General features: G+C 42.1%; 3 protein-coding genes, 1 non-coding gene and 2 pseudogenes across 8 annotated transcripts; 5 read left to right on the top strand and 1 right to left on the bottom strand.

Annotated features, from left to right (window-relative positions):
- The first annotated feature begins 8,283 nt into the window (after positions 1-8,283).
- Positions 8,284-9,174, top strand: LOC116889065 (annotated as a pseudogene).
- Positions 9,175-20,560: 11,386 nt separating this feature from the next.
- Positions 20,561-23,325, top strand: LOC116889064 (60S ribosomal protein L39-like). The gene is made up of 2 exons (XM_032890249.1): positions 20,561-20,647; positions 23,138-23,325. Exons 1-2 carry the CDS (start codon positions 20,561-20,563, stop codon positions 23,303-23,305), a joined length of 255 nt encoding a protein of 84 aa, XP_032746140.1. The 3' UTR covers positions 23,306-23,325.
- Positions 23,326-55,442: 32,117 nt separating this feature from the next.
- Positions 55,443-64,264, top strand: LOC116889063 (annotated as a pseudogene).
- A 2,740-nt stretch (positions 64,265-67,004) lies between these two features.
- LOC116889541 lies at positions 67,005-67,130 on the top strand. Its single transcript, XR_004386476.1, has one exon. It is a non-coding gene; the product is annotated as a small nucleolar RNA SNORA76 (small nucleolar RNA).
- A 12,477-nt stretch (positions 67,131-79,607) lies between these two features.
- On the top strand, positions 79,608-94,889 carry Rbbp7 (RB binding protein 7, chromatin remodeling factor). 4 transcript variants are annotated; one of them, XM_032889765.1, is made up of 12 exons: positions 79,608-79,926; positions 80,794-80,939; positions 86,063-86,208; positions 86,770-86,943; positions 88,050-88,165; positions 89,006-89,166; positions 89,985-90,111; positions 90,225-90,302; positions 91,334-91,410; positions 92,647-92,704; positions 93,807-93,917; positions 94,441-94,889. In XM_032889765.1, the coding sequence occupies exons 1-12, from the start codon at positions 79,912-79,914 to the stop codon at positions 94,507-94,509; spliced, it is 1,278 nt and encodes a 425-aa protein (XP_032745656.1). In that variant the 5' UTR covers positions 79,608-79,911; the 3' UTR covers positions 94,510-94,889. The 4 variants fall into 4 exon arrangements, with proteins under 4 accessions (XP_032745656.1, XP_032745659.1, XP_032745658.1 ...); XM_032889768.1 differs by lacking the exon at positions 79,608-79,926 and adding an exon at positions 80,141-80,162 and having other exon boundaries at positions 80,795-80,939; XM_032889767.1 differs by lacking the exon at positions 79,608-79,926 and adding an exon at positions 80,239-80,254 and having other exon boundaries at positions 80,795-80,939.
- A 1,928-nt stretch (positions 94,890-96,817) lies between these two features.
- Positions 96,818-142,469, bottom strand: Txlng (taxilin gamma). Of its 2 annotated transcripts, XM_032889679.1 has the most exons (10): positions 142,319-142,469; positions 124,219-124,522; positions 120,244-120,335; positions 111,496-111,666; positions 108,548-108,742; positions 105,225-105,344; positions 104,290-104,364; positions 101,403-101,495; positions 98,864-98,959; positions 96,818-97,831 (listed from the first exon to the last, which is right to left on the bottom strand). In XM_032889679.1, the coding sequence occupies exons 1-10, from the start codon at positions 142,418-142,420 to the stop codon at positions 97,496-97,498; spliced, it is 1,584 nt and encodes a 527-aa protein (XP_032745570.1). In that variant the 5' UTR covers positions 142,421-142,469; the 3' UTR covers positions 96,818-97,495. The 2 variants fall into 2 exon arrangements, with proteins under 2 accessions (XP_032745570.1, XP_032745571.1); XM_032889680.1 differs by lacking the exons at positions 96,818-97,831; positions 98,864-98,959 and adding an exon at positions 101,091-101,168.
- Positions 142,470-144,179: the final 1,710 nt, after the last annotated feature.

Raw genomic sequence — 144,179 nt, 5'->3', positions numbered from 1 at the left:
ACTTGCATGACAAGCTCCAAAGATACACACCATCACCAAATAACCGTCTTATGCGCTGTGCTATTGTCCTCTGTTAACTTTTATTTTGGTTATTTAGATAGGCCCTCTAATGTAAGAGTCCGTTATTCACTGACGAATGATAACCCAGACTTGAATAGTTACACGAAAGCAAAGAGAGTTTTATTCTGCAGAAGTCCAGCATGCAAGGGTCTACCATCTACCAAGATGGAGATACCCAAGTCAGCTCCTGAGCCCAATTTAAAGCAGATTAGGGGGATTCCAGGGAAGGGTGGGTGACCTTTATCTTGATTGGTTGTCTCAATCTCTAGGGGTGTGGAGGTCTTTGGGATTGGCTAGGGCTCTGGGGATATTCCAGGATCATTGCTGGAGGGAAGGAGGGCTAGAAACTGTTGCTGAGTCACTGCCCTTGCCTCAGGCCAAATAGCAGGACAGCTTCTGATGGCAGGGCAACTTCTGATTGGCTGCTGACAGCCTGTGGTTTTTCCAATAACTGACTTACCCTAGCTTGTCCAGTTATGGGAAACAAATTTAGGCCTAGTCTCATGAACTGCCAGTTTGAAGCCTGTCATGGAATCAGCTTGTCTCAGTCCTCTCACTATGAGGTACTCTGACTGCTGTTCCCCTTCATCAACCCTTTGGTCATCTTCGCAAACCCCCTCAGAGCAGTTAGAGTGACCCTAGAGAGTGGGGAATGAGAGGTCTGGAATTAGACAGACTTCCTAGTAAGCAGACAGATAGGCAGAGGGGTCATGGCTAGTTAAGAAAAGTATCAAAATTCCAAGATGTCCAGTTTTTTTCCTCACCTTCCTAATGTGAGACAGACTCCCCAACAGACAGGTAAGGAGGGGAGCCATGGCTAGTTAGTGAAGGTGGTAAATCTCCAAGATGGCCAACTTTTTCCTCAACCCCCTAATTTAAGACAACAGGCCTTGTTGGCTTTTGTCTTCCACCATCTGTCTCCCTGCTAATGGATTAGCTCAACATGTTTAAAGCTGGAGCAGGACACATCATACAACAGTTCTGGCTCAATCAACCATCCTAGCTTCCCTCAAACTGACCAACCCTAACTTAGGGGAGGACTCTTCAGAGGCCTTAAAACCTCCAGACGTCAAGAAAAAACTGGACTTTTCAGCCTCCCAATCTCCCCTCTACTTCACAGGTCTTTTACTGTGTGTGTCTGCTTCACGTATTTCCTCAGCCTCCATAAATGCCTTTCATAATGCTAAAAGAAATTGTGGGGTTGGGGGATTTGTTCAGTGGTAGAGCTTTACCTAGGAAGCGCAAGGTCCTGGGTTCGGTCCCCAGCCCCAAAAAAAAAAAAAAAAAAAAAAAGAAATTGTGTGTGTGTGTGTGTGTGTGTGTGTGTGTGTGTGTGTGTGTCCCTGGAAGTGGAAGGAGGACCATGACACAAGAGAAAGAAACCGTATAGGAGGAAAAAAGAAGAAAGTGTTGAAACAAATATGACATAAGTTCAGGGAAAGGCATTACCTGGGGAGGGAAAGTAACCAGCCAGAGAAGGGCAGAGAGTATGGGAGAGAGCAATGGAAGAGGGCAATGAATAACAAAAAGTATAAAGACACACCACACAAAAAAAATGACACAGTGCAACTTATTATTCTGCATAAGATTTGTTGACAAAGTAACGCGAGCAAATAAAATTTCAAAAAAAATAAAATGAAAAGGCTGATTGAGTCTTACCACAGCATCTGACCATATTTTAAGAAAACACGCCTAAGTGCATAAATGGAACAGATGGCCAGTCATAAAGCAGAGATGAGTGTCAACAGTGCCTGGGTAGAGTCCAGGGAGTTGAACAAGACAGCCATTCTGCTCATGTAGCTCCCAGACTGCCCTCCACACACTCCTTCACACACATCTGCAGGGCCTCAAAACACCCCCAGGCATCTGCTCCCTTCTCCAACCTCTTGGCCTGCCTGTCTCCCAAACCAGGTCTAGTCCTGTCTCACACAGGACTTTCTTGTGCCTCTTTGGATGAGCTTTGTTCCTAACTCTCTCAAGGTTCTACCCTTTGCTTCCTCCTGCCCCTCCCCCAAAAACTAACCTGTTCTCATGCAAAGCGAAAGGACTGGCTTGCATAATGTGTCTAACGCTGACTCTTCCTATGAATCCACCAAAGCAAAACATCCGATGAACAAACCTGAGTTTATGGCTTATTTTAGTAAGGGAGACCAGGACCTTGACAGCCTTTATTAGCATCTCAGAAGGGCAACAACGAAATTAGTCTATTTATGAGGTCTTCTTGGCAGGCCTGCACTAAATCTGGTCAAGATCACTCCTCGATGAAGAGCTAGTCTCCTGAGTTCCGTCACTGTAAATTAGCTTTACTCACTCTTGAACTTCACTTAAGTGGAAGTGTATGGGATTTCCTCCTGGCTGTCTGGCTTCTTTCACTTATCATGTCAATGATAAAATCATGTGTGTGGTTAAGTGCAGCAGGGCCGTTTTTATCAGACATAGTATTCTGTTTGTATTCCTTATTTATCTATCATCCTGTCAATGAGTGCTAGAGTTCTCTCTAGTTCTATTCTGAACAGAGCTGCTTTGACCAGCCTTATAACGTCCATGGCACACATGGACACCACTTTCCTTGATCCTGTAAGAAGCATTGCAGTTGTTAGATCATGGCATGCCATATGGGTTTTTTTTTTTTTTTTTTTCAGAGCTGGGGACCAAACCCAGGGCCTTATGGTTGCTAGGCAAGCTCTCTACCACTGAGCTAAATCCCCAACCCCACCATATGTTTTCTTTCAGTAGATAATGCTAAGGGGATTTGACACTGTATACCTAAATTTATGTGTAGTTTAATGGGCTCTAATGAACATTCAGAGCATTTAAATAAGAGACCTTCTGCTCCTCTTGACTCCAAGCTCTACAGGGTTTGGATTACATCTGTCTTCCTCATGGAGTGCAGAGCCTGCTGCAGCTGTGATGACGTACCTATGTGGGGAAATAAAATCTTACAAGGAAGATTTTTCAATTCAACATCGAGAAATATCTCTTTAAGTTTATATTTTAGGGGGGGTCGATATAAGAGAATACACTATCCCCTAAATTTCCTAACATATCTTGACTATAGGTGTATGAAGAAAAATTCACACAAGATTTCAATACTGTAAAGACACACCCAAAATAAAAGGATAACGGTTTTAGCTTTGGCTTTTTCAAGACAGGGTTTCTCTGTGTAGCCCTGGTTGTCCTGGAACTCACTCTGTAGACCTGGCTGACCTCAAGCTCAGAGCTCCTCCCACCTCTGCCTCCCAAATGCAGGAATTAAAGATGTGCTACATTACTGCAGCCACCAGCACCCAGCTCAGATATTTTTGTAGTGCTGGTGATAGAATCCAGCGTTCCCTGCATGCTCACTGGTGATATGCTGCGAAAGCATGCCCTGGACAACACTGGTAACTAACTTTGTTCTCTTTTTAGAAAGTGTGTGTGTGTGTGTGTGTGTGTGTGTGTGTGTGTGTGTGTGTGCGATGCGTGCGTGCGTATGTGTGTGTGTGTGTGTGTGTGTGTGTGTGTGTGTGTGTTTTCCTGGGAATTGAGCCTAGTGGCCTTATATATGCCTGTCAAATGCTCTACCAGAGTTATAAATCAATCTCTCTCTCTCTCTCTCTCTCTCTCTCTCTCTCTCTCTCTCTCTCTCTCTCTCTCCTCTCTCTCCTTCCTTCATTTTAGAATATCCATCAACAGATGAAAGCATAAAAAATGTGGCCAAATACACAGTAGAATTTTATGCAACCATAGTGGAAAAGGAAATCATGGAATTTACAGAAAAACGATTGTACTTGGACTTGGTGATCATTATATAGAGCAAAATAAGCCAGACTCCAGAAGAGAAAAACACAGCTACTCTCATATGTGGAACCTAGATCTAAATTATCTATAGTTGTGTCTGTGTGCGTGCACATATGCACCCACACACATATTTACAAATGTGTGTTTTAAGTCTCAACACTAGAAAGAAGCATGAGCGGAGAGGAAGAAATTGTAAGGGCGCTAGAAATTGTAGAGGGCGATGGGACACATGCAATAGGAAAGAGAGCAATAGCACAGCAAAACTATAGCAGAGGCAGGACAGGTCTGAGAAGGGGAATGGACAATGACATCAAGGGAGGAATTAATGAGAACAGACAATAATCACACACACACACACACATATGACATTGACATGTAAAAAATATATGAAATGCCATAATGATTCCTATTACTTTGCATACTCGTCTAACCATTTATATTGAAATCATAAGAGCCACTAAAATAAAATGATACAAGCCTCCAGGGACACAAAGTTCCAATGTCCTCCTTGCTCTTGTCTCCAAACTCCTAGCCTCTCCTCACAGACCAAATCAAGCTGTTTCAAAATAGGGCTATTCCTTTCTGTTGCTTCTTTCATTGTAAGTCAGAATTTATGACTCTGTCGAATTCCCAACTCCCTTAGGGTTCTACCCTTTGATATGCAAAACCTCAATTGTCTTCATATAGGTCAAAAAACAGACTTGTATACTATGTCCAATGATGGATCAATCCCAATGCACCAAGGTAAACTGGTGAGAAACCATTCTGAATTTACTGCCTTATTGCAGTGAGGGAAGCCATGACCTTTGCAATATTCATAGAGTCTCTGAAAGGCAACAAGTTTCAAATATTTGTTAGATCTTTTAGCAGATCTTCACTAAAGCTGCTCTTTCCATCTGAAGTCTTGATTGGGCTGGAGTAAGAGATAAAAGACAGATGGAGGACATAAAGATTACAAGTTCTAGGCCAGCCTGAACTACATAACAAGAGTCAGTCTCCAAAAGGAAGGATCTAGACAGAGCAGTAAAGTGCTTGAGTGTAAGAAGAATCTTGCTAAGCCAGAGTTGGTTTGGCTGATCTTGTTTACTAGGCAGGTGGCCCCTCCCTCTATTCTAACTCCATTTAAAAGCTATATTCCCCATCCAAAAGAGAATAACCTTCCCCAGTAGAAACCTGTTCTTTGACCACGTGTGTATGAGTAACTGTGCTTATGGTCTCAAACTTTAAAAAGCCCCCATGGTCCATTTGTAGGAGAACAGAGGGTAGTCAAGTTTCCAAGACTCCAGACATTACCAGATGTGTGACACTACATGGGAAAAGTTGTCATATTATGAAAGAAGGAAGGAAGGAAGAAAGGAAGGAAGGAAGGAAGGAAGGAAGGAGGGAGGGAAGGAGGGAGGGAAGGACAGAAAGAGAGGGCAGGAAGAGCTTGGCATGCTAGATTCTTGCTGAGTTAAGAAAACTAAATGTGAAGAGATGGTGCTTATTCTCTGTTCCCTAGCACAGCCTATGAAACACATTTCTCAGCCAATTCCGATTCTTAAAGTCTATAGTTTACCTTTCTCTCTACATTCCTGCATCAATAAACTTGAAAATCGTCAAGACAATGGAGACCTCTGAGCTAATGTGTTAAGGTACACATTTATAAAGTATCAACATGAAAACATGTAACTACTCCTTAGATTTTATATTCCTACATAAATATAATCAAACCCTTGACTTATGGGGGGTGTCTTTGTTTTTTGTTTTTGTTTTTCAATAGGCTGACCTGGAACTCAATCCATAGCTGAGGATGAACTTGAATTCTTGAACCTCCTGATTTGACTCCAAAGTGCTGAGATTACAGACATGCCCTACTTCAGTGACTTTAACTTTTAAGGAATGGATGCATGAAACAGTGCCTGTGACCCAGGCCTATCTGAAAGTCAGTATATATCCCAGGGTAGTATGGAATTCATTAGGTAGCTAAGACTCACCTCAAACTTGAGGTAATCCTTCTAGCTCAACTCCCAATGTGCTGACCTTTGACCGGCATGTACCACTATGCACAGCATCTGAGGCCAGGTCTACTCTGGGGTCCCCATCACCCTGACCAAGAATTTCTCAGGCCTAGGCTTCTTCCTAGTCAGTCTCCTTCTATTCTCCTCTCCCTTTGCAAGTGTGACCTGGAACATAATTAGAAATGCTTCTCAGGTTACTTCCTCTCCCTTGGCCTTTTCCTTCCACTGGAATTCCCTGTAATAGATTTCTTGCACAACTAGATGTGGTGGTTCGCCCTTGTATCATAATATTCAGAAGTGGGGTAAGCAAGAAGATCATGGGTTTTGAAAACTCGGTCTCAACTAAATCTCTCAAACATCAGGTACCACAATACCTCATCTAAATTGTAGTGCAGAGCCATAGTAAGAAAACCAGCATGGTACTTGCAAAAACAGATGTGTACACCAATGAAATAGAGGATCCAGAAATAAACCCATACCACTGAAGCCACCTGAATTGTGAAAAGAGTATCAAAATCATATCCCGGAAAACAAACAGTGACTTTAACAAATGGTGCTGGGCCAAGAGCATTTCCACATGTAGAAGAATGCATCTATATCCAGCTCCCTCATTTTGCACAAAAAAAAGTTCAAAATGGGTCAAAGACCACAATGTGAGAACTGGAACTCTGAAACTGCTGAAGGGGAACCTAGAGAAAACACTGGAAGACATGGGCACAAGCAAGGACTTTCTGAAAAGGATTTCTGTAGAACAGAAAATAATCTCAAGAATTGACAAAAAAGATTACATGAAACAGGGCTGGAGAGGTGGCTTAGTGGTTAAGAGCTCTGACTGCTCTTCCAAAGGTCCTGAGTTCAATTCCCAGCAACCACATGGTGGTTCACAACCATCTGTAATGAGATCTGATGCCCTCTTCTGGTATGTCTGAAGACAGTATACTTATATAATAAATAAATAAATCTTTTAAAAAATTACATGAGGGGTTGGGGATTTAGCTCAGGGGGAGAGCGCTTGCCTAGCGAGCGCAAGGCCCTGGGTTTGGTCCCCAGCTCCGAAAAAAAAAAAAGAAAGGAAAAAAAATTAAAAATTACATGAAATAAAGAAGCTCTTATAACAACAACGAAAGTCACCAGAGTGGAGAGGCAACTAACAAAATAGGAAAAATACCAAATTATACGTGGATATATAAAGAACTGAACATTAGTGGGGTCTGGAGAGATGACACCACAGTTTACATCACTTGCTGCTCTCGCAGAGGACCTGGGTTCAGTTCCCAGCACTCACATAGTGAGTCACAACCATCCATGACTCCAGTGCCAGGGAATCTTTTTTTTTTATTAACTTGAGTATTTCTTATTTACATTTCGAATGTTATTCCCTTTCCCAGTTTCCGGGCCAACATCCCCCTAGCCCCTCCCCCTCCCCTTCCTTATGGGTGTTCCCCCCCACCTCTCCCATTGCCGCCCCCCCACACAGTCTAGTTCACTGGGGGTTCAGTCTTAGCAGGACCCAGGGGCTTCCTTACACTGATGATCTTATTAGGATATTCATTGCTACCTATGAGGTCAGAGTCCAGGGTCAGTCCATGTATAGTCTTTAGGTAGTGGCTTAGTCCCTGGAAGCTCTGGTTGCTTGGCATTGTTGTACATATGGGGTCTCCAGCCCCTTCAAGCTCTTCCAGTTCTTTCTCTGATTCCTTCAACGGAGGTCCTATTCTCAGTTCAGTGGTTTGCTGCTGGCATTCGCCTCTGTATTTGCTGTATTCTGGCTGTGTCTCTCAGGAGAGATCTACATCCGCAGTGCCAGGGAATCTAATGCCTTCTTCTGGCCTCCAATGGCACCAGGCCCATGTGGTGCACATACGTACAAGCAAACAAAACACTCATACACATAAAACAAATCTTTTTTTTTTAAAATGTAAACCTATGAAAAATTAAGTACCAATAAAGTATCATCTGATCAAAAATAGGACAATGACAGGAGTAGACAGCTCTCAAAAGAAGAAATACAAGTAGTCAAAAGATGCCTCCATAAGTGTGCAAGATCCGGGCCTATCTGCAAACCAGAGCTGCCGTCAGTGCTGCTCTTCCGGAAGAGCAGTTCTTATGCTAGTACACATGGCAGGAGGCTCCCAATCATATGAAACTCTGACCCACGGAATCCAATGCCCTCTTCTTCACTCCTCCTGTACCTGCACACAAAAGATACCACGACCACAAGCACACATACACATAGATTAGAAATACAAAAAACAAATCTTAAAAAAACTAAATTTAGTTTTCAATAACAAAGCCAGGGAGATAGGCCCATTTGCTTTTTCCTTTATCCACTTTCAAGATTTTGAATTAAGTTATTTTATTCCAAAATAAAATCTACTATGAAATAGATTTTCATACCAATCAGAATGGCAAACACCAACAAAGGCTGGTAAAATGGGGGGAAATGGTGCGAAGCGGGCACGCACGGACCCTGCACGGGCCGCGGAGCCGCTATGGGCCTGTCAGGCCCCTGGCGTGGCGCACGCAAGGACTGGCTCAGAGCCAGGATTGGTTTCAGGATCCTACACGGTTCACTGGCACCTTGATGCCTTCGTGAAGATTGTGAGGCAGGAGGGCACCAGGACCCTGTGGAGCGGCCTCCCAGCCACCCTGGTGATGACTGTACCAGCCACTGTCATCTACTTCACTGCTTATGACGAACTCAAGGCCTTCCTATGTGGTCAGTCCTTGACCTCTGACCTCTACGCACAATGGTGGCTGGTGCCCTCGCCTGAATGGGCACTGTGACGGTGGTCAGCCCCTTGGAGCTTGTGCGGACCAAGCTGCAGGCTCGTGTCATACCGCGAACTGGCTGCCTGTGTTCAAGCTGCAGTGGCTCAGGGTGGCTGGCGCTCGCTGTGGCTGGGCTGGGGTCCCACAGCTCTTCGAGATGTACCCTTCTCAGCTCTATACTGGCTCAATTATGAGCTGGTGAAGAGCCAGCTGAATGGGCCAAGACTGAAAGAGCAGACATCTGTGGGCATCAGCTTTGTGGCTGGTGGACTTCTCAGGAATGGTGGCTGCCACCCTTACCCTACCCTTGGATGTGGTGAAGACACAGCGACAAATGTCACTGGGAGCAGTGAAGGCTGTGAGAGTGAAGCCGCCAAGAGCTGCCTCCCCCTGGCTCCTGCTTCGGAGAATCCAGGCTGAATCTGGCACCAGGGGACTCTTTGCAGGTTTCCTCCCCAGGATCATCAAGGCTGCGCGCTCCTGCGCCATCGTGATCAGCACTTACGAGTTTGGCAAAAGCTTCTTCCACAGGCTCAACCAGGAGCAGCCTCTGGGCCACTGAAAGTTGAGGAGCAACTGGCTCTTTGCCCGGGGGGACCAGCCAAGAGCCTTCCCACCCAGTCCAGTCACCCAGGCTGTCCTCATTTGGATTCCTGCTGTTTCCTCCCCAGCACTGCCCCCCCACCTCCGAGACCAAATCTGATGATTCCCTGCTTTGTGTCCCTTATGTTTGTCATAGCTTGGCCCGGAGGAGCCTCGAGCTCGGGCCAGGCGGAATTCCCAGCCATTTGTTCCCTGTCTAAAGATGATGATCTTCTGTGCAAAGAAAAAAATGTGGAAAAATGAACCCTCACTGTTGGTGGGACTACAAATCTGTGTAGCCATTATTCTGAGGGTTCCTCAAAGATCTAAAAATAGCCAGGCCCATGAACAAAAAGGAAGATACTGAATGTCAACCTCCGAACTCCCCACAGGTACATGCACAGATTAATATGCCTGTGTACACACACACACACACACACACACACACACACATATACACACACACATACACAAACACACACACACACACAAATCTAAAAGTATATGTATCATATATCCCAAGTATACTTCTATTTGGTCTATACCTGAAGTAATTCAACAGCATTTCAGAGTTATCTTGCACATCCATATTTATTAATGCACAATCCTCAATAGCCAGGAAATGTTCTTTGCCACGTAAATGGATAAAGAAAATGTAGTACATAGAGCGAAATTTTATGCAGCCATAAATAAAAATGAATCATGACACTCATTTACTCATTTACAGGAACTACATTCAACTGGTAATCATTATGCTAAGCAAAATAAGCCAGACTCAACACAAATATTCCATGTTTCCTTGCATGAGCAGAACCTAGATTCAAGAGTGTATGTGTGTATCTACTTGTGTGTGTTTATACATCTGAGCTTGTACATCACAACACTAGAAAGGAAACTGTGAGAAAGGATGAGAACAAAGTATGATACACACGTATGGCAGCTGGCATAAAAAGAACTGCGTTACCTTGCAACAATAACCTAAGTAATTAAAATCTCTTCTTCTGCCTGTCTTCTCTTTCTCTCGCCTGTCTACTCCTTAATGTTTATGTGCAAGCATCATGTGTATACATGTGAGTAGGTGTGTTTCTTTGTTTTCTTAAAAAAGATTTATTTATTTTATGTATGTGAATACACTGTAGCTGTCTTCAGGCACACCAAAAGAGGGGATCAGATCCCATTACAGATGGCTGTGAGCCACCATGTGGTTGCTGGGAATTGAACTCAGGACCTCTGGAAGAGCAGTCAGTGCTCTTAACCGCTGAGCCATCTCTCCAGCCCATGGGCATGTTTCTTGATCGTGATGCTGTATAAAGGGCTATGAAAGCAGCAAAAAGATGGAGCAGGGTTGGTGAAACAACAGTAGGAGCACTGCTGGTCATCCATCAGACCAAAGCTTGGACTCCCCTAGCACCCACTTCAGGAGGCTCACAAATGTCTGTAACTCCGGCTACCTGGGATCTAACACCCTCTTCTGGCACCTTCAGGCACACGCATGTGTGTGAAATATATACGGGCACTGACATGTGAATAAAAAGAAATAGGTTTTTTCAAAAGAAAGGCAGGAGAAGGGGGCTGGAGAGGTGGCTCAGAGGTTAAGAGCACTGACTGCTCTTCCAGAGGTCCTGAGTTCAAATCCCAGCAACCACATGGTGGCTCACAACCATCTGTAATGAGATCTGACGCCCTCTTCTGGAGTGTCTGAAGACAGCTACAGTGTACTCATATAAATAAAATAAATACATCTTTTTTAAGAAAAAGGCAAGAGAATATAAGGGGTGTGAACACAGGTAGGGGGGCACATATCTGGGGAAAGAAGGAACCCAGCTGGAGTCAGACCGGAAGCAGCAGGGAGGGCGGAGCAGAGAAATAAATGACAACGATGTGTGATAATGTGTGCCACAATGGAAAGAGTAACTTGAACAGTACACTAAAAAAAATTAATAACTTGTTGAAGAGCGGGGGTGGGGACAAATTGAAACAGCAGGTTCAGATCTACCAGAGACTCTGACTTTCTTTTTAAGACAACAAGAATCGGTGCATGGATGGAACAGATGGACAGTCTGTTGTCTCAGTGCATAAATGGAACAGATGAGCAGATGAGTGTCAACACTGGGGAGTGACAGGACAGCCATTATGAGCATGTGGCTCCCTAACTGCCTCAAAGAACCCTCCACACACACCTCCAGGGCCTCAAAGCCCCCTGGTGTCCAGTACTGTCTCACACAGGGTCACTTTTCTGGGCCTCCTGAAGCCTTGCTATGAATGTCTTAGGCCTGCACTACTTCCTACATAACCTTCTTTCCTTCCATAGGAAGCTTTGATTCAGATTGAGGAAGGATCAGATCATGACACAGGGGAGACTGAGGCAAAAAGCATTGCAAATTGGGCGAGCCTGAGCAATGTAACAGGATCCTGTCTCGCGCTCAAAAAATAAATGTCAGGAGCATGACTTGAAACTTATATCTTCCTAAGTGAGAGTTCCCGGGAGATATGAAGTCACGTGTATGAGAATATTGAGCGTGCTGGTGGTGGTGGTGCACACCTTTAATCCCAGCACTTGGGAGGCAGAAGCAGGTGAAGCTCTGTGAGTTTGAGGTCAGCCTGGTCTACAGAGTAAGTTCCAGGACAGCCAGGGCTACACAGAGAAACTATCCGAAAAACTAAGAAGGGAGAAGGAGGCGGGTGGGAAGGAAGAAGAGGAAGATAATGTCGAAATTCTTGGACACGTGAATGGGTCAAGTTTTGTAAAATGTGTCACCTCACTTAGGCCTGCACTACTTCCTACAAGGTCATTTCACTGATCTGGCTGGCTAGACGGCTATCCACATTTCCCTCGAAACTCTATATGCAACCTTCTCCAATATGTGGTCTGACACAAAAAGTTATACTTTGCCCAAAGAAAAAGCCCTTTCTTGGCTCAAGGGTATCATGAGTAGCTGCACTCCCGTGCTACTAGAGCCTCTAAACGTGCCCTCAAGGTCCACTTGAGAACAAAGGGTGGTCAAGCATCCTGTCCTCCAAACACATCCAAAGGAGACCCTGTGTGAGGAAATCTATCTCTGAAGAAAAAAGAGGGCATGGAGAAGGGGAAAAAGTGAAAAGGAGTGTAGGGGAAGAAAGTGAGGACGGAAAGAAAGAGGGAAAGAAGGGTCGGCATTTTAGAACAGTGTTAGCATAGGTAGTAAGTGGAGAGTAGACATGGGTTGCATTGCCTACAATAGCCTCTGAAATGCATTTCCAAGCCTATTGTGCTCAAACCCTATGCTTTGCCTTTCTCTTTCCATTCCTGCTTCATTAAACTTGAGAGCCTTCAAAGGAAGGGAGGACCCTAGATTAATGTTTTAAGGTTCATATTTACAAAGTTACCATAAAGCATATTAATATTCCTTACATTTTATATTACTGCATAATATGTGGCCACAGCCTTTATTTATTTTTTGTGTTGGGGGAGGTGTTGTTAAAGGGTCTTATGTAGCCTCGTAGCTTTTCTACATACTAATAAAGAACTGTCACAAGTAAATTAAGGAGAAGATTCCATTCATAAAGGTTCAAAAAAATCTAAGAATAAATCTCACCAAGAAAGTGTAAATTATGGGGCTGGAGAGATGGCTCAGTGGTTAAGAGCACGGACTGCTCTTCCAAATGTCCTGAGTTCAAATCCCAGCAACCACATGGTGGCTTACAACCATCTGTAATGAGATCTGATGCCCTCTTCTGGTGTGTCTGAACAGCTACTGTGTACTTATATATAATAAATAAATAAATCTTAAAAAAAGTGTAAATTTCTGTTAAGAAAACGTTTAAACACTTTTAAAAGAAAGTGAAAAAGATACTAGGAGCTGTAAAGATTTCCTGCGCTTGTGGACTGGAAGCCAGTAGGATTCTTACAAAACAAAGGCAGACAGCTTCAATGCGGTCCTCAACAGATTTGGAAGACACAGCCTTGAGATACACATCAGCCCATAGAGGGTTTCTGTGGCATGACAGGACCCTAGGTTCCGTCCCTGATGCCACACAAACCAGGAGTAGAGTTGAACACCTGTGACCCAGTACTTGGAAGATGGTGGCAGGAGAATCAGAAGTTCAGGGTGACATAAATTCAAGACTCTTGGTGACATAGGGAGCTCCAGATCAGTCTTCAAGAAATATACAGATATATAGAAGTTAAAAACTAAAATCACATGTGAGCAAAACATGGGGTATTGTCCTTCCCAGTATGTACTACTTCGCTTAATAATAATTCCCTGATCCATCTACATTTTTCTGAAATTTGTATTTCTTTTTTTTATTGTTTTATAAAATACCATTGTGGCAGAGATGATGGCTCAGTGGATAAGAACCCTTGCTGCTCTTCTGGAGGATCTGGGGTCCGTTCCCAGCAGCTGCATGGCAGTTCACAACTATCTCTAGCTCAAGTTCCAGAAGATCCAATTCTGTCTTCTGTCCTCCAAGGGAACTAGGTACAAACGTAGTGCACAGACATACATGCAGGCAAAACAAACCACACACATAGAATAAGATAATAACAACAATAAAATACATTATGTATATGCCACATTTTCATTGCCCATTTATCTGTTGGTAGAAATTCAAATAGGCCCCCATTACCTGGTGGTAGGGTGTAGGCAATATTGTGCTAGGTAAAACTTCTACCCCTGAGCTGTGTCTGCAGCCCAATATGAATATTGAGGTCATCTTTAGATACTAGCTGAGCTAGAAATGAAGTGTACTATGGGTGTCAACATCAGAGGTGGGGACCTCTAGAAGACACCACCTGTGCTCCTGTGAGGAGGCAGCAGCATTAAGAGTTGGGATGTCCACATGCTGGGCCTCCTGTGTGGCTTTATACCCGAGCAGAGCTGTGCACTCTGTGTGCTCCATTCATAGCTAACAGGCCATTCATGTCAGCTCAGCCTTCTGGTGACTGAGACAGCACACACATTCAAGGGCAGGTTAAGTAAGACAGGAACTGGCTGAATTTCACTGCTCTTACTATACATTTTTTTTCAGTTTAATAATTATTTGACTTTGATATAAACAACAGTGTGATCTAAGTAAGTAGTTGCACAGCATCAGATTTGGAAATTAGAAAAATGAAAGATGGGCTGGCCAGATGGCTCAGCGGGGAAAGGCACTGGCTTCCACGTCTGACAATATGAGCTTGCTCCCCAGAACCTGCATGGTGGAAGGAAACAGCCGGCTCACACACAAGTTGTCCTTGGTTTCCAGACACATACTATGCCAAGCACACACACACACACACACACACACACACACACACACACACACACACTACATACATACATGTAAAAAATACTTCGGTCCCCAGCTCTGAAAAAAAAAATACTGTGCTTTCTTTTAAAAAGAGAAAGAAAATATGACTCAAAAAAAGACAATGGAGGGTTGCTGGAGAGATGGCTCAGTGGTTAAGATCACTGTCTGCTCTTCTAGAGTATCGAGACTTGGTTCCCAGCACCCACACAGTAGCTCGCAAACATTCTAACGCTGGAAGAAATGTCATGCTGTCTTGTGGCCGCAGGCACTGCATGCATGTGGTATACAGACATACTCAGGACAAAACACACCTTATACACAAAATAGAAATAAAGGAAATAATTTTAGAAAAGGAAAGAAAACTAGGGTTGCTGAATGGCTTATTGATTGGGTAAAGGAGCTTAGAGAACAAGTCTGTTGACCTGAGTCCCACACAGAGGTGGAAAGAGAAAATCTGATTCTACAATGTTGTAATATTCTCTCTCTCTCTCTCTCTCTCTCTCTCTCTCTCTCTCTCTCTCTCTCTCTCTCCTCCCCTCCCTCCTTTCCCTTTCCTCTCCCTCTCCCCCCCTCACACACACACACTATGGTATATGCATACATGCACACATTATAACATGTGCATACACACAAAACATGTTTTGAAAAAGCTAGGCATGCTAGCACATAACTTTAATTCCAGCACTCAGGAGACAGAGGGAAGCAGCAGATCTATGAGTTTCGGGCCACCCAGGCCTATAAAGTGAAACCCTGCCTCAGAATACAGGGAGGGGGGGAGAGAGAGAGAGAGAGAGAGAGAGAGAGAGAGAGAGAGAGAGAGAGGATTAACAGGCTCCCATAGGACAAAGCCACAGCATAAGTCTGTAAATTGCTAAAGCTAGCAGGTCTTAGCTTTAAAAAGAAGTTTTTGGTACTCCTAAGATGTTCTCTTGGGTAGGATGCAAGGTTTGGAAGGGCTCTTACTTTTCAAATTAAAATATAAATGACATTTTTTTAAAAAACCCAGGCCCAGATGGAGTCACAGATGAATCCTACCAGACCTTTAAAGAAGAACTAATGCAAACGCTTCTCAAACTATTTCATAAAATAAAGAAGAAAGGGACAGTGCCAAATCCATTTGACAAAGCCAGTATCACATTCCTACCAAAGCCAGACAGAAAACAACAGAAAAAGAACTGAAAGGCCAATCACTCTGATGAATATGGATGTCAATTTTCTCAATAAAATACAAACTGAATTCAACTACACATCAAAAAGATTGTCACCATGATCATGTAGATTTTATTCCAGGCATGCAGAGATGCTCCAGCATACACAAATAGATATTTGTTCTTTACAAACAGAACATCTTGACTGCAGTTTTCCGCTCCCTCCCCTCCACCTCCCCTCCACCACCTCCCCTTCCCCTAGATTCACTCCTCCTCTGTTTCCCTTCAAAAGAGAAGGAGGGAGGGGGAGGGGGAGAGGGAGAGAGAGAGAGAGAGCAGGCCTCTGGGAATATCAACAAAACATGGTATAACAAGGAACGGGGCTGCAATCAGGATATAAAGTGAATAAATTAATTAACGAAAAATTACAATACTAGGCCCAAATCCTCAAATCAAGGCTTGATGAGGCGACACAGTAGGAGGGAAGGGGTCCCACACTCAAACAAAAGAGCCAGAGACAACCCCCACTCCTCCTGTTACAAATACACCAACCTAAGCAACCATAAGAGATACACTGAGGACCTAGCTCAGACTCATGCTTGCTCTTTGGTTATTACTTCAGTCTCTGTGGTCCCCATGAGCCCTGCTTAGTTGATTCCATGGTTTTGTTCTCATGGTGTCCTCAACCTCTGTGTTCCTAAAGTCCTTCCTCCCCAGTCTTCTGAAGGTTCACCAAACGCTGCCTAGTGTTAAACTGTGAGTCTCTGTATCTGTTCCCATCCGTTGCTGGAAGAAACCTCTCTGACGAGAACTGGACAATTGCCCCAATCTATGGGTATAGCAGAGTATCTTAGTAATCATTTCATTGACTTTTTTTGTCAGTCGTATTTGGCTCTTTCTATACTGAGTCTCTGATCTGAGATATCTAGTTTCTGGTTGCTGGTCATCCAGGCAGGATGGGCTCCTTCTCAAGAAATGGACCTCAAGTTGGACCACCCATTGATTGGCCACTCCCACAAGTTCCATGCCACCATTACTCCAGAGCATCTTGCAGGTAGGAAATATTGTAGGTGGAAGATTTTGTGGCTGAGTTGATGTCCTAGTTCCACTGCTGGGAGCCATGTCTGAATAGATCAATATTTGTAATTCAATCACATTAGTAGACTGAGGGCCAGAAGTTGCATGGCCATTTCGATACAGGAAGTAAAAGCCTTTGACAAAGTCTGACATTCTTTTATGATAAAGTCCTGAAGAATCTAGTAATAGATCAAACGTACCTCAACCTAATAAAGGTTACATACGATAAACCTATAGCTAATAAATGCCTTGGCCATGGTGACAAGGCATACTCTTTCCCGGTTTTAGTTCAGTTGTTTTATACTTTCTTCCTTTTGTCTCATGGTGTCTCCCCATTTTGGGCAAGGGGTGGGGTCCTTTTGAGATAGGATCCCACTATGTAGTGGCCTCAAAGTTTCAGTAATCCTCCTGCCTCAGCCTCCCAAGTGAAGCACACCCCTTCACAAAGTTGTCACATATGTCCTATCTACCAATTCTTTTTTATTACTCCGTAGTACTCCGCTGGATTATGATAGCACTATTTGCTTGCCCACTCTCCTGATGATGGATATTTGAGTTGATTCCAACCGGAGTTTTTCTGAACAGAGTTGCTAATGAATGTTTAAATTGCTGCTTTGTTTGTGCATGTGTAGGTGTGGTGTGCTTGTTCATGTGTGCATGCCTTTGAAAAATGGGAGGGGGTGTTCAGGAACATACATGTATATGTGCATATGGAGGACAGAGTTCAACTTTGGATGTCATTCCTCAAGAGCTATCCAGCTTGTTTTTTGTTTGTTTTTTTTTGTTTGTTTGTTTGTTTTTTTTTGAGTCAGTGTCTCACTGAGACCTGAAACCTATCAAACTAGGCTGTCTGGTCAGTGAACCCCAGGGATCTGCCTGCCTCAGCCTCCCCATTGCTGGAATACAAATATATGCCACCACACCTGGCTTTTTACATGGCTTCTGGGGATAAGAGTCAGGTTGTTGTTGTTGTTGTTGTTGCTGCTGCTGCTGCTGCTGAGACAGGGCCTCTAACTGAATGTAGAGTTCACTGATTTGGTCAGAGTGGCTGGCCATTGAGCTGCAAGGATCCAGTTTTCTCTGGCCTTGCCTAGCTTTTTATGTGCATGCTAGGAATGTAAATACATGTCTTTATGCTTATACAACAAACCTTTAGCTCACCAAGCCTTCTCCCTACGCCTGTTGTACAAGGTTACAGGGAAGGGAGCAAATGTTTGTAATGGCTCTTCTTAAGCATTTTTTAACTATGTGAATGTGTGTGTGTGCCCGTGGTAGGGGTTACACACATGACTACACTGCCCAGAGGCCAGAAAAGGGTATTATATCCTGGAGCTGGAATTATAAGGGATTGCGAGCCACCTGGAGTGAATGTTAGGAACCTAACTCAGTCTTTGGTGGGATCGGCAAGCTCTCTTAACTGCTGAACCATCTCTCCAGACCCTGTTTTTGTGACACTTAAGAAAATACCTAGATATAAAATGTATGGGTCCTTGAGATAGAGGTCAAGTTAGGAACAAAAACATATAAAAAGTTCTCACAAGTCATACGATTTTATTTTTTTTTTTTGGTTCTTTTTTTTTTTTTGAGCTGGGGACCGAACCCAGGGCCTTCTTCTTCCTAGGCAAGCGGCTCTACCACTGAGTAAATCCCCAACCCAAGTCATAGATTTTAAACTCCTACCAGCAGTTCTAGAATTCCACCAGGATTGGAAAAATGGGTCCTCCATTAAGAGCAATTGCTCCTCTTCCAGAAGGCCCAGGTTTGGTTCCTAGCACCCACATAGCAGCTCACAACTGTCTGTTAACTTAAGTTCCAGGGGATCCAACCCCCTCTTCTATCCTCTGTGAGCACCAGGCATGCACATAGTATGCAGGCACAGTTGCAGGCATGTGACCCAGTTCTCAGTGGAGTGGGTGGAGGTAGAAGGATTAGGAGTTTAAGATCATCCTTGACTATATGGGGAATTTGAAGCAGCCTGGGCACAAGAGACCCTATCTCCAAATAAAGAAGCAGTTATCTGGTGGGTATAGTGACTCCTATCTCTAACCCTAACTTGGAAAGTTTCAGCAGGATAACTGCCCCAAATCCAAAGTCAGTTTGGGCTACATAGTGAGTTCCAGGCCAGTCTAAACTGTAGACTGATACTCTGTATCAAATAAGCACAACAATAAAAAAATTTTTAAAGAGTGAGAAAACAGAGCCAGGCATGAGGTCTTGTCTCTGTAATCCCAGCACTAGAAGGCTAAAACGGGAGGATTACCAAGAGTTCAAGGCCAATGTGGCTCATAGTGAATTACATGACAGCCTGCTCAGTACCAAGACACCATTCAAAAAAGGAGAAAGAGGAGAAGGAAGAGGGAGGAAGGAGTAGGAAGGAAGGGGCTAATATCTGAGCCTGTGATCTAAAAGATGCTCATAATGAAACAGATCCATTTGAGGTGTATATTTAGCCAAAATTGCTTTTTATACTGATCCAGTTTCACTGTGAAAAGCAAACACCCAGCCAGGCGTGATGGGTCATACCTATAATCCCTGCACTCTAGAGACTGAGGCAGACAGTTTGCCATGAGTTTAAGACCATCTTGGGCTATACTGTGAGCGCTCTCTCTCTCTTTCTCTCTCTCTCTCTCTCTCTCTCTCTCTCTCTCTCTCTCTCTCTCTCTCTCTCTAAGTAATTTGAGAAGGGGTAGCCAGGGAAGCAAGAGAGTACTTTGAGGAAGGAGAGGAATAATGTAAATATAGTATACTCATGTCTAAAGTCTTCAAATAAATCATAAAATGAATGAAAAAAGGGCAAAACTTCTCCTCAAATAACTCGGTGTAACTTTCCCAAAGTAAAGTGCTGACTGTGGTGTTTTATTTCCAAATTAGGGTATAAGTAGTTTTACCACAAGCATGACAGCTGGAGGCTATGATCTATTATAAATAAATAATGTTTCTCAAAACCAACCTATCGGATTTTGAACAAAGCTTGACCTGGGGGAACATTGCAAATCATAACAATTTCTATTCCCACAAAATAAGGCTGAAAGAACAAGAATATATACATTAATTTTCAGTTGTGATGAGGCTTTAACTCAAGGCCTGGAATATGCTAGGCAAGACCTACAGCCCTGCACAACAAGCACACACACACACACACACACACACACACACACACACACACACACACACACACACACACGTGTATACTAGTCAATGAGTCTTACAACGCTTTAGAAAGATTGGGGTGGGGGAAGAAACTATCACATTTTATTAAAGAACTCTTATAAAAAGTCTATTTTGTTCACTATCAATAAACAACATTTCAAGCTGAGAGTAGTAATGAATGCTTTCAACCTCAACAGTTGAGAGGCAGGTGGACCTCTGTAAGTTCGAGACCATCCTAGTCTACATAGAGAGTTCCAGACCAAGCAGTGTCTCAAAACAAAACAAAAAGCAAGTGTTTCAAAAAGAATCAAGCCATATGGTAGTGCCACATGGCTTTAATCCCAGCACTTGGGAGGCAGAGGAAGGTAGATCTCTGAGTTTGAGGTCATCTTGGACTACAGGTGAGTTCCAGGACAGCCAGGGCCACATAGTAAGACCCTGTCTGGCATCATGAGCTTTGCAGGCAAGTGGATGGACTTGAGAATATCATCCTGAGTGAGGTAACCCAGTCCAAAAGGACATGCATGGTATGTGCTCACTTATAAGTGGATATTAGCCATAAAATACAGGTACCGTGTCACACTCCACAGACCCAAAGAAGCTAAACAAGAAGGAAGGTCCAAGCGAGGAAGTTTGAATCTCACTTAGAAGGGGAATAAAATAGTCATAAGAGGAAGATGGAGGGAGGGAACTGGGAAGGACGGAGGATGTGGGGGAATGGGGTATTCAGTGTCAGGTGTGGGAAAGGACAAGAGAGATGGAGAGATGGCCATGAAAGTGAATGGAAATCTGAAACTTACAGAGGTAAACAGTGGAGAATGGGGCACCTCCAGGAAGAGACAGAGACCTGGGATAAAGGAGGCACCCAAGAAACAGTGAGGGTGACCTTAGCTGTGACTGACTACACTGGGGATATGGAACCCGAAAAGGCCACCTCCTATAGCCAGGAAGGAACCCCAGCGGAGCAAGAGAGACACCAACCCACCCTCAAAACTTTCAACCTAAAATTTATCCTGTCTATAAGAAATGCAGGGACGGAGGATGGAGCAGAAACTGGGGGAATGGCCAACCAATAACCAACCCAACTTGAGACTCATCCCATAGGCAAGTAACACAATCCATGACACTAAAAATGATGCTCTGTTATGCTTGCAGACAGAAGCAAGTTGTCCTCTGAGAGGCTCCACCCAGCAGCTGACTCATAGATACAGACAACCACAGTCAAACAGTAGATGGAGTTTGAGAACTCATGGAAGAATAGGAGGAAGGATTACGGGCCTGGAAGGGATTAGGGACTTCAAAGAAAAACCAACAGAGTCAACTAACCTGGTCCCTTGGCACTCTCAAGAGTCTGAACCACCAACCAAAGAACACACATGGGCTGAAGCTAGCCCCCGCTTCATATGTAGCAAATGTACAGCTTGGTTCAAACTGAGGCTATCCCTAAAGCTGTTGCCTGTACATGAGATATGTTCTACTAGCTGGGCTCCCTTATCTGGCCCCAGTGGGAGAGGGCGTGCCTAGCCTCACAGAGCTTGAAGTATCCAGGGTGAGGGGTGGGCGGATATGCATGTGGGCCTCAGCTACTCAGAGGAGAAAGGGAGTGGGAATAGGGGAAGGATTGTGGGAGGGGGTGACCAGGAGCAGAGCAGTGAGCAGGATGTAACAAGTAAAAATAAATAAATAAATAAATAGTTAAAAAAATAAATAAATAAAAGAGGACCCTGTCTGAAACACCACCAACGGAAGGGAGAAAAGAAGGCATGGAGGAGGGAGGGAGGGAGGGAGGGGAAGAAAGGAAGGGGAAGGAAGGAAGGAAGGAAGGAAGGAAGGAAGGAAGGAAGGAAGGAAGGAAGGAAGGAAGGAAAATCAAAATCTTAAATAAATAAGGTGTGTTATAGCTGCAATCCTAGCACTCAGGAAGCAGCAGCAAGAGAATTCTAAATTCGAGGTCAGCCTCAATACATAATGAGATCTTGTTTCAAAGAAAAACCATAAGGGGGAGCGGGAAAGCCTGGGCTTCTAATAAGTACATCGCTAGCATGCATGAAGGCCTGAGTTTGAGACTTAGCACTGCAGAAGCCTAGTATGGTGTCTCGAACCTGTGATGGCAGCATTTAGGAGGCAAAAGAAGAATCATCAGAAAGTGAGGGTCATTCTCAGTTCCAAAGTAGATCCTGTGTCAGAGCATGAAAAAAAGAAAAAGAAATATCCCTCCTCGGAGGACAGAGATTTAAAAAGAAAGCTAGAAAAAAAAAAGATATGAATGAAGGAAGGAAGGGGAAAGAAAAGAAAAATGAAAAATCTTGTATAACGACTATATTAGACTTCTGAGGAAGGTTTGGAGCAACCCATTTGTCTTTAAATTGGATCTCACTGGTTTCACTGGATTCTTCTTTCATTGAACATTTGAAGTTTGGTTATCACATCTTTGCAGGGAAAGATTTTTTTACCTGGTATTTAATGTGCTATGTGGGATTCAGTATCACTGGATGGGATTAGAAATGGGATGTTAGTGTGCAGTGCAATGGCCATCATGCCATTAAACCTCACTTACAACTTGGTTTCTTACCTTCTTGGGTTGCATTACATTCACATTACAATACCTCAGAGTTTTATCATCTTTATTCAGTATATTATATTTTGAAGAGAGAGTCTCATGTATCCCAGGCTGGCCTTGAACTCACTATGTAGCCAAGATGACCATGAAGCCTCAATCCTTCTGCCTCTACCTCCCAGGTACTGGAATTACATGTATACCACATTGCCTGGTGTATATGGTGCCGGGAATGGAATCCAGGACTTTGTGAGTGATAGACAAGTACTCCACCAACTGAGCTACAGGGCCAGTCCCCTTCTCTCACAGTTCTGGAATCCAGGAACCTGAAAGCAGCGCAGTCCCACAGTTGATTCCTCTACCTGAGCTCGTAGTCCCTGGCACTGCTTGATGGATACAGATGCATCGCAGTCTCTGTCTCCCACCTCATAAGGGCTTCTCCACAAGTCTCTGCTCCTTTGCTGCCTTTCTAAAAAACATACCTGACTTTACGTTTAGAGCCCACCTACTCTGGGATGCTCTTATTGTAAGAGCTTTCTAGTAATCAATTCTAAGAAGGCATTTGCCTGTGGTTGTAGCACTCTGGAGGCAGGGGCAACAAGACTGCCACAAATTCAAGACCATCTTGGTCTGTATAGTGAGTCACAGGCCAGCCAGGACTACGTAGTGAGAATCTATTTTTAAAAACCACAAGCCTAGCCTGTCCTTTCTCTTCTCTTTTCCTCCGCCTGATTCAGATCCTCACCATGTCTTCTTCTCACAAGACTTTCAGAATCAAGCGATTCCTGGCAAAGAAACAAAAGCAAAATCGTCCTAGTCCTCAATGGATTCGGATGAAAACTGATAACAAAATCAGGTACAACTCTAAGAGAAGACACTGGAGGAGAACGAAGCTGAGTCTGTAAGGAGTCACACTATGGCAAGACTGAGGGTCTATACTGAAACTCGGTCGTCGATCAGTCTGACCAGATGGATTTCAACATTTTTAACCTGGAGACTTACTTGTGTCTGAATTAGAGTGTTTGTCCAGTAATAAAATTTAGAACCTTTCAAACTGAAAAAAAAAACCCACAAGGCTAGAAGCATAGCTCGGTGGGTAGAGCACAAAGCTCTGGGTTCAATCCCCAGCACCCTGGCTGTAGCAGACCATGCCTATAACCACAGCACTCAGGAGGTAGAAGCGGGATGGTCAGAAGTCTAATTGGGCCAGGAAGATGGTTCAGTCAGTAAAGTACTTGTTGTCCAAGCCTGAGGACCTTAGTTTTGATCCTCAGTGTCCACACAAAACCCAGCAAGTACCAGGACAGTTGGAATCACACTCCTATAACCCCAGCTCTCAGGAGGCATGAGGCAGACAGATCTCTGTGAATTGGAGGTCAGTCTGGTCTACAAAGTGAGTTCCAGAACAACCAGGGCTACACAGAGAAACCCTGTCTAGGAAAAAAAAAGCAAAACAAATGGACAAACAAAAGGCAGGTGCAGCAGCATGCATGTGCGTGCAATCCTAGCACTGAGGCAGCAGAGACGGGATCTCTAGCATCAGTGGCCAGCCAAAATTGATGAGCTATGGGGTTCAGTGAGAGATCCTACCTCAAAAATAAGGTGGAAAGTGCTTGAGGAAGACAGCCAACATCAACCTCTGGTGTCATGCATACCCACAGACAAATTATGTATATGTACACATGAGTATGAAAACAACATACCTCATACACACATGTGCACATGCACACATGCATGAAAATGAGTGCATGAGCTCATGTGCACACACACAACTACAGTAGAATGAGAAGGAGCATATGACCCATATGACCCACTCAAGGTCATGTTCTCAAATGACTCTGTATCCTCTCACAGAGACACTTGCTCAGTTCATGATCATCGCTGCTCTTCTCACAGAAAGCCAGGAAGTGGAAACAGCTTAGATGTTCATGAACTGACGAACAGACAATGAAAATGGAGTGCATATACAGAATGGGATTTTATCAGGCTATAAGAAAAAATGAAGCCATTAATTTCACAGGAAAAGGATGAAATTGTAAATCATTTTATGTATGTGACTACAGTGCCACTATTCAGACACAGCAGAAGAGGGCATAAGATCCCATCACACAGATGGTTGTGAGTCACCATTTGGTTGCTGGGATTTGAACTCAGGACCTCTGGAAGAGCAGACAGTGCCCTTAACCAGTCAGTGCTCTCAAACGCTGACCCATCTCTTCAGCCCCAAAATTGTAAATTATTATCTTAGGCAAAATATCTCATCTTCAGAAAGAGAAATAGCACGTCCATCCCTCATATGAAGAGCTTAGGTTTTAATTCTCTTATACGTGTATATATGTAAGAGGTGGGAGGTATATGTCACAAAGAGGACCATTAGAGGGAAAGAAGGTATTAAAGGAAGGTTGGGGAGGGGAGGAATAACGCCGTATAAAAGAACACATGTGACATGGAAGAGGGAAGGGACTGGTAGTAGAGAAAGGGGACCAGGGGAGGAGCAATGGGTTAGGGAAGGAGAATGAGGGGAAAAAGCAACAGAACAAATGAGTTCCCATTACCGTACATACTGATGTAAACTAAGGAAGATGAAAAAGCTAGGAATGGGGCCATGGGACTGTAATCCTAGTAGTGGAGACAGAAGGCTAAGAGGTTTAACGTCACCCTCAGCTTCACAGTGGCTCGAGGGCAGCCTGGGTGCTTGAGATCTTGCAGTTTATCCTTTTGTTTCAAACAGACTTAGTGAAGCATGATAACATACACCCATAGTCCTTGCACTCCAAATGAATCTGAGAGTTCAGGGGCAGCCCGGTCTCTAGAATGAGCTCTAGGCCAGCCAGAGTTATGTGTTAAGATCTTATCTAAAAGAGAGACTCATTTTGGCAAAGTTATAAAAATAACCAATTCTCCGATGTACTTCCTATTCCTTTAAGAAGATGAACAAAACACAGATGTTTCATCTCTCTTTGGAACTTAAAAGACTAGAATTTAGGGATCAGACACAGTGGCACGAATCTGTAATCCCAGCAGTTTGGAAGGCAGGGGCAAGTGAATGTCTTATCAGACATTTCCAGGCCAGCCAGGGCTACATAGTGAGACCTCGTCTCAAAAAGAAAGAGAGAAAGAAAGAGAGAGAGAGAGAGAGAGAGAGAGAGAGAGAGAGAGAGAGAGAGAGAGAGAGAGAGAGAAGAGGGGAAAAGAAAGAGAGAGGAGAGAGAGTATCAGGTGTTTTGTAAGTGTTTTCTTCTCAGCCCAGTTTATTTATTTTGTTTGTTTGGTTTTTTGTTTGTTTTTTGTTTTGTTTTTTTGTTTTTGTTTTTTTCCGGAGCTGAGGATCGAACCCAAGGCCTTGCGCTTGCTTAAGCGCTCTACCACTGAGCTAAATCCCCAACCCCTGGTTGTTTGTTTTTATTTGTTTTGAAATAAAGTCACATTCTGTAGTCCAGGATGGCCCTAACCTCATGATCTTTCTGCCTCAGCCTTTCAGGTTTGAGATTACGATGTACAATAATGATGGTGGTGGTGATTAATGGGACTTGAGGAGATTTTCGTGAGGTTTGGGGTTTTCGTTTGTTCGTTTGTTTGTTTTATTTTGTTTTGGTGGTGGTGGTGATGTGTTTTGGGTTGATTTGGTCTTTTATTTATGTTTTACTGTTTTAGATAGGATGTAACTATGTAGTCAGGATGGTCTTTTTTTTTTTTTTTTTTTTTTCTGATCTGAGGACCAAACCCAGGGCCTTGTACTTGCTAGGCAAGCGCTCTACCACTGAGCTAATTCCCCAACCCTAGTCAGGATGGTCTTAAACTCACTATGTTGACAAGAGGCCTCAAAGTTCTGACCCTTCTGCCTCTTCCTACCACGTTGCTGGCATCACAGGTATGAGCTGCCATGCTCACCTCTTGGTCCACTTTAAGTGCATTTTGAAGCTCTCAAACAGTCTATAAAATGGGGAAGCTCCCGACCAAATTCTTGCGCTTATACTTTTAAAACTCCGATTAGGGAAAATGCTAGTCTTGCAAAGCTAACCACAAGCTGTCGAACAAAAAGAAATGAGAACTAAACCACTTGCAGTGTTAAAAATAGGCATTCCAAATAATAACCGTTCCATCCTGCATCCTGCTGCTTCGTAGTCATTTCTCTCAGAAACACTATTACAATTTTCTTCATTAATTGATTTTTGTCATGTTAAGTGTTATAAGAATGCTTTAGTTGACTTGAGATGAGGTCTCTCTGTGTAGCCTTAGCTGACCTCAAACTCACTACCTAGACCAAGCTGCCTTCAAACTCACAGAGATCTGCCTGCTTTTGCCTCCCGGTGGTAAAAATCAAAGTTGTACGCCACTATGTCTGGCTTCCTTGTTTTAACTTTTATTACATTTTTATTTATTTTGGGAAGGAGGGCATGCTACAACACATGTGAATTTGTGGAAGTCCTTTTTCCCTCCACCATGTGGGTCCTGGGGCTCAAACTTGGATTTTAAAATTTTGTTTATTTTATCTGCATGAGTGTTTCTCCCACAGGTATGTCTGTGTCATATGCATCCTGGAACTTGAGTTATGGATGGTTGTGAACCACCATGTGGGTGCTGGGAATTGAATCCTAGTCCTCTGCAAGAACAAGTGCTCCTAACCCCTAAGTCATCTCTCCAGCCCCTGCTGTTACAAGTGCTAATGGTGGCAGGGGGCTGGAGAGATGGCTCAGTGGTTAAGAACATTGACTGCTCTTCCAGAGGTCCTGAGTTCAATTCCCAGCAACCACATGGTGGCTCACAACCATCTGTAATGGGATCTGATGTCCTCCTCTGGTGTGTCTGGAGATAGCTGCAGTGTGATTATATATCATAAATAAATAAATAAAAAGTCCTAATGGGTACCCATTTCAAAGGAAATTGTTCAAGTCTTCCTTTTTCCCCCTTTTTTTTTTCGGGCTGGGGATCAACCAGGACCTTGCGCTTCCTAGGCAGCGCTCTACCACTGAGCAAATCCCCAACCCCTTTTTTCCTCTTAACATGTGATTTCTATGTGTCAAGTTAAGCTGGTTGGCTTCTGTTACAGCTATGTGGCCCTGCTGGCAGTATAAACAGTAGCAGGGCTTTTCTCCCATAAAATCTTCTATGGGGTTTCTAGGATTCCGGGGGTCTTTAGGGTTTATTTACAAAGTTGATAAGATGAACTCGAGCCCGATATTGTAACACTTATGTATAATTCCATAACTCAGGAGGTGGGGAGGCAGGAGGAGCAGAAGTTCCAGGTCAGTCTTGGCTACGAGACAAGTTCAAGGCCAGCCTAGAATGCATGTGATGCTGACTAAGGGAAAAGAAGAAGGAAGAAGAAAAGAAAAAAGGAAGGAAGAAAACAACATAAAAACCTCACAAATCAGATATGCTTTGAGAGTGCTGGAGTTACTTAGTTCATATAAACAATCCTACAATTACGTATAACTTTCAAGGAAACTCTGATTCCATGGGAAAGATTCAGATATAAGCACACATGAGAAAAAATGCCTACGCCAATCAAAGTGCTGGCTTAGTTTGTTTTTGTTTTTTTTCAAGACAGGTCTTACTATGTAGTATTGACCGTCCTGGAACTCACTATGCAAACCAGGCTGACCTCAAACTCATAGATCCACCTGTCTCTGCCTCCCAAGTGATGGCATTAAAGGTGTGCACTACCACTCCTGACTATGTGCTGACCAGTTTTTATGCCACAGTCATCTGAGAGGAGCGAACCTCAACTGAGGAAATGCCTCCATAAGATCTGGCTGTAAGGAAGACTATAGGGTATAGTTAACCAATTTTCTTAATTAGAGATTGATGGGGGAGGGCCCCGCCCATTGTGGAAGCAGGCTGAGCAAGCCTGTTGTGAGTTTGAAACCGGCCTGGTCTACATAGTGAGTTCCAGTATAGCCAGGACTGCACAGTGAGACCCTGTTTGAAATGAAAAAGCTTAGAAAACAAACAAACAAAAATGATGTCATTCTCCTATAATCCGAGCACTCAAGAGGCAGAAGCAGAATTGTCATCAAATGTTCAAAATTAGCCTGATCTATATATCAAGTTCTAAATCAGCCATCACTACATAGGGAGACCCTATCTCAAAAAAAAAAGAAAGAAAGAAAAGAAAGAAAGGAAAGAAAAAAAGAAAAGGACTAGCAAATAAATAGATTCTGAAAATGCCTGTTTGTTTTTATAGGAAAGACGTACTCCCAGACATGAGTGCTAGTACATACATACATCATCAGGAGGGTGAAGCAGACGGATTGTGATTGGAGGCCAGACTGGTCCACAGAAGCTAACTTTCTCTCACAGGCTAGTAAAAACCAAAAAAAGAGAAGAAAGATATACTCCCTTCTTTGGCAGAATTTAGCATTTACAAAAAGGAAGATTGGGAATGTTACCTGAGTACTAGAAGTTATTTAGGTATTTAGGGGTTTGTGAGGAGATTCTAGGCTCTAAAGAAGGGAATGTTGTACTCAGGAAACAGCCAGGCAGATTTCTGTAAATTCAAAGCTATCCTCATCTACATAGTGAAGTCTAAGTCAGCCAGGGATACACAACACAGTGAGACCCTGTTTTTTCCTTGGGGGGGGGTGTTAATTCTCTCCAAAGGAGATATTCAGCTTCCTTAACCTTAATCTTGTTAGATGTTCAAAAACCAATACTGGGTTAATCCATGAGATTGATGGGGCGTGGCTAATCCCATTGAATCAATGGGAACAGTGATACAGCGAGAGAACGTGTGGCAGTTTGCCATGCGACAGAAGTAAGGATTTGGAGCTTTATCTCACAGGGGCTCGCCCATCCCAGACTGATCAGTTCTATTTCTTTCGTTTCTAAATAATTCTGATTCAGGGCTGCTATTATGGTCAAGGATCGATGTACTCGATTCTTTGCAAAATGATTTCCATCGTTCCTCTCCCTGTATCCATACCTTAATTAATCCCCTTCACTACCTTGTTCTTTACTCTAGATAAGGTGATAACAAACATGAGATTTGAAAAGGACTTGAATATTAGAGTTGTACCTGGAGCCAATGCAGCTATCACCATATAAGAAGGCCAAGGTAACCTGTCAGAGACATGTCACCCAGTCACTCATTACCCAATCAATAGTCTAACATGTTTCTCAGGTGTGTAACTGATGCACAAGAGATCAATAGATGTTGTTGTTGTTGTTGCTGTTGTTGTTGTTGTTGTTGCTGTTGTTGTTGTTGTTTGGAGACAGAGTCTCACTATGTAACCCAAGCTGGCTTGGAACTCCTTATATAGATAGACAAGACTAGCCTCAGACTCAGAGATCCACATGCCTCTGCCTCTTGAGTGCTGGCATTAAAGGCTACACCACCATGCCTGGCAAGACCAATAGGTTCTATGAATTCACACCCACTAGAGAAAAACAGAAAAACAGAAATAAGAAAATACTGCTCTGGTCATAATATAATATAGTCAGTATGGTTATTGGTTTCTTGATTCCTAAATTTTTCTCCGTGCATATTATTATCTTTATGGCTGTAAGTATGTTATTGCATTTTATTTATTTATTTTGTGTGTGGGCACTTAGGCACCATGCTGCACATGTGCAGAGGTGAGAAGACAACTTGTGGGAGTCAGTTCTCTCCTTCCACGTTTATGTGGGTTTGGGGAGGATCAAACTCAGGTTGTCAGGCTTGGCAGCAAGTGCCTTTACCCACTGAGTCCTGTCACTAGCCTATAGTCATTCTCTATAGATAATTGTATATCCTGATTTTTAATCTATACTAATCAAGTGTGTTTCTCCTAAACTACTCTTCAAATGGTCCGCTTTTTTAAAACATTTATTTATTTTATGTATATGAGTACACTGTAGCTGTCTTCAGGCACACCAGAAGAGGGCATCAGGTCTCATTACAGATGGTTGTGAGCCACCATGTGGTTGCTGGGAATTGAACTCAGGACCTCTGGAAGAGCAATCAGTGCTCTTAGCCACTGAACCATCGCTCCAGCCCCAAATAGTCCACTTTTAATGCACAGATAATAGTCTATCTGGTGAAAATGAACTATTTCTCCACAGTTGTTGGGCAATTAGGTGTATGACATAATAAACTTCCTCCTATTCAAAAAGGTCCTTCCAAAATTAGGATTTCTTTCTTCAAAAGGGTCTCAGTGAGCAAGGCATTTGGATGACAAACCGTAAGCATTTTCTATTAGTTACTTTTGCATCCCTATGACCACAGTGCCTGATAGAAATAACTCATGGCGGGAGCCAGAGCGTTTGAATCAAGACAGCAGGATTCAAGTAGAAGACAGCTACTTATGTCACAGGGAACCAAGAAGAGGAGAGTGAGGTTCAAACCAGCGGCTGGGCATATTATTTAGAGTCCCACTCCTAGTGACTACTCCTGCAACCAGGCCATAGCTCTCAACATTTCCAGAACCTCTGAAAACAGCACCACCAGCTGGGGACCAAGCATTCAAAAGATGAACCTATGAGACACATTTCAGGTTCAAATGACAACAAATCTCACTTGGGCCAACATATACTTACAAAAAAATAAATAAATAAAGGGTTTCATAATAATTTACGTACCCATAATAATCATTTACACCCCATTGTCTGAATGCTCTTTCTGCTATCTTTCTTTCTTTTCTTCCTTCCTTCCTTCCTTTCTTCTTTCCTTCTTTCCTTGCTTGCTTCCTTTCTTTCTTTTCTTTCTTTCAAGATAGGGTCTTATGGGGTTGGGGATTTAGCTCAGCAGTAGAGCGCTTGCCTAGCAAACGCAAGGTCCTGTTCGGTCCCAGCTCCAAAAAAAAAAAAAAAAAAAGATAGGGTCTTGCTATGCAGCTCTGGCTGGCCTAGAACTCCCTATGTAGATAGATCAGATTGGTCTCAAACTTAGAGATGCCTAGCTCTGACTCCCAGGAGCTGGAATTAAAGGCATGTACTACCACACCTGACCCATCTCTTACTTTGTAAAAAAGAAAATTTAGTTTTTTATTGCATTTTATCTGTTTACTGTGTATGTATCAATGTCCATGCCTAAACCCATGTTCATGCAAGTGTGTGTGTGTGTGTATGTGCGTGTGTATGTGTGTGTGTGTGTGTAGGCATGTGCATTCCATAGCACGCATGTGACAATGAGATGATAATGTGTAGGACTTGACTCTCTCCTACCTTGTGTGTCCTAGTGATTGAACTCGGGTCATCATGCTTGGCAGCCCATGATTTTGCCCACTGAGCCATCACAGGTCCCATCTCTTGTTTTGTTAAGGCAGGTTCTAACTGTGAAACCCCCTCCACACCCCAGCCTCAAACTTGAAGAAATTCTTGACTCAACCTCACAGGCACTGAGATTACAGGTGTAATTAATGTAATTATTTAATGTAATTATTTAATGTAATTAATTATAGATGTATTAAATTTGGTGTAAAGGGATAATTATTTCTCCAATAATTAATAAGTTTAAAAAAATAGAAAGTTGTGTTTTTTCCAGCCTATCAAAACACTAGGTGAGCTGATTTTTTTTTTTAATTTTGATTAAGTTTGGGGTTTGGTTATGTAAGCCAGAGTCTTATTTACCTGAGGCTAGCCTTGAACCTCTGGCTCTTCTGCTCCTACCTCCTGCATGGTGGAATAACATGGGTGCACAAGCACACCCACCTTGGGTTTGGTTTGTTTGTTTGTGCGGTGGTTTGTATATGTGTGGCCCAGGGAGTGCCACTATTAGAAGGTGTGGCCTTGTTGGAGTAGGTGTGTCACTGTGGGTGTGGGCTTAAGACCCTCATCCTAGCTGCCTGGAAACCAGTCTTCTGCTAGCCGCCTTCAGATGAGTAGAAGCTCCTCCTGCACCATGCCTGCCTGGATGCTGTTGTGTTCCCGCCTTGATAATAATGGATGGACTTCTGAACCTGTAAGCCAGCCCCGATTAATTCTGTCCTTTATAAGACTTGCCTTAGTCATGGTGTCTGTTCACAGCAATAAAGCCTCAACTAAGACAATTTGTTTTCTTCATTTTGTTTTGTTTCAAGACAGGGTTTCTCTGTGTATCCCTGGCTGTCCTGGAACTCGCTGTGCAGACGCCACTTTAGCCTGGAACTCACAGAGATCCACCTACCTCTGCCTCCTGAGTGCTGGGATTCAACCTATTGCCCAGCTGGTTTCTTTTTTGTAACTAAATTTTCTATTTTTGAAATTAAAATAGTTATATCATTTTGTCCTTCCTTTTCTCCCCACATCCCCTCCTATATACCCCTCCTTTTCTCTCTCAAACTCATCATCTTTTTTTTTTCAGCTTGATTTCTTAAAATAATTTTCTTCATATGATTCACACAATAGCTGTTTCCAAATTTGTTCCTATAGAGGAAGTGTCTGGAAATAGCTATCTGTTTAAATCTCTGCTTGCACAACTATGTACAAACACTAAAAGAGTGCCAGTTGTCCATTTCTCAAAGTAGGCATGTCGACATGAAGATTACTGGTTGAGGCCTAAACTCTCCCCTCCACTAGTCCTGACTAGGAAATTCACATCACAATGTTGAACCGATTTACAGATAATTACCTTAAATCATGGAGATCTTTGCCTAAAAATAATTTAATTTAGAGTTGGGGCTCTGAGAACATACCTCTGTGGTAGAATATTTGCCTAGCGTGCACAGGCCCTGGGTTCAATCCTCAGCAGCATACAGTCCCATATCAGAGAGTGTAAATGGACTAACAGGTTAAACTAAATGGCAGCCTCTGCTCATACAATGAAATAGCAAATGAAGGAGAAAATGTCTCTGGACATGGTGGCGCACACACCTTTAATCCCAGCACTCAAGAGGCAGACACAGCCTGGTCTACAGAGTGAGTTCTATGACTGCCAGGGCTCCACAGAGAAACCCTGTCTCCGAGGACAACAAAGGAGACAGGAAGGAAGAGGAAGAGGAGGAGGAGTCATTAAAAGACTCTTCTTCATTGGGCATAATGACACACACCTACTTCAGCGTTTTGGAGGAAGAACCACTGGGATCTCTATGAGTTTGAGGCCAGCCTGATCTACATAGTGAATTATATATAGTTCAGCCAGGGCTACACAGAGACCCTGTCTCAAAAAAAATTCCCTCTTTGTATGAACATATCTGAATTAAACACATCATTTTGCATATGCTAATATAAGACAGATCATACAGTTTATATCTCTTTAGATATAGCTTTAATTTATAGTTTGTTAATCAGTTATGTGTATCAGAAATGTATAGTCACTTAATATTAATACATTGTACTTTTTATAGATCCCTTTTTTATTTGTTAAAGATTTTGTTTTTAATTGTGTGTGTGTGTGTGTGTGTGTGTGTGTGTGTGTGTGTGTGTGTACTTGGAGTGCAGGTACCTGTGGAGCCCAGGAGGCATCAGAGTCCTTGCAGCAAGAGCTATGGGCAATTGTGAGCCACCTGGCATGCTGGAAACCAAACTCTGACTTCTCTATAAGAACAATACATGTTCGTAACCACTAAGCCATCTCTTCAGCTCTTTTTTTATAAGTGGAGGTGGGAGGATTGAAACAGTCTCACTGTAGTCCAGGCTGCCTAGTAGTGCCAGGGAAATGTTAAGCGATCCCCAAGAAACCAGTCAGGAGCTGATCTGATGTAACTCACAGCAGGGTCTTTATTCTATTCAAACTAGCTGCCCCCCCACCGTGTACTGCTGTCATGCAGGATGGGTTTGGGGGGGGGGGACCCGAATGTCTATCAGGACAAGAATTTATAGTAAGCAGCCAGAAGGGACTACATGTGCAAGCATCTAATTGGAAAGCTACTGTGGCCTTTAACATAATTGGCTGGTGCTGGGAGTCATAGCATACATAAACTTAATTTCTGCTCGAGGGCAACTTGGAAACTAATGCCTGTTAGTTTACCTGAGTTCAAACTTAGGTCATGTTCTCTAAAACGGAGTCTGAACTTAAAAGATTTGGCATCTCAGCCTGCATTCACTGTATAACCCACACTAGCCTCACCCTCATGGCAATCCTCCTGCTTCAGCCTCCCAAGTACTGAAATTACAATCATGAGCCACTATACACAGTTGAAAAGATCCTCTTATACAGTATTTCTCTAATAAACCATTTCGCACGTCTCTCCTGCTACCACCCTGTGGTAGTTTGAATAAGAATGCCCCCCATAGCCTCATGTGTTTGAATGCTTGGCACATACAGCATGGCACTATTAGGAGGTGTGACCTTGTTGGAGTAGGTGTGGTTTTGTTGGAGGAGGCGTGTCACTGTGGGAGTGGGCTTAGAGGTCTCCTCCTATGCTCAGCTATGCCTTCTGCTATCTCTGGATCAAGACGTAGAACTCTCAGCTCCTCCAGCATCATCATGTCTGCCTGTGTACTGTCATACTTCCCACCATGATGATAATGGACTAAACCTCTGAACCTGTAAGCCAGTCCCAACTAAATGTTGTCCTTTATAAGCGTTGCCTTGGTCATGGTGTCTGCTCACAGCAGTGAAACCCCAACTAAGACAGGATGGGGTTTCTTTTCTTTCTCTTCTTTTTTTTTTTTTTCTTTTTTCTTTTTTCGGAGCTGGGGACCAACCCAGGGCCTTTGCGCTTGCTGAGTTAAATCCCAACCCCTCTCTTCTTATTTTCCTCATCCCGTAAATCTTTACTATCTGCCATGGAATAGGCACCATGGGTACTAGATTGTAAAGAAGGCCCCAAGTTTTGCTAGTATTGGACACATTCTGCCAAAGGATACTGTCAAAAATAAACATTAACAAAGAGAAATTCTTCCCAATGTGGTCAGTACCTGAAAGAAAGTAGAGCGTTACATTGAACTAGAAAGTAATAGAAAGGAATGCCAAATTAGATTGGGTGTTGATCAAGGTCTAACTAGGAGAGCGATATTTAAGCTGATACTTGAAGGAAAAGGAATGCAAGGGTTAAGGCTACCGAGAAGCTGAAAACGGAAAATCAATTCGTAGCTCCTGAAGTAGAACAAATAATTGGCAAGTTCAGTGAACTGAAAGACCAAAATGTTCTTGGTTCTGAAGCAAGGAGAAATTCAGCATGAAATGTACCTGATACACAAGGATGTGTCCAATCACGTGGTAGCCTAGAGACTCCACTTAAATGAGTCTGCCATTAGAAAAAGGGAAGAGAAATCATCCAACGTTCCTTGGTGCTTTGTGGAGAGTGGATTAGAAGGATAATGGTGGAAAGAAAGAATAGTACTCGGTGTAAAGAAAACGGTGGTTGGGACTAGGCCAGAGACTATGAAGATGGAAAAAAAGGGCTGAGGATGGAGCTCAACAATAGAGCACTTGCCTAGCATGCGTGAGGGCCAGGCTTTTAGCCCTAGCACTGGAAAACAAAAGAAAAAGATCGAAGTGGACAGAATCTGGCGAGCGTGAGGCACATTTTACAGGTACACTCACATCTCTCCTGTCCTTTCCCACACCTGACCCTGAGTCCCCCGTTCCCCCACATCCTCCGTCCTTCCCAGTTCCCTCCCTCCATCTTCCTCTGATGACTACTTTATTCCCCCTTCTGAGTGAGATTCAAGCTTCCTCACTTGGACCTTCCTTCTTGTTTAACTTCTCTGGGTCTGTGGAGTGTGACACGGTACCTGTATATTATGGCTAATATCCACTTATAAGTGGATACCATGCATGTCCTTTTGGGTCTGGGTTACCTCACTCAGGATGATATTCTCAAGTTCCATCCACTTGCTTGCAAAGGTCATGATGTCAGACAGGGTCTTACTATGTGGCCCTGGCTGTCCTGGAACTTGCTTTCTAGACCAGGCTAGCCTAGAACTCAGAGATCTACCTGCCTCTGCCTCCCAAGTGCTGGGATTAAAGGTGTATGGAACTACCATGTGGCTTGATTCTTTTTTGAAACATTTGCATGATAGCACGCTTCTGCGACCTCAGCACTTAGGAGATGGAGGCAGGAGGGCCAATGTCAGACTTGGATACGTAGTGAGTGTAAAGCCAGTCTGGGCTACATGAGATCTTTTCTAAAAAAAAAAAAAAAAGTAAACAAAACAAAACAGAAATTGCTTTTAAAATCCACAGTCACTGAATAGTAATAAGCTCTTTTGTTTGTGTGTTTGTTTTTATTTTTTGAGACAGGGTCTCACTGTGTAGCCCTGGCAGACCCTGATTAATAGTATAGATCAGGCTGGCCTTGAACTCATGGCAATTCTTCTGCCTCTGCCTTCAAAGTTCTGGGATTATAGATTCGGATCACCAGGCCTGGCTCACTGTTTCCATTTGGTTTGCTTTGCTTTGCTTTGCTTTGGGTGCGTTTTTTCTTTGATTCTTTGATTTTTTTTTCCTTTTAATAATAGTTTTATTTATATTATGTTTATCAACAATTTTACCTATTTTCTAGTAATGATACAATTTTTCTTTCTTCATGGCAGAACAATTTATCGATTTTGGAGTTGATCTCTAGTGGCTCAATTTGGCTCAAATTCTCAAAATTTCTATATCAATTGTCCTTTATATCATACTGTTTTGTAGACGTCATTATTAGGGTTCTAATCATGTATCACATAGCCAGCAAATATTTATTTTATAACAAAATAATAATGTATGGTACTAGTTTTTATTTTCATTAAATTTTTACAAACTGAAGGACAAAAAAGATTTTAAAATTAATATTAAAAAATATAATGCAAGGTAGCATGAGAGAGTGAGAATACAGTAGCACAGGAAGCAATCCACTGGACTTGCAGCTACCATTTTCTATAGTTCAGAATCTGCAGGACATGAAGAAAAGTTGCTGCTTTTGCCAGTGCTCAGGACTGAGTCTTCTCCAGGGCCCTCTCCAGACTGGCAGACAGGGAATGTATCAGTTTCTCTCTAAATTCTTGACCAAGGAAGACACAGAGTATTGGGTTGAGACAGCTGCTGAAGGAGGCCAGTGTACTTGCTGGGTTCAACACTATGTGAATGCTATTCGGTGTCTCCTTATTCCAGATATTACCTGGAGCCTTCGGGACACAGAGACCCAGGAGCAGTCTGGGAGAAGATCCATCCGATTTCTACACACACCTGGAGCTGCCCCGGTCCATGGAGGTAGAAAATCTGTAAAGGTACAGCATGGAATCTTTTTTCTTCTTCTTTTTTCTTTTTTCCGGAACTGGGGACCTAACCCAGGGCCTTGCGCTTGCTAGGCAAGCGCTCTACCACTGAGCTAAATCCCCAACCCCAGCATGGAATCTTAACGTCGCCTGCCATGTTGTCTACCAGCTACTCTCTCGGTTCTTTGATTTTTAATACATAGAGCCATGTATGCTATGCTGGCCTCGAACCAAGGATGACCTTGGACTTCTGATCATCTTGCCTCTACTTCCCAAGTGCAAAATTATAAGCATATGCCACCATAGTCAGATTTATTTGCTTTTTTTCTAAAGACTTATTTATTTTATGTATGAGTACACTGTAGCTGTCTTCAGACACACCAGCAGAGGGCATCAGATCCCATTACAGATGGTTGTGAGCCACCATGTGGGTGCTGGGAATTGAACTCAGGACCTCTGGAAGAGCAGTCAATGCTCTTAACCGCCGAGCCATCTCTCCAGCCCAATTTATTTGCTTTTAAATAGTAAAAATAATCATTTCATTATCCCTGTATGAAAATGGTAAAAAGATAGGTATGGTATCCTAGAAAGAGGATTTTATACTGCCAGCTGTAATTTAGATTTATAGTAATTACTCTGAAGGTATTAGATGAAGCGGATAGTTATAACTGGATGACTGATAACAAGATTAGACTCATAATATCTGATCTCTAAAATAACGTTTTAAAGAGAAATCTTATGGGTACAATGTAAACAGTAGAGTCAAGGACGTCTCCAATGTTTTAGCTGAGCAATTTGTTGATTGACACTGCCCCACACAGGGATAAAGACAACTGAACAGGGGTTGGGGATTCGCTCAGTAGTAGAGCGCTTGCCTAGCAAGCGCAAGGCCCTGGGTTCGGTCCCCAGCTCCGAAGGAAAAAAAAAAAGAAAACTGAACAAGGTTCGAGGTGACGTTTCTGTGTAAGTACTAAGGACTCAGTTCTAGATTGGATGGCAGAAGACAAAGAAAGAAAAAGAAAATGCATCTAGACCGTGGTGGTGCAAGCCTTTAACTCCAGCCCTTGGGAGGCAGAGGCGGGCAAATCTCTGAATTCGAGGCCAGCCTGCTCTACAGAGTGAGTTCCAGGACAGCCAGGGCTACACAGAGAAACCCTGCCTCAAAACGAAAATAACTCCAAATTAATGGTGACTTCGGGCAGGGCACCTGCCTCACTGAGATAGCCTCTGCTAAGTTGCCTCCGCTCCAGGAAATATCCTCTCAGTCACGTTGGCAACCCACTTAAACTCAGGGGGCTTACACACACACACACACACACACACACACACACACACACACACACACACACACACACCACACAGAGAGAGAGAGAGAGAGAGAGAGAGAGAGAGAGAGAGAGAGAGAGAGAGATGAAAATCAGAGGAAGACTTGGGGGATTCTAGTGGGAGAAAGAGTGGCGATGAGATGGGGCAGTAGGGAGGAACGGAACTGAAGTCCATTATGTGGATGTGTAAAGCTGCCCAATACTAAAAACAATTTGTAAAAAAGACTATCAAACACATAGGAGGCAAGTTCTTTAACTTGCTGATATACTAATGGGCTGTTACATTAAGACAATAAATAAGAAAACGAGCCAGTTCTGGTAGCACACACCTTTAATCCTAGAGCTCAAGAAGTAGAGGCAGGAGGATCTCTGTGAGTTCAAGGCCAGTGTGGTCTACAGAGTGAGTTCCAGGACAGCAAGGGCTACACAGAGAAACCCTGTCTTCAAATATCAAAACAACAACAACAAAAAAAGTGTGTGTGTGTGTGTGTGTGTGTGTGTGTGTGTGTGGTGGTGTGTGTGTGTGTGTGTGTGTGTGTGTGGGTGTGTGTGTAGGAAATCAATCCTCTAAAAATAGGCAGGCATAATGGCATATGCCTGTAAGGCCAGGACTCAGAAGGCAGAGGCAGGAGGTTCAATAGTTGAAATCATCATTGGCTACCTTGTGAGCTCAAAGCTAGCCTCAGCTACATAGGACCCTGACTCTAAAACGGGGAGAGGAGTTGGAAATACAGCCCAGTGGCAGTGAACTTGCTCAATACGCACAGCGCCCGGGGTTTGATCTTCAGTACTAACGTGGAGGGAACGTCATTTAAAACTACAGAGAGAAGAAGACTGAAGCTAGGATCATATACACTGTAGTAACTTGTGATAAAGGCAGGAGATACCTTATTTTTAAGACATTCTCTCCCAGTTCCAAGCCTGTGTTCTCTCTGGGAATGTTTGTTTTGTCAGGTCCTCATGACTATGCTCGGCCAGGAGAGGGCGCTAGAGGGAGACTAGAAACCTGGACACTAAAAGACTTGCGTCTGACTTGCTTTCTCTACCTTGGTCTAAGTGCTCTTTTTTTTACACACGAACTATGACAGTTTACTTGCCTTTCCGGGTTTTGATCTTCCGCAGATAGAACTCCAAGCTCTTTGCCTTCGAGCACATAGCCATCTGCTCTGCCACACTGGCCTGGTCTTGAGGCAGTACAGGCGAGAAGCTTGCCCTGCTGAACTGCCCTCCAGAAGACCGCTGATTTGGGCGTTCTTTTTCCTTTCACTCCCTTCCTTAGGGGCTTTCCCTATCTTAGTCTAAGTGGTTCCTTCCTTAGGGTGAGAGCATCTATCCCTGAGGTCGGGGTCCAAAACCCTCTACTCCTAAGTTTCTAAGCCTTAATGATTCCAGTATCTTCCTCTTATTCACTTGTGACACCTTAGAATTCTCATTTTACCCTCTCCTCCTTAAAAATCTACATTAAATGATGTGTGCCTGGAATGGCAAAATGGCTCAGCAGATAAATTAGCTGCTGCCAGAGCTGAGGATCTGATTCTGCTCCCTGAATCCTATATAATAAAGGCAGAGGTAGCCAGGCATGATGGTGCACATCTGTTATTCCAGCACTCAGGAGAGTCCACCTGATCTACGTAGTAAGTTCTCAGACAGTCAAGGCTACAAAGATCCTATCTCATGAACAAACAAGCAAAAAAGGTGGGAGGAGAGAACCTAACTGTGGCACAGGCTTGGAGAGACGGCTCAGTGGTTAAGAGCAACAACTGCTCTTCCAGAGTTCAATTCCCAGCAACCACATGGTGGCTCACAGCCATCTGTAATGGGATCTGGTGTGTCTGAAGACAGCTACAGTGTACTTGTATACATATAATAAATAAATAAATCTTTTAAAATAAATAACTTACAAAATTATGTAACTAGTGTGATTTCTGCCTCATTAGAACCCCTGACTAATACAGGCTTGAAAATATATATATAAAATATCAACAGATGCCATGTATGACTGTGGATGTGAAACCCTAAGTCAAATTTTAATCATCTCAGAGTCAAAGCAGTTAAGGTATGGCCTGTAGCCTCAACCTGGACTATCAAGGAGGAGTAGGCCTAGTTTGCCAAACCATTTGTCCATTCGTTTAATATGTTCTTACATTGATCTAGTCAGAAAGCTGGGAGGCGATAGTGACCCAAATTAGAGAAGCCTGATGTTATCCTAACAGTCGCTTAACCACATACCCTATGAGAGCTTCTAACGAGACATGAGGCCTAGTAAGGCAGGTAATGGAAAACGTACTCTGAAGAACTCTTGGACTGAAGATACATTTATAAAGGTACATAGGAATATATATATATATATATATATATATATATATATATATATATATATCTTTCTAAGTGAGGAAAAGTAAGGGCTCATGAAAAAAGCCATTTGCTGGGAGGGAGCATAGATCATAAGAAAAATCGAGAGGCCAGTTTAGCAAACTGGACCTAGGGGCTGGACCTAGGCCTCCCTGAACACATGTAGCAGATGTGAACTTGGTCTTCATGTGGGTCCCGAACAACTGGAGCGGGGGCTGTCCCTGAGTTTGTTGCCTGCCTGTGGATCCAGTTCTCCAATTGGGCCGCTTTCTCTGGTTCAGTTTTCTCTGGGAGAGCAAAGATGAGGGACCAGGAAAATAAGGCTCAAGAACTAGGCAGGGGGACTAAGTCATAATAGGCACTGTAAGGTAGGTTAACGAGATTTGATTTTACTTAAATCTTCAGTAAACCTAGACAGCGGAGTACTTGGTATACTAACAAATATGGAAGATAATGGAACAAAATCGAGACCACCTATCTGTGGCCAACTTTTTTTTATTTTAGGTCTTGTTTACGTGTGTGTTCTATGTGTTTGCCTAAATGTCAGTGCAAACATAGTATTGCAGTGCCCATAGCAGCCAGAAGGTGGCGGCATCAGCTCCTCAGGAATGCAGTTCGAAATGATTGTGAGCCACCATGTGAGTGCTGGAACTCAAACCCCAATCCTTTGGAAGAGCAGGGAGTGTTCATAACTGCTGAGCCGTCTCCCCAGGCCCATGGACAGTTAATTTTTTTTTTTTTTTTTTTCTGGGGACCGAACCAGGGCCTTGGCGCCTAGGTAAGCGCCTACCACTGAGCTAAGTCCCCAGCCCCGTTAATTTTTGACAACAGTGCCAACACCAAGAAGTAAACAAAGCATATCCTCTATAACAATGGTACTGAGACCATTGGAAACATAATGCAAAACGAAGGAATCCTAAGTTCTAAGGCTACCTAGGCTACAGACTGAAACCTGTGCCAAAAATTAAACCAAAATGTGCCATCTGACCTAGTAATTCCATTTCGAGGCAAGGAAAATAGAATATGGCCACATAGGCCTTTTTTAAAATAAAATGTCCTAACTGTCCTCTGAGAGGCTCCACCCAGCAGCCAAGGGAAAGAGATTCGAGACTGACAGTCAGACATTAGAGTCTTGTGGAAGAGTAAAGTAAAGGATTGAGAGACTGGAAGAGGACGTAACTCCACAGGAAGACCATCGGAGTCAACTAACCTACACCTGTGAGGGCTCGCAGCGACTGAACCACCAACCAAAGAGCATACAGGGGCTGGACCTAGGCCTCCCTGAACACATGTAGCAGATGTGAACTTGGTCTTCATGTGGGTCCCGAACAACTGGAGCGGGGGCTGTCTCTGAGTCTGTTGCCTGCCTGTGGATCCAGCTCTCCTAGCTGGGCCGCTTTCTCTGGTTCAATGGGAGTGGAACTGCCTAATCTTGCAGTGATTTGCTGTGCAGGGGAGGGGGTACCCAAGGGGGCTCCCCCTTCTCAAAGGAGAGGAGGGGGAGGGGAATGGGGGAGGATCTGTATGAGGGGAGAATGGGAGGAGAGGGGGGTCTGATATTAGGGTGTAAAGTGAACATATAAATCATTTTTATTGATTATTTTATTTATTTACATTTCAAATGTTATCCCCTTTCCCAGTTTCCCCTCCTGAAACCCCCTATCCCATCCCACCTCCCCCTGCTTCTGTGAGGGTGATCCCTCACCCACTCACCCACCCGCTCCTGCCTCACTACCCTAGCATTGCCCTAGGTAAACAATTTTTTTAAAAATTTAAAAAATATATCCATAGCACCATTATTTATGATCACTCCAAGCTTTAAAAAAAAAAAAAACCTAAAATACCTACCAACTGAATGGTTAGACAAAATGTAGTATTAAGAAAATCTGGATAAAGGGGTTGGGGATTTGGCTCAGTGGTAGAGTGTTTGCCTAGAGGCAAGGCCCTGGGTTCGGTCCCCAGCTCTGAAAAAAAAAAAAGAACCAAAAAAAAAAAAAAAGAAAATCTGGATAAGCTCACACCTTTGATGGAGCACTCGGGAGGCAGAGGCAGGCAGGTCTCTGAGTTCTATTAAGCCAGCCTGACTTACAGAACAAGTTCCAGGACAGTCAGAGCTACACATAGAAACCCTGTCTCAAAAAATTAAAGAAGCGGAGGAGGAAGAGGAAGAAGAGGAAGAGGAAAGAAGAAGGAGAAGGAGGAGAAGAAGGAGAAGAGGAAAACCACGATGACAACAATGACCTAGATAAATCTAGATTAATGGTTCTTCTCTGTACTTACTAACTTTTATTTTCTTGTGTGTGCACATGTATGTGTGCATGTGCTCACAGAGCTGGAAGATGGCATCATATTCCCTAAAACTTGAGTTGTTTAATGGTTGTAATCAGGTTGTAAACCACCTGATTTGGGTTCGGGGAACCGAACCTGGTTCCTCTGAAAGAGCAAAAAGAGCTCTTAACTGTTGAGCCATCTCTCCAGTCCCTAGGTTTGGTTTTCTGAGGCAAACTCTCGTGTAGCCCAGAGTGTGCTACAATTCACTAAACTAAGAGGTATGACCTTAATCCTCTTGCTTCTTGCCTCTACCTCCCAAGTGCTGGGATTACAGATACAGCTCTCATATACCAGCTTGGGGGGGTGGGCAAAAACCAGGTAGGGTGGAGAGATGGCTCAGCGGTTAAGAGCACTGACGGCCCTTCCAGAGGTCCTGAGTTCAACTCCCAGTCACCACATGGTGGCTCACAACCATCTGTAATGGGATCTGATGCCCTCTTCTGGAGTGTCTGATTGAAGTATATTTAAGTGTGTTTTAAGTTCTATCCTCAATATCTATTTATGTAACACACTAAAAAGAAAAATGTCCACCTGTAATGTAGACATATATGCCAGGAGTCCCAAGCTTTTATCTATGCATATGGTTTTATTGAGTAAGAACATACTGAATCCTGAACATTTTTTACCATTTCTTCACTACATATTCAAACAATTACAATGGGTGGTAGAAAAATCTAAAAGATGCTTTGAAGAAAGACCTCAGAGGCCTCACTGAAAGTAGGGGTCCTGTTGTCTCACTTTACAAAACACATCCAACCATTTTGTCATGAATTCTGTGGTCTAGGAGGCTATAGTTGAGTGGGGGAGGTGACATGAACACGCCCCAAAAATGTTTTAATGAAGGTAAAAAATAAGAAATACAAAAAAAAAAAATTCTGTAAAAGTAGGTGAGCTCATTTGTATGACTCCTGTTGCCTTTTCAAGATTCTGCCTACCCAGGCTGAGTCATCTCTATCTGTGGCATCTCTTAAAATGTTGCTGTGAGGGGCTGCAGAGATGACTCAGTGGCTAAGAATGCACACGCTCCTTGCCTAAGGACTCAGTGCAGTGTCCTGCAACCACTTTAGACAGCTCACAAAGTCCAGAGATTCCAAACTCCAGTCTTAAGCTGTAATTCCAGGCTCAGTGGCATTCAGCACCCCCAGCCTCCGTGGTGCCTCTAGCCTACATATATGCCAGTAGTTTCTGCAGGCATCTGAACCCACGTGCAAACACAAACACTCAAAGAGATTTATATTTCAAAGGCCTACGATGTTTTGTAAATCCCAGGACTTGGGCGTCAGGAGGCACATGACTGACTACAGTGAGTTCAGGTCACCAAAGGCTACACAGTCAGACCCTGTCTCCAAAAAACAAAAAAAAAGTATGTGTATGGGTGTTTTGCCTGCACGTACATAGGTGTGCCGTGCGCATACCTGATGCCTGAGGAGGCCAGAAGAGGGCTCAGATCCTCTGGAACTGGAATTACAGATGATTATGAGTTACAATGTGGGTTCTGGGATTTGAACCCAGGTCCTCTAGAAGAACAGCCGGTGCTCTTAACCACCGAGTCGCCTCCCCACATTTGGTAATGCATAGCTGTAAGTCTAGAAATTAGGAGGTTAATGCAGTAGGATCACTCCTGGTTTCAGGCTAGATAGGCTACCTGGTGAGTTTGAAGCCAGTCTAGGCTACTAAATAAAACTCTATCAAAATACAAAACAAGAAGATGAAGGAAAAGGGGAAGAAAGTCTCTAGGATCTTTTTCTTTTTTTCTTTTCTTCGGAGCTGGGGACCGAACCCAGGGCCTTCCACTTGCTAGGCAAGCGCTCTACCACTGAGCTAAATCCCCAACCCCAAGTCTCTAGGATCTTGACCACATATGAGAATCCTCTAGACTGCTTTTTTTTTTCAAGGCCTCAAGCTGGGATTCAGAGCATTTGAGTCAAAATCCAGGGAGAATGACCTAAGCGTCAGCACTTAGAAAAGATCCATTAGGTGATTCCAAAGTTTAAAGGCAACGGAAGAGCACCGTATCAGAAACCTTAAGCTGAAAAAAACAAAAGGCACGTAAAGCGCATAGCTGTGCTTTACTGATTAACAGTATGCTATTTACAAGCTACACAAAGTCTCTTTTTCTTGGACATCTCTGTCTGTTCAGGCAACTAAAGACAAACAGGTTGGTTAGTCATTTGAACTCCTATCTGTCTGTAAATTCTTACTGCCCACTCCAATAGAGTTCGTGGGCTTAAGATGCAAATGGAAACTGTGAGTTCAAAGCAATCAGAAAGTTAATGATTTGGCTTCTTCCGTTGTTATAGAATGATGACTTTGATAACCCTGGGCCTTGTTTTGAAACCACAGGAGATACTTATCTGTTAGAAACAGTGATTCCAAACTCCAGTCCTTTCATGTAGAAATCTGAAATGATAACCACATTTTTAAGGCTTTTGGGGGGTGTATGGAGTGGAGACAGGGTCTCTCCATGTAGCTTAGCCTTATCTTCAGGAGTTCTGCCTTTAACAGCTCAAGTACTGGGATTATAGTGTGTGTGTGTGTGTGTGTGTGTGTGTCTGTGTGTCTGTGTGTGTGTGTCTGTGTGTGTGTGTCTGTGTGTGTGTGTGTCTGTGTGTTGCTGGGGGTTAAACCCAGGCCTTGTATATGTTCTGTCAAGTTTCATATTCAAAGTTTTCCACGTAGACCAACAGAATTTTTTTGAAAATCATTTCCATTCCAGGACCCAGTACAAGAGTCCATATGGGAAGGCACACAACTGGTTTACTGTTCTTGGGTATGACATCAAAAGTTTCATGAAATTAGTTTGACCTGTTTTATCATTTCGGTAGTTGTTTTCGCTTTTTTTTTTTTTTTTTTTTTTTTGGAGACAAGGTCTTGTGAAGTCCAGACTTGTCTGAAACTCAAAGTGACCCTCCCAGTGCTGGGATGGCCATATATCCACCATGCCTATCATTTTAGCATTTGTTAAAGTAATATGTGTTTTTTCTTCAGGTTTCTGCTAAAATTACTAATTTCCCTTTGTTGTGCCATTTGTAGGAACTTGTGGTGCCAGGTCTAAGCTGAGGATATGGAGTACTTAGCGTAGTCTAATCCGTAGTCTCGCCAACCTTCTGAATTCATGCCCTTTGATACAGTTCTTCGGGCCGCACTGACCCCAACCACAAAATTATTTTTTTAAAGATTTATTTATTATATGTAAGTACACTGTAGCTGTCTTCAGACACACCAGGAGAGGGCATTAGATCCCATTACAGATGGTTGTGAGCCACCATGTGGTTGCTGGGATTTGAACTCAGGACCTCAGGAAGAGCAGTCAGTGCTCTTAACCGCTGAGCCATCTCTCCAGCCCCACAAAATTATTTTTGTTGATACTTCTTAACTGTAATTTTACTACTATTATTTGCCAAAGGGGTCACAACCCACAAGTTGAGAACTGCTGGCTTAATCCTTCGTGGAGAGATGTTAACTTCTCCCCTTTGAAAAACACATGAGCACCACCAGGCAGTGGTGGGGTGCACACCATTAATCTCAGCCCTCCGGAGGCAGAGGCAGGCAGATATCTGTGACTGTGAGGCCAGCTCAGTCTGTAGAGCAAGTTCCAGGACAGACAAGGCTATAGAGAAACCCTGTTTCAAAAACAGTATATATGGGCATTGGCTAGGGAGATGGCTCAGTTGGTAAAGTGCTTGCTGTACAAACGTAGGGATCCGAATCTGGATTCTCAACACCGACATTAAAAAAGCTGGATTGGCAGCGCTGGGAAAACAGTGAATCCCTGCAGCTCAATGGTCAACCACTCTAGTGATTCGAGTTCACTCAGTGAACTCTAGGTCCAGTGAGAGACCGTGTCTCAGCAACAATACTAACAAGATGGAGACCAGCTAAGGTATAAGGAAGCCTAGCCCAGTAGGCCTGTTTTCTCAGCTATTTGGGAGCCCGAGGCAAGAGCACTGTAAATTCAAAGCAATCCTCAGTAACTTAGCCAGAGCCTCTCAAAATCGAAATCGGTGCCATGGTGGCAGAACAAACTCAGTTCTACTCCTGGCACTTCAAAACAAATCAAAACACAAAAGCAATTCACCTGGCATCTCTTACCAGGTTTGAGGAAAAACTTTCAAAAAATATAATTATACTATCGATGTTTTTAAAATGTTTTTTGTTTGCTTCTATTCTTTAGGTCCTGGTTGATATATTTTAGCTAATATAATTTCTAGTTTACCTGATAGTTTCGGTGAGCTACTTGGTAAAGCAATAAATAAAAATAAGAATAACAGAGGGGTTGGGGATTTAGCTCAGTGGTAAAGCGCTTGCCTAGAAAGCGCAAGGCCCTGGAGTTCAGTCCCCACTCAAAAAAAAAAACCAAAAAAAAAAATAACAGAGCATGTACAGCAAGGGGCTTAATGGATAAAGGAGGCATTTGTGGCGAGATCTGTTAATCTGAGTTAGATTTCCAGAGCCCACATGGTGGAAGAAGAGAATTGACTCCTGAAAGCTGTTCTCTGACCTACAGAAGCACACTTGGACCACCTCCACCCCCACATACCACAGAGAGAAGAACCAGTTTCAAATAGAAAATAGGGGTTGGGGATTTAGCTCAGTGGTAGAGCATTTGCCTAGCAAGCGCAAGGCCCTGGGTTCGGTCCCCAGCTCCGAAAAAAAAAAAATAGAAAATAATCTTGGCCTTTAATTATAATTTTGTTTCCTCCTCAGAAAATATATGTTTATACATTACTGTAAATGTGATTGAAATTTTAGATACCTTTACATTTTCATCAAAAGTTCAAGGCCAGCCTTGTCTACATAGCAAATTTCAGGCCACTCAGGGATACATAGAGAGGCTCTGTCTCAGACCCCCCACAAAATTTTTTTAATTAAAATAGAATCTGCATTAAAGAATATATACCCTTTCTTCTTTTGTTATTGTCTTGAAGTTGGAAGATTAACTTTATTTTTAGCAACTAAAATTATGCTATCAAGTTTTTTTAATGTAAAATGAAATTACAGTATCAATTTAGTCTAAATGAGAAGAAGAAAAAAGGAACGTGGAGTAGGAAGAGAGAATGCAGGTGGATGCGGTTCAGGATAAAAAAAATCAAACCATACAGGCAGGAACAGGCAGAGAAGAGTTAGTAAAAGCTCCCCCGGGCTCCAAGCTGGCTGGCTAAGATTACTAGGAGAGTTTCACTGGCCCCTTTTAGTTCCATCATATCCTACGTCTGTCTCAACGTAGAAACTCCTGTGGAGAAAATTCCATTGTGCAATTATGTCCTGCTGCCCTCAGAGTAAAAAGATAAGGGCTTAACCGGGGCCCAGCAGCTGCTCCCACCCGCTATGCCGATCTCTCACCCACCACAGCCCATAGCTCACTGAGCTCACCAGGCTGCTCTGGTCGTTTTGTTTGCACCCTGGGAGAACAAAGCAAGCTCTACCTAGCCATGCCCCGCATGCCTTGGTGGCCATTAAGCTACTTTGCTTGTCAGCAGTCTAGAACACCGCGTTCCACGCAATCAAGGAGCTCTCCTTTCCCTCGGCAGAGGTCTGCTTGACCTCTCAGTAAGGCTTGTCAGATCACCCACAAAATATCCTCTGTTCACTCATCCTCCCACTCCGTCTTGTCTTGTCTTTTCTTTCTTTCTTTCTCTCTTTTTTTTTTTTTGAAACCCCATCTCTTTTTGTTTTTTTTTTTTTTTTTTTTTTTTTTTTTCGGGGCTGGGGACCCAACCCAGGACCTTGCTTCCTGGGCAAAGCGCTCTACCACTGAGCTACCCTAAACCCCATCTCTTGTAGCCCATGCTGGCCTTGATCTCCTTAGGGCGAGCACTACAGCAGTTCACCAGTACCACAGCCCATCTTCATATCCTGTGATGTCACGTTTCCATTCTACTTTCCTCCAGGGTCCTTACAAGGGCCCACCATAGAACAAGCTTCTTTGCTTTGTCCGCCACACCCTATTAGCATGTAAGCCCTACAGGGTAGGCATGTCTTAAAAATATTTTGTGTATGGGTTGGGGATTTGGCTCAGTGGTTAGGCGCTTGCTAGGAAGGCGCCAAGGCCCTGAGTTGGTCCCCAGCTCGAAAAAAAAAAAAAAAAATATTTTGTGTATGAGGATGGAAATCAGAGCCTTGCACCGAGCTACGTACTTAGCCCCACGTGGACATTTTTGTCACTAGATCCTCAGAACCAGAATGTATGTAAGGCTCAGGAGGCAGAGACAGAGACAGGGAGACAGAGAGAGACAGAAGAGAGAGAGTCAAAGACGGAGACAGACAGGACACAGAGAGAGACAGAAACACAAAAAGAGAGGCAGACAGAGACGCAGAAAGAGACCGAGAAAGAGGCAGAGAGATGTGGAGGAGATATGCTCAGAAACAGAAGCAGAAAAGAGGACAGGACCGAGAGAGGAGGGTAGGTCAGATAAAGTGGAGAGACTGGTTGGAGCTAGATTCTGTTGACTCTGTGACAAGGATTTGCCATTAAGTTAATGAGGCTTCAGGAAGAGCCCTAGCAACCAGCTGAAATTTGCCAAACTAACCACTCGAGCCGCGGTCAGCTACAAGTATTGTCTCTTTCCATTTGCAGCTCGACCTTTGCTGCACACGCTGTGGTTGCTTTGTGCTGTGTCTGTTTAGCTAAGCTGAATGCTGTTTCCCAGAATTCCCCGCCCAGCGTGGTTCTGGCTTCTAGAAGCACTCTGTAAGCAGACCAGAAGGAAAAGCTACCCCAGTGGGTGTGTGTGTGTGTGTGTGTGTGTGTGTGTGTGTGTGTGTGTGTGTGTGTGTGTGTGTGTGTGTGTGTGTAACTCTTGAAGCTTAATTCTAGGCACTGGAGCAGCTCTTACAGAGTCCCTGTGCCACTGATCTGATCCCTCGTTTATGTGGCCTGGGCGGGACTCAGTCCTACAGTCCTACAGTCCCTACAGTTCCCACACACACTGTGTCACTCTTCACCAGCTTTCACAGTAACATTAAGGTTGAAGCCCTGAGGTTCGGTGGTAGAGCACTTGCCTAGCATGCACGAGGCTCCAAGTCCAACCTGCGACATTGGAAAGGAAGTTTAAGTTAGCGTGTCATGCACCATGTTCTCGGCCACCTGGGGAAGCACTGATTATGGTGTGTGTAATTTAATATTCTACACTGGGTTAGAATTACCTTAAAAGGTCACTGTCCTTGCTTAGGAGGAATTTCAAAACAAATACTAAGACAGAGGTTGAGGCTTAGCAGGTAAGTGGGCCTGAGTTCAAACCTCCAGAACCCAAGTCAAAAAACAGCACGGAGGCAGACATGATAGCACACACCCTAGATCCCGCCTCCATCTTCCAAATGCTGGGTTCGAGGCCTGAATGGTTTACATAGCAAGCTCTGGACTAGCTAGGGCTGTAAAATGAGACCCTGTCTTTTGGGGAAAAAACGCCTATGCCAACCTAGCTCCAGATTCAATTAGTGACCCTGTGTTAAGAGAATTAAGGCAGCCTTCACAGTCGCACTAACCCCACACACACATGTGCATATGCCATACGCATATAAATACCACACACACGCACACACAGACACAAAAATAAGTACATTTTAAATGTGCACATTTTCACTGACTGCCTCTCCTTTTTTGTACCCTAGAGATCAAACCCAAGGCCTTGTGTGTACTGAGTATGCTCTCTACCATTGACATTTTAAACTACATAAGCCATATTTTCTCTAATATAAGATGTCAGGATTGCAAGACATATTTTCTATTTTAAAAAACCAAAAAGGGGATGGAGAGATGGCTCAGCAGGCAAGAGTCCTCAGCAGGTCCTCTGCTCTTCCAGAGGACCCAGGTTTGTTTCCCAGCACCCACATAGTGGTTCACAACTATCTTAACCTCAGTTCCAGAGGATCCAATCCCCTCTTCTGGCACTCTGTGGGCACCAACTGACACACATTGCACATAAAATAATAAAATGAATTTAAAGAAAGAAAGCTAAGAACACCGTTGCCAACCATACTGTGGAGTGCTCTCTGCTATCTGTGAACCCTAAGTTCACAGATGTGACACACAGGAAAATGGTAAAGGTAATCAGTAAGGTATGAACTATTGCTTAGAACACCTGGGCCTTAAAGCATTGTTTGTGACGTGAGCAAAGAAGTACAGGTCTGGAAAGACAAACCATCTATTTAAGGCAGAGGCCTAATTAGTGACCTCTGTGGACAAGGTGCCCTAGTATGCTGCCTTAGATCAGAGCTCAAGTTAGAAAATTCTATGAATCTGAGGCAGCCTGGCAGTGTTTCATCCCACCCCGGGAACAGGGTATGCTAAAATGTAGTTGTCTTTCTAGAGGTTCCCCCTACCTCCCACCCCAAGAGCTGCATATTTCCATTCTTTCTACTGGCCTTCTGGGTTTCTCCCCACCCCATACCTGATTTCCCTTTCCCCCTCCATCTCCCCCCTCCCACCCATGTCCCAGCCTCCCTCTGCCTCCCATGATTATTTTGTTCTCACTTCTAAGTGAGATTGAAGCATCCTCACTTGGGCCTTCCTTCTTATTAAACTTCTTATGGTCTGTGGGTTATGGCCTGGGTATTTTGTACATTTTGTCTAATAACTACTTATCAGTGACTACATGTCATGCATGTCCTTTTGGGTCTGGGTTACCTCACTCAAGATATGAGAGATTCCCAGGACTCAGTGGGGGTGACCTTAGCCAAAATGCCCCAACAGTGGGGAGAGGGAACTCTGCCTATCCCAGTAGACAGACAGACCCTCAAGAGGAGGGATGGGGTTACCAACTCACAGTCAAAATTTCTGATCCAGAATTGTTCCTGTCTAAAAGAACTGCTGGGACAAAAATGGAGACGAAACTGAGGCAAAGGAAGCCCAGTGACTGTCCCAAATTGGGATCCTTGTTCTCGGGGATTCTCCAAGGCCTGACACTATTACTGATGCTATGGTTTGCTTATAAGCAAGAGCCTGGCATGGCTGTCCTCTGAGAGGCCCTACCAACAGCTGACTGAGACAGATGCAGATACTTTCACCCAACCATTGGACTGATGTCAGGACACCTATGGAGGAATTGGGGAAGGACTGAAGGAGCTGAAGGGAAGGGCAACCCCATAGGAAGACCAACAGTTTCACCTAACCCAGACCCCTGGGAGCTCCCAGAGACTGAGCCACCAACCAGGCAGCGTGCACTGGCTGGTCCAAGGCCCTGGCACATATATAGCAGAGGACTGCCTTGTATGGCCTCAGTGGGAGAGGATGTGCCTAATCCTGGAGAGACCTGATGACCCAGGGAAGGAGAATGCTTGGGCAGGGGGGAAGCACCCTCTTGGAGGCAAGAGGGAAGGGGAATGGGATGAGGAACTGTGGGAGGGGGGACTAGGAGAGGGCAATAGATGGAATGTAAATATATAAAGTAATTAATTAAATAAAATGTAATTACCTCAGATCCAAAAATGCTCCTTAGCTCCCCCAAAGCTATCTACTGTATAGTAAGGACCTCAACATCAGGCATGAGAAGCCCCCATTTGAGGTATTGGTCAGGGATGTCCAAGAGACCTACAAAACATAATAAGCTACTGCAGTGGCCCTTGGTTCCCTCTCATAGGTGAAAGGTAAATTCCCATTGCTCAAGGGACCGTGCACTTTGGACAGGCCCAGAGGACATGAGCTGGATCTGATCTGAAAGCCTCCTTCCTGAGGACTAGCTTCCATGAGACCGGAAGGTGCCATGCAAGCTTCCAAGAGAGGAAGCAACCAAAAGTCCTATCCAGCTCTGATACCCATGAACCACAAGAACACTATACCTATAGTATGTGCACAAATAACTTGGAGGTAACCAACGGCTCTCTAATTGGACTTAAGATCCCCTCAATAAGAGGGAAAAGCTGCCTACTACTAGAAATGTAGCCAACTACTCAGGACTAGTGACATCATGGATCTTGGAGGACAACCTACAGCCACCACTTTACTAGACCAGCATAATCCCTAACTACATTCTATATTTATCCCCATTCTCACAGAGAAATACATCCTCACCTCTCATCGAAGAAGCTTCTCTTTGCCACAGACAGATACCAGTACAGAATACCACAACCGATCAAAAGGCAGAGTTGTGGGCATCTACAACACAATTCCTACACCTAAGGCTCAGGGGTCATTACAGAAGAGGGAGCAGAAGGACTTTTGTAAAAGCCAAAGGAACAGGAAGTTTGCTGTGATGGTGTGTCTCCTAGAAACATCAGAGAAGCTCCTCCCAGGAAGTCTCAACATGGCTGTCTAAACAACATCTGAACAGAGACAATACCAATGGCCTTACTAACAAGGAAGGGGAAAGCCCAGGAGGCCTCAATCCTAGGCGAAGAACTACAGGCAACTCAGGAGTGCTAAGGGTGAGGGAAATAATAATCTTCTCCAGGAAAGAGACCCCCAATTGATAATCCAATTCCAAATTTTCAGCACCAAAATCACCTACATGCAAATAACACTGTACAGACTAAGAATGTCACATTTATACACTAGACATACACCATATATATGATTACATATGCTCTCACAACAATTAAAGAAAAGGGGACTGTGAATTTGAAAGACAACAAAGTGGGGTACATGGGAGTGGTTGGTGGAATTAAAGGGAAGAAAGGCATGATGTAATTATAATTTCAAAAATAAATAAATGTAAACTATAGACTAGAATGGCAACTACGTTTTTAAAAAGTTCCCATTGGGGGTTGGGGATTTAGCTCAGTGGTAGTGCACTTGCCTAGCAAGCGCAAGGGCCTGGGTTCGGTCCTCAGCTCCAGAAGAAAAAAAAAAGAACAAAAAGTTCCCATTGGAGTTCAGATCTCCAGCACCCACATAAAATCAAGTACTGGTTTCCTTTTATTTTATTGTATGAATGCTTTACCTGCATACACACACACACACACATATACATACACACACACACACACACACACACACACACATATATATATATATATGCACAACATGTGTGTCTGGTGTCCTGTCCACAGAAACTAGAAGATCCCCTGAAAACTGAGTGTGCATGGTCATGAACCACCATGTGGGTGCTGGGAACCAATCTGGGTCCTCTGGAAGAGCAGCAAGTATTCTTAACTGCCGAGACAATGTCCAGACCCCAAGCAGGGGGTTCTATTATAAATTCTCAGTGCCTCACTTATATCTCTATCAGCATTATTTATCATTAACCTTAGGTGGATACTACTGAACTCAATGACTATCTCAATGATTTTGGTCTAGTGGCTTCATCTCTCTGACTTGTTCGCAAAGGGAGCATATTAACAACCATCTTTCAAGTGAACTGAAAAGGTTAACTGAGATAGGTGTATAAGCATACGTGGAACAAGAGCTGTCCAATGGTAGGAATATCAGTGTGTGTTTCCCTTACCTCTTAAGCTGTTAGTCATTTATAAATGATCACAAAGTCATAATGTCTTTCAGGAAAGTCAATCTTCTTCTAGAGACTAAGGGTCTAGATTCGTTGACTCCAATGTGGTTACCAGACCTGGTGGCTAAAGTTATAATTCCACTGAGTAAAATCTAAAAATTCATTCCTAAGGCTAGGGAGATGGCTCAGTGGATCTTAATGTGCTTGATGTACAAACAGGAGAACCTCAGTTCGGATCTCCAGCACCCACATAGCAAGCAAGGCGTGGCAACATGCCTGTAATCTCAGACTTGAGAGGCAGAGTCAGAAAGTTCCTGGGAGCCAGCTAGACTAGACAGCCGATGAGACCAGGTTCAGTGAAAGGACCTGCCTGACACAGGGCCTCCACACACCCATGCGCAAGTACTCTCACCTGCACATACATATCGCTGGAGGGCCACACACACACACACACACACACACACACACACACACACACGCACACACACACACACTTGCTACCTATGGAGTTCAGAAGTGCAGGCTGGGCTAAACAGACCCTGCCTCAAAACAAAAGTTCATTTCCCTCAATTATATGAACCACATTTAAAGGGTTTAGTCACATGTCACTAATGGCTGGTGTGATGGCCAATACAGATACACGACTTCCGTCGCCACAGAAAGGTCCGCTGGACGAGGCTACGCCATAGTAATAATAGTACAACGGTGCCCAAGGTCTTTTTCTTAACTCAGGACACCCCAACATGTCATGCCAACCCTCGTTTGTTAATATCTCTGTGCGCCCTCCTGTGGCTGGAGTTGGGAACTGGTCTGCCCATCCCAGGCTCTGTGGAACAAGACACTTTATAAATAGGATCGCTTAGACATTTTCAAATCTGATCATGAGAAAGAATGGTAACAATGGCGTAGATGCAGACCGAATGCTCTGGTGACTACTAAGGAAAATCGGTTTGGTTGGCCACGAAATCTCAGTACTTTCTGAGCTACCTACATTTGTGAGAATGCCACTCTTTAAACAAAGGATGGTACCACATGGCTGTTTGAAGTGTAGAATACCAGCGTCCCGCTAGCTCAGTCGCTGGAGCATGAAACTTAAAACTGTAGGGAGAGATGCAGGATTACTGGAAGAACATGGCAGGGGCTCTCTTGGTGGCACCTAGCAACAAGCACGCAGGAAGCTCACTCTGTGAGCCAATAGGAAGGTTAAGCTGAAACTCCACCTCCCACTGGATAAGGGAGACGCCTGATTCTGGGGTGCCCGCCACCTGGCCGGTCCCATCGCTTCCTCTCACAGCTGGCATCTAAGCTCAGTTCTCCAGATATCTGAACCCAAAATTTATATCCCACTTCCTGACTCTGTGCAAGGTTGTTCTCGTGCTTGCAATAAAATATGGAGGCCAATATGGCGCTGGGCAGGGGCTTCCCCCAAGAACAGTTGGCGCCTTAGAGCTGCTGTTTGCGGAGGACCCCGCACCGTGCAAGCTGGGAGGGAAGTTAGGGTGTCTGGTGGATCTCTTGCTACTCTGCCAAATGCGCCAACTTCGCCAGTGATCCCCTGGTGTCATTGAGGGTAAGAGATACCAGCCCTTTTAGTAAAGGTTTTTTTTTCCCTGAATGCAGTTTCAATGCACACACAAACCTGAGAACAGAAATACAAATAAACATCACCCATAATCCCATCAGCCCAGGAGAATCACATAACTAATATACCTAAATATAGGACTACGTTACAGCAGGGCATAATGGCACAGACCTTTAGTCCCAGCACTAGGGAGGCAGAGGCAGGCAGATTGCTGGGAGAGTTGAAAGCAAGCATGTAGTAAGACCCTGTCTCAAAGGAAAAAAAAAAGTACTGCATTACGCATAGTGTTAGCTAGCTCCACCTCCCAGAGCTAGTTTACTCAGCCTTTAGGAGATGTGAAGCAATCAATGTGCTTAGCTGAAAAGCAGCCACCCCCTGAGGACTGGACCCTTGGCCAGGTGCAGCTTCCAGACCTTTCCAGGCCTTTCCCTCTAGCCCCCAAACAGGGCGTGGTCAGGACAACAGCTGGGTTGAACCAGACACAAAGCCGTCTCTCCTCCGTGCAGCACGTGTGTGCTATGCTCAGTACATTGTCCCTGTCCAGGAGAAAATGCCAAGTCATAGCCCTCCTATAGCAGCTGCAATCCATCGACTGGGGAGGGGGAAGGTCACAATGAATGTTTTTGTAAGCCAGGTACAAGCTGAGCTGCTAACATTCCAGATTTATCTGAGGGCACCGCATTCCAGGGAACAGATAGTGTTGCTGTTCTTCCCCCCCCCCCTTTTTAAAAAAGCTAACTGAGCTATATAAATCACAGACTATACCATTCATCCATTTAAAATGTACAAATCGATGGCTTTTTATTTCTTGGGTTTATTTGGACTTTAAATTAAAGAGAGGTTATTCTTGTGTTTTTGTTTCCTGTAAACTAACATGGTAAGTTTAAAAATAGAGGTCAGTTTTAAAGGCTAAAAATAATGTACAACTGACTAGCTTTTAGTGTTCACAATATAATAGAACAAATTCATTCACCTAAAAGAGACCAGACAAACCAGGTGTGGTGGCACATGCCTGTAATATCAGGATTCTGTAGGCAGGGGTACAAGAATCAGGAGTTCAAATCCATCCTGGGCTACCTAGGGAGGTCCATGTCAGTTGCAGTTGTGACTGGAGAGATGGCTCAGTGGTTAAAAGCTTTGGCTGCTCTTCCAGAGGACCTGGGTTTGAGTCCCTTCGTAACACCTACATTGCAGCTCATCTGTTAGTTCCAGAGATCTTGAACCAACTTCAGCCTCCTCGGGTACCAGGTATGGACATTGTATACAGGCATACATGCAGACAAAACACATATACACATTTTAAAAAACCCTAACCAGGCATAGCGGTGTACCCCTTTAGTCGAAACACTTGGGAGGCAAAGGTAAGCAGACCTCTGTGAGTTTAAGGCCAGCCTATTTACATAGCAAGTTCCAGGACAGCCAACACTACATACAGAGATCCTGTCTCGAAAAGCAAACAAACCAACAGTATAACTGTACTTCCAGTTCTGGGGAGCAGAGACAGGCTGATCCATAGGGCTTGCTGGCCAGCCAATATAGCCAAAACTCAGTGCACTAACAGATTCAGTGAGAGATCCTGTCTCAATAAATGAAGTCGTCACAGAGGGAACACAGTGTCACACAGTCTCTGGCCTCCTCACAGGCAAAGATAAGCTATAAGTTTTAACATTCTGCAATTTTTTTTTTGGTGTTATCAAGACAGGGTTTCTCTGTGGAACATCCCTGAGCGTTTTGGAACTCACTCAGCGGACCAGACTGACCTTGAAAGCAGAGATCCACCTACCTCTGCCACCCAAGTACTGGGATTAAAGGCAACAGCACCACTGTGTTTTACAAACCTATACAGAAAAGAAAGGAAATCCAAAGGAACCTATTTTCCCTCAAACCTAGGCAAGCACGATTCTGTGTTCCCATAGATTTGCCTACTCTGGCCATTTCACATGAATGGAATATACAACATGTCCTTTTTATATCTGGCTATCTTAATTTACTATAATGCTTTCAAGCCTCACCCCTGACATTGCTCGTATCGGTACTCCATTTCCTTTTATTGCATAACGTCTCCTACTATGACTCTCTCACTCTTTGTCTTCAGTCATCACTTGATAAGTGCTGGATTCTTTATATTTCTTACCTTTTATAAATTTGCTGCTATGAAAATTCATGTATGACTCTTGCATAAATTTGTTTTTTTTTTTTTTTGGTTCTTTTTTTTGGAGCTGGGGACCGAACCCAGGGCCTTGCGCTTCCTAGGCAAGCACTCTACCACTGAGCTAAATCCCCAACCCCATAAATTTGTTTTTGTTTCTCTTTGGAGACGGCTACCAGGAGTAGAACTTCAGAATTACTCGATAAAGCAATATTTTGCTGCATGTTTTTTTTTTTCGGAGCTGGGGACCGAACCCAGAGGCCTTGTGCTTCCTAGGCAAGCGCTCTACCACTGAGCTAAATCCCCAACCCAAGCTTTTCTGTTTTTGAGACAGATTCTTTTAGCTCAGGCTGGCCTCAAACTCTTTACATCGCTGAGGCTGGCCTTGAACTCCTGATCCTCCTGCTACAAACCCCTAAGTGCCAGAATTACAGGAGTGCAATGGTATACCTGGTTGGTGTGTAGTGCTAGCAGGCACACCCAGGGCTTCAGGCAAACTGTACCAACTGGGGTACATCCCCACCCCAAGGCTTCACTTTCTTTAATATATATATATATATATATATATATATATATATATATATATATATATGGTTGTGGAGTCACCATGTGGTTGCTGGAGTTGAACTCTGGACCTCTGAAGAGCAGTCAGTTACTCAACCTCTGAACCATCTCTCATGCCCTGTTCTTTCTTTCTCAGAAACTCAAAATCATGACGTTTTTCTTTTCTCTTTTTTTAAAAGATGTATTTATTATATTCATGTGAGTGCACTGTAGCTGTCTTCAGACACACCAGAAGAGGGCATCAGATCTCATTACAGATGGTTGTGAGCCACCATGTGATTGCTGGGATTTGAACTCAGGACCTTCGGGAAGAGCGGTCAGTGCTCTTAACCTCTGAGCCATCTCTCCAGCCCGACGTTTTTCTCTAAAGCTTTTTTTTTTTTTTCTGTTTTTCGAGACATTGCTGTGTACAGTAGGCTGACCTGAACTTACTACTAAGTAGACCAGGATGGCTTCCCAACTTGCTGTGATCTGACTTTCACCACCAGGTCCAGTGCCTCCTAAAATTTACCGTGAGTGTTTCCTATAGGTTACATGATTGTTACATGTAGGTTCCTGGTCTACTCTGAGTTAATTTTCCTATGAGGTGTTGACGATACAACTTTATGATGGTATTTGTTGAAAAGACTCTTCTCTCCCTCATTAAGTCCTGTCAAAAGTCAACTGACCACAAATACTGTGTCTTATTTTCAAACTGCAACTTCTGTCACATTAAGGCATGCTGGTACCGTACTTCTTGAGAGCCACAACTTTGTCATTGGTCTTGATATAGGGGTGTAAGCCCTCCAGGTTTGTTCAAGATGATTTTAGTCTTTCAAAGTCCTTTTGACTCTTCACACGAACCTGAGGATCTGCTTGTCCCCCCCACCAAGAAGGTGGTCTAGGTTCTGATCAGGATTTGACAGACTCTGTAAGTCACTGGTACTGTTTCTAGGGTGTGGGGGTTTGGTTGGTTTGGTTTTGTTTGCTTATTAGTTTTTATATTCCTTTTTATTTCAAATTGGATGTACACGTGGGGTTATTGGGGTTATGCACATGGAAGTGGAGGGCAGGGCCTGCAGAGTCCAGAAAATGATATCAGATCCCGTGTTACAGGCAGTTGTGAGCCACTCAACGTGGGCGCTGAAAACTGAACTCTGGTTGTCTTGAAGAGGTACACCTGATATTAACCACTGAGCTGCCCAATAATGGGCTTCATTATACATTTTCACGTGTGTACATAAAGCATATCTGTTGATCGTATTCTCTCCCGTTACCTTCTCTTGCCCCTCTTCCGCTCCCCCTGACACACTTCCTCTTCCCGACAAGGCCCACTGCTAACAGCATGCCTTTTTTGGTGTTTTTACTGATGAGATTCAGTGGAGTTGCTTACAGGGTTATAGGTGAGGAGTTATTTACGAGAGTGTGCGCAACTTACCAGTGGCTACACTGCTGAAAAAATGTTCCCCCCTGAACTGTGTATAAATCCTCAGAAAATAGAGGGGCCTGATGAGTCCCCCACTCCCAACCCCACAACAGGGTGTTTCTCCAGTCTTTTCAGATGTAAAATTCAGTCTTTTCTGAAGTATCCCTGTATCACTGCAGGAATCAAGCTGCATTCTCTCTCAACCACTACCTTTCCCCAACCCCAACCAGATGACTCATAAAGTGCCTGTAGGTAGAAGGAAATTACAGAGCTCCAGAGTTGAGGACAGAGGTTGCCAAAGTCTGTCAAAGGCCAGAGCAGGCCGTGTTCTTACTGCTGAGAAAGGTCTCCAGCCTCTTGCTTTGTCTGGTTTGGAGGTGGCTCGGGTTGGTGTAGGGTTTGCATTCCCCCCCCCACATCTGGTTATTCATATCATTTTATAAGGGGCTTTTTTTTTCAGTTAAACATATTGTAAACAAGTTTCTATTTCAGTAGCCACAAAGGCCACCATGTCTCTTATGTAAAATAATTCAACAATTGCAGGACACAAGATCCTCCGGTTGCTTAGATACCAAGATGAATCCTGTATGTATCCCAGCTACAATAAAGAGCTTTCTGCTGGGTGTGGTGCTCCACATTTGTAATGCCAGTGCCTAGGTGGTTGAACCAGGAGGATCAAGAAGTCAAGGGCAGCCTGGGCTACATAATGAAACTCAGTTTCAGACAAACAAGGCCTAGGAATATTGCTTATTAGATGAACATTTGCCTTTTACATACAAGGCTTTGGTTTGGATTCCTAGTACTACCGAAAAAAAAACAAAGAAAAAAGAAAAGAAGAAGGAGGAGGAGGAGGAAGAAGAGGAGGAGGAGGAAGAAGAGGAGGAGGAGGAGGAGGAGGAGGAGGAGGAGGAAGAGGAGGAGGACGAAGAGGAGGAGGAAAGAAAGAAAGGAAGGAAGAAAACCAGCTTTCACAGCTTTCAAGGATGGCAAGGTCAAGGCTAACCTGGGCAACCTGACAGATAAACAAAGCCCAACATGTGCTTTGAATTCCAACACATAAGCTATAGAGGAAAGCAGACCACCATGAGGCCTGCTTGCTTACATAGTAATCTCCAGGATAGCCAGGGCTACATAAAACCCTGTCTCATAAATAAATAAATTAATTAATTAATAAATTCACCTAAAATCAAACAAAAAAGTGATATTCTTTAATAAAGAATGAAATGAAACTTCTGCATTGATGTAAGCACTCAGGAAAATGGTGGTTTCTTAGCCTTAACATCATTAATACCGAAGGACCATCTGTTGAGAGGAGCTGTTTTGAGCGTTGAAAGATAGTTAACGATGTCCTTTGTCTCCATTCATTGACAACCAGTTGTCCCTCCACCCAAGTTATGTCAACCAAAAATGTTGCTAAACATTGTTAAATTGCCTCTAGTTGAGAAACACTGTGTGCTTGGTGCTTGTCAGGGTGCTAGGCTGGAAAACCCCGAGAGTATATTGAGAAATCTCCAACATTATATATTATCCAAGATGATTATATTGGTCCCAAGAATTAGCAAGTTGTTGATTCCCGCAAATAAGGGTAGGTCACTCTGTTGTCCACAAATATATAGGGCTCCTTTCTCAATAGCATAAGCCACTTATTGTCTGGAGGTATTCTCTGCACACAGTAATGAGGTCCTAAAGATCCCAGGTACTATAGCCATATGGATTCTCTCTTTTTTTTTTCTTTTTTTCTTTTTTTCGGAGCTGGGGACCGAACCCAGGGCCTTGTGCTTGCTATGCAAGTGCTCTACCACTGAGCTAAATCCCCAACCCCCATATGGATTCTCAATACAAGTGAGGCTTAAGTTAGGGGTTTTCTTTTTGTCGTAGGAATAACCTCAGAAGAGGCATCCAGTTAGATCATTTACTTTTTTTAAAAAGATTTATTTATTTATTATACACTGTAGTTGTCTTCAGACACACCAGAATAGGGCATCTGATTACAGATGGTTGTGAGCCACCATGTGGTTGCTGGGATTTGAACTCAGGACCTCTGGAAGAGCGGTCAGTGCTCTTAACCACTGAGCCATCTCTCCAGCCCTAGATCATTTACTTTTAGCCGTCTTAACACCAGTGATCAACGGGTCCTTGTGGGAGTCAGGTTTCGTTTGGGGGATATGTGTGCAGAGTTAGAAGTTGGAGTTTAGAAGACCCCATTGGAGCTGCAGGTGTGGATGATATGTACTCAAGCTGCAAAAAAATACCTCTTGGGACAGTTGGCGGAGATCAACACCAAGGTTGTGCATTCAAGTGTCTAATAGTTGGGTCCATGATGCTTTTCTCAACAATTACTATTTGAACACTCCAATCTCTTTTTTTTTCCCCCAGAGCTGGGGACCGAACTCAGGGCCTTGTGCTTGCTAGGCAAGCGCTCTACCACTGAGCTAAATCCCCAACCCCTGAACACTCCAATCTCTAATTGGGGAGACTTTTCTTCCTTTTTTGCTTTTTGAAGCATGGTCTCGAGTAGCACAGGCTAGCTTCTAATTCGTGATGTAACTGAGGCCAGGTGAACAGGATCCTCTAAGCAGTAGGATTAGAAGTGTGCACCAGCACACCTGGTTCATGACTTATTTTTTCACTGAAATAGAACAAAACAGACCTGATTAGAGCATGTTGTACATAGTAGGATGAAGTACTTTGCAAAAGATGTATATTTCAGTACCAGGGAAAAGAGAGATGGAGAGGGCCTGTGCAGGGAGAATAAGAATAAATGTATGTACTGTTGTAGGCTACAGTCAAGAAAGATTTAAAAGCCAGTGCTATAAGCAACCTACATATATATACTTAACATTCTTTCTATAATGGATGAAATAACCAAGTCTTTTTTTCTTTCCTTTTTCTTTTCTTTCTTACACATACTCTAATAAAAAAAATACCTGGCATTAAAGAGTCACTCCCTGCAAAGTCAAGACTACATGTATGAAAAAGTATTTAATAAAAATTTAAGGTTAGGGCTCTCCTTCAAATTGTCCTGACTCCTTAAGAATTAAACGGTTGTGGCAGCAGTAGTGGAAGAGGAAGAGCTGTCCCAGGATCTACACTGGCCTTTGGGCCGAAGGCTCTCACTCCAGACTGGGAAAAGGGAGAAGTCTCCAAAGGGACCACGGATCATGGCTGTGCTTTTGAAGGGGGCGTGGTTCTGGGAGCAGACTCCAGGACAACCACTGGGTCGTACATTGCCACTCGAGTGACTGACAGGCTGACCCCTCTCCATGATCACATCTTCTGCTGCCGCTCAGGCCTAGCAGCTGATACCCAAGCAGTCACTTACCAGCTTGCTCTCCACAGGATTGAGCTGAACGAGTCTCCACTAGTAGACACCAGTCTCTCTAAGGAGAGGATCTGATGACAGGAATCGTCATTGCAGGCCGGGACCCTCAAGAAGGAGGGCAAGTGTACTCTTCCTCATGGGGGGGGTGTGATGGGAAGACAGTCCTTTGCCATCGGAGGCTCCCGGAGCTCATTTATCTATGGCTATGTTGATGCTACCCATCAGGAGAGCATGACCAAGGATGAATGTCTGCAGTCCACTGCCAATGCTCTTGCTTTGGCTCTGGAAAGGGAGGGCTCCAGTGGAGGAGTGATCCGCTTGGCAGCCATTCAACAGTCGGGGGTAGAGCGGCAGGTGCTTTTGGGAGACCAGATCCCGAAGGCCACCACTGCCACTTTGCCACCTCCCTGAAGCCTATTATTCTAGGGTGTCGTTAAGGATACCCATCCCGATGCACAAGCTAAGAAACAGTTTGTTAAAGAGAGAGATCCTGTCTCAAGAGGAAGAAAGGAAGAAAGGAGAGGAAGAGGGAAGAAGGGAAGGAAGGACAGGAAGATAAATAAATCACAATACGTTTCTACATTTACAACTTACACCTTAGGTATACATTACAGTGATTCTTTTTTTTTTTTTTTCGGAGCTGGGGACCGAACCCAGGGCCTTGAGCTTGCTAGGCAAGCGCTCTACCACTGAGCTAAATCCCCAACCCCCATTACAGTGATTCTTGATGGCTCCGAATCTAACTCTTGTGTATCTCTTTCTTCAGTCAGTTTCACTCATTGAAATTGTTACTGAACATGTATGACAGGTATAACACCCTGGGTTCACTCCTCAGCAGTTCCGAAAACCTAAATCATAATTACTGCCTATAAGGAAGACAGGATACAGTTGTTTATAACCTCCTTTAACAAGAAGTTAACATAGGCAAGGTATACAATGACGGCCCTCTTGATTGTCTTTATTTCATGTCAGAATAATATAATTCGGCATTACTATATAATCTTTCTGTTGTTTGATTGAGACAAAGTCTCATTACATATCCTAAGCTTGCTGGAACTCTCTATGTAGCCCAGGCTGTCCTTGAACTCGTGATCTTCCTGTCTCACCCTCCTGAGTGCCAGGATTCAGGCATTTTCAGTTATGTACTACTGTGGGGTTTTTTGTTTGTTTGTTTGGTTGGTTTTTTGGGCAATGTCTCACTATATAGAGCTGACTGACCTGAAGCTCACAGAGATCTGCCTCTGCCGTCTGGGTGCTGAGATCAAAGTCTTCTACCACCATAGCCTGTGGATGCCTGACTTTTTATTTGAGTCTGTATGTTCACATCAGACTCAACTACTAAGATATTTATTTAGCTATTAGACATGCTTAACAGAGGATTTTACTAAAATCATAATCTGAAAGAATTTAGAATATTTACTTTGATTTGAAATCATATTTTTTTCCAGATCACTGAAGCCAAAATTAAGGAAGAATACACAAAATGACTTTCAAACTAAAATAGTATAAACAGAAAACATCTGATACATGTAAGAAACAAGTTATTCCTCAAAATTCTAAAAGAAGATTTTCAAAAATACTTCTACATTTGTTTATTTATTTAGTGTGTGTGTATGTGTGTGTGCACACATTTGCATGCACATGCAGGTGCCCACGTGTCCCCCAGTGTGTGTGCAGAGGTCATAGGACAACTTGCCGGAGTTGGTTGGCTCCTTCTATCACGTGAGTCCCGGGAATCACAAACCCGTCTTCGGGCTTGGTAGCAAACGTCTTTACTCACTGAGCCGTCTCATCAGCCCAGGCCCAAAGTTTTATTTTGAAATTTTTCAGGGAGGTCCCAAAATAACATGAAATATTGCCGTTGTTCCCGATTGTCCACCATAACTACAAGGTGGGAAGACCCCACTGATGGAAACACTATACTATATACTTTGGTTGTGACACAAAATATCAAGCTGGCACTTAGCTGAATAGTCCCCCTGGTGCCAGAGGTGCTACATAGGCTCCTGGGGACGAGAAGACATCCGTGGTATGACAGTATGACACAGCAATGAGCCCTGAAGGTTACAGTGCTGGCTGCCAGTCAAGCTGTGCTCACTGGTGAACTAGTGGCCATGAACCAACTACCCACTGATTGGATTTGAGGCCTTCTCCACAGCAGGAAATTTATGCCCGGCCCTGTAAACTTGGTCATAGCTTGGGAGATCATAGGCCCTAGGGGAATCTACTACCGTTGTTTCACTAAACGGACTTGTGTCAAGTTGCTTTCTAAATCTTTGTTTATCCTAAGTGACTGTGACATGCTTGGGCTTAGATGGGGCATTTACATCAACCTCCCCTTCCCCAAAGGCTCTGGAGACATTGTAGAAGAGGTGGAAAGAGAGGAAGAGCAGCAGTATAGGTGAAATGTGGCATCTGGACTGAACATGACGATTGTACTTAGGAACGCACTGTAAAATCAAGCCATCAAAAGCAGTTAATGCTCTAGCAGACATCACGAGCTATGACAGTGGGAGGAGTGTTGGAGGGTGTATGGGAAGTTAAGGGGGGAGGGGTGGAGTAGAGATGAGCATGTTGCTTTGGATACAGAGTATACCTAAAACTTTTAAAATAAATAGCTAATAAAAAAAAGATGGGGTTGGGGATTTAGCTCAGTGGTAGAGCGCTTGCCTAGTAAGCACAAGGCCCTGGGTTAGGTCCCCAGCTCCTAAAAAAAAAAAAAAAGATGACCTGAAGAAATACTGGTACTCAAAGAACGAGCCACTAGCCTCACGTTATAGATAAGAGAAACTGGGGCGAAGGAGTTAAACCATTCCCCCAAGTGAAGAGCTGGATTAGCACCCTGATTCTTTATAAAGCTGCCCCCATGTTGGGGCAGGTGATATTGATCTTGGGAATCTTCCCAAAAAAGCTTTAAAAAAAAAAAAAAAAGAGGGTTCTGGAGGACTACGTTGAGAATGTTTATAGCCTACCCTTGCCAACTGCCAGCTAGTCTGCTTAGCTCTGTAACATTAGCATTTGTGGGTGCACTTTAGAGAGGAAGAGACCAGCCTGGTCTACATACTTAGTTCCAAGCCAGCCAGGGCTACACAGTGAGACCTTGGTTGTTGGTTTTTTTTTTAAAGAAAAAAAAAAGAAAGAAAGAAAAAGCCCGCCGCCTTTGAGTCCCCAGCTCACCATGGTGCCGGGGATTAAGCTGAGGCGCCATAGCACTTTGCTAGCGCATAACTGGGGCATTGCCCTTTGCGGGCAGCCCTTTTAACTGCTAGCTACAGGCTAAGAAATAAAAAGCACCACCACCACCACCACCACCACCACCACCACCACCACCAACAACAACAACAACAACAACAACAACAACAACAACAACAACAAAAACGGCTTTACGATGTTCCATCCTCGGTGAACAAAATGTTAGATTTCTCTCCCAGCATCACACATCTATCTGCCAGGCTACCCAAGACCCATAGTTCCTTCAACACGCCCCAGTAAAGCCACATTGCTGGGATGCCACAGTTCAGATGAGGGCCTCTCTTCCCTTTCTTGCCTCCACAGCTCAGTCTTTGCTACTCCCATTCCAGGAAGCCTGTCTGTCAGTGCTGCAAATCAGAGAGGATACTTCCCAGAACTCACTTGCCCTCTGAGTTCCAGTGGCTTTTTTCCCCTTTCATGGGGGACAGGATGAATGGGAACACTATTATATTCTCTATTATAAAGACATATTTGTACTCCATATTGTAGAAAAGAATCAGCCCGTACATGTTATTCCTTAGCTTAGCAGGAAACACTGTTAATGGTTTGTTTGTTCTGTGCTATCTCCTCTCACAGCTCAGCAAGGCTGATGATACCAGCAGAAACTAAAGTTTCAAGAGCCCGAGGGAAGAGTACAACGGCTGATAACAGAAAAGACACAGACATCACAAGTTTCGGCTACGTGACTGACCACCTATCCAGAGGGACAAAACAGAGCTGGAGAATGATTGATTGTCTGCTCCTGTTCTCCACCCCCCTTCCTCCCCGTATCAGATAGGTGATAAGATAGAAGACAGATTTTCCGGAGGTTAAGTCACTGTCTCCTCAGATTGCCAAATCTCTGAATAAAACTCAGTTTGAAAATTCAAAGTTAGCTGAAGCTGGGAAAATGCATGCCTTTAATCTCAGGACTTGGGCGCCAAAGGCAGGAGGATCTCTGTGAGTTTGACTCCAGCCGGGTTTACAGAGCTAGTTCCAGGATAGCCTTCATGAAGGACATTACCAGAAAGGGTTGACTGAGGTAGGAAGACACATCCTCAATGTGAAGTAACAGGAGCTGTTAGACCGGCTTAAGATCACTCAGTACCAGCATTGCCCTGCTCTGTGTAGTGAACAAGAACCCTCACGCTCTAGCCTCCATAGTTGAGAGCCTTTCCACTGCTATGCTTTTCCCACCATGATGGAATACAATAAGTCCTTTCTTCCTTAAAAAAAAAAAAAAACCTCCATAAAGGAAATGTTTCTTAATCTTTTCTGTGAGCAGAACAGCCACAGCCAAGTGATAGCAGCTCAGCTGATCTAAAATGCAATGCTTGAAGGCCACAAGGCCGGGAGAAACAGAACAAAGTAAAAACTTTCAGAGACACAGAGATTGAAAAAGAATAATTGACTCAGTTAAGAAGCCCAGTGGTAAAGTACTTGCCTACTCTGTTCAAGGTCTAGCGCAAACACACACACACACACACACACACACACACACACACACACACACACACACACACCACCACACACTTAAGACATTTTTAATAGATGTTTTAGGTTTACAGAGAAAAGTTAAATGAGAAATAAAGTCCCCAAATTGTCCCTCATCCGAAAAAATGTTGCTCATGTTAATCCACGTGTTCCTTTCTAATAATTCAACTATACTTACCTTAAGCTTGCATTTATATGATACTAAAGGCTATTGGTTGTATTAAAGTTCGATCTTTGGGTTGTGTATTACATAGCTTTTGGCAAATACATGCCATGTATCCATCATTAATGATAAGATTATGCAAAATAGTTTCTCTGTTTCCCCAAGCCCTCCAGGACTCATCTATGCAACCCTATTTCCTTTCCTGAATTTCTGGCAAGCATTGATCTTGTTCTTACTTATTAGTTTAAACATGATCTTGCTATGTAGCCCTGGCTAGTGCTGAAAACTTGGTCCTCTCGCCCTAAACATCTTCAATGCGGGGACCACAGGCATACACAACTACATCCAGTTCAACGCTGCTATTTTTACCATTTGGAGCTATTTTTGGGGTTTTGATTGTTTTGTTGTTGCTTCCCAAGGCAGGGTTTCTCTGTGTAGCCCTGGCTGTCCCAGAACTCACTCTGTATACAAGGCTGGCCTTGAAATCTGCCTGCCTCTGCCTGCCAAGAGTTGAGGTAAAAGGCATGCGTCATCACCACCTGACTTGAAAATTTTTTAAATAGGTATGTAGGGCTGGGAGTAAGGCACTTGGAATGAAAACCTGAGGGTCTGAGTTTGAACTCCTAGAACTCGGGGAACACCCTTTGACTCAGCACTCCTGGGAGGTGGGAATGGGAAAAAGATAATCTCAGAGGCTGGAGAGCCTAGGCTGGCCTGGCACATACAGTGTGAAAACCAAACAAAATTATAAACTGCACTTATCCAATTCAGATTTCAATAGGCAAGCACTCTCCCAGCCGAGCCACATCTCCAGCAGTGTTCTCCTGGTTCTTGCTGAGTGGCATACATGGTGTGTGTGTGTCATGGTTAAACTAGTCACCAGTCACCAGTTCAACAGTGTTCATTCCAATTTGGGGCTATTATAAATAAAGCTACTGTGAACATTCATAGATGCACTTTTTTTTTAATTTTTTAGTGTGTGTGTGTGTGTGTGTGTGTGTGTGTGTGTGTGTGTGTGACACATGTGCGTGTTGTGATATATGTGTGGAAGTCAGAGGAAAATTTCAAAAGTTGGATTTCTGTATCTATCATGTGTTCCAAAGATTGAAATGAGGTCATAATGCTTGGGCAACAAGTTGTCTCACAGACCCTATAGAGACATTTTTCATCCAATGTTTTGTTTTGTCGTTAATATAAGTTCTCCCTTGTAAAAGGAAACAGCCAGCCTTGGCATAGGACACACACCTTTAATCCTAGCACTTTGGAGGCAGTGGAAGGTGGATCTCTGTAAGTTAGAGGCTAGCCTGATCTGGTCTACATAAAAGTTCTAGGACAGCCAGAGCTACATAGAAAGACCCTGTCTCATAAAGGAGGAGGAGGGGGTTGGGGATTTGGCTCAGTGGTAGAGCGCTTGCCTAGGAAGCGCAAGGCCCTGGGTTCGATCCCCAGCCCTGGAAAAAAAAAAAAATGAAGGAGGAGGAGGAGGAGGGAGGAGAAGCAGGAAGAAGGAAGAAAGGAAGGGAGGGAGGATGGATAGATAGAGAGAGATAGAGAGATAGATGGAAGGAAGAGGGTAGGGGAGAAACAAACAAACTTATTTTTCAGACTGGAGTGAAGGCTCTTCTGCTTTTCCAGAAGACCTGGGTTCGATTTCCAGCACTCACATGGCAACGACCACCTTCTGTAACTCTGGTTCTAGGGTATCTTAGACCCTCTTTTAGCCTCCAAGGACACTGGGCATGCACATAGTGCACAGAGATTCATGCGGGCACAAGAGAAAACCACACCAAACATTAACCTTGTATTGATTAATCTCAGCATTTTTAGTAATTTTGCAAATTTTCCAAAGAAACTCTGTTAGCTTGATAGATTTACACATCTGATGTATGCATAAGTTCCCTTCGAACATTTCAACACACTTTTTTTCAATTATCATAATGAATTTCTGTATTTTTTCTTCCAACAGCTTCATTTTGTCCACTGGGAATCAGACCTAGAACCTGTTCAAACTAGGCAGGCAGTGGTGACTTCTAAGTTACATCCCCAGAACCTTCCTAACATATTTTGAAAGCACTTTCCAACAGTAATTTGTAAAGGACCTTACAATTGCAGACCGTTTGATAACTATGACAGCTTTCCATCAATGCTAGTTTCCTCTTTGAAATAAGCAAAACAAGCTTGCTGAACCTCGTGCACCTCGTATGTACTCATGGGGAGACAAGTTTTCCAACTGAGATGTCCATATGCCATTACTAAATGCTAGAAATGGACGGGTTCCAAATTTGTGCCCTTAGGTCTTTAAGCAAAGACCAATATCAGCATAATTTCTATCCAGCCAGGGTTCCATTGAGATTTTCCAATTAGCTTGAGGATTGTATTTTCAAAAACTATTATTGATCCTCCTAAAAATGAGGTGAGTTTTTGTGGTGGTTTTTGGCCTCAATCCTGTCAGCTCACAGATAACCATTTTTTATCTCATTCAGAGATGTTGGTGCAGTGAATTGCTTTCTCCAAATTCCCATGCAGATTGTCCTCTCATTAGGTGCCATTAACACAAGGGTTTGCTGGGATATTGGAGCAAAGGAAAAAGTGCTTCTACTTGCCAGGTTCCCAACCCCCAAGGCTCTAGACTTGGCCTTCTTTCCATTGTTTTCCCCATGCCATGGCACCGTACAGCTAGAAACACCCACAGCCTTTAGTGATCAAAACCTGAGCTGAGTCCTAGCTGCTATAGACATCTGAGGTATGACCATGGGAGTGCCTCCAATGAGACCTTGGAGCAGACAGTCAGGCAAGGTAGCTCCTTCCTGAACTTACTATCAGTCCTAGGGGAATTGAAAGTGGTGGGTTACCTTTCTGTTCCTGCTTTGAGCATTTATTAGAAGGCCATGTATCCCCAACAGTCTGTACGGAATCGGCACCATTGGAAATATTCAACATGACTTTTGTTTTTCCAGAAAGATAACTGTTTTTACACAATTACAAACACAGTTTGCAAATTTCTCATTTAAAATGACTTTTTAAGGTAGCCCAGGCTGGCCTCAAATTCACTATGTAGTTTAAATTCCTGATCCTCCTGCCTCCACCTCCCAAGTTCTGGGATAATAGGTTTGCCATCACTGTCTTAGTTAGAATTACTATTGCTATGATGAAATACCATGGTCAAAAGCAAGTTGGAGAGAAAATGGTTTATTTGCCTTATAGTTCGATATCATAGTCCATCGCATCACTAAAGGAAGTTAGGACAGGAACTCAAATAGAGCAAGAACCTGGAAGCTGGAGTTGATGCAGAGGCCATGGAGGGGTGCTGCTTACTGGCTTGCTCCTCATGGCTTGTCCAGTCTACTTTCTGACAAAATCCAGGGCCACCCTTCCAGGGGTGGCCCCACCCGTAGTGGACTGGGCTTTCCCCTGTCAATCAGCAATTAAGAAGCTGTTCCCCAGGCTTGCCTGCAGGCTGATCTTCTGGAGGTATCTTCTCATTTGGGCCTCCCTCTTCTCTGAGGACTCTAGGTTCTGTCCAGTTGACATAAAACAAGCCAGCACAACCACCATGGAAACTTTTGCCCCCAACGCTTATCTATATCTTTAGCTAGCAGGGTCACAATCCTTCCGCGGGATGGTATGTGTTTGAAGTCAGAAAGGGACAAGTCTAGGCAAATCCAGGAGTTCTTTTCATCAATAAGCAAGAAATGGAGACTTGGGGTAACTTCAGGAAAAGGAGAAATCTCTGGAAGGAGGTGGGCAGTTCACAGAATTGAAATTGTTGATCTGGAAAGGGTGGGAGACAGAGCCATTCCAGAGACCTAGAAAGAGGGCTCCCACAGCCTAGAGGACCCTTCTTCTTTTTACATCCATCAAATATACATTCCAGGAAGGGTGGAACCTGCTCAAGTGAGATGCCTACGCCTTGGCTGGTGGAGATCCGGACATCCTGATATACAAATCTTCTTAGACTATAACTGGTTCTAGAGGAGTAGTTCACCTAAAGGAAATATATCACGTAGGAAGAACTGGCTGGCAAAGACAATAGGCTTTCCCTTAGTGAACTTCAGAAGAGGTCTTCAGTCATAAATATGAATGCCTTTTTTGTTGAGGACATAGCTCAGTAAAAGAATACTTACTTGCTCGCCATGTGTAGGGCTGGGTTCAAGTCCCAGTGCTGGAAAAAAAGGAATGTATTATATACAATCTGCTTCTGTTAGAAAGTTCAGAGTCATGCTTTAAAACATTCTATAGTTGAATGGGAGAAACAAGCTGCTGTAATTTAAACGACACAGGAAATCTACCAAACAAAACAATTCATTGTGAATTTCAAAATTGCAAAAAGAATAGATTTTAATGTTTTCATTGCAAAAATGGCATCTATGCAACAGATTTGTTAATTGGTTTGATTTAATCATTCCATAACACAAATATATCAAAACATCACATTATACCCCATAGAGATACTCAATTATCATCTGTCAATTAAAATAAAAAGGAAAACAAAGTTTTATCTGAGATTGGTGGTCCAGGCCTGTAATCCCAGCAGCACTCAGGAGATTAAGGCAGGAGAATCGTAGACTCAAAGGCCAGCCTGGGTTATAGTGAGACCTTGTATGAATAAACAAACAAACAAGGATGGGATGGACATGGTAGCACATGGCTATGATCCCACATTGGGAGGTAAGGCTGGAAGAGTGCCAAAAGTCTGAGGCTAGCCTGATCTGTATGACTGGCAGGCTAGCCAGGGCCACATAGCAAGCCTTATTTCGAAAATAAAGTAAAATAAAATAAAATAAAAATAAACCCAAACCATTTCTCATGTGATACCTTCTTGTCACTGCTTACTGGATGGGACAAACCCAGGAGGAGTTTCTTATTCATTATTTTTCGTTTGACAAATATTTATTTACTACGCCCCAATGATTCTAAGTGTAAGGCCCAGTAATTGCCATCTAGGTCATTTCCTTTATTTGCTGTCACCAATGAACCAGTGTGAAGCTCTGGGTTGCTTAACATTAACAGCTTAGCACAAAGGGATAAGCTGGCCTTTTAGAACCAACAAGGAAGCCCCACAAGTTAAATATTAATGCATGTATGCATAGAAAACAATTACTTTTACTAAGATCATAACAGTAAATGAAAGTATAAAGTTCAAAGGAGCACAATGTATTTTCAATTATAATCATTTTCCTTCAACTCTCTTGCATAATGACATTAAACCATATTGATGATAATTACTTGGAATTCTGTCACACAAAGACAACTCTTCTCATTTGTATCACTCCCCTGCCATTCCCTTCTACAGTTTTTCAAAGGAGCATGGCATTATTTTTCTGCTTTCAAAAGCATAGTGTGTCCACTGGAGGAATTTTGAAAATAGGGCAATATATATGAAGGCTAAAATCATCATCATCCTGAGCTACAGATGTAGAGTGGTAGAGTTCTTGCCTAGCGTGTGTGGGGCTCTGAGTTCAATTCCCTGGTATTGCAAAATAAAAAAATAATACCAACAACCACTACCAACAAACCAAACCAAAACGAACAAACCTTTGTCTGAGAATGAATGAAGAGACTTCATATATTAGTTTTTATTTGCTCCTAAGGATTTGGGTGAAAATTGAATTTGGGGGACTCTTCTTGTTTGTTTGTTCCAAAGCACGGTTTCTCTATGTAGTCCTGACTATCCTAAAACTCAATATGTAGCCTAGGCTGGCCTGGAATTCACCGAGCTCTGCCTCCCACTCTTTCCCAAGTGCTCGGAGTTAAAGCCCTGCATCACCATGCCCAGCTTGAGAACTGTTTTTTTTTTTTTTAAATAAATCCCTCTTAAAGTTTAAAAAAAAATTTATGTGTGTATTAGTCAGGGCTCTCTAGAGTCACAGAATTTATGGATAGTCACTATATATTAAGGGAATTTTTTTTAAAGATTTATTTACTTGTTTTGTGTAAGTACACTGTATACTGTCATATTATATGTATATTATCTTCAGACACACCAGAAGAGGACATCAGGTCCCATTACAGATGGTTGTGAACCACCATGTGTTGCTGGGAATTGAAATCAGGACCTCTGGAAGAGCAGTCAGTGCTCTTAACCACTGAGCCATCTCTCCAGCCCATTAAGGGAATTTATTATGATGACTTACAGTCTGTAGTAAAATTCCCCAACAATGGTCAGCTGTGAATAGGAAGTCCAAGGACCTAGTAGTTTCTCAGTCCCACAAGGCTAGTTGTTTCAACTGGTCTTCTGTAGAAGTAGGTTCCAACAGATGTGCTGGCAAGTAAATGCAAGCAGGGGAAGAAGAGCGAATCTTCCTTCTTCTAATGTCCTTATGTAAGTCTCCAGCAGAAGGTGTGGCTCAGATTAAAGATGTGTATCACCATGCCTGGATCTGGAACTTGTTTTGTCCCAGGCTCATCTTGATCTCAGAGATCTCTCTGCCTCAGTCTCCTGGAATTAAAAGGCGGTACTACCTTGCCCGGCCCTAAGCTTTTCATAGCCACTATGCCTCAAGATCTCCATGCCAAGAGCCAGGTCAGAAACTTGTATCTCCCAGCCTCAAGATCTGGATCACCGGTGAGCCCTCCAATTCTGGATTGTAGTTCATTCCAGATATAGTCAAGTTGACAGCCAGGAACAGCCATGACAATGTGCATGGGTTGCTCGCCTACATGCAAGTGCAGCACAAGCATGCCTGGTGTTTTTCAGAGGCCAGTGTCCCTGGAGCTGGAGTTACAGACAGTCGTGAGTCACACCACATTGGTGCTAGGAATCAAACCTGGGGCCTCTGGAAGAACAGCTTAACCACTGAGCTGACTTTTCAAGCCAATGAAAACAATTTAGCTTGAATCGAAATAGGTGTTCTTTAATGCTGCTCTTTTGTTTTTGTGATTTGTAGACTTTTCTGCAAAGGAGCTTTGCTTATTTGTTGTTGCTATTGTTCCTCAGGGCTCTGGATGCAACCCAGAGCCTTTCACATGCTAAGTAATTGCTCCCCTGCAGGGTTACAGTCCCAGAAAAACAAACAAGAATGAACAGAACAAAGAGGGAGATTTCAGGATTTCCTTTTCTCCCAAGTCTCAAATGCCTACAGCAAAGTTTGGCACACAGGTAGGGATTCCAAAGCAACTTCTGAATGCCTAATAATTATGCCCTCAGCTAGGGGAGACAGAGTTGTTGATAAACATAAAATCACTGCGAAGTTCTCTTCTGCTATCATTGCTCTCTCGTGTTTTCAGTAAGCACTTCAGCCTAACATACTCACTGTTTTGGTGTAAGACTGATTAAATTCAAATAGCAAGTCGTACCCTCAAGAGCTATTAGTGTAACTGTAGCGAACCAAAAACAAGCCCCCTCCCCCCCAAAAAAAACAAAAAAACAAAAAACTTATGCTCGCTCTGCTTCACCTTCTTCATCTGGTGAACTCTCGTCCAGGAGCTAGGGGTTTAACAGAACCAAGTTCTCAAATGTATGGTCCTGTGTAGAGCTCACACAGGAGCCAATGTTTGTCAGGTGATGAGAAACAAAACAAACCGCTAAACTGGCTCGAAAACAATTCCTGATGGAGACACATTAGGCTTTGGTGCTGTTTTATGACGGGTAACGGGGACAGTGAAAGGTTCAAAACCTATGGGAATATCTTCCAAACTTCAAGTTCTGACTCAATGACTCAAGGCAGTGGCAGAGTCAATGTGGAAGATGAGCTGCCGTTTTAAAAAATGAAATAAAAATACCAGAGTGCATCCCAATATCAAAGGTCAGCATTTGTTTCCTGTCGTTTGTTTCGGTTTATATACACATGGACCAGTCTACAAAATGTACTGTCAGTCAAGCTTGAAGAAAATGGGGTGAATGCTATGGCAACTTTGAGTACCGAGGACTGGTACCTAAATCCACGGATGCACTCATGCACAACCGTGCACACAGAGGCCAGAGGACTGTTGCCGCCTCTTTCTCTATTGCTCTGTAATTTTTTTTTTTAAAAGCAGGGACTCTGACTGAACTGAAGCTTGCTGTTTTAGTTAGGCTGGCTTGCTGGCTAGGGATCTCCCAGGATTTATCTGTCACTGCAGTCCCCCACCCCACATTGTTGTGACAGGGCAAGTGAAGACATGAGTCAGAGTGCTGCAGACTAAAACTCAAAGTCCTCTTGCACGGCAAACACTCTTATCCACTGAGGCATCTTCAAAGCTCCCTAAACAGGACTTTTCTTAGTTAAGATAACCCATGGCTCATGCATGAAACTAGTTGTGCTTTCTTTCCAGTGGGACTTAACCAGACACAAGAGAAACAAGGAAACAACCACAGAAAAAGGGCCAAGGAAGACCGAGACCACAGCTAAGAGCTTGGGGAGACAGGCAAAACAAAACCCAACAGTTAAGCAACTCAAAAGAGAAAACTGGTGTTAGAATTTTATGGAAAAAAAGCACACACAAAAAATAGATTAGTATCAATGAATTCAATTTAACAAAAACAGTAAAAAGTCCAAGCAGGAAGTGGCGATGCACACTTGTAACTGCAGCATTTGGGGGAATAGAAACAGCAGATTCGGGAGTTCAAGGCTAGCCTTGACTACAAAGTAATTTGGTGGACAACCTGTCCTAAAAGAACAGGCAAAAACCCCCAAACTCCAAAGTTAATGAAAATGGTTTATATGATCCTTTCAGATTAAGTGTACAATAGAATGTGAATAATCTCAAAATTCCTGAAATGTCTGCTGCTCCAAGCTTACCTTCTCAATGAAGGTCAAATAAACAGTATAAAGAATTTAGTTATCTGGGAAGCTCAGGGGAAGCACATTTGTCTGCCATGTGCAAGGCCCTGGATTAGATATCCAGGACTGACACACACACACACACACACACACACACACACACACACACACTCCCTACCCCCTAACACCCCGGGTGTACACAGCTTAAACTAAATTTATATTGTCTGGGAAGCTTTACTTGGTTTTCAAGACAAGGTCCCTAGGCACTCCAAGGCTGGCTTTTGAACAATGATCCTCCTACCTCCAGCTTCCATGTACTGGGATTACAGGCATGTACCACACCAGGCTCGCTCAGTCCTTTAAACGTTTATTTTGGAAATCATAACTACCCATCAAAATGAACAAATTATATTAGAGACATGAAATCACTTCTCAAGTCTTCTCTGAGTACACATAGTTCCCACTGAAGCAGAGCTGTAGGACACAATTATCCTAGAACAAGGAAGACAAGCTACAGTCCTTTAAATCTCGCCCATCAACCGGTTTTTGCATGACCCTGAAGTGGAGAATGATTTTTCCATTTCTAAGTGATTGAAAAAATTGAGAATATTTTGTGACCTGTGAAAAGTACATGAAGTTCAAATTTCAGTGACTATAGTTTTACTGGAAGATGGCCAGGTTTATCCATATTTTCTATGGCTGCTGCGCTACAATACGGAGGGCTGCCTGGCGCCTTTCAAAAAAAAATGTTTGACCACCAGTGTTCTAGAACACGGAGGACCCATGCTGTAACACCCTTCTAACCGCCCCCCTCCCGCCTCCAGCCACCCCTTCAGCGTTAGTCACCAGCAAGATTCTTAGAGCTGACATGGGAGGGCGTTATAGTAATGAATTGTACCCACATGGGAAAACAAGAGACCCAAGACAGTAAATTTCTATATAAGGGAACATGACTGTTTCTGTCACATACTAGAGTAACGTCTGAGTTTGTTTCCCGATCAGAAAAGAGGGCATCATCGCGGCCTCTGCATGGCTGCGTTTAAGCACGAAGGCACTTGGAAAGCTATCAAGGGAACAAATGTTCCGGGGGTGTTTTTGCAAGGAGAGCCTCTGAGTTTAGATGCAGACTGTGGTTCCCTTTAAGCATCGGCGCTTAGGCCCCTCTGCTCTGGCCCTCATTTTCTCCCTGGGATCATGTGGCTCTTTCTCTTCAACCTCCACCCCCACCCCCCACCCCCACTCTTTCTCCAGGCTAAAAGCTTCAGAGAAAAGCAGAGCTCAGGTAATGCTGGCCTAGATTAGCCCAGCCCAGCTCTCCTTCCAGTTCACCAGCCAGCTGCCGGGTCAAAATGGGACCCCTTCAGGTGACAAGAATGACTCAGCAGGGGCCTAGGCAGGAACTGAGATAGGGAAGCACTGGTAGGCACAAAATCCCCTGCTGCAGCAGGAAGCTAACAAACCAGTACGTTAAGGACGCAAATAAGTGAATAAACAAAAAAGTAATCTAAGTCAACTTTAGGCCTTGGGCGGACTGAAGGCCTGGGCCATTGCAGGCCTTAAATAAAGGAGGCCTGCCCAGCTTCTGGCAGAAAAAAACGCCCAAGGTCTCTCCTAAAGGTCCCTTTCGCTCATGACAAATGTCAGTACGGCTCGACTGGGCCCTCAAAACGGTTGGGTGGGAGCCTTGGAGGGGTGCAGAAAACTGCGTGTCCGTGATTATCTGGGAGACTTTGAGGGCACCGTAATCTCTCGAGAACAGGAAACCATTTTCCTTGCTGGCTCTGAGATTTTGCTTTGCTAAGGCGGCTGCAGCTTCCCTGCCCCCCTCGCACCCCCTGCCGTTGCTGCTGCTTTAAGCAACCACGCCCCGCGGGCCCCAGGCTTCTTGGCCCTGGGGCTCGCAGCCCCCGCGCAGCCTGCACACCGCGCTCTCATCCGCCCCACCCCCGCGCGGGCCCATCCGCCCCCGCGGCCAGCCTGGGGAGCGCCGAGTGACGCCTTGCGCCTGCGCCCCACGAACTTCCTGCCGCGGAACGCCCCACCCACTCCTAAGAAGCCCGCCTCCGAAGATCGCGTAAGACCCGCCCGTTGCACGCTATTGGTCGAGGCATCCGAGCCGTTGGCTCCCAGACCCGCCTCTTCACCGCCTCTCCAGTTTCCCAGGGCGGATGCGCCTGCGCTCAGCTGCCTGGGCGGGCTGAGAGGCGCGGGTTGAAAAGTCTCGTTCCAAGTTTGGAGAGAGGGAGAGAGAGGAGAGCGTCTCAGACCTCGCTACCCGCAAGCGGGGAGGAGGCAGAAGAGAAGATCGCGGCGTCTGGGGAGCACCCAGACAGCCAGACCGAGCTCAGGCTTTCCGAGCTAGGAGTGCGTGACGTGCCTGGGAGAGGCAGGAGCGCCTGCGATCGGGCTGCTCTTGACTAGCGAGAGAAGTCCGAGGCGGCAAAGGGGGGCGAACGACCCGACGCAAGATGGCGAGTAAAGAGTAAGGAGGACTGCGGGTGGCGGCGCGCCAGGGCTACAGGGCGGCGGGCGCGCCGGGGCTACGGGGGGGGCGGCGGGCGCGCGAGGCCGCACGCGCCGACGAAAGGCGCGAATTGGCGTGAGGAGCAGGGGGCGGGGCTGGGCGAGGCTAGCCGCGCGCCTGGAGGGGGCCTGCGCGGGACAGGGCCTGCTCGCCGAGGGCTGCGAGCACTTCCGGAGCCGGGCTCGGGGCCGAGGGGTAGGCCCCCTCCCCCACCCGCCTCCCCCCCTTCTGCGGCCTAGCTCCCTCCGACGCCCTTGGCTGGGGGCGCAGGCGGTCGCGGCGGAGAAGTAAGCGCCGCGGATTCTTCTTGCGCCTGTTCTTAGTCCGTCTCGGGGTCGCGGCCCTTGTCCGTGTTGGGAGGGGGGGGTGGGGAGGATCTGGAGCCCGCCGGACTATGGCTGCCGATGTTGGCGTGGTGGGAGCTGGGGCCTCCTCTGAGGCGGGGTGGGGGTGGGGGGTGGAGGAAGCAGGCCTATGGGCTGCTGCTACACGTGGATTTTATCTATTTGTGTGGGTCGTGGCGCCCGTTTACAATGCAGGTCATCTTAGACAGGTGCGAACAGCTATAAAAAGGCTGAAAATCTCGACGTTAGTGCAATTAATGACCCAATTCGGTAAGTGCAGGAGATACTGATCTTGAAAGGAGGTGAAAATGCTTCCTGATGTTAGTCTCCTCACTTCTGGGAGAGCGGTTTGTGTGCGCATAAAAGGTAAAAGGAAAGAATAGATAAGGTGTGGCCGTTTCGAGGTGACCTCCAGTATCCGTTTCCATGCTTTGACTCCGACCCTTCTCAGCCACTTAATTGTGGGCTTTCTCCAAATTTCAGTGTTTGAAGATACTGTGGAGGAGCGTGTCATCAACGAAGAATATAAAATCTGGAAGAAGAATACACCGTTTCTGTATGACCTGGTTATGACCCATGCTCTTCAGTGGCCCAGTCTTACCGTTCAGTGGCTTCCTGAAGTGACTAAGTAAGGGTTTCTGGCAACTTTTATTTTGTGTAGATTTAAGTACCGTTTTAAATTGCTAGGTATTATTGACAATGATATTTTACACACAGAATGTAAATGTGTAATTGGTTAGGCCGAGGGTGAGGCGGCAAGTGGTTATGTTCAAAACTTAAGATCGTTTCAAGCATAGAGGTGTGTTGAGAGGAGAGAATATTATTGTGATACCAATGGCGTGTATAGGAAATACTGAATATTTTGCCATTCCATGAACTCTATTAGACCAGCATCTCTAGACTCCAGATCAAAACATTATTTTCAGACTTAATAGGAAAGATTACATATATAACAAAAGCTATTACAGCTTGATGCATTTTTGGTAACCGAATACAATGTGAATACACTTAAACATATATTTAATTACTATTACTCGCAAAAGGAAAAATAATTTGGCAATAGTCAAAGAAAAGAGTTGTTTGGTTTCAGTTTATAATTCAGGTTGCGATTTTTGTTAAGTGATTTTTCTTGAATATTTGTAACATTTGGCATATAAATTTGGTTTAAGCACTTAGAATAATAGGAACTAACATGTGAAGAGTTTAAGCCTCAGAATTACAATTGCGGTTCACAAATTTAGCAGTGAGGAGAAGGGCTGAGAATTTTAAGCAGTGCTTCAGCACACACTACTGGTGATCTCATAGCTTACAAACTAGGGCTCAACCAACCCAAACCGTTGACTCCAGAGTCAAGGCACCTCCTTCATTATCATCTAGGCATGCACCTTTTCTATAGGAATATGGGCACATACCTTAAAAGTATATTGAAAAAAAAGTATATTGAATTTTTGTATTGTGAGCCTATAATTAGGGTTAAATAAAACTAATATACAAGGAAGATTTTGTGGCCAGTGATAAAAGGAAGCCAGTTTTAAGCAAAGTAACTTCTAAGGACTAAATTCCATATATGAACATTGACTTCCCAGATACAGACTTTCTGTTGTCTCAAAAAAATCTTATGTTTTTTATTTGCAGGTTTTTTTTTTACATTAAAGTGCCTTTTTAAAAATCTAAGTGTACAGTAAGAAGTCTTAAATGGCTAAATAGTGGGGGTTTATAGGCATTGATTTTATTTTTTCAGCACTGGTTCAAACCCAGGACCTCAGCATGGTAGGCATGTGCTCTGTGGCTAAGCTGTTTTTTGAACAAATTCTAAAATAGACTGAGGGTTGGCAAGGTGGCCCAGCATGGTAAAGGCACTTGTCTTCAAGTCTAAGAACTTGAGTTCAGTCTCCAGAACCCACATGGTATTAAGAACTCTTCTGATCTACACATGTACACTGTTGTAAACATACATATCCACACAATGAATAAATAAGTAAACAGTACAAAAATATATTGAGCTGGGTGCGGTGGCACATGGCTGTATCCTAAGTTACAGGCTTGCCTGAGTCTTATTAATTACCATGTTTCTTTTCTCTTTTTTTTTTTTTTAAGACAGGGTTTTTTTTCTGTGAAGCCCTGGCTGCCCTGGAACTAACTCAAAAAGACCCACCTGCTCCCAAGTGCTAGTATTTTTTTTTTATTTATTATATATAAGTACACTGTAGCTGTCTTCAGACACACCAGAAGAGGGCATCAGACCCCATTACAGATGGTTGTGAGCCACCATGTGGTTGCTGGGATTTGAACTCAGGACCTCTGGAAGAGCAGTCAGTGCTCTTAACCACTGAGCCATTTCTCCAGCCCCAAGTGCTAGTATTAAAGATGTACCCAACCACCACCTAGTAAGACCATGTTTCCCAGAAAAAAAAAAACCAAAGGGCAAGAGAAAAGTGGTTAAGAGCGCTGGCTGATCTTATAGTGTGCCTGGGTTTTTGATTCCCAGTTCCCGCCTGGTGTCTCACCTTTTGTAATTCAGGTCCTAAGAGATGTGATGTTCCTTCTTTAAAATATTATTTTATGTATGTGAATACACTGTAGCTGTCTTCAGACACACCAGAAGAGGGCATCATATCTCATTACAGATGGTTGTGAGCCACCATGTGGTTGCTGAGAATTGAACTCAGGACCTCTAGAAGAGCAGTCGGTGCTTTTAACTGTTGAGCCATCTCTCCAGCCCTGTGATGCTCTTTTCTTACTTACACAGGCATGAGGTATTCATGTGGTGATATGACATACATACATGCAGGGAAAATAATGCTATGTTTCAAATAAGTCTTGAAAAAAATTAAATAATAACAAAAACATGAACCTATCTATTGATAAGAATATTCAAGTTCTGTTAATCAGGTCTTAAAAATTACTAACAGTTTGTGGTTTTTGAAATCTTTTTTACTTAACTGAAGCATAATAGAAGAGTGGGGTCTTGGATGTCAGAGACTGGGGTTTGAGTTTTGCTTTTTTTCTTACTAGCTTTGCATGCTAAGGCAGAGTTTAGGCTCTGTTCTTTTTTTAAGATTTATTTTGTATGTGAGTACACTGTTGCTGTCTTCAGACACACCAGAAGAGGGCCTCAGATTTCATTACAGATGGTTGTGAGTGACCATGTGGCTGCTGAGAATTGAACTCAGGACCTCTGGGAGAGCAGTCAATGCTCTAATGCTGAGCCATCTCTCCAGCCCCAGGACTCTGTCTTTTTTAGTTGTCTCATCTACAGATAACTGAAGTTGTTAGTAGTACTGTCTTATGTACATTTGGGGAAATAAGCTCCTGCATGGTAAGTGTCTTGTGTAGAATGAAAACACAGTTAAGTGATGACATACTGATTTCCTACCTCACCATGATTTTAATCTATCTACCTATCTATCCATCTATATATTTTAAACACAAGGGTTTATTATGTATACAGGATTCTGTCTGGATACATGCCTTTAGACCAGAAGAGGGCACCAGATCTCTTTACAGATGGTTGTGAGCCACCATGTGGTTGCTGGGAATAGAACACAGGACCTCTGGAAGAGCAGTCAGTGCTCTTAACCACTGAGCCATCTCTCCAGCATTTATTTATTTTAAAGACAGGGTCTCACTATGTAACCTTGGCTGGACTGGAGCTCACTGTGTAGTACATAAGGCTAGCCTAGAACTGTTACTCCTCAGCGTCTAAAGTACTGGGATTAAAAGTATGCCACTATGCCAGGCCTGTTCAGAAGAAATTTTAAAGGTTGAAATACCATGGTTTTTTGGGTTTTTTTTAGACTTTAATGAAAGCTTTTTTCTTTAGATATGGTCTTATTATGTATCTTTGACTAGCCTTAAAACTCAGAGATCTGCCTTCAGAGTGCTGAGATGAAAGGCTTTATATGTTCTCACACCCAGTAAAAACTGTTTTTGTTACCTCTGATGTATTTTACTTAAAAGTTTTTAAAAAATAACACAGAGGGTTGGGGATTTAGCTCAGTGGTAGAGCACTTGCCTAGCAAGCGCAAGGCCCTGGGTTCGGTCCCCAGCTCCGGAAAAAACAAAACAAAACAAAACTCAACAGGGCTGAGAATGCAGGTTAGGAGGCCCTGAGTTCTAACCCAATGCCATTGAAAAGAGAAAAAACCCAATAAATATCATTTAAAAAAAAAAAAAAACAACACAGACTGAGTGTCCTTCTGATGTGCTTGAGAGCAGAATCTGCATTTTGTAGAGTTTATTTGCATATATTTAATGTGTTGGGGATAGGTCCCAAGTCTATATATACCCTAAAAATAATTTTACACTGTATTTTCCTTTTTTTTTTTCTATTTTTCGGAGCTGCCTCTCAAAACAAACAAAAGAATATATTGGAGATTATCAATATGCTGCCACAGCCATTCTTTACGAAGATGCCACATACAGTCCTACTTATGAATACAATTTGTGTCACAGTTAACTTTGTTAATGGGTATTTAGGTTGTTTTTGGACCTTTGCTGCTATAAACAGTGCTACTGGAAATAGTCTTATAATAGAGCCTATTTTTGTGATTGTTGGGTCAGTTTCTTTAACATTGCAGTTACATAGTAAAAGGACTTTGGTAATAGAGATAAATGGGGGTCTTTTTTTTCTTTATTAACTTGAGTATTTATTTACATTTCGATTGTTATTCCCTTTCCCGGTTTCTGGGCCAACATCCCCCTAACCCCTCCCCCTCCCCTTCTATATGGGTGTTCCCCTCCCCATCCTCCCCCCATTACCACCCTCCCCCCAACAATCACGTTCACTGGGGGTTCAGTCTTGGCAGGACCAAGGGCTTTCCCTTCCACTGGTGCTCTTACTAGGCTAATAAATGGGGGTCTTTAAAACTTGAGATAGGGCACAGTTGAAAATTGTTCTAATAAGACAATGGGAAAGCGTTGTTGATACTTAGCAGTGCAAAAATTGCTGTTTGGACCATGATGCCAAGGGGCACTGGCAAGTTTTTCAGCTTCAAGTTGAATTTCTGTTGAGCAAGGTAACGGAAACACTTAAAATTGAGAATGTTCACTGCATAGGTATCATAAACAAAAATAAGTGATTTTTATATCATGTCATTTCACTTAACCTCTTTTTTAGGTGAAGAAAATGAGACTGGAGAGGTTGCGCGTATAGTTGCATATAGCAAGTTTTAGTTTGCAACAGGATATAAACCCCCATTTTTTCCCTCAACACTTTACTCATTCCATTTTACCTCATTGCCTCTTACTGGGAAAACAGAAGCATCTATCTAACATATTAAAATGTTGGCTATATTAAAATGTCAGCTATGGGCTGAAGGTACAATTTAAGAAGTCTAGATATGGGTTGGGGATTTAGCTCAGTGGTAGAGCGCTTGCCTAGCAAACGCAAGGTCCTGGGTTCGGTCCCCAGCTCTGAAAAATAGAAAAAAGAAAAAAAAAAAGTCTAGATATGAGTATAGATCAGTGATGGATTTCTAGTTAGTGTGTTTGGTGAGTTGTCCTAGGAAAGGTAGCATTTACAATGATAATTGAGGGCAAGGAAGATGACTCTTCAGGAAGGAAAGAAAAACATTTGAAAGTATGGGGATAATAAACTTGGTAATTAAATGGGAAGCAGGTTTATATAGTTGGTGTTAAGTAAATAATTTGCTAAAGAAATGTTCATGTTAATTTGGAGAGAACCAGACTGAATTTGTTAGCAGCTGAAAGTTCTTATAGGAGTCCTTTGACTTTTTTTCTCTTACACAGACCAGAAGGAAAGGATTATGCCCTTCATTGGCTAGTGCTGGGTACCCATACATCTGATGAACAGAATCATCTGGTGGTTGCTCGAGTTCATATTCCCAATGATGATGCACAGTTTGATGCTTCCCATTGTGACAGTGACAAGGGAGGTGGGTATACTGTTGTATTTCAATATTAATGTCAAAGGGAGTATTCATCTTAGCATATATATTATAGTTAGCTTTTGGCTTAGCAATGTGACTTAAAGAAGTAGTAACACAACATGTGAGGTTTTCACAATAACGTTTACAGTACCAAGAAATTAGGATTAGTCTAGCGAAATGAAAGGTTCATAGGAAATTGTTTAAGCACAATATAGTGTGTTTAAAATATTACTCAGCAATTAAGGATGAAAAGAAAAACTATATGCACCAGTACGGAAGGTGAGATTTTTGTTAATAATCAGAGCTTAACTATAAAAAGGCTAATTTTTAGGGTTTTTTTATACACAAGGTAGAACAAACTGTATTAACTTAGCATGGTAAGCAATCCATTATAATGAAAATGGGCTTTGAGAATAAATTTCATATAGCAGGTAACCTGTATTTTGGAGATTTTCTTTTTCTCTTCAATTTGTGTTCTATTCTGACAGGATAAAATCGGTTGGGTTGATTGCACTAAATGACTTGTGATTTTTAATCCTGAATGTTTTGTTTGTCTCCTTACATTAGAATTTGGTGGCTTTGGTTCTGTAACAGGAAAAATTGAATGTGAAATTAAAATTAATCATGAAGGAGAAGTAAATCGCGCTCGTTATATGCCACAGAATCCACACATCATTGCCACAAAAACACCATCTTCTGATGTTTTGGTTTTTGACTATACAAAACACCCTGCAAAACCAGGTATGTATTAATAAAGCCAGGCCATCACACATTTTTCTTGATTAGAGATAATATTTTAAAAATAATTTAAAGTACTGTACTGTTAAGGCTGGAAAATCGGCTCAACAGCAGTTAGAAACTCTGTTGGCTCTTCTATAGGATGTGGGTTCAATTCCCAGCACCCACATGGCAGCTCACAGGCCTTTGGAACTCTAGTTCCAATTCTTTGGGCCTGTGGGCACCATGTATGTATGTGGTGCACAGATATTCATGCAGGTCAAACACTTGAATGTGTTTTTGTAGAAAATATGGAAGTCATTTACTTAAAATAAATTTGTAAAATCTAAAGTAGTCTGTATAACTTTTAAAACTTCACAAAGTGAGGGATTTCATAACCACCTCTAAACTTGGTGATTCACTAGAACCTGATAGCAAATTATACTTGCAGATGTGGTTTATTGAAGCAAAGGATCCAGAGCAAAAGCAGAAGAAAATAAAGATATCGATCAGGTAGATAGGCAGTAGATCGGTCTCTACAGGGTATGCATACAGGCTTCTGAATACCTCCTTTCTGGAGTCAAACAGGAGATGGTTTTTCTATAGCAGAAAACTAAGTGACTGTCCAGAGAAGCCTGTTTGAGGCCCAAGGTCTGGAGTTCCTAATGGAAATCTGGTCACAAGTTCCATATGCACTCATGGTAATGAAAACCAACAGCTTCAATAGTGAAGTTAGATGAATCCTTGATAAACTGTACTACAAGAAGTTGCTAAAGCATGCTTTCATTGGTCTGAGCATGTCAAATTCTGAAAGGATAGCCAAGGGTCATCCATGGTTTCAGGCTACCCAGGGTATGTAAGGACTGAATGACCAGATATGCTGGATCTATTTCTAAAAATTGCCTTGGGATGAGATGATGGGGTAGCTACTACACAGATTTATGGAATAGCTATAGTTGTCAACATTTCTGTATTAGTGATAGTATTGAGCCCAAAACTAGTCAATGAGCTTGTGGGTTCAATGTAGAATTGCTATTTGATTCAGTCAATAAAAGGAGTCTGAAGCTTGGTTCTTACCAATTCTGATAAACGGATAACTTAGTGGTTAATATGTTTCATTTTCTTCTTAGATCCAAGTGGAGAGTGTAATCCTGATCTTAGATTAAGAGGTCACCAAAAGGAAGGCTATGGTCTCTCTTGGAATTCTAATTTGAGTGGACATCTCCTGAGTGCATCTGATGACCATGTAAGAGCTGATGTTCTTTCTTAATATTATACTGAGCATAAAAGTGTCTTAGATCTAAGCTACAGGATCTCTATATAGATTGAAAATTTTCTAAGATGACATAGATTGTTGTGTTAACATTTTCCTGAGTTTTAAAACAATTAGTTTCAGATTACTCTGTTAGAGCCTTAAGATTTTACAAAGCTCTTTTGAAGATTGGAGGATTATCATTGTTTAAAAGAAGACTGCCAGATTTACCTTTTCATTTATTATTTGTGTAAATTCCAACAGGCTCTATTTCAAAAGTTGTGCATCTGTTGCCACTAATTTTAGATTATTTTCATTAGGTGTCTGAAAATGAAATTCCATAGATGTTAAGCAATTACTCCTTGCTTTCCTTTTGCTAATAATAGCTATAGCTAGCTGATTATGGCCTATGGTATCCTAAAGTGGGCTTAACACCACCAGATTCTCTGCTTTGGGTGTGCCTCTCACATCCAAATAAAGAGATTAGTCTTTTCTGTAACAGTCTTGTCACTATTGCACCAGTGTGCAAATCTTATCTTGCCTTAGTATGTAGAGTTTATAGCTGAATAAATTGTTAATGACCTCTCTACCCCAGCTACCAACATTGCACCTTCTGGTACCAGGAAGGTGCAGCAAGTGGTAAAAACATGTAACTGCCCTGCAACCATAGGGTGTATTGTATTCAATAATAGGATCCTAAAGATCTAGTTCTGGTGGACAACCACAGTAGCAATTGTCTATTTTGCTTTAGGGAGATGAGCATGTTCCTAAATAAGATGTTACCTTTTAAATCTGGTATTTTCATAGCCTTTGTTCTTTTTTGTTCTCCCTTAGACTGTCTGCCTCTGGGATATAAATGCAGGACCAAAGGAAGGCAAAATTGTGGATGCTAAAGCAATCTTTACTGGGCACTCAGCTGTTGTAGAGGATGTGGCCTGGCATCTGCTGCATGAGTCCTTGTTTGGATCTGTTGCTGATGATCAGAAACTTATGATGTAAGGTGGAAGGTTCAGTGGAACCTTGATGGGTAATCTGAATGACAGACCATTAGTGATTGGTAGACTGAGTTCTGGTTCTTTATTTTTTTTTTTTTTTTTATTTATTTATTTTTTTTTGGTTCTTTTTTTCGGAGCTGGGGACCGAACCCAGGGCCTTGCGCTTCCTAGGCAAGCGCTCTACCACTGAGCTAAATCCCCAACCCCTGAGTTCTGGTTCTTGAAAGTTATGTTATAGTTTTAAAATGAGAAATAGCTTTTTGTGAGTTAATTAGCTGCATGTATGTAGTGAACAGTTTATTTCATTAAAAATGAAGAAAAATTGTTAAGAATGTGAAGAAAAAGGCTTGAATAGTGATAAATTCTAAATGTGATCCAGTGTTAACTGATTAGAGCTCAGGGAGGAAGAGTGTTTTCATTAGGGTGTGGCTATAGAGCTGCATTAAAATAACTGAACTCATGCTTTATAAGTAACTATTGTACTACTGAGAATAGGAGAACAATGTATCGAAATTTGGCAAGGCTAATTATAGGTAAAATAAGGAAATACTGTAGTCTGTATTTTGAGTACCTTTAAGATGGTATATAATTAAGATAGAAATACAATAAAAGGAACTAGAATAATTGTCCTAGTTATTTGGAGGTTTAAAACATGTCATTTAATGGACAAAAGCCCAAATTGCTGTCTGTGTGTGGTTTGTGTATTTGTGAATAGGTAAGCATATCAGAGCTTCATATAGAAAGAAAGAACGTCTACTAAGCCCAAGCTCTTGGGAGCTGTAGGTACTGTATGTATGCCTTGTCTTTTTGTGTTTCAGATGGGACACCAGATCCAATACTACTTCTAAGCCCAGCCATTTGGTGGATGCACACACTGCAGAGGTCAACTGCCTCTCATTCAATCCCTACAGCGAGTTTATTCTGGCAACTGGCTCTGCAGATAAGGTTTAATGGTTTGGTTTTCTTTCCAAGTCCTGTTGTTCTGTTCTTTAATAGGCATTTTAAAGATCATACATAAAGTATAGAAGTCATTTTCATTTGGTTTCTTTTCTATATAGACTGTAGCTTTATGGGACCTGCGTAATCTGAAACTAAAACTCCACACCTTTGAATCCCATAAGGATGAAATTTTTCAGGTATGTGACAGTTTTGGGTGTCTTTGTTTTATTTATAGTTGTGTGTATGCATATGAACATATGCATGCTGAATCAGGCATGTGGAGGGAGGTTAGAGGACACGTTCTGGGAATAAGTTTTATCCTGCTACCTTGGGATTAGTGGCTGAACTCAAAATTGTCAGGTTTTGTTATGGCAAGCAGTTTTATTTATTAATCTGTCTTGCTGGACCAATTTTCAGATATCTCTGTCAAGGACTTTATGAGAGGGGAGAATATTTGAAGGTATTTTTTATTTGGTGGATTTGACATTTTTTTTTTTTTAGAAAGCTTCTCTTGATTCTACTATATAAATCTATCGGGATGATGGATTTTTTTTGTTGTTGCTGCTGTTTTTGAGACCCCTCCCATCCAGAAGAAAGAAACATTCTTCCAAAATAGAATCAGTTTAAAACACATTTTCAAGGATTTTTCTGTTAAGAGTGCTAATATGGTGGGTGTACTGTAAAAAAAACCTTTTTTTAAAGATTTATTTCTTTATTATACATAAGTACACTGTAGTTCTCTTCAGACACACCAGAAGAGGGCATCAGATCCTATTACAGATGGTTGTGAGCCACCATGTGGTGACTGGCTTAACACCTCTGAAAGAGCAGTCAGTACTCTTAACCACTGAGCCATCTCTCCAGCCCAATAAAGATCTTATACATAGTTTTAGAATAGGCTAATTTTAAAGGTAAAAGGATGGTTGTAGGCCTAAAGTTTTCTGGGGTTCCTGAGTTCCTCAGTATTAGAGAACTTTGCTTGTAAATTCGGGTTGCACGGAGTGCTTAAGGACTTGTGGGATGCAGCTCAGTGGTAGAGCAAAGCACAAAGTGTTTGGTTCAACGCCCTCAAGGTGGATTGGTAGATGGGGGTCATTTGAAAGCCTTGAACAGTGAAGTCTCTAGGCTAAGTGGATACAGAATGTGAGGTAAGAAAATGCAGATTAGAATGATACTTACAAACTAAGGTACAGCTGACTCTTTAAATTTTCAAAATATCTATTGCTAGGTCCACTGGTCTCCACATAATGAAACTATTCTGGCTTCAAGTGGTACTGATCGCCGCCTGAATGTGTGGGATTTAAGGTAATTTAGGATCTGGTGACAAGGAACTACATAAATGTGCCAATCTAACGGTATATATTATACCAGGAAAGCAATTTGCTGATCCAACTTAAATAAACTATTAACTACCTAATAGTTTCTGTTCTGTAATATAAAAGTAAGTCAGCAAATAACATAAATTGGTCATGTATTTTGTCCCTGTTCTGCATCAGCAACAAGTGGTCTTAACTGCTGAGTGAGTCATCTACCTTTATGCTACAATTGACTAGGGATGTAGCTCAATGATAGAGCTAGCATACAAAAGGCTGTGTGTGGGTTCAGTCTCTTAACACAGCGCAAGCATTAAAATACTGTTGGTGTCTCCTTGGAATAGCATATAACATAGATAACAGAATTGTTGGATTTGGGTGTTTTGTTTTTCATTTTTTTGTGACACACAGCCTTGTGTAGCTCAGATCAGACTGGTCTCAAACTCCTGGTATTCTTGCCTTTCCAAGTGCTAGGACCTGTACTGCAGTGGACAAATTCAAAGCTATCTTCTCAAACCAACAAAATTTAATTTATTGGAGCAGACAGGGAGAGGCTAACTCAGTAGAAGACTTTACCTGCCATGTGTGGGATTCTGAGTTTAAACCTAGCCCCCTTCCCCATCCCACCCCAAATTTCATAACATAACTTTGACTTACAATTCTAATTCATTAATGTCAGTTATAAGTTGAGCTAATATTTATTATGAATATTTCTTCATTCTGCAGATTTAATTATGAGTGGCTCCAACCCAGTTTTAGAAAATAAACAACTCACAATTATAAAAAGCACTAAGCCTGTTCTCAACGTTCTTAAAGCTGGGACCCTTTAAAATATAGTTCATGGGTTGGGGATTTAGCTCAGTGGTAGAGCGCTTGCCTAGGAAGCGCAAGACCCTGGGTTCGGTCCCCAGCTCCAAAATAAAATAAAAAAAATATATAGTTCATGTTGTGTTGACACCCAGCCATGTTATTTTTATTGATACTTCATAACTAATTTTGCTGCTGTTATGAATCATAACGTTAATGTGTTTATGAAAAGACTAAGACTTAAGACTATATGAATAGTCTTAGCCACTGTGAATATATTTAACTCACAAAGGGTTGTGACCCATAGGATGAGAACCCTACTGTCTTAAGTATTTCTTATAGAGAAATAATTTATGGGTTGGTAAAGCATCATTTGTGTGATTAAGACTTTGCTCTAATGGAAGCTTTATTTTCTTAATAGTAAAATTGGAGAAGAACAATCTGCAGAAGATGCAGAAGATGGGCCTCCAGAGCTCCTGGTATGCATTAGATTAAATATCATGCACACTTATTTTTTACTAGTTGATCTTAGGAATTGGGTCCCTCAGAGCTTCAAATGTTAGCTTGCCAATGATTTCATAAAAGGAAGTCCAGGAAGTTTTTGTGATTAGCCTCTAACATTTATCACAAATAGTAAATGAAGCTCCAAAAGCTTTTTGGAAATGTTTGCTCGAGGGTAACTTGAGCTATTGATTTCAGGTATAATGGTTTCGTTTTAGTCTTTGGGCGGGGGGGTTGGGGGTAGTGTTACTGCTGTCTGATTACTATTACTTAACTAACAATATGGAAAAACTTATAATCACTTTTCTATGAAATACTGACAGGCTTAATAATGGTTCTTTGTCCCTTTTTTGAATTGTTCACCATTTGTCTCCTCCAATCATTTGGTCATTGTCTCTAATGTATGTTTTAGCACTTATGTATTAATGTGTAAGTGCATGAATTTTAAGGTATAAAGAAAACCTTTGAGTTACACAGAAGGTGTTCACTAACATCCACTTTGTGTAAGCTCCCTAGCCCCTTTGGTTTCTGTGCCCTGCAGCTCCAGGCAGAAAGGAGCTTTAGACAGACTAGCACGTTTGGCATTTATATCTTTGCTGCTTAAAAGACTAATTCTACAACCCAGGAGGCTCAAGCAGAGTCTTGAGACCGTGGGTTGGGGTGGGGTGAGTGAGTGAATGTGTCTGTGTTACCTTAAACACCTTAAAGTTCTTGAATTTTTAGTTACTATATTATGTCTTAGGACTGTTGAGAAGAGACTACTGTGAAAGAAGACTAGAAAAGAACCAGGAAGATTTCCTCAGTCAGGCCCATGAAAGAGCGTATGACCAGACATGTTAGAAATGCTTGGTTATTATTCATTGCAGAGGCCAGAGAACATAGGGGTGAAAAAACCCTACCTAGAACTTAATGTATGAGAATTCTAATCCTTTTTCTCAAAGTTCAGAATTCAGAATATTGGGGCTCATGTCACTCTTACCTCTAAATGATGGGGCAGGCTAAGAATACTGTTCAAGAAACTCTTGGAAGTCTTAGAACTAGAAAGTGTATGAAATCAAGACCTTTTTTTTTTCTATTAAGTTTATTCATGGAGGACACACTGCCAAGATTTCTGACTTCAGTTGGAACCCCAATGAACCTTGGGTCATTTGCTCTGTGTCTGAAGATAACATCATGCAGATATGGCAAATGGTGAGTTGGAATTTTTCATAACTCCTGTAAAACCATTTCACTGGTGATAGAATGTAATAAAAGTATGTAATTTATGTGACTATTAAAATTTGTGGGGTGGGAGCAATTTAAGCAAAGCCTAAGATCAATATATCTGGAACTGATGTAAAAGTGATAGGAAAGAACCAACTTACCAAAGTTGTCTTCTGATTTTGACACATGCATGTGTATTTATACAAATAATAATAAAAAGATTTAGCTCAGTATCATTTTATCCACCCTCATAAACACATGCATTATATTGACATTTCTCATCGCACTATCAGCTGGGATCTTGATAGTGAGGGGGATACCAAGGTGTTAAAATAATGCAAATTTCTTGCATTATTCCCTCAGTGACACTTAAAGTGCTTTCAAGAAGCCAATTCTGAACAGTGACTGCATGGGTGACTATGTGTAGACAACTAATTATTAAAGGGTCACTGAAACACATTGACAGTAAATTCTGTTTTTACCTGTGAATTTATTTGGTTGTTATCTCCAGGCTGAAAATATTTACAATGATGAAGAGTCAGATGTCACGACATCGGAACTGGAGGGGCAAGGATCTTAAACCCAAAGTATGAGTTGTTTCTATTGAATGTATTGCTACATGAATGCTTGATTTGTCAAGCGCCAAAAAGGCATTGTATAGTAGGAAATGTAAGTGGGATGGCTTCTGGCATTCTTTACCCTCTGATTCTAGCACTTTCAAGTGAGCTGTTGCGTACTGTATCATATTGTAGCTATTAGGGGAACAAAAAGGAATGTTGCTTAAGAATGGACATCATTGTTTTAAACACACACATTGCTGGGTATTGCCTTTGATTCAACTGTCATTTTCTCAAACTTTTAAGTGCTTGCTCAAGTTCCCAAATATGCGAGGATAACTTTTACACTTTTTCCTTCCAACACTTCTTGATTGGCTTTGCAGAAATAAAGTTTTAAAATAAAGTTTGTTTTGTTCTTTTAGAAGGTGGGGAGGGTTGGGTGGGTAGGTGTGCATGCTCCCATATCTCCTTTATCTGGTAGGAAAGATAGGTAAAGTTCTTTCAGATTTGTAAGTAAGGCCACATGGCAACCAAAGAATACACAGAAGCTGTTAAATTCATCATACATATTTACTTAATCTCTACAGAATTGAGTAGATAAAATCAGATTCACGTTAGTGAAAAATCTCTACAAAATGTCTTTGAAAAGCAAAACAAGACTGCCTCTTAACAATTCATATCCTCATGAAAGACGTGGGCTGTAAAAATAAAGCAGTGTGTTTAGCACAAACTAGAAGATATCTGCATCAATTTTTCACAGTTATTTCCATCTACAGTCTGAAAGAGGTAGATTTTTTCTGCAACACCTGAGAATTGAATTGTGATAACCAGGTGTGTAATAAAGGCAGTTGCATACATAACTAAAAATACAGGTCTCAAGACCAGAAAATGTACTTCTACAAGTCTGAGGATGAAATGGCCTGATACCCAAGACCCAAGTTGTCGCTACATTTTGGGGTCTACTGCCACTAAAAATATACATCAAGATTGCATGGTAGTGCACCATATGCAGTAAGTGAATTCAACATTTAAACCTTTTCTGGGCCAGCAAAGTAGCATTACAGTGTTCTAGAATACGGTAGATAGAGGGCGTGCTACAAAGCCACACACAACACTGGGCTGGTGAGGTGATCGATTTAGGGGAGGGTATCCTTCTCTGAGGTCCCATTTGTTTTTATTCACAGGGTAATAGGAGGAGAGATTCTGCATGTATCTCATACAGAATCCCTATCCTCTGAAGATCTATCTAGCTAAAAATGCATGTAAGCCAAAAGCAGCAGGCCAGGACTGTTAATCACATTGCTTTATAAAGCCCTTGAAAATATGCAACAGGTCGAAGATTACAGTCTTCCACATAGGACAAGCACCACAAATGTGGCAGGCTACACACATGGCTTAATAAAAATGTTAAGAGCTGTGTATCCAGCAGACTTATGAAATGTGATTGTTAGTAATTATTTCAAAGTAGATTATATTACCAATACACGTTTGTGGGAAATGAGTCCAGTATTTCATTTAGTAACTGAAGGCGGGGAGGGTATTTATAAAGAGGCTGTTGAAAGGAATTTTTTTGTTTCTGACTTAACTTTGACAGCAGTAAGATTACAACTTATTTTATGAATTTATTCTTCCATTTTGTGACCCATTGAATAATATGATCAATGATAAAAAAAATTTCCTACTCCAGGGACTCTGTTTTCTGTCATTTGAACATTTTTCAATTCTTTGAACCCAGTTTTGACCATAAAATGTGACCGTTTACAAATAAAATTTTTAGCTTTTAGCAGTAACCAACTTAGCAAATGTCAGTCTGATAGTTTTGCTCAGTAGAATTTGGTGCACCGGGCATCGGGTTTACTTGAACCTTTAAAATTTTTACTTAAAGCATTACTTAAAGCATTATACTAATAATTTGCATGGCTGAGCCACAACTAAAACTTCTTAAATGCTCAATTTTGAAATTCCCCAATTCAAAGTGTAGAAACAATAATACTGGTTTTTGTTGTTTTAAGTGACAGCTTCAAAGAAATAGACCAGAAAGCTAGACATCTTTTTGACTATGTAAACAATCTGCCAAGTTTTCCCAAGATTAAAAAACAATGCTGGTTCCAGTGTTTTAACTTTGGAAATTAAATGTTAGTGCCGATCTATAATTTAAATTCTCTATTAGAAAACAAAACTAGTGTTCTTTGCTGATAGAACTTGTCAACCCAGGGCCTCTTATGATAGGCAAGTGCTTGCCACTGAGCTACATGTTCAGACCCTGCTTGGCCATTGTTAAAGCAAATGAACACTCAGCTTTCACAAAAACAAAATTGTATGTGGTGGGGGAGGGGGCTCTTATGAAAAAGTTTTCAAGAAATAATCTTATTTGTGGAAAGTGGAAAAATTAGCCACCATCCTCTACAGTCAGGTAGTCCAAATTTGACATGTAAATTCTATCCTGAAATCAGCATAATAGGACTAGTTTACAAGTAGCATCTTTATATGTTTTGTCAGAACTTCAAGGTTATGTGGTCATTTCATTTTGTCAAGTGAATCAAGAAAAGCTGACGAATGAAAAATGCTAAGCTTGTTTCTGATGAGTTCCCCCATTACACTGTATTTAAGTGGGTTATTAAAGGTATTGTCCTTTGACTAATATTAATGGGCCAGGATACTTTAAATTGTTTTTACATTGAAGAACCATGAAGAGAATATAATTCCTCTTGTCTTAAATGTTATTTTAGTTAGGAAAATTGTGTGCAGGAAGAGAGAACAAAGAATTGAAGGCATGCACTCCAAAGGGGGAAAATGAGGCAGATGTGCAACATAGTTGAGAGAAACTTATAGAGTAAAACTATTCCAAACTGCTAAGCAGCCTCCTGTATCACATAAGTCCAGTAGTTCTAAGAAAATACAGATATGGTAGAAAAAGTAAGAAAATTTTCACCACAAAACCAATAGTTACTACTAACAGAGGAAGTTATACACAAAATATATCTCTCAATACAGTGGTCATACTTCACGCTAGTCAACTGACTCAATGCCTTGAGCAGCAGAACCTGAAGATGAGGGCTTTTGTGCAGCACTTCTCTCACTCACTGACTTGGTCTTGGCCCTAGCCTCCAAGTGCATTCCCAGGGCTCTTGAAGTGTTCATCTCTTTGAAGGAATCCAGGACAGCACAGGGCTGTGTTGTAGGTGACACCAAGTCCCCATCTGCTGCTTTGATAGAGACCTGCTCTTTCAGGACTTCGACCTTCTCGTTGAGCTCATTTCTCTCTGTCTGAAGAGCCCTGCACAGCTTCTCTAACCGTTCCAGTTTTATTTGAAAGTTCTTGTACTCTTTATCACGGACAGTTTTCTGTTGTGTGTTTTTTTAAAATGAAAAACAAAACCAGTCGAGAGTTCCATAACCTCATTAAATACAAATCAGGTATTGTTTGTAAACAAAATAACTGAGCTGAACCATATTGGAAACCTGTTATTTTCTACTATATATATACACATCTAGTTTCCTCAGAAACCTAATACCCAATCTAGTTTACCTGGACTGCATATGCATCTTAAGTATAGGACTACTATTTAACATGTTTTAAATTCCCTGTTTCTTAAAAATAGGTAAAATCCCCTTAAAGATGATAAAAGTTTCATGTTAAATTAAAGTCAAAGACTTGCAAAACTTAAGAGCTTGATCAGAATGAGATTTTGGGGTTTGGTTTGGTTTTTTGAGACAGGGTTTCTCTGTATAGCTGTGTATGTCCTGGAACTCACAAATCCACCTGCCTCCCTGGGATTGAGGGTGTGTACTACCACTGCCAGGCAAAATAAGATTTTTATTTATGTTTGCTCCAAAATTTTGCAACCATGTCAAATTAGTTAAGATGTGTAGTGACTGCAAGCAAGTTTTCCCTTGTAACATGGACAAAATGTATTTTGTTACCTTTTTTCAGGTAAAGTGTTACTGAGATTGTTTGCTGGTAGGAAATCTAATAAACATACTTTCCTAGGCCTGGACTCCACTTTATCATCTCTTGGTTGTTGAAAGGCAAGGCCTCACCATGTAGCCTTAGCAGGCTGGGAATTATATAGCTCAGGCCAGCCTTGAACTTCTGTTTCTGCCTCTTGAGTGTGCTGTTAAGGCATGCACTACCAAGCCTAGCCATAGCTTAGATGCAGGCACTTGACCTAACGTCTCTGGCTGGTAACTTAAGGGTGAGAATCTGTTAGCGATTCAAGTTTGAGAAGACATCAGAAGATGTTCAAATTAACTGGGTACTAAATATGCTTGATCCTTCATTGAAGGCCTTCTGCCTCTATCCAGCTACCAGAAAAGGCTGTCTATTCAGTTAACTTCCATACTCTACACATTACTAACAACAGACCCTAATCTTACCTCTTCGGCCATCTGCAGAAGTGCTTTATTATTGTTTTCCCATTTGGTACGCCATATTATTGTTTCTTTTTCCAGTTTTTTAATTTTCTTTGTCATCTGTGAATGAACATAATTACAACTTTAAAATCCTAAGTTAGCAGTTAAAATTTTCTTTATGTGTGGGAATGTTTGGCTCTGTGTGTGTGTGTAACGCATCTGGTCTCAAGAGGTGAGGCCATCAGATCCCCTGGAACTGGAGTTACAGATGGTTAGGCCATTTGTGTGGGTGCTGGGAGCTGAACTCCAGTCCTCTGCAAGAATAAGTAAACTTAACTGAACTCTTCTCTCTCTGGTCCCTGAATTCCATCCTATTTCTATTGGCTGTCCAATTAGCGAAAAGGGTTAATGTTGCTTTTTTTTTCCTCTATCACTGTATTTGTCTCTGCCTTCCAAGATTAAATATTGATGTCCCTACCACAACATCCAATCATTTGAAAACTAGAGGCAGTACATTGTTAGTTCTTTTAGAGTATTATTAAAGCTATGTTTTGGTTATATTTACGACTTACATAAGACTTCTACCTTGAAGTTTGCTAAAGAATCAAAGCAACTTTTTTTGGTTGTTTGTTTGTGACTACTCCGGAATTTGGTATGACCAGGCTGACCTAGAATTCAGAGATCTGCCTGCCTATGCCTCTTAAGTGTTGAGATTAAAGGAATGCCTGGGCCCTACTACAAGAACTCAAGTTTTAGAAGTTGAGAATGAATTGACCTATGACTATCAATTAGACATTCTCAGTATTCCTTTGTCTACTGAGTTCACACCAGCTATGATTGAGGTCAGGACATTAAGCCAGGTGCAAGCGAAACAGAGTAAGACAAACCAGACACCTTCTGCTCTGTGGCTAACACAAACTATGACAAAGGCCGTGGAAAGAACCCCTAGAACTGAGTTGAATACTGACCTACAGTGATCTGTATTTTTCCATCCCACAGGATCCTCCAGAAGGATAGCAAATCTGGGGAGTCCCTGTCTTGAACTGTGTTCCACTTCAACAGTGAGCATGTGCTGGAATTCAGCTAATACTTACTGTGCCTAACAGTTAACCCTCGATTGGATTATCAACTCAGAGAACTGGTAGGCAAAACAAGTCTGCTGCTCATGGAATTCTCCAAATTACTACGTCTAAAAATACCTCTAGGTGGTAATCTGAGCAGTTTAGTTCATGGTAATTGAGCACATGTATAATGTGACAAACACTACCAGAAATTGGTGCGTCTTTACTCTCATAAAGGGATAGAAGGCCAGTGAGAAGGTGCTTGCCACCAAGCCTGATGGACCTCCCTGGAACCTACATGTTGTAGGGAGAGAACCTACTCACAAAAGTAGTCCTCTGTCCTGAACATACGCGTACAACACAATAAGTAAATGGGGGTGGGGGGTGCACAAAGTCAGCAACTTGACTACAATCACACTTTTTTAAGATTTATATTTTATTTATGTGGATGTATGCATGTGGCCATTGGTGCCCATGCAGACCAGAAGAAGGTAATGGATTTCCTGGAGCTGGAATTACAGGTATTTTATGAGTGACTTGACATGGGTACTGGAACTGAACTCCACCCTCTGGAAGCATAGCAGGCACTACTGTTCTTATTAGTGCATATTCATGGGGAGGGGCATGTGCACAGGAGCATAATGCCTACAGACACCAGAGTATATGGCATAGGATCACCTTGTGTTACAGATGGTTGTGAGCCACCCAACACAGCCACTAGTATGCTGATGTAATGGAGAGGACCCAGAGCATGCATTCTTGGCTTTGGCTTACACCATACATTATGGTACTTTTCAGCACCACTTTTGAATATTCTCCATTGTAGTGTACCTATAGCCCAGTTACCTAAGCTGGGAAGGCTGAGGATTGAGGTGAGAGGACTGTTTTGAGTCCTAGAATACAAGACCAGCTTTAGCATCATAGTGGGAGAAAAAAAGTGCTTGTGGTAGTGCAAAACTGTAGAGCATCAGATGTTCAAGGTCATGTCAAGCTACACCAGTCTGGACTACAAGATCTGTGTTTGTTTTTTTCAAGATTTATTTATTTTATATATGTAAGTATGCTGTCACTGTCTTCAGACACACCAGAAGAGAGGGCATCGGATCCCATCACAGATGGTTGTGAGCCACCATTGTGGTTGCTGGGAATTGAACTCAGGACCTCTGGAAGAGCAGTCAGTGCTCTTAACTGCTGAGCCATCTCTCCAGCCCCCAAGATCTGTTTTTTTAATGCAGGCAAGAAAAGGATTTTGTAAAAGGAATGGAAGCCTGTAAATTAAAACATTTCTAAAAATAAAAATTTACAGTAAGGCAGAATCCTGAAAGTATAGATTAGCTATTTGGAAATACATTAAGGAATAAAGTAACCAAATAAAGCCCTCCATTTGGAAAGATACATAAAAAGACAGTCTCATTAACAATATAAACTTACCCAAGTAGTAATTAAAAGAATAAATAAGATCCCCCTTTTTTTTTATTTCAGTCTACTAAATATATAAATACCTTTTCCATTTCCTGCCTGAAGGTTGTAAAAAGTTCATTGCTTTTTGCCATAGTAGTCTGGAATTCTTCAAATTTATCCATATAAAGAGAAAGCTACAGAACAAAATAGAAAGTCAGTTATTCTGAGTTCTAGGTAAACAATTCAAACTCTACATGATGTGGGCAAAATGTGATGGCTAAAGTTAAAATAACTCAGATCTAGTACTTGGGGAAGCTTATTGCTGTTAATATATTTTAAAATGTAGAAACAGTGCTGATTATAGCCTATTAATTAAAATCCAATGGATAAGGTAGTTAAAAATTTCACACACCTTTCAAATAAATCTTTTGAATCTAACCCCTACTTATATTTGAAAACTAGAAGACCCAGCACTTAGCTTATTATTGAGGATATCTTCTGAGTAAAGACATGGAGGTAGTTGCTGACAGTGAGATTGCTCAAGGAAGAGCAAAAACTAGGAAACACTGGTTTTCCTTTTAATTTAAAGGAATTTGTATTCAAGATGAATGTAAAAATAACAATATATAAGAGTCACAGCCCCCAAACCCTCCTCCCCCCTGTAGAAAAAGCATCCAAAGAGAAGACTGAGAAGAAAGGGTTCCAGGAAGGAACCCTTCAGAAATGGTCTAATGTCATTCATTATAAGGAAACATATTCAGAGGATTTTTTTTCTCCTCCCAGGAGCACAAAATATAAATATAGCGGCAGGCTGTAAAGAGTGTTTGCCATTCTTGGAGAGAACCTGGGTTTCGGTTCCCAGTGCCTGAATGGAGGCTCACAACTATCCGAAACTTCTCCTGATCTCTGCAACAGGCACATACATACAAGCAGGCAAAGCAACCAAATAAGGGAAGAGGAATACAATTCATCAGATAACAAAAATCCCATTTAATCCGCGATATGATAGGAGTATTATAGAAAACATCGAACAAAATGTGGGAGCCTGGGGGGGTATGATGGAAGATGGCCCGCCCACACAGTTCCCGGGTTGGTATCATATGGGAAGCACTTGAAGCAGGTGCTACTATGGGGGAAGCAGCAGCAAAGTTCAGGCTAGAAGTAATCACTGGGAGACAGGCAGTGAGCAGTACCTGCAGAAAAGTGTAGCAATAGAATTCTTAGGATTGAGCAAAAGCCAGGGGATGAAGTGTTCCACCCTAACCTGAGGCTGATGGCCTGAGCTGGGCAAAGGTGGTACTCAAATACAGAGCAGTTTTGCACTCATAATAAGATACTGAGTAGTTTCAGTGAGGTCTATTCTAACTGAAGATGGGACATCTGTATAAAGGCTGTATCATTAAGAGTTCAATGCTGGTCCACAGTAGTACTGTGGTAGTACAGTAGTAGACAAGTGTACTGGCAAGTACTAGGAAATATGACAGAGCAGGAAATAAAATCCACTTTTGGAAAGGTAACAGAAAAAAGAAATGACAGCAAAGGAAACAGTAAGATGGCACATGGCCCAGATAGCACCTGCAGACACCATTTAAGTACAGACTTTATACCTTATCCACATTGAGTCTCGTCTCCCTTCACTTGGACAACTGAATGTATAGGAAAGACAATAATGGATTTGAATTTCCTGCTAGCCTTTCGGCTATGATCATAACCTACAGTGAACGTTTCAGAGACTTCAGATCAACACCTGTTAAAATTTGTAACTTTGTAGGAAGTTAGTATCACCAATACAGTAAAATGTCCCACCCTACCTCCCAAAATTAGTATCCAGAATTGGTACTTAATGGGCTGGAGAGATGGCTCAGTGGTTAAGAGCCATGGTTGCTCTCTCAGAGGTCCTGAGTTCAATTCCCAGCAACCACATGATGGCTCATAACCATCTATAAGGGGATCTGATGCCCTCTTCTGGCCTGTGGATGTATATGCAGCAGAGCACTCATACATTCAATACATTAAAAAAAAGTAGTGGTACTTATAAAGATTCATGTCAGGTTTAGTGTATTAGTGTACTTAGGGTCTTATTTTAAAGAGACATGAACTTTAGTATCAGTAGAACCTAGCTAGCTAAAAAGCATTTAATTTTACCTACTAAGACAGTGAATTTTTGTTGTACCTTTTCAAGTAAGAAAAGACATGGTATATACTACAGGTTTTCTAAACAGATTGTACTAGAACACCTTCACAGTGTGGAATGAAAAGGGAAGAAAAGCCTTGGCTGAAAATATGTCACAAATCTACCTTTAGGTGGAAATAATTACAAGCAGTTAAAAAACAGCCTGGGTGACAAATTAGCAGAAAATTATAACTAGGTTAAGGTATGTGAAACTATAACATTCTTTAAACCTGGAAGCTTGCTGGTTTCCCTTAGTGTGGGATATGAGGTAAGTAAGAATATACTTCAGAATATACTGAAAGAGAACATACTTGTCAGTCCCAGTACCATTCACACACCTTCCATCATTAAGAAGTAGAAATGTTTATTACTTTTACTGCTTAAATAGAAAAAGGTACAGTGGAGGCAAAGCAATTCACAAACATCAGATTTTAAGGATGGTATTTTGGGTGAAAATAGTCACATGTCCAATATTAGCAGAAAGCACAGTTAGGTACCTCAAACATGGCTGAGAAAGCTTCTCTGTTGCCCGAGGACTAAGAAGGGGTAAAAGGGTAAGTATGAGAACCATTAAAGATGGATAACCATCCCAGTTCGGGTGAGATCTGAGAGTGGGAGCCACTATTACTAAGATACAGGTCTTTTAGTCCTAAAACTAAGGATACTCAAATTTGGATGGTTGCATTCAAGACTGCTCCCTCAGCATTGGTCAGCTCTTGCTGGGAACAAGCAAAACCACATTACAGGAGTTTCCAGGTATGTATTAAATGAGTCATTTTTCTTACACATTCTGCTATGCCCAACTATCAAGTTACCTGCTGTTTTAGTTGTACTTCTTGCTGTTTCATTTGTTCATATTTGTGCCTGGATTCTGTTGCTTCTTTTAATAACTAAAAAACAGAAACATCCTTGCAAAAGTACTAATAACAATTACAAATATGTATATAATGTCAAACACCATAGTTACTCCACATCCTTCAGCTCACTCTTTTAGCAAAAATGACTACCCTACAAATGGAATACCCTTTTCCCACCAGTTACCATTTACACACACCGTCCATCATTAAGAAGGAGAAATGTTTGAATACTTTATTACTTTTACTGCTCAAGTAGAAAAAGGTACAATGGAGACCTAAAGAACTTCAGGTTTTAAGGATGGATGATGTTTTTAACAGAAAATAGCAAAGTACCTCAGACATGGCTAAGAAAGCTTCTCTATTACCCAAGGAACAAGATAAGATGGGGTAAGAGGGTATGGAGAAAAGCAGTAAAGTTTAGCGAACAGGTTTCTAAGCATTAAAACAAAACGGGAAGAAGACATGCTTGCTTTATAGGCAGGAAGCCCTGGATTCAATCCTCAGAACTTCCTGAAATCGGTATGGTGGTTCAAGGAGTTCAAGGTCCTCCTCCAGCCAGGGCAGCAATATAAGGCCCTGACTCAACAAAAATAAAATGAAGGGGGTATATCCTTGTTGGAGACTCTGACTCAATAAAATTAAAATTACACGAAGGAAAATAAACCATGTCCCAAGTGTAAACTTGTTCAAAAAGAAAACAAGGGCAAGGTATGGTAATAAATGCCTTAATCATCCAAGTACTCAAAAGACAGGCATGTGGATCTCTGAACAGAAATAAGTAGTGCTTTTCTTATCAGACCCTAGGAGTTGAATGTTTTAGTTAAAATAATGTTTTACTTAAAATACTGGCAATACCTTTTCCTTTTTTTTTTTTTTAAAGGAACAGAACTTACAAACTCTCTCTCTCTCTGATGTTTTTCATCAGCTTCTTTTATCAGCTGTGTTGTTTGCTGAAGTTTGGCATCCACAAGCTGTTGTTGCAATTCCTTGTGTTTGAATACTTTATCAATATGCTATGGAAAAAGAATTCCTTCCATCACTTCATGAACACAGAAACACAATGGGGGAGGAGATAGAAGATGTTACAACACCTATTAATACTACACAGTTAGGAATTCTAGGTCTTTCTGTCTCTGCACCTAGAGCTAGGCATCATCATAAGACAAAGATCAAACTAATAGATCTGTAGACACAGTGCTTTTTCTGCCCCCCCCATTAAATTTTGCTAAATTCATCAGTTGGTTTTAACTGGTATCATTTAAGTTGTCAGATGCTTTCAACTGATGATTTCTGTCCAGTATCTGCGCCAGTATCTGATACGATCATACCCAGATTTGCTGAGTTGGGTAGTTGAACCACGTAAGATGCTTGGTGCCGTATAGACACTTGGCAAAAGCTTGCATTTCTGAGAACCGGTAAGTGGCTGGCTGTATACACTGAAGCCATCAAAACATGCATGCCTTTTCTGGAGCTGGATACTGATAAGTGACAGGGAGAATGCTAATGGGTGATGAGGTAGCCTAGGTATTAAGAACATGGCAGATGATTTCTTCCCTTATGAATATGATGAACATGCCATGGTATTAATCACAAATAACAGGATTCAAATAGGGTTTTCTAATTTGCTACATCTATGTGGAAGAAGACAGCCCATTAATAAAACTGAAAGAATCAGAAGAAAATGGTGGTGGGGGAGGGTTAGGCAGATGTTTCAGCAGTTACACGAGCACATGGCTGCTCTTCCAGAGGACCCATGTTCAATTCCCAGTACCCACATGGCAGCTCACAACTGTAACTTCAGAACTCCAGTTCCAGAGTCTCTGGTGCCCTCACACACTCATGCAGGCAAATACCAATGCATATGAAATTGAAAAAAGAAAAAGAAAATTAGGGCTAGGCCCACGCCTTTAATCCCATCAGGAGGATCTTTGTAAACTCAAGGCCATACTACTCTACATGGCAAACTCCAGGACAGCCAGGATTACAGAGAAATGCAAAAAGAAAACCAGGTCTTGAATAATTTAATAATAAATTTTAGCCTGTATGACAACAAAACCACAAAATAAGCTCTCAATAATAAAACAGGACAAGAAATCTTAGATTTTGGTGATGAGACATAAACTAGTAAACAGATAGGCTTTATTTGGTTCTTAATTCTTTTGTTTTTAATAACAGAAAAATAGGAATGGTTAAGAGCTCTTGCTGCTCTTCTTGTTGTTGCTCTTGCAGAGGACCCAACAATGGGCAGCTCACAATTGCATATAATTCCAGTTCCAGGGACTCCAATATCTTCTTCTGACCTCTTGGAGCACCCACACACATAAAATTTTAAAAGAAAAGCAGATATATTCTAGCATTAAATAACCACTTTTTAGATGAGAAAATGACATGGTCAAAAAGAATTTTCTGATTTATACACTAAATATCTACAAATGGGGCCGGAGAGATGGCTCAGTGGTTAAGACTGCTGCTCTTCCAGAGAAATCTGGTTTGAATTCTAGCATTTACATGGTGGCTTGCAACCATGTGCTGACTCCAGTTTCAGAGGATCTGATACCCTTCTTGCCTCCTTGGGCACCAGGCACATGTGCACAGACACATGTGAACAGAACATCCATACACATAAAATAAGTTTTTTCAATGAGTTCAAGACAAGAGCTAGGGAAACAGCTTGGGAATTAAATGCAAGTACTGTTCTGAGCTTGGATTGCAGATCCTTGGGCATATCTCAAGCACCTGTCATTTCAGTTGAAAGGGATCTAATATCCTCTTTGGGCCACTGTAGCCACTGCACTCGTGCGCAAATCCATAACCAGACAAAGACAAACATATGATTTAAAATAGACTTAAAAACTTAAAAAGTGTTCAAGGCCATAGTGAGACACTGACTGAAAAAAAAATCCTAGACACCTGAAATCTTAGCACTGAGGAAACAAAGACTACATTGGCCGTGAGTTCCAGGCCAGCCAGGGATACAGTGAGTTTCAAGCCAGCCTGGGCCACAGATAAAGGTCATACCTAAAACAACATAAAACTCACAAAAGGCCAGGAGTGGTGGCACATGCCCTTCATTCCAATATTCAGGAAGCAGGGGCAGGCAGATCTGTCTTACAGACTTGAGTTCCAAGACAACCAGACTACACACAGAAACCCTGTCTTAAAATAACCCTCTCAACTCCTGCAAAACAACAAAATGAACCTCATAAAAGACAGAGGCCTGGGGCTGGAGAGATGGCTCAGTGCTTAAGAGCACTGACTGCTCTTCCAGAGGTTCAATTCCCAGCAACCACATGGTGGCTCACAATCATCTGTAAATTGGATCTGATGCCCTCTTCTGGTGTGTCTGAAGACAGCAACAGTGTACTCATAATATAAAATAAATCTTTTTTTTTAAAAAAAGGGACAGAGGCCTGTGGTATAAGTTAAATGATAAAACATATGTAGCATACACAAGGTCCGTGGGATTGATTTCAGCATTAAAAGATAAATAAAGGGGTTGGGGATTTGGCTCAGTGCTAGAGCGCTTGCCCAGGAAGTGCAAGGCCCTGGGTTCGGGCCCCAGCTCCGGAAAAAAAAAAAGATAAATAAAAAAATAAGGTCGAAAGAAGCTATTCAGAAGCAGAAGCCCTCAGAGTATGGCCAAGGCCCTGGATTTAACCAATGGCGCAATTAACCAAAAACCTAAGTAAAAAAGAAATTAGGTTTTTACATGTAAAGCTGGGCATATTTTACACATGCCTGTAGTCAGCTACCTGGGAGGTTCAAACATGAGGATCTATTTAAGTCCATGAACTAGAAGCCACCCATGGTGATAAGCAAAACCTAATCTGACAAAAAACAACTAAGCTAAACCCTGAAACATAGACATAATGAAATAGCTATAGATACTGTATAATCTCAAATGTTTGAGAAGCAGGGTATTCTAGGGCCAAATATTTAGTGGTTATTAGTCAAGATAAGAAAACAATCTGTGTTATAAGAATCGCCATCTTCTAGTATTACATGGAACTGGTATTTAATAAGACTCCTGGAATTACCTTACCTATTCATGCAGATAGATTCTCAATCCTTCTGGTTATGCAGTGGTTTGATTCTTTCCCTAGTCAATAACCACACTTCTGCTACACATGGACAGAAGTTTAAAGTATCCTGCAGCAGTGAACAGAAGGCACTACTAAACAGTGAGAAGCAGTACAGAACAACTTAGTGCTATTACCTCTTCCCTTAGCGCATACTGCTCAATAAGCTTCTTCAGCTTCTCTCCCAGTTCAATGTTCTCCTGTCGCAGTTTGGCATTGTGTATGTCATGTTGTTCCAACTGAGCTTGGATTTCATTGAGAGTTATCTGGAAATGTGCTGTTGCTTCCTTCCGCCGTTCTTCCTCCTCTCGTGCCTGCTGTATATTTTCCTCCTTAGGACCCAAAAGAGTTTCTGTTAATAGGAGACCTATGGACGGAATGCTCAAAGAAGGTGCTGTGCAGGCTACTCAGGAGCCGGAGAAGGGGATGGCAAGTTCAAGGCCTGCCTGGGCCTACAGAATGAGTTAAAGAACAACAGTCTGGGCAACTTAGTGAGACCCTGTGTCAAGCAAAAAGGAAAATACAGGAGAAAAGTGCTTGTTGTCCAAGCCTAAAGACCTGAGTTCAAATTAGCACCTACATAAAAGTAGAGCATAGCAGTCTGTGCCTATAATCCTAGCTCTGGGGGGGTGTTCCACATGCACACCCACAGGACCACCCCAACACACAGATGGACACACATACACATACATGCCAAAATAAAAAAAAAGGTTGGAGATGCAACTCAAGGAAATAATTGTTTGTCTGGCATATGGGGAGAAAAAAATTTGCTGTGGAAATGTTCACTACACTTCTGCCCTGGCACATTCTGTCCAAGGTAGTTTGCCCCCCTTACTTAGGATCAGAAAGCACACTTCTTTTCTCTTTCTCATACAGAGCACTGAGCTATATCAATTGAGGATTATATGACTCTCTACTAGAACAGGCTTCTTGATAACCACAGAAAGAATCAGATCAGTCTGAGCAAACAGCCCCTCTTTCAGTTTACATTGTAGATCAAAGTTCTAACTCCTGAGAGGTCAAGAGACCAATAGCATCCTTATTTTAAAACTTTAAAATTTTCAAGTATATTTTATTAATGCATTAGTTGGGTTGGGATGGGAGTAGGTTAACTGGGATTGAAACAAGGGCCTTGAACACATAAGACATGTGCTCTCCATATAGGCTAAATCCCCGGCCCACTTTTTAGTTTTCATTTTGAGAGATCTCATTTAGTTGTCCAGGCTGACACTGAACTTGCTCGATAGTGTCTTGAACTTGCATTCTTCTGCTTCAGTCTTCTAACTGGCTGTAGTTATAGGCCTGTGTCCCTAACCTAGTACCACCTACTTTAAGATCTAATTATAAAGGTTCAGGGCTGGAAAGATACCTCAATGGTTAATACTTGTTATTGCAAAGGACCGAGGTTTGACTCCCAGCATCCATATGGTAGCTCACAACCATCCATTAACTCCCTGTTCAGGGTAATTCCAATTCCTGATGCCTGCTTCTGACCTCTACAGCCAGGAGCACAGATACATGCAGGCAAAACATTCATACACATAAATACATCTTTTTAAATAAATTAATAAATATGAATGATCAATAGTAAAGAAGGAACTGAGGAGATGGTTCTGGGATTAAGAGTATTTACTGGTTATAGGACCTAAGGTCAGACCCCACCATCCAAATCAGTTGCCTCAAAACCACCTGTAACCGCAAGGGATTGAGGTTCCCATCAAGAGCATACTATAACTCTTTTTTTTTTCTAAAAACAAGAAAGGAAGCAAGGGGGCTGGAAAGGTGGCTCAGGGGTTAAGGGCACTGACAGCTCTTCCAGAGGTCCTGAGTTCAAGTCCCAGTGATCACATGGTGGCTCACAGTCATCTGTATATGGGATCTGGTGCCTTCTTCTTGTCTGTAGGCATACATGCAGGCAGAAAGCTGTATATATAATAAATCTTTAAAAGAGGGAGGGGTGCTGGAGAGATGGCTTAGTGGTTAAGAGCACTGACTGCTCTTCCAGAGGTTCTGAGTTCAAGTCCCAGTGACTACATGGTGGCTCACAACCATCTGTAATGGGATCAGATGCCCTCTTCTGATGTGTCTGAAAATAGCTACAGTGTAATCACATACATAAAATAAATAAATAATTGTTTTTTTTTTTTTAAGGAAGCAAATGATAACTCCCATCTGGTGAGAAAATCATGTCCTAAGTTAAATGCTGTTGTGTCTAGGTCCTTGGGATGTAGATGGGAGAGAGGACATTTGCTCAGTGTCCTACCCTATTATACAGAAGGACAGAAGGATAGGCTAGTTACAAAGTTAAGGTTCTTTTCATGGATTTTTTTCTCTTTTTCCCTGGATACCAATTCATACCTGCTTACTATTCCTACATAAATTTGCCAAGATCTAAATGCTACTGCCAAAAGTGCTCAGTAACCAAGAGCTAGAAGTCAGCCAGGAAACTTGGGCAGTGCAGTGCGGCCATCCACCTGAGTACTCGACAGCACTCCTTTCTCACAAACTCTAAATGTACTAGCTTCTCATTTTATGACAGCTACTTTAGTGCTCTGCAAACAAAAAAAAAGACAAAATGAACACTGGCAACTCTGAGCTTTTTTAAATCATGGCTTTAAGAGGTGGGGGAGGGAGGGAGAGGGGGAGGGAGGGAGGACTGGAGAGATAGGTCAGTAGTTAAGAGCACTGCTACTCTTGTAGAGAACTCATGTTCAGTTCCCAGCACCTAGCAAGTGGTGGCTCATATCCATCAGCATCTTCAGTTCAGGGAGACTGACACCGTCTTCTGGCCTCCTCCAGCACTAGACATGTACATGGTATACACGAATAAAAAAATCTTTTAAAAAGAAAGTTGGGAGTTCCATGTTTACTCCATGTGACCAAATATGAGGGAATCCCTCTTTTGAACAGGAAACTCAAATTCAAAAGACAAATGTTCTATCAGTCTCACATTATATTGCCTCATTCACAACATCAGCCCAAGCAAACCAGAAACAGGGTCATATCTGGTCTCTAGATAGGCAGATTTCAAATTGACACAAGATAACCTTTTGTGACATCACTTCGAAACAGTAAATCAACTAACCTTTAAGGTCTTATTATGACGTTGAAGTTCCCTGCAAAGAGACTCCAGTTTGCTTCTTGCCAAGATGGCCTTGCTGTGTTCACTTTGAAGGTGAACTTTCTCTTTCACGATCTGGGCTTGCTTCTTCTGAAGAATCTTCATTTGTTTCTGAACATTCCTGCTTTCTTCCAGCTAAAATTAGCAAGCACTTTACATTCAGAAAACATAGCAAAAGCCCCCATTCCCTAAGTGAAGGCTAGGACAGTCAGCTACCAGCTATGTGATTTTCCTATTTTTTCTTTTTGAGACAGTCTTGCTATGTAGCCTGGTTGGCCTACAACCCTCAATCCTTCCTCAACCTGAGATCTGGAATTACAGGCACTAAAGCCAGCTAAGAGCTATGGCTGGAGGGATGGCTAGGCAGCTAGGTGTACTTACTAATCTTCCAGGGGACCATTTTGGGGTCCAGCACCCATATCAGGTGACTCAGAACTGCCTGTAATTCCAGTTTCAAAGGATCCAATACTTCCCACACACACACACACAGAATCAATCAAGATGAATATTCAGATGTCATGGCCTCAGCCTGTAATCACAGCACTCAGGAGGCTAAGGCAGGAGAATTGTCATGATTTCAAGGTCAGCTTAGCGCTATATGAGTACAAGCTCAGTCTGGGTTACAATATGAGCCCCTGTCTTTAAATATACAAGCCAACTAACTATTAGGCTAGAGAGCAATGCTTAAGCAGAGGAACAAAGAGTACAGGTCCTAGCACAAGTCTGTAACTCCAGCTCCGGGAGATTTGATGCCCTCTTCTAGCCTCCTCAGATAATGCATTTATACGCACACCACCCTCAACCCAGTGATAGAGCACTTGCCTCCCACAAGTAACACTTGGGGTGAGTGAGGATCCCATCCTTAGCATGACTAAAGGGAGGCAGGGAGAGACCAATACTGCATCGTATAATTTTATTCCAACTGTTTCATGCTATGTGAAGCCACCAACCTCCCTGTACTGGTTGTAAGGAGAGTATGCAATTTGGTGTGCGTGGAAGACATGACCTGAGTATTTCTTCAGCCCCTTAGATATCTATCTTCAGAAAACTTTTTTTTCCAGTATTCTTTTTTTTTTTCTTTTCGGAGCTGGGGACCGAACCCAGGGCCTTGCGCTTGCTAGGCAAGCGCTCTACCACTGAGCTAAGTCCCCAACCCCTTCAGAAAACTTTTAATTATTCAAGTTCTACTTTATTATAAAAAATTTGTACAACTATTATCAGGCCAAGAATACAGAGGGAAATGGAGATTGGAATCTTAAAACCTTCCACATTGGCCTGGTGACCTTGATTTGTCACCTTTGCCTGACTTCAGAGATTAATTATAGCTCTCTCTTGTTTCAAATCAGTGATTCATTGGCAATTTAGACTCCTAATTTTCCAGCTGTAATCCTGTGTTTTGAACTGATATACTTGATATTTCTCCTCCCAGAGTTATATCTTTTGGGTTTAACCCTTTGTAAAATGAGCTAGCCCCTATCCTGGCCAGAACTAATTCAGCTGGTAAGGCCAGTATCTCTTGAATTTCTCTTTGTTGGTTAGCTGTCTATAGACTATTTTCTGGCTATTAAGATTTGCTGAAATCCAAACATAAAATACAGGATTATTAGGAATGAAGAGATTGCTCAGTGGTTAAAATCATCAGCTACGGGGTTGGGGATTTAGCTCAGTGGTAGAGCACTTGCCTAGCAAGTGCAAGGCCCTGGGTTTGGTCCCCAGGTCTGAAAAAAAGAAAAAAAAATCATCGGCTACTCTTCTAGAGGATCTGGACACAATTCTTAGCACCCACATGATTCTCATAACCATCTGTAACTCCCTGGGTTCAATTTCTAGCATGTAGAAGCAGCTTACAACAGTCTGTAACTCCATCAAGTCCCAGGGGATCCAATAACCTCTTCTGGTTTCGGACAGCACAAGCATACATGGTACACAGGCATACATGTAGATAAAATACCCACATACATAAAATAAAAGAAATTTAATTAAAAATTGATTTACTGAGCTTTTGTCTTTATTTTTATTATAAAAGGAGATGATGTGTTAACAAGTTAAGATGGCTTAAGGGGAGGCTTGCCACGCAAAGTTCAATCCCTAGAACTTACTCTGAGAAGTTGTCCTCTGACATCCACATCCACACTGTGGGGCTCAAGGGTCAGCACTCTTTCTCTCACACACAAACATACATATAAAAGTCGGAATTAATGTGTGTGTTATTTAGAAATTAATATTGAACCTTATTTTTCTAAAAATACACACAGACCACTGAACTAAATTTAGAACTTTTTTTTAACTAACTAGGACTCAAGGATCCTGCAATTTTAGGTTAGAAGCAAATGAATCCCTTTCAAGGTAACATCTATACTAAGATGGCCACCTTACCAACCTTTCTGAACAGCTTTTACTGAAGAAATTGATGCTGAGTCACAAAGAGCAAGAGTGCCACCTTGTGGCCCATCAAAACACCAAAAGCATCACAGAGGAGGATATGGGAGGTCATGTCTGCAATCCCAGTTAGTCCTTGGGAAGGTAATAAAGGCAAGATCAGGAGGTCAAGGTCATAATTGACAACATGAGTTCAGACTGACCAGGGACAAATAAAGCTGTCTGTAATAAAAGACCAAACCAACCAAAAAAAAAAAGAAAAACTTTCCAAACTATTTCCAGACACTTCTTTAGAAATTCCTATGGGAAGAATTGCTGCTCTTGAATATGTGAAGTTGTCCAAGCTTGGACTAGGCATGGCAATGTAACTCCGGAGCTAAAGAGTCAGACTGAACTGCTGCAACTACTCTGCTCCAGGGTTCCTGTGCTCACTAATCCTTTGCTGTCCCTTTTATGTTATTTCTTTTTTTTTTTCCCACGTGTAAAGATTTAATGGGAGAACGAGACAAGGGGAAGGGGTGAAAGAGAAAAGAGGGAAGAGAAGAGAAGAGAGAGGGAGAGAGAGAGCTGAGAAAGTCTGCCTTTTATTTGGAATATGACATAACTACTCCCAGGTGGAGTTGGGAATTGAACCAAAGGAACACTGGGAATGTATGGTCGTTGCCATGGCAACAGTGACCAAATGGTGTCGCTGTTGGAGGTAAAGGCAATTCCTGATACCAACATGCCTCCCTTTTTCGTATCATAAAAAGGAAAAAAGGGAGGGGGAAACTGAATATTGTTGTTAAATATCGGCCAGCACCCATCTGGATAAAGCACACCAAACTAACACCCACAGGGTTCCACGTGGAGAGATTTAATGAGTGAAGAGTAGAAAAAGAGAGGAGATGCAGCTGGCCATGGGCACGTGGTGGGAGGGGGGAGAGGGCAAGATCAGAGAGGAACAAAGAGTAAGAGAGAAGAGCCCTTTTATGTTACTTCATTTGTATACTCCTAAATAAATTTTTAAAAAGCAAACACCAGGGTTGGGGATTTAGCTCAGTGGTAGAGCGCTTGCCTAGCAAGTGCAAGGCCCTGGGTTAGGTTCCCAGCTCGAAAAAAAAAAAAAAAAAAAACAAACACCCTTTTGTTTTTCACTGTTGACATTAGTACTACCAAGGAATTGGTATTTTTGCTTTAATAATTTATTTTTAAAGATTTATTTATTTTATGTATATGAGTACACTGTAGCTGTCTTCAGACACACCAGAAGAGGGCATCAGATCCCATTACAGATGGTTGTGAGCCACCATGTGGTTGCTGGGAATTGAACTCAGGACCTCTGGAAGAATAATCAGTGCTTTTAACCACTAAGCCATCTCTCCAGCCCTAATAATCTCTATTAATTTACACTACACAACTACATGGTGACTCCAGGATGTCAAATTCTGGATTATATTGCTACAACTCAATAAAATTGTTGGTATATACCTACTAATCAGAAACTATTGGGGGCACGGTGGGCTATAGGCTTTGTCATATAAAAAGGGTTATTCTATGCTTCTCTCAAAGGGTCAGATGGAGATAAAAACTGGAAAGGGCTCCTATGTGTTTCATTCTGATCACTTCAAGGTAAGAAGTAGGGACGTTCAGGTTGAAAATCTGGGGAGGGAGGTAGGTATCAATGCCACAAGCCAAGAAGCGCCTAGGCAGACAGAGATTCTTCTGGGAGTGATGTAGTTGTTTCAACAGCTCCAAATGAGAAGGGCAAAGAGCAGACAAAAGAAGCTACCCAGGAACAAGAGTTCACTTTGCAGTTAGTCCTAGCAGACATAGAGGATTCTTCTAGATCAGCTTCATACAGCACACTGTAGATGTGGCACAGCACATCTCAGATGGAACCCACATCCAAATTAGTAGTACTCATGACAATGTCATAGTAACGGAGATTCTAACTGCTGGTTTGGAAAGCCAGAAAGGCATGCTTCATGTCTAGCAGGGACACTAACAAATTAATCAAAAGTACATCCCACACCTCTGCTTATATTCTTCCTCTGTGGAGACCTCTGATTACTTCTTACACTCAACATAGTACAAGACACATGCTCCATGTCTAGACAAATAGATATAGGTTTTGGACAGTATCAGAATTGCTGAGTGCTAATGACAAGCCACTTCCCATTTTCAAAGTTTGCCATGGATTTTTTTTTTTTTTGAGCAAAGTCTTGGTATATAGCCCAGGCTGACCTCAAACTGATAGACTCACCTGCCTGCCAAGGACTGGGATTAAAGGTATAGCCACCACACCAGCCATCATGTACTTTTAAAAGGTATTTAAAAACCCACTCTTAGTCAGGTGTGGTGGTCCAAGCCTTTAGTCCCAGCATTCAGAAAGCAAGGAGACAGAGTTTGAGGCCAGCCTGGCCTATAAAATGAGTTCCAGGATAGCCAGGGTTACACAGAGAAACCAAATTCTGCTTTGAAACCAGCCATCCAACCCTCTCCTCCCCCCAAAAAAAAAAAGAAAAAAAAAAAAAAAAAGAAAGAAGGAAAAAAAGGAAGAAAGAAAGAAACCCACTCTTACTTGTGGACAGTTCAGAAAAAACAGATTTTAATTGGATTTAGCCCACAAGCTACATAATACATGTATTTTCCTGGTATACACATAAATGAAATTCTCCAGAGTGCTGGCTTCTAGATATTCAATTCATATGACATTACTAAACTTTTTCCAGAGTTGATGGCAAATGTGTATACCCAGTAGCACTGTACTAAAGGTCATGCAGGAGCTGTCAAGGTGCTCAGTGGTTAAGCTTGCATACTGCTCTTGCAGAGGACCCAAGTTTTCTGTTCCCAACACCCATGTAAGGAAAGCTTAAAACTGCCCATAATCCCAGCTCCAGGGGATCTGAAGCCCTCTTCTGGTATATATGTGTATATGCACACAGAGCATTCCTATATTTAAATAAACTTTCAAAAAGGTTTTGCAGTTGTAAAAATGCTACCTTAAGAGCCAGACTGGTGGTGGTGGCATGAGCCTTTAAGCCCAGCACTCAGGAGGCAGAGGTAGGTGAAACTGTGAGTTCATGGCCAGCTTGGTCTACAGAACGAGTTCCAGGAAAGCCAGGGCTACACAGAGAAACCCTGTCTCAAAAACAAACACAACAACAAAAAAGGAGCAGACATGATGGTACAAGGTTGTGCAAGCCTTTATTCCCAGCACGCAGGAGGCAGTGGCAAACACTGGTGATCTTTGCTGAATTCCAGGCCAGCCAGGGCTACATAGTGAGACCCTGTCTTTAAGAGAGAGGGAGGGAAAATGGCATCTCATTGTGATCTTCCTCTCTGACCAGTACACGAAATTAATAACTCTATATGTCTTTTTTGGGTCGTTAGCTAAGTTATCCTTGGTTTTGTACTTCTATGAAATGCCTCTTTCCTATCTTATGACGCACTTTCCACTGGTTTTTGTCTGTTCCTTTCATGTTTGTAACTATTCTTTTATTTTTCCATACTGTTGTTTTACTGTGCTAGGAATTGAATCTAAGACCTTATACATATAAGATAAATGTTTGGGCTGGAGAGGTGGCTCAGCGGTTAAGAGCATTCACTGCTCTTCCCGAGGTCCTGAGTTCAAATCCCAGCAACCACAATGGTGGCTCACAACCATCTGTGATGAGATCTGATGCTCTCTTCTGGTGTGTCTGAAAACAGCTACAGTGTACTCATCTATAATAAATAAATAAATCTTAAAAAAAAGATAAATGTGCTAGTTGTTCTTTCAGGTGTATCTTTTAAAATGTTATGCATGTGAGCATTTTGCCTGCATATATCCCACAATTATGACACTTTCCTGGTACAAAGGCCAGAGAGGGCATCAGATCCCCTGGAACTGGAATTATAGTAGGTTGTTAGCGGTCATGTGGGTGTTGGGACTCCAATCCCAAATCTTTTGGACAAGCACCTAGGTGTTCTTAACCACTAAACCATCTCCAGCCCCCTTTCCATCTTCTTGATACTAAATCTAACTCTGTTGGAAACACTGTCCCAGGTTTGCAATGTCATCTTTCAAGGTACTTTGAATTCTTTTTTCCTGGTATATACTCAATCTGGGGCTGGCAAAGGCTAGGCAAGCACACTACCACTGAGATGTATCTCTAGCCCTTTTCATTTTAAGGCAGGGTCTCACCCAATTGCCCATATAGCCTCTAACTAGTTATCTTCTTGACTCAGCCCCTCAATAGCTGGCATTATAGGCCTGCACTAATAGGCCCCAGTCTTTAAGGTATTTACTGGAGGCACATACTGATTTCAGTAGACCAGTCTGTACACTCTTTATTTATTTGCTTATTTATTGTATGTGTATATACCATGACACAGTCCCTTACTAGTTCCATCATCTTTTTAGTAAAGATTTATTTATTTATTGTATGTGTGTGAGTACACTGCCACTGTCTTCAGACACACCAGAAGAAGGCCCCAGATCTCATCACAGATGGTTGAGAGCCACCATGTGGTTCCTGGGATTTGAACTCAGGACCTCTGGGAGAGCAGCAGAGACTGCTTAGCAGTCTCTCCAGCCCCCAACTCAGTCATCTTGCTGGCCCATTTTTTTTTTCTGTTTTGTTTTGTTTTTTCAGACAAAGTCTTGTTGTATAGCCCAGGCTGACCTGAAACTCACAGCAATCCTCTGGCTTCAGCCTCTGAAGTGTTGGAATTACAAATGTGAACTACCAAACCTAGACAATTTGTTTTAATTCTTTTAAAGCTATTTAATTTTGTGTGTCTCTATGCATGCTTGAGTGGGTGTATGAGTTCCTGCACAAGAATGCAGGAGCTCACTAGGGTCAGAAAAGGCATCAGACCCAATACTAAAACTGGAATTCCAGGCAGTTCTGAGGGACCTGTGCTAGGAATCTAAGCCATGTCCTCTGCCAGAGCAGTACGCAGTCTACTGTTGAGCCCAACTTGTGTATTTTGATAATGCTTTTTCACAGTGTAAGAGACCCATCCCAAAGGTACTCAGTGGATTGCTTTCTGGACAAGCTTGAGTATATGAGTTCAAATCCCCAATACCTATATAAAAAGCCAAGCATAGTTATATAAATACATGTTATCCCTGTGTCATTTGGGGGAGAGATCTGTGTGTTATGAGGACCACTAGTTTCAACTTTAGTAAAAAAAAAAAAAAACCCTCTCAAGACAGTAAGATGGAAAGACCCAGTGACCTTCCACTAACTTTTTTTTGCCACAGTTGTATCATTCCCCCAGCACCACCCCCACATATAAGGGGAGGATGAGAGCCTTACCACTTACTATCTCAACTAATGGGTTACAGAAGGAGTTATCCAAGGCCAGCTTAGTCCATATAGCAAGTTCCACAACAACTAAGGCTACATAAGACTCTATCTCAAACAATAACAAAAACAAAAGAAAACTAGATCTTTTCTTCCAAAGTTAGGAAACTATTAACTATTAACAGATCTAAATATTATCTCAAAAGATTTTTATTGAAACAAGGTCTTATATCTCAAGCTGGCTGGTCTCAAACTGCCTATGACACTATGACACTGAACTGCTAATCCTGCCTCTACGCCTCAAGTCCTGGGATTACAGGTATGCACTACAATATTGTTTTATACAGTGCTGGGAATGAAACCCAAGCTTCACACATGCAGGTGCACTATAGGCACATGGCACACACACGTATGTGGGTACATGCATGCACGCACGTGCATACAAACACACAAACACACACACAAACGCTCTCTAAATAAATAATTCCTAACACTGAATTTTACAAAATTTATTCTAGCTAGGTACAATGGTATATGCTTATAATTTTAACTATTAATATTAAGACTCAGGCAAGAGGATCAGAGGAGCCCAGAAGCTGAAGACTACATCCACAATAAAACCAGACCCTGTTTCAAATACAAAGGAAAGGAAACAGTCTACACCACAGCTTAGCACTATGGTGTTCTCTATGTGCTAGAAAAATCAGTTGGGTGTGCTGGCATATACCTGTAATTCCTAGCACTGGAAAGGCAGAGGCAGAGACAGGCTAACTTCTAGGAGTTATTTAATCCCAACTTGGTCTACATAGCAAGTTCTAGGCCTGCCAAGGTACATGGCAAGAATTTGTCTCTAAAAACCAAGAATCAATCAATCAATCAATCAATAAAACAAAATCATGAAAACCATGAAAGACCAATAGATCAGATTCTCTCTTCCAATTTTTGAATAAAATATTTTGCATTTTAAGCTATATCAAAATTATATTTTAAAAAGCTTATCGAGCACACACAATATTGTTATATTTTATGGCCCTTAAAGTTATGATTGAATACTCACGAGATCAGCATATTTCTTACAGAGAGCCGCCAGCTTTTCCTCTGGGGTTGAAAGGGTGTTTAGCGCTTGCATCAGTAATAAAACTTCTTTTCCTAATGATTAACAAGGTAAGAAATAAGTCCTGAATAATAATAAGAGAAAATATGACCTCTGAAGTCACCAATACTTCCCATGTTCTAATCTCAGAACAAAATAATTTCTACCTACGACAAGAAATAATGGTATTTGCCAGTTCAGTTTTGTATTTGAGCTGGGTGTGTTGTCTTAAACCATTACTTGGGACATGCAAAAGATCCTCAAGTTCAAGACCATCCATCCTGGGCCACAGAGTGAGACCCTGTATCAGAAAACCACAGCCAAATCAAACAAACTCTTTAGTGACACAGCTAAGTAGAACAACAGTTGGTCACTGTGGCCTGGGTTTAACTCTCAGGAAGGTGAGGAGCTACTTTTACATTCTGGACTGACAGACCCTCGTCTGTTCCTCTTCCATTCCCATCCTGGATTTCTACACTCACTAGCACTGCCAGCTAAGAATTCTCCTGTCTAACCATTAGGTGTCTATGCTAAGACAAATGGCAGATTCAAAATGGCAAAGATGGGGCTGGGGATTTAGCTCACTGGTAGAGCGCTTGCCTAGAAAGAACAAGGCCCTGGGTTCGGTCCCCAGCTCAGGAAAAAAAAAAAAAAGAAAGAAAAAAATGGCAAAGAATATTTTTAGATGATATTTTTATTTTTTAATTTTTACTTTTGTGGAGATGGTTTCTCAATAGCCCTGGCTGTCCTGGAACTCATTATGTAATAGACCAGGTTGGCCCTGAACTCACCTGCCTCTGCCTCCTGAGTACTGACTGATACTAAAGGTGTATGCCACTATGCCTGGCTTAAAAAAAAAAAAAAATCACCATTTTCTTTCTTTTCTTTTTCTTTTCTTTTTCCTTTCTTTCTTTCTTTCTTTCTTTCTTTTCTTTCTTTCTTTCTTTCTTTCTTTCTTTCTGTTTTTTGACTTGCTTTTGTGTATGTAAGTGTTTTGCCTGTGTGTATGTGCATGACATGTGTACCTAGTGCCCACAGAGGCCAGAAAAGTGTGTCTGATTCCCTGGAACTGGAGTTACAGATGTGCTGGGAACCAAACCTGGATCATCTGCATTAGTTTGAACCACTGAGCCATTTCACCAGCCCCAAGACACCATTTTCACTTTTAAAAATGTTCACTCTTACAAATGAGCTATCTCATCAGTGACTGGTATACAGATTCTCATGGGGAGGAGAAACCAGAATGACCTCAAAACTGAATACTTTTTAATGTGAGCACAGTGGTGGTTTGAGCCTAGGAAAGATCCCAACAGAGTAAGATGCCTTTGTCTACCTCTAAAAAAAAAAATGAGAAAACTTTTCTATCCACATAAAATTTTATTAGTAAAACCCAAAAGCCATTTGGCCCAAAACTAATAATATCATTATGAGAATTTGTAAACTCTAACACTTTTGTCCTACGTTTGTTTGTTTTCAGTGCTAGAACTTTTTTATGTGAAACATAATTTGCATACTACAATTCACTTTTAATTTACTTTTAATTTAAAAAAGAAAAAGGGCTGGAGAGATGGCTCAGCGGTTAACACTGACTGCTCTTCCAGAGGTCCTGAGTTCAACTCTCAGCAACCACATGGTGGCTCACAACCATTTGTACTGGGATCCGATGCCTCTTCTGGTGTGTCTGAAGACACTGATCGTGTACTCACATAAAATAAATCTTTAAAAATTTTACTTTCAATTTAATTTTTTGTTTTTAGAGAAACTCTGCCCAGGTTGGCCTCGAACTCCTAGGCTCAAACAATCCTCTTGCCTCAGCCTCCAGAGTAGCTGGAATGGTAAGTGTACTATTCACCTGCATAAAATTCACTTTCAAAATACATAATTTTGTCTAGAGAAAAGCTAAGAAATGAAAAAAATATACAATTTAGTATATTCACAAGGTTGTACAATCATGACAACTATCTAATTGGTAAGTGTTTTTATTACCCCTAAAACAAACCATACCCAGTAAGGGTTACTCCTTGCACCTCTATCTACCTCAGCTCTGGCAACCACAAATCTACCTTCTGTCTCCACAACTTTCACAATTCTGGATGTCTCATACAAGAGAATATGTACAATACAGAGCATTTTGGGTCTGGCTCCTTTTACACTGCATAACAGTTTGCTATATTCCTCCATGAAGACTGTACCAATGCTCCCTTCCCTCCTATGCTAAGCAGTATTGGATCATATAGATTGACATTGTCTACAAACTTCTGTGTATACAAGTTTTTAATCTTCTTGGGTATATATGCCTAGAAACAGAATTACTGAATTGCTTGTTCATATAGTGAGTACTGATTTAGGAAAGGTGCCATTTCTAAGGAATTAAAATTACTTTTCATATTCCTTAACTTTTACATTTTGAAGAGGAGAGTATGTTAATAAGAAAGGAAACACAGGCAAGCTATGGTGGCATGCACTTATAGCCACAATTTGACTTGGGAGGTTAAGACAAAAGATTCAGGTCAGAGTCATCTTTGGTTACAGACTGAGTTCAAGGTTAGCCTGGGCTACATACAAGACCTTGTCTCAAAACAACAAAACAAAAAAGAAAACCCCTTCCCAACAGAAAGGTACCTCTAAACATATAAACACCTACAGAGCTGAGTGTGGTGACAAACCTTTAACCTTAGGGAAGATCAAGGCCAGCTTAGTTTACATACTAAATTTCACATCAGCCAGGGCATAGTGAGGCCATCTCAAAACAAAAACAAACACCCCTTATCAATCATGGATGTAAATTATGTGGTGGAAAACTTAACTGCAGCACTTAGGAGGCAGAAATAGGTGGTTATCTATATAAGTTTGAGGCAGCCTGGTCTACATAGCAAATTACAGGCCAGCCAGGTCTACATAGTGAGACCTTCAAAAAAAATTAAGGGGTAACCAGTGAGACTCAAAGGAGATTGCAATCTTCATGAGATTCAGCATATTACAAGATATTGCCTAGAATGCATGAGGTTCAATCCTTGGGATGGAGGACAATGACACAATAAACAACACACAGTTTAACGTTCAGCCAGGCATGCATGCCTTGATGCACTTGGGAGTTAAGTCAAGAGGATTAGGAGTTAAAAGCCAGCCTCAGTGATACAAAGTTTGAAGTCAGTCCAAACTATATGAAGTCCTTGTTTCAAAAAACCAAAAAAGATTAAGCACATCACAATTTTTTATCTAAATCACAAGCTATGTAGAAGAAAGCAAAAAATACCTTTGAAACCTTAAGTATAGTTTCTGAAATAGTTAACATACTGCCTATAGAATTTTATGTCTGGTCCTTTTTTATTGTTTTATTTTTCAAGTCAGGGTTTCTCAGTGTATCCCTGGCTGTTCTGGAACTCTAGATCAGGCTGGCCTCAAACTCACAGAAATCTACCTGCCTCCGTTTTCTGAGTGCTGGAATGTCTAGTCTTAAACTGATTAAATATATAGTTTCCCCATACTTTTTGATCAGCCTAGTAAAGATGCAAATAATGCAAGTCAAATGCCACTCTATCCTCAAATTTTATCAAGAGTTGATTCTTGATTATATAGAGAAATAACTAACTATAATAATAACTCCTATTCTTTCCACCTCCTGTACTTAACTGCAGCAAGCAAGCTGACTATCCTGAGGTAACAGGGGTTTTATACTGACTCTGTGTGTGTTTCACAGTACATGTGTGGATGTTAGAAGACAACTTGTAGCAGTTGTGTTTGACAATTGTGGGTCCCAGGGATCAGACTGAGGCTTATCACCAAGTACCTCCACCCACCCGGCTACCTCACTGGCCCATAACAGGTGTTTTAGTTAAGCATAACCAACCTAGCAGTGTTCATGATCACCTGTGTGGGACACAATGTGAATAAAATGACCAATAGGTGAAACATGCAACTAATGACCAGACTTATTACCTAAGGTCTTCTCTTTGTTCCTGCTGCACTCTGAATCTTGCTGGCCATCAGGAGGACCTGTTCGAGCTTCTCGTCCAGGAATTTCTTCTCTTGTCTCCTGTGTACAGAATACTGAGCTCACCAAATTTCTGTTGTTCGTTACAAAGTCACTGCCTTCATCCCCTTCCAGTGAATGCTTCTTAGTTGTACCACCACAACTGGAGTCTTGATGTTGAAGAATATCATTTGCTTGAGAGTTACATACCATGTCTGCTTTTACTCCTAACTCACAAACTCTAGCTTCTTCCATTGTACCAATTTCAAACTAGAGGAAAGAGGAGAAAGATGGAAAGAGTTAAATTGACTGGAATCAATATTTATAATCAATGGCATGCCATAGCTTAATGGTTCTTTTACTCAGTGGTTTGCGTTTTCCATGTAAATAAGGGAGCGTTTGAGTTTCACTGAGACATGATCTAAACTGTTAAACATGAGGCTATTAAAGTAAAGCAGCCGGGCATAGCTCTGAGGTAGCAGTGCTTTGCTTTAAGAGCCCTTGGGTCTCATCCATAGCACTGCCAACAGCTAAAGCTAAAACTAAGCTTAAATATACATGCACTACCAAAGGAGACAAGAATGCCAGTTAGTAATAAATCTAAACTTATTCCCCATAAAATTCATGATTTAAACATAATTAATGTCTTTTAAACAGTGCACTGTCCCGAGGTGCAAAACGCTAACTATCCTGTTATCTTAAAGATGACAGGACAGTGCAGCTAGCTCGCTAGGTGGCTATCCACCAAAAACTATCTCCCAAAGTATCTAGTGCAGTAGGAACTGAGGGACAAGTGGCAGCATCCAGGCTGCCACTTATATATCCCCCAGTCTGTTGACCTCCATGTTAGTCCAGGCTGTGAGTGTCACTTTAGCAATCAGATTTTTATTCTTAGAAGGACATGGTCTTGGTCCTCCATCTCTTCCCCACTCTGGTTAAATACGAGGTCACCAAGGTGCTGTAAGATGGCGGGGTCAGAGGACACAAGCGGCCTAGCTCAAATTCCATGCACATACAGGAAAGCCATTCTCCCTGCAAAAAAACACACACTGGAACATTAGGTGGATAAATAATGAACCTCTATCATGTTATACCCTAGGAATTGAGACAGGTATGTTAAATGGCTCTATCACTAATATGGAAGGCATCCATAAAAAAACAAACCAAAAAGGCATTTACTCTGGTTTTCTTCTCCCTTGAATCATTGTTTTTACCTTATATTCTTTTATCATATCTTTATTCAAGGCAGGGTCATGCTATGCATAGCTCAGAGGCAGTGCCCTTACATGTACATACCTACACACACACACACACACACACACACACACACACACACACACACACACACACACACACAAAATTAAAATAAAATAAAATGTATTTCAAATTGTAGCATATCCAAACCGAAGAACTAAAAATAACTGAAGGGTCGTGTAGACGGGAATGAAGACATTAAGGTCACTACTACTTATCTTGTATTATCTACGATTGATATAAATCAATTTCTGTGCTTTTATGGTGTTGTTTTCCTCTTAAGACAGGGTCATGTGTAACTCAAGCTGGCCTAGCATGGACTATATCTCCAAAAAGGCCTTGAACTCCTAGTCTTCCAGATACAACGTCCCAAGTGTTGGAATTGCAGGCCAGTGACAATGTTCTCTGGAGAACAAATTGGCACTGCAATTCTTTGGCAATATGGATAGCTTCTAACCCACTTAATTCCACTCCTAGGATTTCGCCCAAGTGTGAACATAGGTGCACTGAAAGGCCAAAATATGTTTAAAGCAGCACTACTTGGAACGATCCTAAAACTAAATCAACTGAACAGAAGAATTATCAATTGCAGTATGTTCAGAGCACTGAGCCATGAAAATGAACACAATGCAAACACAGCACAGCATGGCTTCCACAGACTTAACGTCAAGAGGAAGGCTTCAAAGAATACTTACTGAAGGGAACAATTTATACATAAAAAGAAGCTAGGTGAATAGATATTACTAGAAATAAGCCACTGGCTGAGCTTCCTAGATTTTTGGTAATATTTGTTGACATAGATGGGATAGCACAGATGTTCACTTCCTAAAAATGTGGATGCATTAATTAGCCCTTCTTAGAAGGGGGAACAAAATACTCACAGTAGGAAATACAGGGACGAAGAATGGAGCTGGGACTGAAGGAAAGGCCATCCAGAGACTGCCCTACCTGGGGATCCATCCAATATGCAGCCACCAAACCCAGTCACTGTTGCCAAGAAGTGCTTGCTGACAAGAACCTGATATGGACGAAAGCCTTCCTGAGAGGCTCTGTCAGAGCCTTACTGACACAGATTAAGATGCTTGCAGCTAACCATAGGACTGAGACTGGAGACAGTAATGGAGGAGTTAGAGAAAGGACTGAAGGAGTAGGAAGAACAACTATATCAACCAACCAGACACCCCAGAGCTCCCAGAGACTAAACCACCAACCAATGAGTACACATTTGGGGACCCATGGCTCCAGCCACATATGTAGCAGAGGATGGCATTGTCTGGCATCAATGGGAGGAGAGGCCCTTGGTCCTGTGAAAGCTCTTTTCTCCAGTGCAGGGGAAAGCCAGGGTATTGAGGTAGGAGTGGGTGGGTGAGCATCCTCAGAGAAGCAGGGGAAGAAGGGGATGGGAGAGGGGGGAACCGGGGAAGGGGATATTTGAAATGTAAATACATAAACTATCCAATAAACATAGCAACAGAAAAAAAAATTATCAAGTCCAAGTGTTCATAATTTTTGTACTTTTCTGAACTTCAAAGTTTGTTAAAAGTTGCACAAGTATGCTAGGTGTGGTAGTACTCCCCTTTAATCCCAGCACTCTGGAGGACTATGTAATGAGATGAGATCCTGTTTGGGGATGAGAGGAGTTTTACAATGGGGAGCTAGAGATATAGCTCAACAATTATTGAGTATGTGCTGCTCTTTCAAATGACCTGAGTTCTGCCTCTAGAACCCATGGCAGATAGTTCACAACTACCTGCTACTCCACCTACAGAGGATCTGTACCTTCTTCTGCTTTCTATAGGAATGTGCACTCTCGCTCTCTCTCTCTCTCATTCTCACACATCCCCCCCCTCCCACACACCCCCACACACTACAAACTACTTATTTGGTTTTGTTTTATTGAGTCAGGGTCTCATTATGTAGCCTGACTGTCCTGGAACTCACTACATATACCAGGTGATCTTGAACTCAGAGATCTCCCTGCATCTGTCACCTGAGTTTGGGGATTAAAGGCATGTGTCACCATAACCAGCTTACTTAAAGAGTTATAAGAAACAAATCTTTTTCCCTAAGGAAATTAAAAATCAGTTTCTATGAAAAGCAGCTATAATGCTGAAGGAAGCAGGTACCTAAGTGTAAGGAGCAGCTGGTGTGCACCATAGCTGAGATGGAGCACTAGATCAAGGTCCCATGGTATGGTGGTTTGAATAGGTATGGCCTTCTTACACTCACACGTTTAAATGCTCAGCCACAAGGTGGCACTCTTAGGAGGTAGAGCCTGGTTGGAGTAGGTGTGGTCTTGTTGAAGAATATATGTCACTATTGCGTAGCACAGTCTTCTCCTGCTGTCTGTACATCAAGATGTAGAGAATTCTTGGCTTCTCCAGCATTATGCCTTCCTGCAGTCTGCCATGCTTCCCACCCTGACAATAATGAACTGAACCCCTGAAATTGTAAGCCAGCCTCGGTTGTGGTGTCTCTTCACAGCAATGAAACCATAAGACAATGGAACTTCACAAAATCTAGCCCAAAATAGTGCCCACTGCAGGGGAGCCAACTATGAAGTATGGAGAGGTGGCTTGTATGTTGCTGACTACTGAAGGAGATGAACAGTGGAACAAGCTGAGCTAGCAGAGTCCCAATGACAAGTTGTAAGAGAATAACCAGATGGTTGTGAGCTGTCGTGTGGTACTGGGAACCAAGCCTAGGTCCTCTGCAACTCTGTTGGAGTCCTGCCTTCCCATTACTGTACTCCCTCTGATCCTGACTCCTCCTGAGGCTAGCTCCAAAGCTGGCCTTGAGTCAGAAGCTTGCTCTGAGAAGCCCCTTTGTTTTTGCCATGTCCTCTCTCTCCTCCTCCTCCTCCTCCCAGCAATCCCAACTGAGTAGAGGCTTGAGCACCTTTGGGAACAGCACTTAGGAAAATATGAAGACAATTCAAAGTGTCTTATAAACACGTTGTGGTGTTATTCCTTTTCAATCTGTAGCAAGTAGCTAAGATGGACTTTTAGAGACATTGAGCCCAGTGCGGTAGCACAAATGTATAATCCCAGTATAAGGAAAATGGAAGTAGAAGGTCAGGAGTTCAAGGCCACCCTGAACTACAAGAAATACTTCCTCAAAAAAAGACAGAAAGCAAACAAACAGCAGCAGCAGCAAAAATAACAACAAATCCCTTATACTTTTTAGTTATCAGTCTTTTACCTTCCCCACTAACCCCAAGCCTAGGTAATCAATCCTCTTTCCTATACTTTCTATATTTATATAGTCTATTCTGGACATTTTCTGTAAGTGGAGTCCAAGTCCGCAGTCCTTTCTGACTTCTTTCATTTAACATGTGCGCAGCAGCTATTAGTATTTCCTTTATGCGGGCTGAGCACTACTTTACTGCAGACACAAACCACATTTTATTAATCCATTTGCCAATTAATGGGCATTTAAATTATTTAAATTAAAGAATGGGGTCCCTTTCTCCCTCTCCCATTCCCCTCTCTCTCCATGTATTCCTGCCGGCCTCTTCTCTTTCTGTCTCCTTTCTTTCTCTGCTTCTACGACCTTCTCAGTTCCCCTTCAACCCCCAAATAAACTCTATTCTATACTAAAAAAAAAGAAAAAGAAAAAAAGAAAAAGACACTTACTCTGTAGACCAGGTTGGTTTCAAACTCCGAGATCCCCTGCCTTTGCCACCTGAGTGCTACGCTACCACTGCCCAGTGATTTTTAATATTTGTAGCTACTTCTATCTCTAAATTCCTGTGATATCAAAGATGTGCCACTATTATTGTTTTAAACAAGGCAGGATTATCTCTCCCTTGTCTCCTAGTAACTAATTTAGATGCAATAGTATTGTGGTGGGATTTTTTTCCTATTTGCTAATGAAAGACAACTTACTTTCTGGTTTTGAATAAGCCTAGTTCCACTAAGGTTGAAATCAACACATGTTACTGAACTAGCAAGTGCATTTTCTACTTACTAATGTTCTTCAACTTCTATACTAGACCATTAAATAGGAAACAAATTTTTATGCCAACAAGTGAATGATTTTCTAGTCCTTCTTATTTTTCAAGAGTATTCTGGATCATGTAGTCAATGAATTTTCTTACTTCAGAGGCTGGGGTTGTAGCTAAGTTTGTAGGAAGTCCTGGGTTAGGTTCCTGGGACTGTTTTAAACTTCGCATGAAGGTCCATACATGCCTGCCACTTGGGAGTTGAAAACAGGAAGATCAGGAGTTCGAGGTCAACTTAGATACATAAGACCCCATATTTAAAATAAAACATAAAAGGAACTTGCTTTCTTCCTGTCTCCTGAGCATTCTAGGTGTTTTCTTCCATGTGGCCTAGAGCTATAGCAGCTAACAGTGAATACTACAACCGTGGACCATGGTAAGCACCTCCTAGTAACCAACCTCGTCTACACAAGGTCAGGACGAAAGTTTGATCACTTCTTACACAGATAAACAAACAGTGGCCTGGCAAAGTGGATGGCCAAAAGTCACTGTATATTGCAGGTTCAAGATTTGAACCCTAGCAATTTAAGTTTCTCAGTCCATGCTGGTAACCTCAACAACTGACTGCTTTGTAATTATCCTCTATCTACTTCTAAACAAACATCTTTGTACTGTGTCCTAGCTGTCTTAGCATAGTCTACTTAGTAATAAAGAGAAACTGAACATGGTGGCACAGAGCTGTAATCTCAGCACTTAGAAGACATACAATGAGAACTTGACTCAAACAACAAAAATCAAAAATAATAGAGATGATCTGAAAATAATACTTAAAAGACAAATGATGGGCATGATATAGCTTGGTGGTAGTGCACTTGGTTTACTATGTGCAAGGCCTTGGGTTCAAATCCTAATACCAAGATTTAAAAAAAATCACAAGGGGCAGGAGAGGTGTTAAGAGCACTGACTGCTCTTCCAGAGGTCCTGAGTTCAATTCCCAGCAACCATATGGTGGCTCACAACCATCTGTAATGGGATCTGATGCCCTCTTCTGGTGTGTCTGAAGACAGCTACAGTGTACTCATATACATAAATCTTATAAAATAAAAACACAAAAGAGTATGTCTTATATTTTATACACATTATATATGGATGTTCATATATAAATATATATAAGCACAATAAAATGTTGAAAGGAAATATTTTTAAAATGGTTATTTCTGCACAGCATTATAGTGGACATCTGCACTGAACCACTTGGGAGGCTTAGGAAGATCAACTTTAAATATTTAAGACCAATCAGCTACGTAAGGGTAAGATTAAGTAAAGGTGTTTGTTTCCAAGTGACAACCTGGGTTCAATCTCAGAATCCGCATGGTAAAAGAAAGAACCAATTCTCCTAAGTTGTTCTCTGACTTCCACTTGTGTGTTATGGCATATGGATATTTACACACATGAACACATGAGAAATAAAAAAATTTAAAAAATAAATGAAAATGTTAAAAATAAATGTTAAAAACAAAGCTCCTAGGCATGGTAGTTTATGCCTACAATCCTAGCACCCAGGAAGCTGAGGGAAACAAGATCACTTTGAATCTGAGTAGCCTAGACTGGACTACAAAGTTAATTAATTCCAAGCTACTCAGAGCTGTATACCAGGACACTTGTCTTTAAAAAAAATTAGGGGGTTGGGGATTTAGCTCAGTGGTAGAGCGCTTACCTAGCAAGCGCAAGGCCCTGGGTTCGGTCCTCAGCTCCAAAAAAAAAAAAAAAAAAAAATTAGGGATCTGGAGAGATGGCCTAGCAGTTAAGAGCACTGGCTGCTCTTCCCTAGGACCCAGGTTCCATTCTCAGAACCCACAACTGTCTAACTCCAGTTCTAGGGACTCCAACGCCCTCTACATGCATATCTAGTTTCCAGAGACCAAACAAAATGCACCACTATCCCTTCCCCCTCCCAGAAAAAAGCCCACCCCACTCAAATATTTTAGAAAGTGTAAAATTCAACTAAGTGTCTCCTTTTGTGGGGCAGGTTCTTACTATGTGGCCCTCCGTGGCCTTGAGCTCACAGAGATCAATGTGTCTCTGCTTCTTAAACACAGGGTTTTACGGGGGTACACCACCAAACCCAGCATCGATGCTTTAACAATTCCAGGCTTTTCTGTGTTAGAACAGAAGAACAAAATGAAATGGCTTTTACTTTTAACACATCAAATGATAGCTACTATGTACTAGTATTTATTAAATTTTGGTATATATATCTCTATAATTTTTATGCCAATTTTTTGCTTATTTTGTCAGTTTTTGTCTTTTGAGACAAGGATACACTATATATACCAGGTGACCTTAAATTTATTATAATCCTCTTTGCCTCAGGTTTCAAAGTGTTGGGATTATAATGCACACGACACCCAGATTATACCTATATTCTTCACAACACAACACATTAGGAAGTAGGAAGGTGATTCAGTCAGTAAGATATCTGCTGCATGAATAGGAGGACCTGTGTTCAGATTCCTGGCACCCACATTCAATAGGAACAGGGATGGACACTAGAGATCAGGGGTGGGAGGAGAGAAAAAAAGCAGACCTTTAAGACCTCACTGGCCAGATGGCTTAGTTGAATTGATGAGCTCCAGATTCAATGAGAGACCTGTCTCAAAAATTAAGGTTCCAGTCAGGCATAATATCAAATACCTTTAATCCCAACACTGGGGGTTTGAGGCTAGCCTGGTCTACAAAGTGAGTTCTAGGACAGGCAGGGCTACATAAAGAGGATAGATAGATAGATAGATAGATAGATAGATAGATAGATAGATAGATAGATAGAAGATAGATAGATAGATAGATAGATAGATAGATAGATAGAGTTCCTAATTATATTGCACAATGTTTAAGTATAAACCACACAAATATTAAAACTGGAGTCACTTAAAATTGGTAAAGAAAACAAATGATTTAGGACATAGCCTAAACCATATTGGGAGGGAGTGGGAGGGAGTGAGGGAGACAAAGTGGTGTTCACACACCTGCAGGTAAAGCAAAACTGAATCATCAAAAGTGTCAACCACAAACAACCCCGGGGAGGAGGGATGTACAGTCAAGTCACGAAATGGTAACTGAAAAATTCAGACTAACCCAAAAGCCACAGAAAGCCCTAGTTTTCAAGGGCTTGTGAATAGGTAAATCACAACTAAAAAACTAAAAATGTCCAATAGAGAAAAACATTTCAACCTTGCTCATAATAAAAGAAATATGAATAAAATGTCAGGCGGGTTGGAGAGATGGTTCAATGGTTAGGAGCACTTGTTCTTTCAGAAGACCTGGGTGAAGTTGCCAGCCCCCACAGGGCAGCTCACAACTGCCTGTAACTCTAGAACAATTGTCTTCTCACCTCCAACTGCTCCCACAAGCAGAAGGCACACAAACTCACGTAGGTGTGTACACACACACACACACATATAAAATGATAAACATATATTTAAATGCCAATGAATGGGCCTGCAAGATCTATCAGTGGATAAAAGAACTTGCTGCATAAGCCTAATAACCTGAGTTCAATTCTTTGAACCCATGAAGGAGACAGCCAACTTCCAGAAATTCTCGTGATTCCGACACATGCACCACATTCATACATGCATAAACAATAATAAATTGATCTTTAAATTTAAATTCTAATTAAAGTAAGGTATTGACTTTTACCTACCAATATTTGTTTGTTTTTTGAGATAGAAGGTTTCTCTGTGTAGTTCTGGCTATCCTGGAACTCACTCTATAGACAAGGATTGCCTCAAACTCAAAGGTCTGCCTCCCTCTGGGATTTTTTTTTTTTTGAGCTGAGGACCTAACCCAGGGCCTTGCGCTTGCTGAGCAAGCACTCTACCACTGAGCTAAATCCCAACCCCTCCCTCTGGGATTAAAGGTATGCTATACCACACCCAGCTAATACCTACCAAATTTTAAAGATTAAAAAAAATAAAACGACAAATCCCAATGTGCCCAAATAGGGCAACCAATAAGCTATCAAAATATCTAAATTAGTATTTCTGAGGTTTGCAGAGGTAAACAATCTCTATCAACATCTGAATACATATTTGCTTTCACCTAGCAATTCTGCTTGATTTACTATCCAGATATTCTCACTGGAATCCAAAAGGATATTCACCAAACCACTACTTTGTACCATGCAAAATCTGGAAACAATCTAAAACATAGCTAAATAAATAATGACAATCCATACACGACAAAAAGAATATCACTATTCTAAATAAGATTTGAGAGCCAGTGAGATAGCTCTGTGGGTAAAGGCATTGATGCCAAGCCTAACAACTTGATTTTGATGATCCCTGGATCACCCATAGTGGAAGAAAATGGATTCTTCTAAGCTGTCCTCTGACCTCTATATCACACTCACTCCTACACACACACCCACACAACACACTAACATAAAAATTATTTTAAATTCTCTTTGAAAAAGAGGACTGGGGGCTGGAGAGATGGCTCAGAGGTTAAGAGCACTGTCTGCTCTTCCAGAGGTCCTGAGTTCAATTCCCAGCAACCACATGGTGGCTCACAACCATCTATAATGAGATCTGGTGCCGTCTTCTGGCCTGCACATGTACATGCAGGTGGAACACTGTGTACATAATAAATAAATCTTTAAAAAAAAAGAAAAGAAAAAGAGGACTGGAGAGATGGCTCAGTGGTTAAGAGCACTAACTGCTCTTCCAGAGGTCCTGAGTTCAATTCCCAGCAACAACATGGTGGCTCACGAGCATCTGTAAATGAAATCCGATGCCCTCTTCTGATGTGTCTGAAGACAGCTACAGTGTACTCAATACATTAAATGAATAAATCTTTTAAAAAAAGGTCAAACACACACAATACACATGTACCAAATACACAAAACACATACTCATATGCAATACACAACAAATACATACACAATTTTTTAAAAAAAGGAAGAAAGCCAGGCAATGGTAGCACACACCTTTAGCCCAGCACTGAGGAGGCAGAGGCAGGCAGATCTCTAGGAGTTCCAGGACAGCCAAGGCTGCACAAAGAAACCCTGACTTGAAAAACCACCACCAACAAAAAGTCTTTGAAATAATTTGAATACACTTGCCAAAAGAATTAGCTCTCCAAGGTTAATCAAATATGAAAAATAAATAAATAACTAAAAACATCCAGTACAAGATGAATACATCAGTGTAAATTAAAAACCATTAAAAACAGAGTCAGGCATTGTGTGGCATACCTTTAATCCCAGCACTGGGGGGTTCGGGTGGGCAGAGGTGACTGAGAATACCAAGACACTTTTGTTGCCATGGGCTATACCTATTATTTACCATATTATAAATTATGCCAGAAAAATTAAAATTAAAGTTTAATTTATTTAAAAGGAAAACTGATTTTGTGCCAATTACGACAAAACTTTAGTAGCTTAAATTATTTATGATCTCAATTACCATGGTTTGGCAATCTGGGTGTGACTTGACTGGGTCCTTTACAGGGTCCTATAGGCTGAAATTATCTGAAGCTTTGACCGGGAAGGATTCATTTCCTAGTTTACTCTTACAGCTGTTGCCAGGGTTCAATTGCATATGGGCTGTTGGATTGAGGCCTCAGTTCCTCTTGAGCAGTTGGCCTAAGACCTTCCTTGGTTGTTTGCCATATAGGTCTTTCCATCAGCCTCTTAAAAACATGATAGCCAGCTTCTTTAGCATGAGCCAAGGAGCGCTGATGTGAGAGGCAGTCTTGTAATCTAGAAGTTACACTCCTTCAGTTTCCCACTTTGTCTTCTCTTGACAGTCTTGCAGTGTTATAAAGGTTGGTATCAATTTGCGAAATGGCTAAGCTCAAATGATCTTCCTTCAAAATAAAAAGCAGCTGCTTTTCCAAACTAGAAAGGAGAAACAATGTGTCTCTCTCTTTCTCTTCTTTTCTTTCCTTCTCTTGTCTTTTCATTAATTTTTTATTTTTAACCTTCATTATCCTCAAGAAATGTGTTAAGAGAGCACAAGTGCCAGGCATAGTAACTTGAAATTTCAACAGTTGGAAGATGAATATAGGAAGACCAGAAAGAAGTTCAAGGTTATCTTCTGCTATACCTAGGACTATCTCAAAAAAAAAAAAAAAAAAAAAAAAAAAAAATGGGGGAAAACTCCAAGATCCATAGAATATAGACAATGGCTATCGAGCCATAAGGCAGCTCATAAACATTAACTCCATTTGCAGGGGCCTAATGTCCTCTTCTGTCCCACACATACATGAGTGCACACATACATAAAGGCAAAACACTAACATATAAAATAAACAGATGAGGGGGCTGGAGAGATGGCTCAGCAGTCCTGAGTTTAATTCCCAGCAACCACATGGTGGCTCACAATCATCTGTAATGGGATTTGATGCCCTCTTCCAGTGTGTCTGAAGATGGCTACAGTGTACTCATAAATAAAATAAATAAATCTTAAAAAAATAAACAGATGAATGAATAAAGCTGGGTATGGTGGTACACACTTTGATCCAGCACTAGAGGATCAAAGGCAAATGGATCTATGTAAATTAGAGGCCAGATTACACAGTGAGCCCTTGTCTGAACCCTCACCAAAACAATATAAATAACTTTAAAAAATATAATATTTAAATAAAGGATATTTTACCAAAAGCATTACCTGCGGCTTTGTGAGATGGTCCAGGAGATATATAGGCACTTGCCTCAAAGCCTAGCAATCTGAGTTTGATACCTGGAATCTAATAAAAATGGACAACCAACTCTGCAAGTTGTCTTGTGACATCCACGTTGTGTCATGGCAAAACTACTTGTACACACACACACACACACACACACACACACACACACACACACACACACACACACACACACACAAAAGATTTTTTAGCATATATTCTCACTTTTAACAAGGCCCACACTTCTATCCAAACAATCCTTAGAGAAATGTGCTTGTTAATGGTATGTAGTCACTCAAGCCTATAATCCCAGAATTTGGGAAGCCGGAACAGCGGAGCAGGACTGCCACAAGATTAAGGCTAACAAGGTTACATACATCCTGAGTTTTCAGACAGCCTAGGCTAGTATGGGACCCTATGGAGAGGTTGGCATGGTATGGCACAGAAAAAGAAAAGGTGTTTCTAAACTACTGCTCTATCTTTCTCTCCTTTCTCCTTTGACTTTTCTATTAGATAGGTAAAAATGTATGAGTGTTATAAATCGTTATTATTCACAGAAGGGATAATAAAGATCATTCTTTAGACACTTTGGAAATACAATATAGAAATCAACACTCAAGACAATAAATTCTAATAAAAAGATTTTTGACAATGTAGGATACACTGATTATTTTATGTACCTTTTTCACAACTAATAGTTTAATTAGTTGCAAGTGGAAACAGTACTTCAACTAGGAATCATAAAAATGTGGTCCAAATTTATTTTGTTTTGTTTTGAGACAGGGTCTCACTATGAAGCTCTGGCTATCCTGGAACTTTCTATGTAGACCAGGCTCGCCTCCAATTCAGAGATCTGCCCGTCTCTGCCATCACATCCAGGTCAACTGTGAGTAGATGTTAAATTTTGTGGGGTAAAAATTAATACAGCCATTGTGGAAATCAATTTGAAGATTATTTGTATATGTTTATTGCTGCTTTATTCACTACAGCAAAGACTTGGAATCAACTTAGTTGTCAATCAACAGATGAATAGATAATGAAATTTTAGAAATGGAAAATGAATATTTTAAAAATGGAATGCTACCCAGCTCTGAAGAAAAATTAAGAAATGTACAGGAGGGGTTGGGGATTTGGCTCAGTGGTAGAGCGCTTGCCTAGGAGGCGCAAGGCCCTCAAGGTTCGATCCCCAGCTCGAAAAAAAGAACCAAAAAAAAAAAAAAAAAAAAAAAAAAAAAAAAAAAGAAATGTACAGGAAATGTGGTGGCACTTCAGCTCCAGGGAATTCAATGCCCTCTTCTGGCCTCCACAAGCACTGACACTCACATAGCCCTATACATAGACATAATTAAAAATAATTTTTTAAATATAACCTCGGCAATAGTTAAATTAATGTAACTAGATCAACTTACTTATTACTATCTATGCCAGAAAAATGGAAGTTAATCCATTTGGCAAATAAGAGAAAAAAATTAACAGAAATGATTCCTCTCTGAACTGTACTCTTGCGGAGCCCTGTCGGCTTTCTTACAGACATTCTGGGAATGGGAGCGAGGACAAAGCCTGGAAGAGGGATTACAAAATGAATAGCACCCAGAATAGCAAGAGAATCTCATCTACCATATGCTATCCCTTCCAAAGTATATAAAATCTTATATTACTCCACACTAGGCCAAATGTCACATCAACTCACTCCTCACAATAATGCTAATATGTAGAGAGCAGCAACCCCACTTTCTCAACAATCCAATCAAGGCTTGTACCATGAGAAATGTGCCCAAGGTTACAGAGCTGTTAAGTGGCAGAGAGCCAAGAGTCTTGACTCTAAAACCCATACTATTTACCCACTGCTACACTACTTATTACCATAGTATAGATGAAAGGGCATTGGGTTCCAGACTTAGCTTCATCCCTTGGGCAAATCACCTGACCTTACCTAGCACTGTGTCATCAGTAAATGAGGGCAATGTCAACTGCCCAACCTTCTCTACAGCATCTGAGTGATGCTAAAAGAATTAATGCATTTGCAAATATGCTATAAAAATGATAGGACACTATATAAATGTAAGATTTGGTTAAGGTGAATCCAAACATATTTTTGTCTTCAAGATGGTTTATAGATCTGGAAGCAAATTTAGTAATAGTTTAATATGGTTCAAGATTTTTATTTTTAATTATCTTTATGTGTGGGGGTATGTGCAGGTGCCCATGGAGGCATTAAAAGGTCCCTGAAGGAGAGATGTCTCAGTGGTTAAGAGCACTGACTGCTCTTCCACAAGTCCTGAGTTCAAATCCCAGTAACCACATGGTGGCTTACAACCTTCTGTAATGAGATCTGATGCCCTCTTCTGGTGTGTCTGAAGACAACAAATGCACTTATGTAGAATAAATAAATCTTTAAAAAAAAAGAGTTCCCTGAAGTTGGAGTTGTAAGCCACCTAATATGAGTGCTAGGAATTGAACTCTGGTTCTCTATAAGAGCAGTTATCCTCTTAATGGCTGAGACATCTCTCCAAGGTCTGTCCAGTAGAGTTTTATTCAATGGTGATAAATCATCTATTAACATTCCCAAGCAGAACTTTAGTTAAAAACAAAAAACACTGAGACATTTTAGAAAGGACTAAACTATAAAGACAGTTAAATGACCAGTTTGGAAGACATTCTGAACTACATAGTGAGACTCTGTCTGCTAATAAACACATACCCACAGTGGCAAGTTGACATGATATGATGGCACATGCCTGTAATCCCTGCATTCAGGAGGCTAAGGTGTGAGAATCAGAACTTTAAGACAGCCTGGGCTATATGGTGAAATACTATCCCATAAAACAACACACCACAGGCTGGCAAAAATAGCTCAGAGGGTAAAGGCACTTGCTGCCAACCTGAGTTTGATTTATAGGAACACATATGGTAAATGTTGTCTTCTGACCACCATACATGTATTATGACTGACACTGACAGACAGACACACACAAATAATTATCAACAAAGTTTAAAAAAAATCAGTTGGGGGGTTGGGGATTTAGCTCAGTGGTAGAGCGCTTGGCTAGCAAACGCAAGGCCCTGGGTTGGTCCTCAGCTCGGGGAGGCGGGGGGATCAGTTGGTGTCAACAGTTGGGAAGGATGACTAGTTAAGAGCACAGGCTACCCTAGACACATGTTATTATATACTTGTCAAAATTCATACATTATATAACAGCACTGAACCCTGAACATGATGGGGTTAGTAGGTAATAATGTATCTGTGGTGTCTGAACAACTTAACAAATTGTAACACATTACTGCAACATGTAAATAAGTGAAAGGGTATTTGTGAGCAGGAATATGAGAACTCTGTACTTTACCCTTATAACTAGTGTTTGTTTGTTTGTTCTGTTTTGTGTTTGAAGACAGGGTTTCTCTGGCTGTCTTAGAACTCACTTTGTAGTCTAGGCAGGGCTTGAACTCACAGACGTCTGTTTGCCTTCTTGAAGTTAGGCTAGTATAAGTGAAAAAGAAAGTTTAAAACTTTATTTAACCTTAACAAATTGAAGCTGGGCCTAATGGTACAAACCTGTAATCCCCACCACCCAATCCCTAGTATTAAAAAAATAAGCAAATTAGATCTCTACATGTGGTTAGTGTCTATAATACCAGCAGTTTTAAGGCAATTTCTCAAATGACACCTAAAAATATACTGCAATAGTACCTTTAGAAGAGAAAAGGCACCTCAAGAGCCTGTTCAAGTGAATATAGTTATGAAACTATGCTATAATTAACTGAGCAGGTCAAGAGTGACTAGGCACTTAAGCACAGGAGTTCAAGGCCAGCCAGATGAACAAAGCAAGATTCTGTCTCTTTTTTGAAAAAGTGAGTGTAGTAATCTCACTTGCACAGCACTTTGGAGGCCAGACACTACCTCAGAAAAATAAAAATGATTTGAACCAGGAACCTACAGAACCTGTCTCCACTTTTCTTCCCTTCAAGTCCTATAATATAAATAATAAGAAATCACATTTCTCAATTCCTTCAATACTTTAAAAAAACAACTGAAATTGTTTAACATCATTTCTGCTTCCTGAAAGACAAAAATATAGAGGTTAAGTTGGAAAAAGGAGTATTTTATTAGGTTCTTCACCTAGAATCAATAAACTGAAGATCATGAATGAGCAATTAAAAATTAATGTTTACAGACACAAGATATTCACCCAGTTTTCAACTGATGACTCAAAAAGTAAGGTTAATTTTTATTCCATTTTATAGTTAGATAGAAACCAAAAGTTTCCCAGAAGAACATGAGCAAAGAAATATAAAGGTAGTAAAATTAAAACAGACATACAAGACTATTCATATCCAGCCATTAATCAAAGCTCTGAACTCCAAGAGTCATTACCTCTTACCCTTGTAGTTTAAAATACTAGTTGATTAAACCTTACTTCCTAATTTAATGACTTTTTGTCCTTATTCCAGTGGCATAAAAGGGAACTTATGTCCTCAATTGCAGTGGCTTTTTATCAGAGTTCTCCCCTGGGGAACCTATGAAATCAAACACTGAGTTTGGCTCCCCACCCTCAGGGAATAAATGTCCAAAGTGACAGTGTTGAATCCATAAAGAACTCTTCAGCCATGGCTTCTTTTCCCATCTTCCAAGCAGTAGGTCCTTCTTTTGTGAGACAGAATGTAACGGGAAAATACCCGACCTTAGAAAAAAAGCACCCCAGGCCAGAGTGGTGGCTCATGCTGTAATCTCAGCATTCAGGAAACGAAGGCAAGAGGAAAATGCTAAGTTCAAGACAAACTTGGGGTACATAGTCAAATGAGGCCAGTCAGTGCTACAGGACAACCCCCCCCCCAAAAAAAAGCGAGGGAGAAAAGAAACAGGCCCCCAAAAGCCAATTCTTGACACTGTTCAAATGTAAACCAGACCTTTGTTCCCCCTTTTGAAGTTCATGAATCGCATTAGAAAAATATTATTTCGTAACTTCATACAGGAGTGGCTTTTAAGATTAGTCAAATACATAATTAAGTAATATTAAATAGCTCTCAGTGGTCAAGCAGGGTGTCCAACAAGTCAAGCGGTTTCAGTATGTTCTCCTGCAAGGCAAAGGGACGGAATTTACACCTTTTCAATACCATACACTCCAGTTCTTGGTTCCTGGGCCCGAAAGCCCTGTACCCTACTCGTTGTGCAATCATTGTCAAAACTCCACCCACTGAGCTCCAGAACAAGTGGATTTCTCCCATTCTGAAAGAGATCTCGATTTTCTTGTATCCAGGGAGACACTGAAAACTCCTTGACATGAGTCAAGTAAGGCAAGGGGGAACAGCGGTCCAGCTCCTCTCCTAGATTAAGAAAGACCAAAACCGAAGCCCAGGAGGCACTCAAGTTTCCACTTACCAAATTAAAAAGAAAGAAAAGAAAAGAGAGGGTAGTTATAGGAGCCGGGAGACGGCTACCAGACGATGATGCTGGTTCCCTAGCATCACCACCTCATCGCCAACCTCACACTCATGGCAGGTCAGTGATGCCCAGAGACTAAGCCCGGGTATGAGTCCCCGGAGCCCCGCGGCGTCCTCCGTGTAGCCACCCGCGCAGTGTCGCGGGGGGCCGCGGGGGGCCGGGGACAAGGGGAAGGGGGGAAGGGGCGAAAGGCAGCCCCGACTCCTGCGCTGTTATCTTACTGCGCAACAGCCTCAGCTCAGAGGCCAGGGAGCACCCCGCAGCGCGCGCCCTACGCACCTGCCCAACACCAGGAGGGCGATCCTGTACCCCGGTAAGCCCCCACCCCCACACCGCCACCTCTTCGGACAGCGGAGTCCCAGTGCACAGTGACCACACAGGCTGAGACACAACACCTGACGACCCGGGGCAGCGCCTGCCGCACGTGGCTGTCACACCTGGGGCGCCCCTGCCTAGCACCCCTTCACCCTCTCAGTCCCGGGGCCACCCTGTCCTCCCTCAGCCCCCTACCGCCTAGTGTTCCCAAGTCCCAACCGTCGTCCCTTCTCACCCGATCCATTTCACTCTCAAACCCCCCCACCTGCTCCCAACTATCGTCACTCTTCTGAAGGAAAAGGGGGAAAGGGCCGGATGTTCGTCCCACAGCTTAAGGTAAAGGGGGTAAGTGAAGAGGTGAACCCCAAAAAGGGTAACCTAATCATCCCTGCGACCCAACCACAACGAAGGCGTCTCCTCCACTGACCTTCTCCGGGGGGCTGCGTCGCCGTCCGCCCCGTCCGCCCTCAATAGCCTCCTCAGTACCGCCGCCTCTTCCCCGCGTTGCCTCCTCAAGCGGAGTCGCCATGAGGTGACGGCAGCAGCCAAACAAGCGGCTGGACCAGAGGCACGGAACCTCTCAGGGGTTTCGGCCCCGCCCCCTTTACACCCCAACCAATCGTAGCGTGAGAGTCTTCCCACGTGACCGGAGGAGGTTGGCTCCTGAAAGAAGGCAGTTTGATGGGGGTGGGGAGCATAGAATTTTGGGCTGGGCTTCGGTTGGGGCCGAAGGGCAGGCAGAGGCCGCTGGAGTCTGCGCGGACTGGGAGAGGGAGTAGACTACAAGTCCCAGAAGAATGTGCGGCCAAGGCGTCCAGCCTTGGATCCGGATAGGAGCGTCCAGGTTGGGGGGAGAGTACCCACTGTGCTGAGTGTGCAGCCTTCTGGGGCTTGTAGTCTCTGAGGGGAAATGTCGCGGTACCGGAAAGCAGTCATTATTAACTTATAAGAAAAGTTTTAAAATCTTCCGGAGTTTGAGAAGGAATAGAACTAGAGACACATTTTTTGTGGTTTTGCTTTTATTGCTGCTCTTCAGAACTGTACAAGTATAATTTGGGAATAAGAGACTCTAACCTCGCTACTTTTGAGGTGGGAGATGCAATCTCAGAATTTGAGACATTGGACACTTTCCCAGATTTCAGACAGCCTCTCTACCAGAGTTCTCACCAAGGTATAACTGTCCAGAGTTCCTATGGGCTGGAAGCCTAATCACCTTTGCTCAACTGCTCTGGCTTCAAGCACAGTTCTCCACACTTAGTTCAAGATTAATTCGTGTTGAAAATGTCTTGCTTTTCCCACCATATGTTTTGCTAGTTAAAAATATTATGAACTCTGTTTACTAACAGTTATTTTTTTCTTGATATGTTGGAGAAGGTCACTCAAAATATCCCTGTTTTCTATTTAATGAAACCAGATCCTCAGTGGTCTAGAGTCTAGAAGTCACAGACTATCACAAAATCTAGACATCTAGACAAACATTATTTGAAATAATTCACTATGAAAATCTGTGCAAACATACTTTTCCTACAGTTGAACACAAATCAATGATAGCAGGATCCAAAACATAAATAACTCGAGTGATAGAAAATTTCAATTGAGCAAATTCTTAGGAGAAAATAGGGTTGATTTTGGTATTGGTGTGCTTTGGCATTTTTAATGTTTAATTGTTCTATTCTTGTTTTGTGGTGCTTGTCATCAAACCAAGGATCCCATGCATGCAACACCAGAACTCAACCACTGAACTACACTCCAGCTCAGTTCAGTTGAAGAAATTCTTAATTTTAACTATTAATTTAAGAAAAATACCATTATTCAGACACCTCAGTCCAGGTTTGAGATTTCAAAACAAAAGCATTGTTCAAGACACAGCCAGACTGCATATACAGTCATTTTTCATCTTCTAAAAAGAAAGCTATCCCAGCAAGACTTAGAATAAATACATTAGTAGTACAATTCTCCATGGCTTTGAGTGACAAAATGTACCACAATTAAATTATACTAAATCATAAAAATACTACTAAATAAAATAACAGATAGCTACCAAAATTACATTTTTTAGAGACTTATTTATTTCCTGTATGTAAGTACACTGTAGCTGTCTTCAGACACGCTAGAAGAGGGCATCAGATTCCATTACAGATGGTTGTGAGCCACCATATGGTTGTGGGGAATTGAATTCAGGACCTCTGGAAGAGCAGTCAGTAATCTTAACCACTGAGCCATCTCTCCAGCTGAAAAGTTTTCTTTTTTGACTTAGGAAAAAGATCTCGTTTACACAAAACAACATG

This window comes from Rattus rattus, chromosome X (assembly GCF_011064425.1).
Source record: "Rattus rattus isolate New Zealand chromosome X, Rrattus_CSIRO_v1, whole genome shotgun sequence".
Lineage (NCBI taxonomy): Eukaryota > Metazoa > Chordata > Mammalia > Rodentia > Muridae > Rattus > Rattus rattus.
This window is presented reverse-complemented; position numbering and strand designations above follow the sequence as displayed.

What these genes read in the sequence shown, in the direction of transcription:
- LOC116889064 (XM_032890249.1), top strand. Translation starts at nt 20,561, where the DNA reads ATGGGGTATTCAGTGTCAGGTGTGGGAAAGGACAAGAGAGATGGAGAG. An exon ending in GAAATCTGAAACTTACAGAG is followed by an intron (nt 20,648 to 23,137) that starts GTAAACAGTGGA and finishes CGCCTGATTCAG; the next exon opens with ATCCTCACCATGTCTTCTTC.
- Rbbp7 (XM_032889764.1), top strand. Translation starts at nt 80,620, where the DNA reads ATGCTTCCTGATGTTAGTCTCCTCACTTCTGGGAGAGCGGTTTGTGTG. An exon ending in GGTTTGTGTGCGCATAAAAG is followed by an intron (nt 80,678 to 80,794) that starts GTAAAAGGAAAG and finishes TCCAAATTTCAG; the next exon opens with TGTTTGAAGATACTGTGGAG. An exon ending in ATGGGCCTCCAGAGCTCCTG is followed by an intron (nt 92,705 to 93,806) that starts GTATGCATTAGA and finishes TTTTCTATTAAG; the next exon opens with TTTATTCATGGAGGACACAC.
- Txlng (XM_032889679.1), bottom strand. Translation starts at nt 142,420, where the DNA reads ATGGCGACTCCGCTTGAGGAGGCAACGCGGGGAAGAGGCGGCGGTACT. An exon ending in GACGCAGCCCCCCGGAGAAG is followed by an intron (nt 124,523 to 142,318) that starts GTCAGTGGAGGA and finishes TCTTTCCTCTAG; the next exon opens with TTTGAAATTGGTACAATGGA. An exon ending in AAGTACAACTAAAACAGCAG is followed by an intron (nt 101,496 to 104,289) that starts GTAACTTGATAG and finishes TTTGTTCTGTAG; the next exon opens with CTTTCTCTTTATATGGATAA.